The sequence below is a fragment of the Kogia breviceps genome, chromosome 4 (assembly GCF_026419965.1).
Source record: "Kogia breviceps isolate mKogBre1 chromosome 4, mKogBre1 haplotype 1, whole genome shotgun sequence".
NCBI lineage: Eukaryota > Metazoa > Chordata > Mammalia > Artiodactyla > Physeteridae > Kogia > Kogia breviceps.
Window position 1 is genome coordinate 170,511,671 of NC_081313.1, and position 135,473 is coordinate 170,647,143.

At 54.6% G+C, this 135,473-nt stretch overlaps 8 protein-coding genes across 21 annotated transcripts in view; 4 read left to right on the top strand and 4 right to left on the bottom strand.

Annotated features, from left to right (window-relative positions):
* Positions 1–991: 991 nt before the first annotated feature.
* Positions 992–20,597, bottom strand: IL12RB1 (interleukin 12 receptor subunit beta 1). Its single transcript, XM_059062501.2, has 16 exons — positions 20,454–20,597; positions 19,558–19,620; positions 18,504–18,621; positions 17,916–18,085; positions 15,825–15,964; positions 12,667–12,700; positions 12,070–12,192; positions 11,229–11,311; positions 9,927–10,164; positions 7,180–7,347; positions 6,366–6,503; positions 5,839–5,994; positions 4,135–4,269; positions 3,123–3,228; positions 2,737–2,818; positions 992–2,000 (listed from the first exon to the last, which is right to left on the bottom strand). The coding sequence occupies exons 1-16, from the start codon at positions 20,512–20,514 to the stop codon at positions 1,635–1,637; spliced, it is 2,181 nt and encodes a 726-aa protein (XP_058918484.1). The 5' UTR covers positions 20,515–20,597; the 3' UTR covers positions 992–1,634.
* A 6,273-nt stretch (positions 20,598–26,870) lies between these two features.
* MAST3 (microtubule associated serine/threonine kinase 3) lies at positions 26,871–65,373 on the top strand. 9 transcript variants are annotated; one of them, XM_067032474.1, is made up of 29 exons: positions 26,893–26,957; positions 32,778–32,809; positions 34,815–34,977; positions 35,262–35,351; positions 43,370–43,458; positions 43,555–43,627; positions 44,363–44,441; positions 44,903–45,063; positions 45,263–45,338; positions 45,632–45,841; positions 45,940–46,041; positions 46,316–46,448; positions 47,984–48,048; positions 48,476–48,561; positions 49,432–49,640; positions 50,328–50,466; positions 53,198–53,330; positions 53,486–53,651; positions 54,415–54,516; positions 55,227–55,349; positions 56,210–56,319; positions 58,416–58,555; positions 59,094–59,338; positions 59,791–59,997; positions 60,472–60,698; positions 61,137–61,259; positions 61,886–62,022; positions 62,135–62,316; positions 63,279–65,373. In XM_067032474.1, exons 3-29 carry the CDS (start codon positions 34,931–34,933, stop codon positions 63,809–63,811), a joined length of 3,987 nt encoding a protein of 1,328 aa, XP_066888575.1. In that variant the 5' UTR covers positions 26,893–26,957; positions 32,778–32,809; positions 34,815–34,930; the 3' UTR covers positions 63,812–65,373. The 9 variants fall into 9 exon arrangements, with proteins under 9 accessions (XP_066888577.1, XP_066888573.1, XP_066888574.1 ...); XM_067032472.1 differs by lacking the exon at positions 34,815–34,977 and having other exon boundaries at positions 26,876–26,957; XM_067032473.1 differs by lacking the exon at positions 34,815–34,977 and having other exon boundaries at positions 26,876–26,957; positions 43,558–43,627.
* A 1,013-nt stretch (positions 65,374–66,386) lies between these two features.
* Positions 66,387–79,160, top strand: PIK3R2 (phosphoinositide-3-kinase regulatory subunit 2). Of its 3 annotated transcripts, none has more exons than XM_059062502.2 (16): positions 66,387–66,616; positions 68,422–69,169; positions 72,002–72,094; positions 72,440–72,481; positions 72,590–72,721; positions 72,812–73,022; positions 73,499–73,584; positions 73,735–73,843; positions 73,933–74,031; positions 74,181–74,361; positions 74,464–74,589; positions 75,854–75,996; positions 76,226–76,402; positions 77,197–77,268; positions 77,442–77,612; positions 77,940–79,160. In XM_059062502.2, the coding sequence occupies exons 2-16, from the start codon at positions 68,848–68,850 to the stop codon at positions 78,145–78,147; spliced, it is 2,172 nt and encodes a 723-aa protein (XP_058918485.1). In that variant the 5' UTR covers positions 66,387–66,616; positions 68,422–68,847; the 3' UTR covers positions 78,148–79,160. The 3 variants fall into 3 exon arrangements, with proteins under 3 accessions (XP_058918485.1, XP_066888581.1, XP_066888580.1); XM_067032480.1 differs by having other exon boundaries at positions 66,491–66,616; positions 68,422–68,675; XM_067032479.1 differs by having other exon boundaries at positions 66,518–66,616; positions 68,422–68,735.
* A 2,306-nt stretch (positions 79,161–81,466) lies between these two features.
* IFI30 (IFI30 lysosomal thiol reductase) lies at positions 81,467–85,512 on the top strand. Of its 2 annotated transcripts, none has more exons than XM_067033438.1 (7): positions 81,467–81,852; positions 83,249–83,431; positions 83,520–83,594; positions 83,839–83,931; positions 84,748–84,900; positions 85,081–85,134; positions 85,219–85,512. In XM_067033438.1, exons 1-7 carry the CDS (start codon positions 81,544–81,546, stop codon positions 85,279–85,281), a joined length of 930 nt encoding a protein of 309 aa, XP_066889539.1. In that variant the 5' UTR covers positions 81,467–81,543; the 3' UTR covers positions 85,282–85,512. The 2 variants fall into 2 exon arrangements, with proteins under 2 accessions (XP_066889539.1, XP_058918509.1); XM_059062526.2 differs by lacking the exon at positions 81,467–81,852 and adding an exon at positions 82,006–82,200.
* An 11,354-nt stretch (positions 85,513–96,866) lies between these two features.
* MPV17L2 (MPV17 mitochondrial inner membrane protein like 2) lies at positions 96,867–99,803 on the top strand. Its single transcript, XM_059062528.2, has 5 exons — positions 96,867–97,128; positions 97,761–97,931; positions 98,588–98,664; positions 98,834–98,962; positions 99,281–99,803. Exons 1-5 carry the CDS (start codon positions 96,942–96,944, stop codon positions 99,377–99,379), a joined length of 663 nt encoding a protein of 220 aa, XP_058918511.1. The 5' UTR covers positions 96,867–96,941; the 3' UTR covers positions 99,380–99,803.
* A 53-nt stretch (positions 99,804–99,856) lies between these two features.
* Positions 99,857–105,573, bottom strand: RAB3A (RAB3A, member RAS oncogene family). The gene is made up of 5 exons (XM_059062530.2): positions 105,299–105,573; positions 103,936–104,163; positions 102,691–102,809; positions 101,944–102,068; positions 99,857–100,697 (listed from the first exon to the last, which is right to left on the bottom strand). The coding sequence occupies exons 2-5, from the start codon at positions 104,161–104,163 to the stop codon at positions 100,507–100,509; spliced, it is 663 nt and encodes a 220-aa protein (XP_058918513.1). The 5' UTR covers positions 105,299–105,573; the 3' UTR covers positions 99,857–100,506.
* A 1,584-nt stretch (positions 105,574–107,157) lies between these two features.
* Positions 107,158–127,714, bottom strand: PDE4C (phosphodiesterase 4C). 3 transcript variants are annotated; one of them, XM_067032483.1, is made up of 16 exons: positions 126,904–127,714; positions 118,439–118,630; positions 117,714–117,750; positions 117,554–117,627; positions 117,270–117,322; positions 116,863–116,975; positions 116,689–116,782; positions 115,989–116,152; positions 115,691–115,789; positions 115,095–115,259; positions 114,909–115,008; positions 114,120–114,274; positions 112,362–112,484; positions 111,923–112,105; positions 111,169–111,396; positions 107,158–107,484 (listed from the first exon to the last, which is right to left on the bottom strand). In XM_067032483.1, exons 1-16 carry the CDS (start codon positions 127,143–127,145, stop codon positions 107,407–107,409), a joined length of 2,100 nt encoding a protein of 699 aa, XP_066888584.1. In that variant the 5' UTR covers positions 127,146–127,714; the 3' UTR covers positions 107,158–107,406. The 3 variants fall into 3 exon arrangements, with proteins under 3 accessions (XP_066888584.1, XP_058918482.2, XP_066888582.1); XM_059062499.2 differs by lacking the exons at positions 107,158–107,484; positions 126,904–127,714 and adding an exon at positions 121,623–121,800 and having other exon boundaries at positions 109,297–111,396; XM_067032481.1 differs by lacking the exon at positions 107,158–107,484 and having other exon boundaries at positions 109,299–111,396; positions 126,904–127,673.
* Positions 127,715–129,557: 1,843 nt separating this feature from the next.
* Positions 129,558–135,473, bottom strand: part of CIST1 (colon, intestine and stomach enriched 1) — a 12,071-nt gene continuing 6,155 nt past the window's right edge. Inside the window, exon 5 of the mRNA XM_067033319.1 lies at positions 129,558–129,767. Within this exon, the coding sequence (XP_066889420.1) occupies positions 129,558–129,767 (210 nt within the window). The remainder of the gene's footprint in view (positions 129,768–135,473) is intronic.

A 135,473-nucleotide genomic window follows, 5' to 3' on the forward strand; every position in this document is an offset into this window, starting at 1 on the left:
GAGCCATGGCCGCTGAGCCTGCGTGTCCGGAGCCTGTGCTCCGCAACCGGAGAGGCCGCAACAGTGAGGGCCCCGCGTACCGCAAAAAAAAAAAAGAGAAAAAAACTTAACAACAAAGGCAGACTCTCAACCACTGCGCCACCAGGGAAGCCCCCCCATTTTTTTAAGATTTAATTTTATTTATTTTTGGCTGCATTGGGTCTTCATTGATGCGTGCAGGCTTTCTCTAGTTGTGGCGAGCGGAGGCTACTCTTCATTGTGGTGCATGGGCTTCTCACTGCGGTGGCTTCTCTTGTTGCGGACCACGGGCTCTAGGCATGTGGGCTTCAGTAGTTGTGGCACACGGGCTTAGTTGCGCTGGGGCATGTGGGATCTTCCCGCACCAGGGATCGAACCTGTGTCCCCTGCATTGGCAGGAGGATTCTTATCCACTGCGCCACCAGGGAAGTCCCCGTCCTATCTTTTTAAACCACTCAGTGATTTTCAATATTTAATACAATCAAACCTAATGAAAACTCTTTTTATATAAATCTTTAAAATTACTGGGAAACTAAAATTTAAATCCCATTCATAACTGCACTGCACAAATACTTGATATGCAATAATCTACATCTTCCCAAAGATGTTTTGGCTTATAGTAAGGTATTTTCTCCCCCTCCACCATAAGTTTACTGAACTTTCTCTTTTGTTTTCAGTTTTTTATTTTCTTCTACAATAGCTTCATATTTCTCCTCCATTTCTGCCAATTCTAGGCGAAGCAGCTCTATTTCTAGATTTTCTGGGGTAGCAGCTCCTAAGCAATGTTTTAAAAAATCCAAAGCACTATTAGGTTTCTCTGGTTCTTCATATAAGACTACCAATACCTTGGTCAGCGTGTCCAGCACCCCCGACTTCTCCAAGTACCTCCAGAACTGATGGGTGGCTTTGTAATGAGCCATAGTGAAAGAAGCAGCCGCGTTTCCATTTCATTTTTTATTTTATTTTATTTTTTCACCCCCATTTTATAGGGGAGGAGTCTGAGGCCAGGGAGGGGCCAATGCCCCCCTCAGAATGCTTAGAGGCCCCATTCTTTTCCTCACACCTAGATCCCCCAAGCCTGGAGACCCTGCAATGCAGCCAGGAACTCTGCGCCCAGATTCCCCATCCAATGCTTCTGGGACAGGATGCCCAGCCCAGGACCCTGGGATCAGCCTGAGACCCTTTGGGCCCCCCTCCAGTCTATCCCACACACCCCCAACAGGCCAACAGCGCCCTGCTCCATGGATGCCAGGCCCTGGACCTGGGTAGCAGCTCCCACTTCATGGCGGTTTCTAGGGTTCCCACCACAGGACATGTGGCAACCAGTTCTGGACAGAGTGGGTGTTGGTGGGGGGCACTGAGGCCAGAGCCTGGGCAGTGGGGATGGGGTCTGAGTTAACTCCGCCTGGGTTAGACTCCTGCCTGTGTTGTGTGGCCACAGGCCAGCCACTCGCCCTCTCTGAACCTCACTGAGGCTCACTGAAATAGGTTAATAAGACAGCCATGTACCTCAAGGCGGTTATGGGGATTCAGGGCATCACGTGTCTGGAAAGAACGGGCTGGGTATGCAATAAGCACTTAATAACCAACTGTCGTGATTGCGATCATTGGTCTTCCTATCTGTAAGAGGAGGCAGATGTTTCTGTTTCTCCCTGGGAACAGAGTTTGGGAGTCTGCCTTAGGTCTCCCAGGAGCAGCAGGAGTCCAGCTGCCTGAGTAGGGCTGTCCTCCAGACTGTCCTTCCGGCCAGGCCCCAGAGTCCCAGCGTCAGGGCATCCCTGCACCCATTTCCTGTCCTTCAAGGGCAGCTCCGTGTCCAGGGCTGGCTCAGGGGCACCCAGAGGCAGCTCCATCTTCTCCTTGAGAAACCCAGCTGTGTCCACGTCAGCTCGCTCTCCTTTGTCCCAGGATATGTTCACCACCAGGGCCTCTTGCTGGGACACCTCCTCCGGGAAGTCTGCCGGGCTGGTCCACTGCCAAACCTGGAGATGGACGGTGGGGTCAAGGCTGTGGGCAGGGCCCTATTTCCCATTCACACAAGGATGGAGTGGACCAGGTCCCTTCTGGCTTAATTCTCTAAAACCCGAGACCAATTCAAGGATCAGTTGGAAGGGCCCACCATTTCTCTTTGGAAAATTGCCCCTTCTCCTCTCTTAGTTGATGTGGTTGGGCAGGGCAGTAGCCCCACGCCAGCTCTTGCCATTGGCATGTGATCCTGGCCCAGCCAATCAGAACACTCCTACCCCCTGGTTCTAGTGATAGCCTAAGGGATGGGCATATGACCCAAACTGGGCCAATCAGTGATGTCCCAGAATTCTGCTCCAGTTAATGGGAATAATGGATACCCTGCTTCCACAGGGGAAAGGCTGAGCCTGCCTGAGATAGAAGCCTGAAGGGAGGATAGCACCACAAAGAGATGGAGTCCTAGTTCCTGGATCCAGCCATGCCTGAAGCCCACCACCCTGGAATTTTTTTTTCCATCAGGTTCCTTTGTGGAACTCACTTCAGTGCTGTTTCTGCTACTAGTAAATGACCCACATGAGGTTCCCCTTTGGGTTTCTATTTGCCTGACTATAAAATTGGACTGGCTTTTGGAGTCCTTGCACCAGTGGGTTGGGGGAAAGTAAAATGAGTTAATGCATGGCCATTACTCTTCAGAGCCCTGGTCCAGATATGGACCCAATAAACAAGGCCTGGAATTAGAAAGGGGGCCCTTACCTGCTTCCCCTGGCTGCCAGAGAACTCCACCGCAGTGCTGGCACAAGGTGTGGGCAGGGGTGGGCACAGGTGCCTTACAGCCCTGGGGAGGGAGGAGAACTGGTCAGTGCTTCTGTTCGTTCTTACGTTTTCATTGTTCTGACTTACGTTTTTCATCTCCATTAGGTTATAATAAAGGGAGTGAGAATGTGGCTAAGGGGTCAGGGGTATGGGAGACTGACAGACCCGGATTGAAATCCCAGCACTGTCACCACTGCTGGATGCCTGGGCCTGACTATCTGGGCCTCAGTTTCCTCATCTCCAAGGTGGACATAAAAACCTACTTGCAGGGAGCAGTTTTTACTATCACTATTACAGATCATCTCGGGGGAAGGGGTGCAAGTTACCTGTTCAAGCCGAGGTACCCAAAGATTCCCAGGAGAAGGATGCTCACGAAGCTCCCCAAAGATGCAAGGAAGATGGACAAATCGGACAACTCAGAAACCTGGACTTCTGGAAGCAGAAGAGCTTGGGCTGGGGGAGAGCCACCTCCTGCCTCTCATTGAGGAGGGAGTGGGAGGGGCGGGCCCTCCATCAACTCACTGCTGCCCCTGGCATACTGTGAATCCCTCTGTGCCTCAGTTTCCTCCCCTGTGAAGTGGGACCCCGCCTGCCCTGTGACTACAGGATAAAGCCCTGGCACACAATAAGTGTTCAGGAGACTGTAGCTCCAAAAGCCTGCAGGTAGGGTCTGTGTGGTTGCTCCCCCGGACCCAGACCAGCCCACTGCAAGCCCAGTCTGACTCACTGGTTCTCTCGGGACCAGATTTCACAACAAGGACAACAGACAGGGACCGTGGCAGGAACAGGGATCATCTGGCCTCCAAATCTCTCATTGCCACACCCCCCAAGACAATGGAGCCCAGATCCTTATGTTTGTGATGAGATATTCATTCATATTCATTCATTCACTCAATAAATAGCCCCCCTGCTCCCTTCCTTTCCCCAGGAGCCCCAAGGCTGGGGGAGGCAGAGCCCACACAGACACCCACACACACTCCCAAGGCGTCAGGCCAGGTAGGAGGGGCAGTGGGGGGGAGTGCCCAGAAGGAAGCCTGGAAGGCTTCCTGGAGGAGAGAGCTTTTGAGCTGAGTTTTGAAGGATGAATAGGAGTTTGACAAGGAGACCAAACATTCCAGACAGGGAGGCCTGCAAGGGAAAGGCAGTGTGAGAGAAGGTTCATGAGGAGAAGCTGCAGCAGAGGTGAAGGAGTTGGGAGCAGGTCAGCCTGCGACTTTCTCCTCAGAGGGATGCATGGGAAGCAATGGAAGCATGGAGGGTCAGGGCGGGACTGCTTGCCGACATGTGGGATGGGGCAGTGCATGCTGGGTAAGTACCCGGGCCTGCCCCCTCACTCACCGATGGTGAAGCGCAGGGGCTGGCTCCAGGCGCCCCGCCACTTGGCTGTGTCTGCTCGAACCTGCACCTTGTAGGCTGTGGCAGCCCGCAGGCCCTGGAGGGTGATCTGGGTCTCTGTGGCTTTCACTGACAGCTCTGTGGGCGGGAGGCAGCGTAGGTCCCTAAACCCCCTTTACTCTGGCCTCCACCCTGGGGGTGGGAGTGGGGGCTCACAGACATTTTGCTGAATAATCTTCCCTAAATGCACCCATTCATGTCAAACTTATTTGGAAAATATTCTTCATCAAAATATTCAGTGAATGATGTTGTTTTTTTCTCAAATTCTGGCCAATTTGCCCTTCACTCGCTCCTAGCCCACTCCTTTCCAACCACATCTGCCTTCTCCTCAGAGCTCCCTAAAAGGCACCAGGTTCAATCCCAAACCTCAGGGCCTTTGCACTGGCTGTTTCCCTGGCCTGGTTCACCCTTTCGCCAGATAACTACATGGTTTCCTCCCTCACCTCTTTCCCATCTTTAGGGACAAGGTTAGGGTTAACTTTGTCTAAGTTGTTCCCCGAGTGTACCCAGCACCTCAGCACAAAGTAGGATCTCAACAAGTGTCTGTTGAATTGGATGACTTTTTTTTTTTTTTTTGCGGTACGTGGGCCTCTCAGTGTTGTGGCCTCTCCTGTTGTGGAGCGTAGGCTCAGCGGCCATGGCTCACGGGCCCAGCCGCTCTGTGGCATGTGGGATCTCCCCGGACCGGGGCACGAATCCGCGTCCCCTGCATTGGCAGGCGGACTCTCAACCACTGTGCCACCAGGGAAGCCCTTGGATGACTTTTAAAAAATAAAGCACCCCATAAAATTCTTTAAAATGAGAATACAGTTGTTGGCTGTCATACAGAAGAAAAATTCCTAGAACCCTAAATCCATATTCGTTGTAAATATTCAAGAGGAATATTCTTCAAAAGAAGTTTCAGGGAAGTTGGTACATTTGGCCAAATGGGCATTTGGTGCATAAATCTTCAGCAATTTGACTTTTGGCAAACTGGTTTTCAGCAAATGGGCTGCTTCCAGCTGTGCCACTGTGAACAAGTCACCGACTCCCATTTGGCCTCATTTACCCCCTCTAAACAACGGAGGGTGACCAAGCTGATGGAAGAATGTCTATGTCTGATGCCGGAGCAGCGCCCGTTCCACCCGCCTCCCCACTACCCCCGCCTCCCGCCCCTGTGCTGGGCTCGAGGAGGGATGGCAGGACATAAACTCATGGTCTTGGCGGGCTGGCCTGTGGCTGAAGGAGATGGATGGGCGAGGCTGTATTCTTGCAAGGATATGTTACCCAGTGGGGAGGAAGAGGCTCCCAATGTGGGAAATGACAGGAAGTTCCAGCCCTGGTGAGACCTGCCCTGTACATCCTCATTTCTTTCCCTCCTATGGGGCAGGACGGGGCACCTAACTGAGCTCAAATCCAAGCTGGTTTCACCTTTGGGCAGGTGAATCCCTCTCCTGGCCTCAGCTTCCGCATCTGTGGAATGGAGACAGTCATCCCCGCTCCATGGGACTTGTCATCTAAAGGGCCAGTCAAGACCCTTGAGTCCAGCTCTATTGTTCCAGGGGTGTGAAAACCAAGGCCCAGAGAGGGACAGTGAGGTGCCCAGGGTCACACAGCAAGGCAGAACTCAAGCCCGGAGCCAGGCCAGGCCTGTGCTGCCTCACGTACCGGATACTTGGTTGCTGGCCTCATCCTGGCAGCGCACAACGTACTTCTTCAGGACGCCGGGGCAGGTGCTCAGCAGAGATGGTGTCCAGTCCACGGACACTGAATCCTGGCTGAGTTTCTTTACAGACACATGTTGTGGGCTCCCGGCCTCTGAGGCTGCAACCAACATCCTTTACCACGGTCAGCTCCAAGGGTGCTGGTTGAGTACTTCCTGCCTGCCCAGCCTGCTACTGTCCGGAGACCCAGGGAACCTTGGCCACACAGTCAGCTGTGTCTGGGTTTGTATCCCAGTTCCACCACCCTTGGTGTCATCACTTCCCCTCTCTGAGCCTCAGCTTTCTTACTATATAATGGTGCAATGCCTCTCGGAGTATCTTAAGAGTTGACTGAGCTGACTTCTATGTGTCTGGCTTCTGGCCGGGGCCTGATATGCAGTAGGTGCCTCTAAATGGTATTCCCCCTTCCTGATACCCAAGGACACTGCCGAGTCCCCTGGGGAGACCACCCTGCAGGTTTGGTCCACTCACCATTGCCTCCAAAGTGGTAGGTGGACAAGACAGTGGACCACGAGGTGGGCTTCTCCGGGTGTGCAGAGGCAAAGATAGTGATGCGGTAACACTCCTTCTGCCACATTGCCCCAGATGCTTGGCTCAAGCTGTGCGTCGCTAGAAGAATTAGCAAGGGCCAGACCAGTAAATAGATTGTGTCCCAACCTCCGCACCTGTGCCATCTGCCAGGAACTCTTAGAGCACTCCTACACATGCTTCAAAGCCCTTGCACCAATGTCCCCTCCTCCAGGATTCCATCCTCAGGCCCCTTCCCACCCCGTCCCCACCCCCTCCAGCAGAGCTCCTACTCTATGGTGCCGGGGTGTCTGCATCCAGCTCTGTCTCCCCTGGCTGGGAGCTCTTCGAGGGACAGGCTGAGACTGAGGCTTCCTGGGGCCCCGGCCAAGACCACGTCAGAGAGTGAGAGGCTGCTTGGGCCATTTGGCACCCACCCTTTCCCTCCAGAGGCCTCATTAATTTGCCACCTGCATCTTGCTAGCTGCCACCTTTCCTGGTAGGGGTGAATGTTTAACAAACACCCTGGGATGTGAGATTCATTACCCGCTGGGGCGTGACTTTCCCAGGGCTGAGCCCTGACACCCCAGGATCCCAGCAGGAAGCTCCAGACCTGCATGAGTGGGAGGGTCTGTCTTGGCCTGTCCCCACCTCTGTGTGACCTTGAGCAAGTGGCAAGACCTCTCTGGGCCTCAGACACCCCACATGGATGATGCCTGTAGGTTTAAGCTGACCAGGAGCTCTAATGGAGGATGCAGGGCAACCGATATTACGGTACCCATTCCAGCAGGGTTCCGGTCCTGGGGTGCCGTCAGGGTGCAGGTGGCAAGGCTCTCGTCCTGGCCCTGGGGCTGCCACGCAATGCAGTACGTCACGCCCTGGGCTCGGGCTGGCCAATGCATGGTGGTCCTGTTGGCTCCGGTACTAATATTCAGAACCCCTGGTTCTGGAAGAAGACAAGGGAGGCACATCAGAATAGCTGCCTCATGCTCCCCCCCCAACCCAAGGCTCCTATAGCCCCATCCCACCCTCTCGACAAGCTCTAACCCCCCAGGGCCAGGAGTGTCTGTATCTGGCTCTGTCTCCGTACGCTGGGTGCTTCCAGGATGGGGGCTGAGCACCGTGGGGACAGCAGGGGCTGTTTGAATGAATCGAGTCCTCCCCCAGCCTGACTGTGGGTTCCCTGCCAGGATGCCCACAGTCAATGCTCCCCTATGCTGCCACTACTACCCTGTCAGGCTAGTGGGCATCTCCTGGCCCAGCAGATGCCTGGCCACCCACCACCCACCTTGCCCAGCGGTGGGTGGCTGTGGTGGAGGAGGAACCTCCCGGCTGGACCAGAGCTCAGAGCCCCGAGGACAGACCCACTCAGCCCGCTGGGCTCATCTCTCCCAATCCCTACAGCAAGGGCACCTGTACCAACCTGAGAGGTGGGTACTGCTTCCAATTCGAGGGACAATAACTATCATTTATTGAGTTCCGACTGTATGTGCCGGGCCAGTGCCGAGCATTTTACAGGCGCCACTTTCCCACAAAGTGGGACCATGACCATCCCAATGATAAAAAAAACTGAGGCTCGAAGCTGGAGAGCCACCAGCCCAAGGTCACATAGCGAGGCCATGGCCCACACCAGACCAGGAGCTGACAGACTTGCTGCTGTGCCACCCTGGCAAGTGGCTTCATCTGTCTGAGCCTCAGTCATCTCATCTCTGAAATGGGCATCTTCCTAACAGCCCAGTTGGGTGCTCAGCAGATCAGGACTAAGGTGAAGCAAGCAGGGCACTTATCTCGGGCATGAAATTAAGGAGGCGCCAAATAACTCAGTCACCAAGATCAACACTCTTCTAATGCAATATTTTTTAAAAGATCAAAATGAACCTAAAAATATGTACTGAGTACTATTCATGGCTGCCAGACAATGGGAACAGCTCAAATGTCCGTCAGTGGAAAGACAGGTAAACAAAATGTGGCCCATCCACACGGTGGAATATTACTCAGCCATGAAAAGGAGTGAAGCACTGATGCATGCTACAATGTGGATGAATCTTGAAGCCATCAGGCTGAGTGAAAGAAGCCAGACACAAAAGGTCACATAGTATATGATTAATTTCTGTGACATGTCCAGAGCTAGCAAATCCACAGAGACAGAAAGCAGATTGGTGATTGTCAGGGGCTGGGGAAGGGGGATGGGGAGTGACTGCTAAGGGGGATGGGGTCTCCTCTTGGGCGTGATGAAAAGGTTCTGGAACGAAACAGAGGTGATGTGAATGTAATTACTGCACCAAATTGTACTTGTTAAAATGTTTCACTTTGATACGTGCACTTTACCTCAGTAAAATACGTTATGTTTATATACATACATGTAAACCTTAATTTTAAAATTTTAGATTTATTTTTTTGAGGTAATGCTGGATTATAATATTATAACAATAAAAACGTTTCATGTGTACAACATTATATTTCGACTTCTGAATACCCGACTGTGTGCTCACCATGAAAAATTTAGTTTCCATCTGTCACCATACAGTTGATCTCCTTTACCCCTCGCCTCCCCCTGCTTCTTCCCCTCTGGTAACGACTAATCCGTTCTCTATATCTATGTATTAGTTTTGGTTTGTCCATTTATTTAGTCAGTCAGTTGTTTGTTGGTTTGTTTGTTTGGTTGGCTGGTTGGTTGGTTTTTATATTCTACATCTGAGTGAAATCATAGGGTATTTGTCTTTCTCCAGCTGAATTGTTTCACTAAGCATAATATCCTCAAGGTCCACGCATGTTGTCGCAAATGGCAACATTTCATTCTTTTTTATGGCTGAGTAGTATTCTATTGTATACATGCACCACATCTTTTTCATCCATTCATCCACTGATGGGCACTTAGGTTGTTTCCATATCTTGGCTATTGTGAATAACGCTGCAATGAACATAGGGGTGCATATATCTTTTCCAATTATGTTTTCTTTTTCTTTGGATAAATACCCAGAAGTGGAATTGCTGGATCATATGGTAGTTCTAGTCTTAATTTTCTGAGGAATCTCCATACTGTTTTCCATAGTGGCTGCACCAATTTACATTCCTGCCAACAGTGTATGAAGGTTCCCTTTTATCCACATCATCGCCATTGATTTTTTCATCATGTATAAATATATGTATATATTTACTATATGTATACATGTATATAAAATGAACAAAATGTCTAGATTTTGAATAAAGACAGGATCAACCCTGTATTTGCACGACCCTGCCTTGCTTGCCACACCCTGATCTCGGCCCTGGTCCCAATAAAACTTTATTTACAAAAACAAGTGTTTTGCCTGGGCCACAGTTTGCCAGTGAGAATTTTTTTAACTATTACACTATAACGCTATGCATTTCTTAATGCTATGCATTTTGAATACTGACTTTACACACTCCTAAATGAGACACCACATTACATTTTTGTGCCTCACTTGCTTCACCCTAGTCTAGCTGAGGCTCAGAGTACATGCTCAGCTCCAAGGGGTCCCCCCACTGCCCAGCCAAAGGCACCTGAGTGGGTGTAGGCAGGAATGTGCCATGTCTGGTTGGGACCAAGGCCAAAGCGATTCCGGGAAACGACAGTCAGGTCATAGGCGGCACCCGAGAGCATTAGCTTTTTCCACAGGCGCAGAGTCCTCGTGGCCTTGGCCTTACATGGGCAGGACAGCATATGCAGGTGGACATGGTAGGTCACCTCCATGCCTGAGTCGGGACCGAGGCAGCCTTCCGGAAGCTCCAGCCGGGGCAGCTGTTGTGAGTGTGAGAGATGGTTTGTGGGGACCTGAACGTGCACATCGTCCCCGTGGGTTGACATCAGGATGCTGCCCACGAGCACAGGCTCATCCACGGGCCACAGCTGATGACATGTATGAAAATTTTTTTTAAATGGTCACCCTCGGGCTTCCCTGGTGGCGCAGTGGTTGAGAGTCCGCCTGCCGATGCAGGGGACGCGGGTTCGTGCCCCGGTCCGGGAAAGATCCCACACGCCGCGGAGCGGCTGGGCCCGTGAGCCATGGCCGCTGAGCCGGCGCGTCCGGAGCCTGTGCTCCGCAACGGGAGAGGCCACAACAGTGAGAGGCCCGCGTACCGCAAAAAAAAAAAAAAAAAAGTCAACCTCAGTGCTGGCAAGGCTGCTAGGAGACTGACAGATCCACTGCTCATTGGTTTAGGGGGAGGGGGGAATAATTTGGCAAAACCCACTGAAAGCCAGAGGAAAAAAAATGCTTCTGTCTTTGGACCCAGTTACTGCAAGCCTGGAAATTTTTCCTAAGAAAAGGAAGTCAAATTATAGGAAACCTAGGAAAAGAAGGAGCTTCACTACAGCTTTATCGTGCCAGCCCACTGGGGACCTGGCAGAATCAATTATGGTGAAGCCAGGGGTTGAAATGTATGGTGAGTTTGCCCCGACTCAGGCAGGGGATTTCCCCTCTGCACCTCAGTTTCCTCCTCTGGAAAATGGGTTCATTCGACTGTACTTAATGAGTTGTTTGGGGGACTTCAAAAAAATCATCTCCCATCCAGACCAGCAGAGTCAATTCCTTCCTGGCCTTCCAGCTTCCACGTGAGCCCCCCAAAACCTGCTCCCCCAATGGCTGCCAGAGGGAGCCTGTGAACACCTGAGTCCAGCCATATCCTTCCTCTGCTCACACACCCTCCATGGTTCCCCATTACCTTCAGAGTTCAACCCACAGTCCTTCCGGTCCCTACCACCTCCACGGCTCATCTCCCTCCTTTTAAGCACTTCCACTCCAGCCTCTTGTCTCCTTCTCTCTGTCCTCAGGCCACCCCACAGGCCTGCGATGGTCCCATTACCTGCTCATGCAAGGTCACCTGCCTCCTCCCATCTGGGCGGAGCTGCTCCACCGAGAACCTCACCTTGGCCTGTGGGGGTGGTTCTGCAATGAGACAGCAAGACAGTGACACTGGGGGCGGGGCCCTTGCTCACAACATCCTGCAGACCCTGGATGGGGACCTGGGACCTTTTCCTTCCCTCCCATGAAACACAGGATTCCATGGGTCGTTAAGTAGTTTTCAAAATCTGCAAACATGGAGATCCACTCCATGACAATGTGAATATACTTAATGCAACTGGCTAAAAATGGTTAAAATGGCAAATTTTATATTATGTCTTTTTTTACTACAATTAAAAAGAAAAATCTGAAAACAGCCATCAGAGTTGTTTCCCAGCATACGCACTTGGGTAGGCAGGAGGAAGCTCCAGCTCAAAGGGTAGGGGGACAAATCTTGACAGTCAACCCCCCCATCTCTCCCTCCTACCCCCACCTCGGGCCACGTCTCCACTCTGGAACTGCCCTGGCTCCAGCTTCCTGTGTCATTTGGGAAAATCTGCCTTCACGACACAGCCACTTGCACCCATCAGCTGCTTGTTCGGCTTTCAAAGAACAAAACCCACCAAACTAATTGGAAGGAGAGAAAGACTGATAAATGTTTTCTTTTTATTATGGATTTGCCACAGTTTACAAAGTGAAACTTGCCCACTGCCCTGCCGCCTTGCACTAATTTTCCCTAATTTCTTCGGCAGCCTTATTTCTAACATCCATCACCTTATTGCTAACACTCACCACCTTATTTCTAATACCACTACCATCTTTCTAACGCCTGTCTCCCTTCCTGTGGTGCAGGGTGCTCTCACCAGGGGGGATGCACACAGGGCTGCTCCAGCTGCTCCAGGGACCTCCGGGGACCCTCGGCCTCAGCCGTCGCCGCAGCTGGAATTCCTGGGCCGTGTCCATCTCCAAGGCGCAGAGGCATGACTCTGGGAGGAAGCAGATCAAACATCAAGCAAAGGGGCTGTCCCAAAGCCGGGAGCGCCCAGGGCTTGGCACTGGTCATCTAGCGATCATGCACATATTAAGCTCCAACTGTGCACACGCACTTATTGAGTGCCAACTGTGTACAAGCACTTATTGAGAGCTAATCATGTGCCGGACCCTGGGGACACAGCCAGAATAGGCCAGGTCCTGTGCTCTTGGGGTCTCAAGGATCACCCACTTCTTCTACTGTCTGGAGTTCAAGTCTCAGCAAGGCCACCTACTAGGGATGTGAACTTGGCCAAAGGCTTCATAAGCCCAAGCCTTTGTTTCCTCACCTGTGAAATGGGAATAATCCAATACTGAACTACAAGGAGGTGCAAACAAGCCTACAGAGAATTTAGCACTGGGCCTAGCACACAGTGGGTGCCTAATTAATGCTAACTTGCTACTGCTGTCGTTGTCACTATTATTCTCACCGAAGCCAGCATCATCCTGATGTCCACAGTCGCCCTAAAACAAGACCATATTTATACATTGTTTTACATTTGGATGTTGAAAATTCTAGCTGTTTTGAAAATTTCAACAATTAGTTTGCTATATGCAACATGGAACCCTGGATTGGATCTGAGAACAGACAGAGGACATTCTTGGAAAAGCGGGTGATAATCCAAATAAACTCTGGAGTTTAGTTCATAGCTAGGGACCAGTGACAGACAGAATTGGGAACGAAAGCCATTAACCTGTGGGGAAGCTGGGTGAAGGCTCTATGTACTTCTTTGTAAGTTTTCTGAAAATCTAAGATTATTCCAAAATAAAAACAAATTTTTTTTTAAAGACGTATTTGGGTGAATTTCCTTGCGGTCCAGTGGTTAGGACTTGGCACTTTCACTTCCGGGGCCTGGGTTCAATCCCTGGTCAGAGAACTAAGATCCCACAAGCCGTGTGTCGAGGCCGAAAATTTTTTTAAAATAATTATTTTAGGAGGCAAAATTATATTTTTATAATTTCCTTAAAAAATATTTTAAGAGACAAAACCTATCTGTCTGTGGTGTCGTGGATGAGGAGAGGCAAGTTTAGGACCCAGCTAGCCCCACACTCCCCGGCTGATGCTGAGAGGTCCCTGGACATCCTGAGCCTCAGTTTCCTCATCTGCAAAGGGGGGCTGAGAGGGTCCACTGCAGAGTGTGTTAGGGGGCTGGAGATAAAAAGTAAAGAGATGGGGCTTCCCTGGTGGTGCAGTGGTTGAGAGTCTGCCTGCCGATGCAGGGGACACGGGTTCGTGCCCCGGTCCGGGAAGATCCCACATGCCGCGGAGCGGCTGGGCCCGTGAGCCATGGCCGCTGAGACTGCGTGTCCAGAGCCTGTGCTCCGCAACGGGAGAGGCCACGACAGTGAGAGACCCGCGTACCGCAAAAAAAAAAAAAAAAAAAAAAAAAAAAAGTAAAGAGATGCCCCTCCCCAGCAGAAGTCCCATGTCACCTGCCTCTGACTGATCTGAACCCATTCACTTGATGGGAAAACTGAGGCTCAGGGAGGGGCACAACATTTGGAGGGAAGATGGGGCCCAAACTGAGGCAACTCCCTGGACTCAAGATGCTCCCAGACGAAAGAAAAGGAAAAAAAAAAAAAAAAAGATGGCTATAGACGCATAACGAAAGAAAAGGAAAGATGCTCCCAGGCTGAGGGAGGGGGAGACACCACAATTCAGAAGCTGGGGGGGGGTCTCTGTCTCTCCCAAACCAGGGACTCCTTGGGGACTTGGTCAGGGCTGAGGTTTCTTGCAAGCCTAGGCTTGCCCTGCCTGCAGGGGACAGAGGGGAGAATAGAGTAGCTGAAACATGAATGAAGGTCCAAAGAAGACATACAGATGGCCAACAGGTACATGAAAATGTGTTCAACATCACTAATCATCAGGGAAATGCAAATCAAAATCACAATGAGATCTCACCTCACACCCGTCAGAATGGTTACCATCAAAAAGACAAGAGATAACAATTGTTGGCGAGGATGTGGAGAAAAGGGAACCCTGTGGACTGTTGGTGGGGATGTAAATTGCAGCAGCCACTATGGAAAACAGAGGGCAAGTTCCTCAAAATATTAAAAATAGAGCTACCATATCATCCAGCAATACCACTTCTGAGTATCCAAAGAAAAGCAAAACACTGATTGGAAAAGATACATGCACCTTCATGTTCACTGCAGCGTTATTTACAGCAGCCAAGATGTGAAAGCAATCTTAGTGTCCATCGATGGATGAATGGATAAAGAAAATGTGGTACATGTATCAGTGGAATATTATTTAGCCATGAAAAGAAGGAAATCCTGCCATTTGCAACATGGATAGTCCTTGACGGCATTATGCTGAGTGAAATAAGTCTGACAGAGAAGGACAAATACCGTATGACCTCACTTACAAGTGAATTTAAAACAAACAAAAAACCAAACTCATAGGTACAGAGAACAGAGTAGCGGTTGCCTGAGGTGAGGGGTAGCAGGTGGGCGAAATGGGTGAAGGTGGTCAAAAGGTACAAAGTTATCAATATAAAATAAATAAGTCCTGGGGATGTAATGTACAGCATGGTGACTATAGTTAACAATACTGAACTGTATTGTCTGAAAAGTTGCTAAGAGAGTAGATCTTAAAAGTTCTCATTACTGGGCTTCCCTGGTGGCACAGTGGTTGAGAATCCACCTGCCGATGCAGGAGACACGGGTTCGTGCCCTGGTCCGGGAAGATCCCACATGCCGCGGAGCAGCTAAGCCCGTGAGCCATGGCCGCTGGGCCTGCGCGTCCGGAGCCTGTGCTCCGCAACGGGAGAGGCCACAACAGTGAGAGGCCTGCGTACCGCAAAAAAAAAAAAAAAAAAAAAAAAAGTTCTCATTACAAGAAGCAAAATCTGGAACATGCCTGTGTGGTGATGGATGTTAAACAGGCTTATTGTAGTGATAATTTCACAATGCATACAAATATCAAATCATGTTGTACACTTGAAACTAATATAATTTTGTATGTCAGTTACATCTGAATTTTAAAAAGGAGGGACTTCCCTGGCGGTCCAGTTAAGACTCTGTGCTCCCAATGCAGTGGGCAGGGGTTCAGTCCCTGGTCGGGGAACTAAGACCCCACATACATGCCACACAGCATGGCCTAGGAAAAAAAAAAAAAGGAAAGGAGGGCGGGAGGGAGGGATGGTGGAAAGGTAGTTTCCTGGAAGAGGTAGCCCTTGAGCTGGAGACTGAAGGTGGGTTGGATTCACATGTGCTCAGGTGGAGAGGAGGGCATGTAGGTGGAAGGAACTGCATATACCAAGGCAAAGAGGCTGGAAACCCAGGGCATGGGCAAAGAATGATGGCCATTCAAAAAGGGGCCAGAGGAAGCATGAGGCAAGTGAGAGAACCTAGGGCCAGCTGAAGATAAGGATGCCTTACTGAGGGTAGTGGGGAGCCATGGAGGGTGTGTGAGCAAGGGAGATCACAATCAGATCTTCATGTCAGAGAGACCCAGAGGCTAAACATGGGGCAAGAGTGGAGGCCAGGTGGGAAGGGTGATAGATACAGAGATTGCAAAACTGATGGGAGAGGTGTGAGGGTGCCCTGTGCCTGTGCGAACCCCTGATCTGGGGAATAAACTCACCAACTTCCATGGGCTGCCAGGTGTCCGGTGCCGGAACTGTACCTCAGCACCATCTTGGTGGGCTGGGGTCTCCCACTCCATGAGCAGCTGCCCCGCTGACCTGGACACCTTGATGTTTCGTGGGGGAGGGTCGTATTTAACTGGAAGCAGAGTTGGGGGTTGGGAAGGGGAAGCCGGCATGTGTGTGAGCTGTTGGTCCTGAAAATTCTGGAAATTCTTCCCATCAACCTCCTGGCCCATAGTAACCCACCAAGCTCCCAAAATTTGAATCAGGGACACCTCTACAGGTCCCATCTAAGCCTGGGGTTCTATGGGTCAAAGAGTTAAGATTTATACACAGGATCCTATTAGTGAAGGTGTCTTTAAAATATTAATACTCATTGCTGGCAAGGCTGTGGTGAGACAGGCACTTTTGTAAATTGCTGATGAGAGGGTAATGAACTGATTCTATTTTTTTCTGAAGGACTATTAGGGAAATCTTATTAACTTTTTAACCCCACTTCAAGGAGCCTGGCCTGAGGAGAGACATCTATCATGCTTTCTGCATCTCGGTCATGCTGTGCCTGCTTCTAGCTCAGGGTCTTTGCACTTGCTGTATCCTCTGTTTTGCTGTATCCACACGTCCCCATCTTTATTCCTACTGGATCTTTTTCATCCTTGAGCTGGAGCCCTCCCTGACCTCCCAGCAGTATCTCATCATGTGTAATGATCATGCCTTGTCCATTACCCTACGTGAATCTGGGCTCCATGAAGGCAGGGACAGGGTTGAGATTAGAGTGAGGAGAGTGAGGCAAGGTTGTACAAATACAGGGTCAGATCCTGTCTTTATTTGAAGTTCTGGGGAATTCCCTGGTGGTCCAGTGGTTAGGATTCTGCACTTCCACTGTGGGGGTTGTGGGTTCGATCCCTGGTCGGGGAAATAAGATCCCGCGTGCTGTGCAGCAAGGCCAAAAAAAAAAAAAATCTGATATTTGATTTGTCATAGCTTTTTTTTTTTTGCGTTAATATTGATTTTTTTTAATGTTGCATCATGGGACTTCCCTGGTGGTCCAGTGGTCAATACTCCGCACTCCCAATGCAGGGGACCTGGGTTCGATCCCTGGTCAGGGAACTAGATCCCACATGCATGCTGCAACTAAAAGATCCTGCATGCTGCAACAAAGAACCCTCATGTGACAACAAAGATCCTGTGTGCCACAACTAACAGCCAGCACAGCCAAATAAATAAATAAATAAATATTTAAAAAGAAAAGTTGCACCATGATATGGTTTATAATGATTCCTGAGGTTTTTTGGCATCCCCATAACATTTTGTGGCCAAGGAGGGTGCCTCATTGATCTCACCCTTGTCCCAGCCCTGTGCTATGACCTCCATTGGCCTTGCCCATGTCCCCGATGACTGAGCATGGCACACAGTAGCAGTTCAACGAGTATAAACTAAGTATATGTTATTGATTCGTGAAAACAGATTTTAAAGACCGAACACGGGGGACTTCCCTGGTGACGCAGTGGTTAAGAATCCACCTGCCAATACAGGGGACACGGGTCCGATCCCTGGCCCGGGAAGATCCCACGTGCCGCAGAGCAACTAAGCCCGTGCGCCACAACTACTGAGCCTGCGCTCTAGAGCGTGCGAGCCACAACTACTGGGCCCGTGTGCTGCAACTACTCAAGCCTGCGCACCTAATGCCCGTGCTCCACCAACAAGAGAAGCCACCGCAATGAGAAGCCCACGAACCGCAACAAAGAGTAGCCCCCATGCTCTGCAACTAGAGGAAACCCGCACACTGCAATGACGACCCAATGCAGCAAGAAGAAAAAAAAAAAAAACCTATAAGACCCAACAGGGTCTTGGCCACATTACAGTATCAAGGAGAAACCGGAAGCTACCTAAATGTTCATCAGTAGGGGATCCGTAAGGGGACCATGAAAGACTCTGCCAGGTTACATGACAGAGTTGGATGTAAAAACAGCTGGCAGCATCCAGCCCCTTGCCAGGGACCAAAAATTCCCCCAAGGTCTAGGCTTGGGGACCAGAGGCTTCTCTGGGTGAGGAAGTGGTAGTGGGGAGGAGGAGAACAGGGTGCTGACCTGAGCTGTAGAGCTTCAGGGTAATGTTGGGGGACTTCTCTGTCCAGTTGGCAGCCCGGGATTCCACCCAGAGAGTGACAGCGTGGAGCACGGATATGCCATCCTGGTCGGAGAACTGCAGCTTGGTGGCTGAGCCTGCGGCAAAGTAGCAACAGCGCCCAGGCTTGAGGCTGCGGGAAGGAGGGTGTTCGTACTGAGTCTCAGCGGTCACAGCAGATGATGTGCATCACATCCCAGTATCCTTTTCCTCCCCCTTTACTCCCGCTCCCCAGCCTGGGGGTTTCTTAGGGATCAACTTGGGACTAAGGGATTTGGAGGATCCCAGAGTCTCCTAACATGGGCTGCCACAGAGAGAAGGAAGAAATGAATAAATGGATGAGTAAGTCACAGGGTGAGGATGAAGCAAGGACCACAGGGATCCTAATTGCCGCCCAAACTGGACACCCACCCATACTGACCCCACAACACACATCCCCAACCCTCCCTTCTGACATGAGAAACTGAGGCCCAGGAAGAGGCAAAGACACTGCCGAGGTCATACATCTGAGAGTAGAGGCAGGGGGTCAGGAGCAAAGGCAGGATCCTCACCAGCATCTCAGGAAGTGGCTGACCCCAGCTGCGGGGCCCTCATATTCCCAGGAACATTCGTAACCAGCGTTGCTGAGTATCCGGTAGCAGTTTAGGTCTCGGGGGCCCGAAGCTAAGCCTGGAGGTTTGAGAACAGATTAGAGTGGGGGGGGGGCGGGGTCCTCAAACTGACACACCCCAGAGAGGAATCTTTGTGACACTTATGCAATCCGGTGTCACCTCAGCCTAAGCACGCTGTGACTTCCAGCACCTTCCTGTGCTCTTCCCTCCTGTCTCCTGCCATCTCCTTTGCACCTCCTCCTCCAGCCACTTCAGCCTCCTCACTGGTCCTCAAACACACCAGGCTCACTTCTACCTCAGGACCTTTGCATGTGCTATGCCCTCTGCCTGAAATGTCCTTGCCCCAGATCTTGACATTCCAATTTCTCCTTCAGTGTCACCTCCTCAAGCACTAGGATATTTGAAGCAGCCCCCTCCCTCTCCATCCCTCACCCTGCTCTGTTTTTTTCATACCACGTCATTGTATTCAGGATATGCATTTGTGTGCCTCTTGCCCACCTCCTGCACTAGGCTGTGATCCCAGGAGGACAGCTGGGCTCGCAGCTGATTCCTTCATGTCTAGAACTGTGTCTGAACGTAGTATGTGCTTGGTAAATATTTCTTGAACAAAAGAATAGATGAAACGCCTTGCCCAGTGGCAGATTAGTGAGTTTGTTACAAGCATGAATGTCCCAGCAATGCTTGCCTCGCAGCAACTTCAAAATGTTTAACAGCTGCTTAGCCCCACATGCTGACCAATCAGGACGGATACAGACACCAGTCCTGCGACTTGGTTAGGGAGCAGATGAGGCTTACGGAGTAGATGAGGCTTACAGAGGTGACTGCTCCAGGACACCTGAGTTTGGTGAGGACGGGCCATCAGGCTGTCGGGTTGGGGCTCCTGAGACCCCAGTCTTTGGCTGGGCAGGAGGGAGCTGAGGGAGTGGCTGCTCAGGACGGGTCAGTCAGAGCCCAGTACAACCCCTTCCTCCCACGATGGGGAACTGCCCCAGACCTGAGTCTGCATCCGGATACGGCGGATCCTGAAAACAGCACCCCGTGGTGCCACAGGCTTCAGCTGCAAAGGCAATGAAGAGATAATGACAGTCTCAGCCTTTCACTGCAGGGGAGGGGGGCTTGCCCAGTGACCATCCATGCACCTGCCCACTTTCCCATCCTTGCACCCACCCACCCATCCACATTTCCATCCATCCATTCATCCATCCACCCATCCACTCATCTATTCAGCCATCCATCTTTCCACCCACCCACCCGTCCATCCATTCTTCCATCCACCCATCCACCCACCCATCCAGCTCTCGGGCCGCTCCTCTAAAGCAATCCAGGGTCTCCTGTACCTCTCCCTTTTGCTGGCCTCCAGCCCTGCCTGACCTCTAAAAGCCCTGAAACTTTGCCGATCTCCAGTTTACGGAGAGGGAAACTGAGGCACAAAGAAGTTGCTCGAGGTCATGCAACAGCAGAGCTGGGATGAGAGTCCAAATCTAGTCATCTGCTGGGGGCTGGGTCCCTTCCCATTCGATTCCACAAGATGGAGAGAGAGTATGTATATTACATACACTGGGTACATAACACTATATTTTATATATATATATTACATATATACTTGGTCTTTACCCCTTCCTTAGCTATTTCTCATTAAACTCTGGGATGTGGGAACGATTCAGAGCTTCAGCCCACTCCACAGAAGACAAAATCAAGACCAGAAGGGAGATGCCCAAGTCTGACATCAGAATCTATGATTATCCAGCTCACATTTGACAGAGGGAAAGACTGAGGCACAGAGACACAGAAACAACCCTGGGAACAACCGGGTCCACAGCCCTCCACATATACACACACAGCCCCCCCGCCCCGGCAAGAAGAGCTGTGACTCCAGGGTAGGGGACTCACCGCCCTGCCGAGGGAGCAGGAGGAGAAGGAGGGGGACCAGCCTGGTCACCCATTGCCCCATTAGGTCCTCGAAGAGGGCGGCAGCCCCAGACGAGCTTCTGTGCTGCTGGAGGGGCCCCAGCCACCCAGTCCTCAGCCAGGAACACATTAAAGCTTAGCAAGAAAAACTAAAAAGAAAAAAAAGTTAGGTGTCATGGCCCCTCCCAGGGAAAGTCAAAGTGAAAGAGAAACCCAGGAAGTCAGCCTGGGGGTGGTGGCCTCATTCAAACCACAAACCCACCCGAGCCCTGGACCCTTAGCCCCAGGTTCCGGGGGGTCTTTTCTGCTGGCCCCAGACTGAAGCTGGACACTGGGTGAGAGCCCCATGGGTGGCCTGGGGCTCTGTGCTCTTGGCCAGGTCTCCAGCCCTCTCTGGTCCACTTCTGAGACTTAGTAGCTAAATGGGAGGCCAGGGTCTTCAGACGTCAGAGTTCACTCTCCCAATAAATTGTTATGAAGTGCTTGCTTGTAGGCTGGGCCCTCCGAAAATGTCCACCTCCCCATTTCCCGAACTCCAGCCTCAGGGCACCCTGGGTTCCAGGTCTGGAAGAGTCTCCTCGCTTCCTTTAGACTCAACTTTGTCTTTTCTCTGTGTCTTTTTCTCAGCCAGAGGTGGAGAGGTGGGGTGGGGGGAGGGGCGTGGTCTCAGTTTCTGACCCTCTCTCCGCACTGTCAACAAAGGCCCAAAATGTCCATGGAGAAGAGCAGATTCATGCTACAAAGTGGATGAACCCCCCAAACAACGGGCTGAGTGAAAAAAGTCAGACACAGCAGCCCATATGTTGTATGATTCCATGTATATGAAATGTCTGGAACAGGCAAAGCCACAGAGACAGAGAGTGGATTAGTGGTTGCCAGGAGTGTGGGAGGGGGAATGGGAAGTGACTTCTCATGGGGATAGGGCTGCGTTTTGGGGTGCTGAAAACGTTTTGGAACTAGACAGAGGTAATTGTTGTACCGTATAGTGAATATTCTAAATGTCACTGAACTGTATATATTAAAATGGTTAATTTTATGTTATGTGATTTTCACCTAAAAAAAAAAATGTTCTCGGAGCCCAGGTGGGCAAAGAACAGGGTAAGGGTCTCTCCTGGGGGAAAGCTTCCGGGGAAATTGAGGCCCAAGAGGCCAGGAGGAAGCCCTTTCTCTGAGAGCCAGTCCTGAGGGGCAGCTGGGCTGGCCAGGGTCAGGCGCCCAGCAGTCCATGAAGTCAGAGCCATCGGAACAAAGAGGCAGTGTTCCAGGCCTGGCACAGTGGGGACGGGGACCCTGTGACCCTGCACACAGCAGTCTTCACAGGCAGCAGGGCCCAGGCCAGGCCAGGGGGCGGAGTAGGTTTGAGGCCTGGGGGAGGGTCAGAGACACAGAGAGACAGAGACACAAACGGAGAGGAACATAAAGATAGAAGGGACTACTGGGATAGGGGTAAACCCATGGTCCCCCTCTCAATGATCCTGAGACCCCTACCTCAGGTGCCCCATTTCGCAGATGGAGAAACTGAGTCCAGAGACACCCAGACCACTCAGGGCCCCAGCTAGAGGTGAAAACATGGATGCAAACCCTGAGGCAGGGTGCGCCCCACAGTGGGGCTGAGCTTTGCACCTTCCAGAGTAAGGCCCATGCCCCAGGGCTACTCCCTACCTCTCACCAAGCCCCTTCCCGAAAGTTGGGCCTCCCAGGCCTCAGCTTCCCCATCTGCAAATGGGCTAGAGTGTGGATAAAAGAGGGTTGCTGCCCACCAGACAGCCAATATGATTTGTCCTTCTCTGGGGGCTCGCAGTGGCCTCTGCTCTTGTCATACCTCTTTTCCATCCCCTACAAAGTTAGAGCAGTCACTGGAAAAACATCAAGGGGGGTGGGGCAGAGCTGGACACAGATGCCCCCAGCTCCTTGAGGTCAGGGGCTGGGTGCAGGGAGGGGCAGAGGTTAAGGGGACCCTGCGGGGGACCAGGGAGGGCTGCCCAGAGTAGGGAGGTCTTGAACTGGCTTCGCAGAATTAAAGGGCATTCCCGGCAGAGGTCACAGAAGAGGCAAAAGTTCGGGGGACATGATTTGGGGAACACCAAGATGAACGTGGCAGGTGTGGGGCTCCATGGGAGAGACAAAGATGGTGGGGGGGCCAGGGCCTTGAGTGCTGGGCTGAAGGGCTGGGCTTTTTCCCAAGAGCTTTTTCCCAAGGAGCTATGGCAGGAGTGTGAGAAGGATTCCAGCCACTTGTCAAGTGTTGTTTCTACCCTTTTTGAGGTCACAGTTGGAAGCTCACCTTGAGGTTTACCACAGCCCACCTCCCCCGTGCCAAATCTTTGTACACCCACCTCTCTTGGCCTGCCTGCCACCTACTCCAGGAAGCCCTCCCAGCTGCCCCAGAAGCATAGCTGGGTTATGTCCCCAGAGCTGTCCCACTTTCAGATGCCCCACAAACTGGGGGGAGGGGAAGGCAGGAAGGATAGGGTCATAGGCCCCCCGCCCCAGGAAATGGTAATGGAAGGAACCACAGAACTTCCCCACCCCCTCAGCTTCCGCCTTCTGTGGGAAGGGCGGGTAGTGACCTTTAGCCTGAGAAGGGCTGAGCTTCTCTCCATGTGGTCAAGAGACCTGGTGCCCCTGAGGGGCATCTAAGGAGGATCTTGCAGGATGAGTAGGAGTTGGCAAGGAGAAAATCCATGAGTTCATTTAACAAACACATTTATTAATAAGAACATTTCTCACCAATAAGAACATTTTTCATTCACTCAACCAGGACTTTCTGAGGCCTCCAGAGGATCAATTGAGGATGTTTTAAAGAATACATGGTTGTGATCATTTTGTAAGATATAGAAATATCAAATCAATATATTGTGCACCTGGAACTAACATAATGTTGTAGGTCAATTATAATTCAATTTTTTAGAAAAAGAATACATAGGGGGACTTCCCTGGCTGTCCAGTGGTTAAGACTCCGCACCTCCACTGCAGGGGACAGGTGCTCGATCCCTGGTCGGGGAACTAAGATCCTGCATGCCGCACAATGTGGGCCCCCCCCCAAAAAAAAGAATACATAGGTGGGACTTCCCTGGTGGTGGAGTGGTTAAGAATCCACCTGCCAATGCAGGGGACACAGCCACTTCCCTGGTCCGGGAAGATCTCACATGTCCCAGAGCAACTAAGCCCATGTGCCACAGCCACTGAGCATGCACTCTAGAGCCTGCATGTCACAACTACTGAAGCCCGTGCTCCGCAACGAGAAGCCACCGCAATGAGAAGCCCACGCACGGTAACGAAGACCCAACGCAGCCAAAAATAGATAAATAAAATTTAAAAAATAAATAAATACATATATTTATTTTAAAAAAAAGAATACATAGGTTACCAAAAAAAAGAACTCATTCATTCACTCCTTGATTACACTCCCTGATACCCTTCATGGAGATACCTGAGGAGGGTTTTGATGGATGTGTAGAAGTTTGCAAGAAAAAAATCTATTTATTCATTCAATAAATGTTCTCTGATGCTTCTCAAAGAGAATTTGAAGTGGATTTTTTTGTGTGTGTGGTACGCAGGCCTCTCACCACCGTGGCCTCTCCCGTTGTGGAGCACAGGCTCCAGATGCACAGGCCCAGTGGCCATGGCTCATAGACCCAGCCACTCTGCGGCACGTGGGATCCTCCCGGACCGGGGCACGAACCCGTGTCCCCTGCATCGGCAGGCAGACTCTCAACCACTGCACCACGAGGGAAGCCCTGAAGTGGATTTTGAAGGATAGGTGTTCACCGTGGAAAAATTGCATCCAGTCAGTCCTCCAGTGGGTCAGTCAATAAATGTTCTCTATTGCCCTTTGAAGAGGTAATTTGGGAAGGAGTTCTGGGAAGAAGTTCTCCAGATAGATCACGGGCATTTGAGACCTCTCTGGTGGCTTCCCCTCCAGCAGCTCCCCATCTATCCAGCCCAACCACCTCTGGTACAGTGACTGAGATGGATAAGGACTCTAGGTCACATGTCCACCCCAGCCTGGATTACAGAACTTTTGTTGGCCATGGTAGGGTGTGAGCTTACCATCACCTGGGGTATGCAAGCTCCAGAAGAAGTCCATTTAGTGTAGGATTGTCAGATAAAACACACAACATCCAGTTAAATTAGAATTTCAGGTAAATAACACATAGCTTTTTAGCATATCTATGTCCCAATTATTGCACAGGACATATATTGAAAAAGTATTCATTGTCTATGTGAAATTAAATTTAACCAGGTGACTGTATTAGTTTGGTAGGGCTGCCATAACAAAGTATCACAGATTGAGTGATTTCAACAACAGAAATTTACTTTATTATAGTTTTGGAGGCTAGAAGTCCAAGATCAAGGTGTCGTCAGGTTTGATTTCTTCCAGGGTCTCTCTCCACAGCTTAAAGATGGTATCTTGGGCTTTCCTGGTGGCGCAGTGGTTGAGAGTCCAACTGCCGATGCAGGGGACACGGGTTCGTGCCCCGGTCCGGGAAGATCCCACGTGCCGCAGAGCGGCTGGGCCCGTGAGCCATGGCCGCTGAGCCTGCGCGTCCGGAGCCTGCGCTCCGCAATGGGAGAGGCCACAACAGTGAGAGGCCCGCGTACCACAAAAAAAAAAAAAAAAAAAAAGATGGTATCTTTTCCCTGTGTCTTCACATGGTCTTCCCTCGTACACGTTTGTATACTAATCTCCTCTTACAAAGACACCAGTCATATCGGATTTGGATCTACCCACATGACCTCATTTTAGTTAATTACCTCTTTAAAGGCCTTATCTCCAAATACAATCACATTCCGAGGTACTGGGGGTGAGGATTTCAACATATGAATTTTAGGAGAACGCAATTCAACCCATAACAGTGGCTGCTTTGGAAAACGGTCTGGTAGTTTTTGAGAATATTTAAATGTAGAGTTACCATAGGACCCAGGAATTCCACTCCTAGGTATATACCCAAGAGAATCGAAAGCATATGCCCACACAAAAAATTGTACATGAATGTTCACAGAAGCTCTCTTCGCAATAGACAAAAAGTGGAAAAACTCAAATGTCCATTAATGGATGAATGAGTAAACAAAATGTGTCTATCCATGCAATGAAATATTATTCAGCCATAAACAGGAATGAAGTAGTGGCATTTGCTGCAACGAGAATGAATCTTGAAAACGTCTTGCTGAGTGAAAGAAGCCAGACACAAAAGGCCACATGTTGTATGATTTCATTTATGTGAAATGTCCAGGACAGGCGGATCCACAGGGACAGAAAGATTGGTCTTTAACAGGGGCTGGGGGAGGCATAATGGGGAGTGACTGCTCACTGGTATAGCGTTTCTTTTGGGGGTGATGAAAGTGTTCTGGAATTAGATAGTGGTGATGATTGCACATCTCTGTGAATATGTTTAAAAACCACAGAATTGTACATTTTAAAAAGGTGAATTTATGGTATGTAAATTACATGTCAATTTCAAAACGTGTGTGAGAAAAGCAAATTTGGCCTTGGAATCCTGTATTTTTACGTGCTCAATCTGGCCACCATAACTTGGTGGGACACTACTGTACCTCACAGGCGATTAGCCAGAGACCTTAGCTAGGGTTCCCTCCAATCTGAGAACATACTCTAATGTCCAGGTCGAACATTTGGTAACCAAGGGACCCTGCAGCTGCAGAGACAGTGGGAGTCCCAGTGAAAGAGAGAATATGGGTGCCATCTTGGGACTTTGGGCTTTTCCCAGGCTCCCTTTCCCGTCTGCAAAGTCAGGCTGAACAATTATCATCAGATACCTGTGAGAGGAGGTCCTCATGAGGCATTTAGTTGGGTGCCCAACTGGCGCTCAGCAAAGGCAGCCATCCTCAAAAAAGAAACTGGTAACTACCGTGGCCGCCTATTCTTGTGAATAAAGTTTTATTGGGACAAGGGCCAGGATTGGAGTGAAGCCAGCAGGCAGGGTCGTGCAAGGGCAGAGTCTGATCCTGTTTTTATTTAAAATGTTGATGTCTAGCTCATCATGCATGTTTGTATTAGTTTCGATTCGTTAAACTATTGTATTAAAATGTTGCATATCTTCATTACTGACTTCTTTTGTGGGTGCTTCTTAAATTTTGCACAGACGTGAGTGCCCCACTCACCTCACCCTTGTTGTGTGCGCCCCGGGGCGGGGAACATTGGATTAACTTTTCTGAGCCTCAGTTTCCTCATTTGCAAAATGGGGATAACTCTCCCTTCTAGGAAGATTCATTGAAAAATGTTTACTTCTAGGCTCTAGGGATGGGGCGGGGCCTGAAAGGGCGGGGCAGGCTCGCCCGAAGGGGGCGGGCCTTTCGAGACCAGCTCTAGGAGAGGGGCGGGGTCAGGCCTCGTCAGCTGACCGGTTTGGCCAACGGCAGGGTGTGGCGGGGCCTGGCAGGCTGAGGCGGGGCAGGGCGCAAGCGGGCATTGCGGACTAGCCGGCGATGGACGAGCCGAGCCTCCTGCGGCGCCGTGGGCTCCAGGTGAGGCCCCTGCGCGGGCGGGCAGAGGGCGCTGGCGGAGTGAACCTGCTTGGGTGCCGGGCTCGGGGCTTTGGCGAACCTGCTTGGGTGCCGGGCTCGGGGCTTTGGCGGACCTGGGGAAACTGAGGCGGAGGGAGGTGCGCGCTCCGGAGACTCCCACTTGTCCACCGCATCTCAAAGTGCTTTTCGCCTGATGGGAAGAGGGTATGTCCATTTGACATATGGAGAAACTGAGGCTCCGTGGGAGAAAGGGACTGAGGGTTTCGACCTCTCCACCAGCAGCTCTAATCATATGAGCAACGACAGCCTTTGAGCGCTCACCATAAGTACATCTCGTTGTGTCAATACTTTTACTAGTGCTATATTAATATTAATTAATGTGTATTAATACATGCCTTCGCAGCGCCACCGCAGCCCTGCCTCAGCTCACCCCTAAGGCAAGCTGGGGAGGCTGGGGATGTCAGTCCGCCCTTTTGTCAGATAAGGAAACTGAGGCTGGAGTTTGGGAAAGTCACAAACCCGAGGTCGCACAGCAGGGATTCAGTTCAGCGACCTTAACCTGCTCCCAGGTGCACAAGCCACTGCCAGCTGGCTCTGTGGCCTGGGGGGTGGGGGCTGGGGCTTTGGGAGGCACTCTTGCGTCTCCCGACCTCAGTTTCCCCATTCATTAGAAGGGCCCTCCTTTTCTGACCTCTGGCCCCGGGTTTGTGTTCGGGAGGCAGCGCCACCAGGAGATAAGAAAAAAAGGCATCAGAACTAGCTGAGGCTGACATTCTAACGCACGTGACCCCGCGGCGGCAACTTCCTTGACCTCTCTGGACCTCAGTGTCCCCATCAGTCCAGTGGGAATTTAGACAATCTAGCCGTTTCCCTCTGGGGCTTAGACCACACCCGTAAGAAGCCACCAGTTGCAAGTGGGGGAACCCGGGATTCATCATTTACCCAACAAACATTTATTGAGTGCCTGCTGTAGTCCCCTGTCCCACGCCACCCCCGCCCCTCTGGAGAGGCGGGGGATGGGGGGGTTCACCCCTGGAACCTCCCTCCTGGATCTCCCAGCTTGTTGGGAGAGACGAATGCCTGAGCAGCAGTGACCCCGCAGAGGTGTCAGCTGCGATGGGGCACCCTCAGGCACCCCTGGAGAAGGCGGCTGAACCGAGGGTTGCTGGGTGGCCTTGGGACAGAGGAAGCGGCCACTGGTGGCAGGGCAGGGGGTAGGTGTTTGGGGAAATGAATGAGGCTCAGAGAAGCTAGAAAGGAGGGGGTGGGGTGGGGAGGTGGGCACTGAGGTCGAGGAGGGAGGGGAAAGGCAGGCCTTGAACCCCGGGCTGCGGGACTGCGAACTTGTCCGGAGGTGAAGGAAGAGCCACATGTGTTTCGGTTGGGAATCAGGGAGGGTGTGGGTAGACCTGCAAGGCAGAGACCCTGAGGACATGTGGGGAGGGTGGGGAGGGGCCGTTGCCAGAGGCAGGAGTGGGGGGCCTGAGCATAGAGGAGCGGATGCAGCAGGACTGGTTTGCAGTGGGGTGTTGTGGGGAAACAAGCCCCGCCCGGAGCCCCAGATAGATTTGAGCCCTGCCTGCAGCCTCTTAAAATAGAGAAACCGCCTTCGGGTAGGCGAATGGGGGGGTGCAGCTGACGTCAGAAACGGGGGGGGGTTGCTGTTCCATGGGGAAGAGGCACCCATTCCCTGATGACAAGTCCCATGTTACAAACGGAGAAACTGAGGCTCATAGAATCATAGCCTCTGTCCAGGTGTCACAGTGTGTAAGGCGACAGAGGATTTGAACCCAGGCAGGTCTGGTTCTCCCTCCAGCCCAACCCCACACTGGCAGGCCTCCATCCAAGGAGGCGGAGGGGCAAGTACGGTTTGCCCAGCTGAGTGAGGGCATTCTGGGCAGGGGGGACAGCACGTGCAAACGCCCAGAGGTATATGCAGCCATATGTATTTATGGGGAAGCTAGAAGCCATTTCTTAGCGCTAGAACTGGGCATGTGAGATAAGACCATCTGCTTCCAGGGTTTCCAGCGCCGATTTTGAAGAGGTTAGACTTTCTTCCTAGGGTGATTGGGAGCTGTGGAAGGTGGTGGAACGGGGGAGGTCATGTCAGATCTGAGGGCTTTGAAAGACTCCTCTGGAGTAGGTGGGGGCCAAAAAGGGGGCCAGAAACCAGGAAGGCATCTAGAGTAAAGGACCAAGTAGGAGACACAATAAAAATTTTAAAATAACAGTAGAAGTGTAAATAACTGCTCACATTAAGGGGCATCTACAAATGCTAAGCACGGGGGCTTCCCTGGTGGCGCAGTGGTTGGGAGTCCGCCTGCCGATGCAGGAGACGCGGGTTCGTGCCCTGGTCCGGGAGGATCCCACGTGCCGCGGAGCGGCTGGGCCCGTGAGCCATGGCCGCTGGGCCTGTGCGTCCGGAGCCTGTGCTCCGCAACGGGAGAGGCCACAGCAGTGAGAGGCCCGCGTACCGTGAAAAAAAAAAAAAAAAAAAAAAAATGCTAAGCACGGTACATGCATTTAGTTGTCCAACAGCCCAAGAGATTATTAGCCTCATTTTTCAGAGGGGGAAACTGAGGCTCAGAGAAGGAAAATAACATCCAGGAAGTCAGGGAGTTGGAATTCTATGTGGTCTGGCACTTGAGGGTGCAAAGATGTCGAGGACTTTGGTTTGGGGCATCAGTCACACTGCTTTAATTGGAGCCCAGAGCGCCCCCAGCCAATCAGGTCAGAGCCATTCAGATACCCTGGAGGGTGATCCTTGCCAAAGGTCAAAGAGTCAATTCATAAAAGCTTGAGGAAGTCAGGTGCTGATTGGCCAGTCCAGACAATAGCTGGGGGTATCCTGGCCAATCTCACTGTGGCAATGCAGGGCATGCGGTTGACTGAGTACCAGGAGGTTGTAAACATGACCTGGCTTGGCCTATGGACCACCAGTTTGCATTGGCTGTGGGTAAGGGGAAGAGGTGGAGACTGGCCCTTTCTGGTTTGGGTTAAGCTCAGTCTTCTGTGTAGCATTTGTAGGCGCCAGTTAACATAAGCTGTTATTACTAGGACTACTACCACTATTATTTTATCAATTTCTTCATCATCTCCCACTTTGCCCTTTGCTTAACAAACGACAGAATTTTAAAAGCAGATCCCCAAAGAGAGCATCCAGGGACAGACCAAGTGGCCAGTCTGTGTCTGGACTTTGTCTCTCCTGCTGCTGGGGAAGCTCCCTGGAAGGTCCATCTGGCATCCTCACAGCCCAGTTCCAACTATTCTCCTCCTCCAGGAAGCCCTCCGGCTGGTGCCATGTGGTCCCTGCTGACCTCTCTCTCTTCGCTCCAGCTGCCAACTTCCCATGAGACTTGCAAGTGCCCACTGGGCTGAGTCCCACCTCCACCCTACTGTTTCCCACTAGCCTGCTAGCCCAGCCTGAAGCCCTCCTCCTGGAACTCTTTTGGCTCCCCTCTCCCTCCAGCCCCTTCTCTTCCTCTGGGTCCCTACTAATGCCTCCAGTATGGGGGTGTCCATGCCCTACCCTGTCTCCTTCAGAATGTGGGTTCCTCGGGGTGGAGCTGAGGCTTCTGGTGAGGAGGCAGCATCTCCTAGCCCAGTCAAGCCCAGAAGAGGATGCCATAAATATTATCTTTAAAGGGCAGTTCCGGGGGGATAGACCACCCCCACCCCCACCCCCACCCCCTTTCTAGGCCACTCCCTGAGGAACAGCTGGCAAAGAGGGGGCTGAAGGCAGAAGCAGATGGCGCAGGGAGCAGAGGGTCCGGGGGTGGTGCCGGGAGAGTTCCATGTGGGCCCAGCGTTCCACTGAGCCTTTGTAGGGGGGCTGCTGACCATCCCTCACCTCTCTGTGCCACTTCACATCTTTTTGTATTTTAGAAGTAAATTAAAATTTGTGGTTATATTGGTAGTTATTAACCTCACAAAATCATTGTCTGGGCTCTGATTGATCAAAGCTTCCCCCAGCGCCAGGCCCTGAGCCTGCTACTTGATTCCTCCCAGGGCCCTATGTAACTGGACCATTTTCCAAAGGAGGAAACTGAGGCACAGACGGGTGAAGTCGTTTGTCGGGGGTTACACAGCCCAGATTAGGGATCCAGACTGGGAACCCAGGACTGTCAGTGTTTTGGAAGGAAATGGCTGGGATGAGGTGTGGGGGGGGTGGCACGTGTGGGCACAGCAAGAACCCCTGAGTTCAGATCCCAGCTCCTCACTGTTTTGCGGGTTAGTAGGGGAGGAGGAAGCTGGCATGAGATCTCATAACAACCGGAGGGGGCCGAAGGAGACCCTAATGGTGGTGGTGGTGGTGGTGGGTCTATGAACGTTTGCGCAGAATGATAGTGAGCTCTCCATCCCCAGAGGTATTCAAGCAAACAAGGAGACCTCAGGGTGGCAGGTGAGCCTCCTCCCACTTTGAAGGGCTCTGACTTGATTTTCTGAGCTCAAGGTAGCTGGGGTCCAGCCTCAGGGTGACGCCCCACCCCCGCAAATCCTCCTCTTCCCCTGCCTGGAGACCCTGTTAACCCCTCCCAGCCCTGTCATCCCGAGCCCAGCAGCTTCCGGCCCCCTCCAATTGGCTGCGGGGGCTGATGACATCATTGGTTGCCATGACGAACGCCCAACTCTGGATGTGGGCAGCCCTGAGCCCACCGAGGTAAAAATAGTCCTGCATCCTCGACGCGACCGCCCCAGTGTGTGTGTGTGTGTGTGTGTGTGTGTGTGTGTGTGTGTGTGTGTGTATGGTGTCCAGATACCTGGATTCCCGGCCCTACCTCCATCGAGAGACGTGGGCAGCTGCTGCCCTCCGCGCCTGTTTCCCCGCCTGTAAAAAGACCTCTGCTCCTGATGTGTAGTAGCGGCTCAGTAAATGTGAGTAAAATTTAGCAAGTATTGCAGTAGTCTGCGAAGGCCCTTGCTGAGCTCAACAGTAACACAACAACAATAAATTCTGATCATTTTTACCCCAGAACCCTCTTACATTATCTCCAAATTACAGATGCGGAAACCAAAGCACAGGTAGTACCAGTCACTTGGCTCAAGGTTCCATGGCCAGGAAAGAACAGATGATAGATCTGGACCCAGGTCTGAGTGTCCTCAGATTCTAAACTTGTGCTACACAAGTTTTGAGAATTAAAAGCCCTCTTGGGTAAGCCACATTTGCGGTGGACTCTGGGGTCACAGTGGAACCCAAGCACAGGGCTTTCTGCCCTATATACGGTGAGGACACCCAGGGTTGGTGCAGATCGGCTTGCTGAGCTCTAAAAGAGTCTTCAATGGGGAATCACTGGTCAGTGTCCCCAGCCCCCACCAATGACCAGGACCCAAACCTGCATAGATTCTGAAGAAGGTGAGCGGGGAATGGCTTTCAGATCTGGGAGGGGACAGGGTGAGGATGACTCAGGAATCTCCCTTTTCTCAATAGATTATTAGTATTTAGCCACTACTGACATACTTCTTTGTAAATATAACTAATTTATTTTAAATAATGACTTTTTAAAAATATAAGTAGGGGAGCTGAGAAGGGAGGTAGATTAGGAATCTGAAAGGGCTTCCTAGAGGAAGGGACGCTTGAGCTGAAAACTGAAGGATGAGCTTCAACTAACAAGCACCAGAAGGGAGGGAAAGTGGTCCTGGCAGAAGATACAGCTGATGCAAAGGCCCTGAGGCAGGGCTGAGTCTAATGTGTGGGGTGAGCGGAAAAGAGGCATTGGTTGGAACAGGGTGAACAAGGGGCCAACTGGGAAATCAGGTGGGTGGAAAGCTAAGGATGTGAAGGGTTTGTCTCCTTGAGAATGACCCCTGTTTTCTTTTCAGAAGGAACTGAGCCTACCGCGCCGGGGACGTGGGTGAGTTCACCTGGGGTTAGTGGGCTGGGTGGGGCCCTGTGGTCCTGGGCACAGATATTTCAGCAGCAGCCTCCAAATTGTGAATTTATTTAATAATTACTAAAAAGCTTCTAACCTTGATCCTGCCTCGGTGTTTGCAAAGTACTTCACAGGCGCCTCACGTGGCCCTCACCACAAGCTGGGAGGTGAGGTACAAACTATGCCAGTTTGCAAATGAGGAAACTGAGGTGCATAAGGGTTGCATCACTGGCTGTAAGGCACCCAACTTGAAAAGGCGGCATCCAGAGTCCAGACTGTAGAATTCCAGTCAAGTATCCTGGAACCAGCTTGCATGCCTCCCGTGACAGGAAGCTCACTCTATTTTGGGGAACACCGGCAGAAAATCACACACTTCAGGGTAACATTAATGTTCCTGGTGATTGGCATTTTGAGATCCCAAAAGCTCAAAAAACATTTGTTCAGTGCCTTCCCCTGTTTACAGATGGGGAAACCAAAGCCCAGGAGGGGGAGGAGTTTGCCTTGTACTGGTGGTCTGGGGGAGTGTGAGTGCAGACACTCCCTCTTTGGAGGCTGCATTTGCCTAAGTCGGGGGTGGGAATTCCCTTGCGCCTCAGTGAAATCACTCACTTAACAAACATTTTTTTAGGATCTACTGTGTGCTGGGCTCTGTTCCAGGCACAGAGGACACAGTGACAAGTCAATGCTGGACCCTGCCCATGGAGTTTGCACTCTCTTGGGGAGAGTGATGAAGTGACGTTATACAGGGGAGAAATTAAACAGAGGGGGCTGGAGGGTGGCTTTAGCCCTGAAGATGTGGGATCTCTTAGAGGAGGTGACATTTGAGACTAGATCTGGAAGAGGAGGAAGAGCCGGGGGAAAGTGTGGGGGGAACAGCATTCCAGGCAGAGGGAACAGCATGGTCAAAGGTCCTGAGGTGTGAACTAGCTTGGCATGGAGACAGGGGTAGCTGGGGTGAAGTGAGCATAGGGGAGGTGGAGGGAGAGGAGAACGAGTAGGTCCTGGGGGTTGGATGAGAGTTTGAAATCTGATGGTGGGGCTGGTGTCAGAGTAGCCCCCAAGCCCAGACCATCTATTGTTGGACTGAGGATAGTGCACCTGGTGGGGAGGGCCCTGAGGACCCCAGTAGGGGCGGGGCTTGGACACTGCTCGGAAGGCAGGCACTGTCCCCAGCCTTTGCCCAGGCTGGGGGCGGGGTAGTGGACCGTGAATCAGTACAAACCACTGAGGGCAAAGTCCTGGGCCACGGAATAGGACCAGGACAAAGACTCCCTGAGGGCTGTCTAGTTTTTGCCACCTGCGGTGTGCCTGACTGGGTCCAACCAGGATTTCAAGGGGGCCATGGCCAGACACAGACAACCCCAAACCTTCGGAGTCTGGGCTGGGCAGGAGGGAGGGTGGGGCTCGGAGCACCAGGGGTCCACGTGCAGGGAGGAGGCTGGTGGGGCTGAATTCGGATACGAATGAGGGGGATGACTGTCCTGGCAGAGGGAACCCAGGGAAGCAAAGGGCTGGAGGCGTGGTCGGGGCCTCCGGTGTGCGCCGGGATGCTGACACCCGCTGCGGGCGGCCGGGAACGCTTGGGCTGAGCGGCAGCGGGTGCGAGGATTGGGGTGGGGCACACGCACCCCGCGGATTGGTGTCCGAGAGACAACCCCCGGGGGCGGGGCGGGGCTGGGTGAGCGCGGAGGTACGGCCTCGACCGGTAAGGGGCGGGGCCAGTTGACGGAGCAAAAAGTCCGGCGGAGAAGGCAGTGACTGCCCTTCGTTTCCGGCCGTGCAGTTCGGGGGCTCGATACCCGGCACCTTCGGCGTCCCTGCCCGGGAAGGGTGGCACCGCGGCTCCCGCCTCGCACAATCCGACCTTTGCTGCGGGGCTGTGCCTGCGCGTAGGTGCGGGGCTCCGAGCCCCGCCCCGGGACGGAGAGAGTCCGCCCCCATCCACCCGGCGGCCCAGGCCCCACTCCGCGTCTGTCTCGCCTGCCAGGCGTGCTGTCCCGGCGTCCGCGTCTGTCTGTCTGTCCGATCGCGACACAATCAGGGCTTGGCGGCCACGAAGGGGGCGTCGGTACGCGGTCGCGTAGACGCGGCCCCGGCCTCGGCATGAAGTCCCGCAGGGACAAGCTGCACATCCCGGCGCTGACCCTCGAGTGAGTGCTTGGACCTGGAAGGGGAAATTTGGGGGAAGAGGGGCAGGCTGACAACCACCCTTCTTCCGTGTCTCTGTTCAAGTCGCCCCGAGTCGCACCGCCGCCTCCAGGGAGCCCTCCCGGGTCAACGGTCTGGCCCCACCCTCGCGGCCTGCGCGAGCCCTAGTATCCCCAGCCTCAGGCCCCTTCTCCCTAAGGAAACCACAACCCCGGTCTCGTCTCCAGATTCGGCCACACGCAGGGGCCGTTGCCAGGTTCACCGTCCCCGGCCTCTTTCTTTGCAGTCTGTCTCCAAGCAGCCAGAGCCCGTCCTTGCTGAGCCCCAGCAGCCCCTGCAGCCCCTGCAGCCCCTCTCTGGGCCTGCACCCCTGGAGGTAAGTGACAGCGCGCGGGGGCGGGGCTCACACATCGCCCTGGCACCCCAGAGACTTGGAAGCTGCCCAGACCCAGCTCCCCCGCAAGGTACTGTGGGCTGGTGACATGGACTCTCTGGGCCTCAGTTTACCTCTCCATAAAATGGCACTGTGATCCACACTAGGACCACGATGGGAAAATTCCATATTCAGTCATAACCAGCAGGTTTCCCCTTCTGATAGATGGTCAGGGCAAGGCCAGAGCTTGAGCTGTTGCCCAAGGACCTTCCTCAAGACAGGTGCTGGGTTCCCAGCCTGCTCAGAGCCCTGCTGAATTGGCCTGGCCCTCTGTGCTGTGACCCAGCTCAGCTGGCCAGAAAGCTCCTCCCTGTGAATGTACACACACACACACACACACATTCCTAAGGCTGAGAGTCCACCATTAGAGCCCTGTGCACTGAAGTCAACCAGGCCAAGTGGTATAGGGAGAAAAGAACCAGCTTGACTGAGTGCCCCAAGTGCCTTCTGTCCCCTCTGCAACCCTGGGAGAGAAGCACCCTTTGTGATCCCATTGACCAGTGGAGGAAACTGAGGCTCAGAGAGGAGACACCAGTTCTCCTGGTTCAGTATGTCTGGGGGCCAAGTCAGGGCCAGCTTTGCCATCAGAGTCTGTTGAGGGTTTGAGCCACTCTCTGCGACTGCGGGGTCTCAGGGTCTTGCCCCTGTATGGGAGAGAATATCAGGGTTATAGTGGGTGCCTCACACAGCTTGGGCAAAAATTCACGGAGGGGACAGATGTACAGGTCAGTGATGTCTATAATTTGATGGCCCATCAACCATTTACACCTTAGTATGAATGAGCTGCTCAGACTCTTCCCATGGGCCTTTAGTGGGGAGAAGAGAGAACACTTTGGAGCCCACACTGGGAGCTGGGCAACAGGCAGGTACCTTCATTAAGCAGGCATCTACTGTGTGCCAGGTGCTAAGGGCATAGCTGTGAACAAGATGAACATAGTTTCTCCCTCATGAGGCTCTCAGTCAGTTCTCAGGAAGTAGGCAATGAACAAGGGAATGGACAAACAAGACGCATTCAGACGGAGACCTCTTAATGTGGTGTTTGAGCCAAGGCCTGAGCAGAGCTAGGGGAAGGGAAGCACCAAGCAGAGGGAACTGCACATGCAGAGGTCCTGAGGCAGGACCAAGATTTTTAAAGCCCCTGTGGCTACCTTGAGGGAAGAAAGGTTGGCTGGGGACAGGGGACAGGAATGGAGGTGGCAGAGGCAGGGAAGTGGCTAGGGCAACATCTAGGTGGGAGATGGAGGGGCCTGGACCAGTCTGGGGTGTCCAATGGGAGGCAGAGACTGTGTCGCCCCCATTTAGCTGAGTAGAAACTCGGCTTGGGACCTCAGAGTGTGTTGTCCAGAGGCACCCTGAGAGAGAGTGTCAGGCCAGATCTGACTCTGGGTCCTTGGCCTCAACCTCAGGTGAGGACAAGATGAGGGGAGGGACCTGTTGAGAGCAGATAAGCCAGTTTTACCAGGAGGAAATAGAGGCAGAGAGTTTGGGACTCTAGCTGAGTCCACTGGCCCCCTTGCTTGCCACCAGGGGGCAGCAGAGCCCCGTTGACTTGGGCCAGGCAAGGAAATGGGTACCTGCCTCCCTTGCTTCAGGGGGAATAAGCCCACATTTGTCCCCTCAGCCTCCAAGGCACTGTGGGTCCAGCCCCTGTGATGAACCACCCCCCCGCCCCACATCCTCCCATCCGCCTCTCCAGTGCTCACCGTATTCTAGCTGTGTGGCTTCCTGGACTGCCAGAATATAAGCTGGCCAGCCTCAGGGCCTTTGCACTTGTTTTCCCCCCTGCCCAGAGATCTGCTTTCTCTGTTTACTCCTTTATTCATTTGTCAAGTCTCCATCAAGCTCTCAGATAGGAAGCCTTTCCTGACTAAACCTCCCCGCCCCTGCCCCATGCCACCATAAGGGTCCCCAAGCCCCAGTTGCATCCATTATGCACATCCATTTCCCTCATCGTGACCCCATCATGGTTGTGATTTCCATGTTTTCTTGTGTGATTATTGAGTTGTTACTGTCATCCAAAGGTTTGAGAGCCCCTTGAAAGCCTGACCTGCATCTGTCCTTGTCATCCTATAGCCTCAGGCAGGGCCTGCTATACATCAGGTGCTCAATTAATGCTTGTGGAACAGACAAATGGGAAGCAGCTGGGAGGGCTCTACCTGTGGTGTTGGGAGGGAACAGTTTGAAGAGAAGGTCATGAGTTGGGCCCATATGGCCAAGGGGAGAACAAAGAGGTTGTTCCAGGCAGGAACAGCATTGTCAGAGGCGTGTTCCCTCTGGGGCCTTGGACACCAAGGACAGGAAGAATTTGGATTTTCTACTGAGGGCACTGGGAGCCACATAAAGTATGGGTCTTGGAGGGGCGTGGACAGCTCATGGGCAGGTAGGAAGGTCTGGGGTGGCCCTACCAATGTGGGGTCGGATATGGGGGTCTGTATGTCCACCTAGGGCTTTCCTATTTACACAGTTACTGGCACAGGCAGAGAGAGGCCAAGTGTGAGGCACAGAGTTAGGATTCAAGCTCTAGGAAAGGGATTTACCCAGGAGTGTGAATTTGCTGTAAAATGAGGAGCCATGGAGTGTGTGTGAGTAGGGGAAGGGCTTGATCTAGTGGGCAAGGGGCTGGCACCAGAGGTCACTTGATCAGCCAGCCTTTCGTGGGAGATCTTTGTCATGGCCACAGGCCCTCTGGATTGCCAGCTGTAGCCCTGTTCTGCAGAGGAGGAAACTGAGGCCAGATGGGCGTGGGAGAAGCAGCTGCTGGGGATGCCAACACAATGGGCATAGTGGGAGGCATGTAGGCAGCACAGGCTGGGGATGATGAGCAGCTCCTTTACTAACTGTGTGCAGAAGTGTCCCCGGCACACATGGTAGGGGGAGCTTGTGGACACAGCATGTTAGCCTATGGTGCATGAGACCGTGGCTTCATCCCCACTTGGGTCCCCAGACCTATGGGACCTCGAATTCCTCCCATGCAGGAGGCTCTGTTTCCTGTATGTGGCTCAGGCTAAACACCTGAGGATCATGTGTGACCTCTCCTATCCTCATCTACACATATGACCCCACAGCAGAGCCTGTTCTTTAGCCTCAGAGTAAGTCCAGAATCAACCCACTTTACTCCACAGCCCCACCCTGGTCCAGGCCTGTGTCCTCCCCTCCCAGACCCTGTTACAGCCCCTCACTAGCCTCCTGCCGCCTCCACTCCTGCCCCCAGCAGCTCCTGTTCCTCATGGCAGACATGCGGGGGAGGGGTTACAAACATAGTCCAGATCACACCCTCCTGCTGCACACACATCTGCCATGACTTCCTGTTGCCGCTGCAGTAAAACTGCACTCCTCCCTGTAGCCCACAAGGCCTACATGGTGAGTCTTGCTGGCATCTTCCCCTCAGTCCTGCTTCAGGGCCTTTGCATGAGCTGTGCTCCCTGCCTAGGATGCTCTTTCTCCATGGCTGGCTCCTCTTCCTTCTCAGTGTCTCATTGCTGGCTGCAGTGTCACCTCAGAGAGGCCTCCTGGCTAAAGATGTCCTTTGCCAGCCTTACCCCTGTTCTTTTCCTTCCTCAACTTCAGTGTGTGAAATTAACTTGTTCATTTAATTGTTTCCTGTTCACTCTCTGTCTCCCCTACCAGACTGGGGACTCCTGGGGATAGGGATTATTTGTGGCCTGCATCCCCAGGGTTCAGTACAAGGGCAGACACACAGGAGGTGCTCAATGTTTGTTGAGTGAAATGAGTGGCCAGATATGGGTTGTTTGAGCCCCAGTCTGGGGGACGTGGAGAGCAGGCCTGGGGAGACACTCAGCAGATATCTGGGCCACGGCATGTGGGCCACCTGAAGGTGACACTGGGCTTGGAGGGAGCAAGGCAGGGAGTCTGAGAGAGACTTGAGAAGCAAAATGGGTGGCAAGATGGATGGGCAGGGTTAGGGCTACACATCAGGCAGCAGTACCCCCTGTACGCCTCAGTTTTCTCAGATGTGGGGTCTGGGCTCCAGGTCAGTCCTGCCTGGGCCAGTTCCCAAAGTGTTGTGTGGCCTGTGGAGGGTCCACCTTCACGGTGACACTGTCCCTGACTTCCTGGGACTGTCATGAAAGGAGGAAGCATTAATTCACAGTCTACTGTGTGAGACATTCCACAGTGAAGATGAACTGTACCCCCAGCTCTGTACCGGGCACTTTCTGTGCCTCTGATTTTATTCCATTTTCACAAAGGGACATGTGTATATGGGGAACCAGAGGCCTAGAAGTTTGCCTAATGCTAACGTTTATCGAACGTTTACCAGGCACTCTTGGGAGGCACAGTGTAATCTTCATGTCAGTCCCATTTTCCTCCCATCTTACAGTTGAGAATACTGAGGCTTGAGAACTTAAATCAGGCATCTGATCCCTGATAGTAGCCAGGCTGATGGCCTTTCCCATCATACAGACAGGAAGAGCATATCAGATGCCCTGACTCAGTTTGCTAAACACACCCTCCGTGCCAGTCCAGTGCTGGAAGATGCTGGGACCTCAAGGAGCCCAAGCCTGGGGAAGACAAGAGCTGGAGAGACACAAGAGAAGACCTCCTGAAGGAGCGGACGCTGGATTTTGCCAGGCAGGAAAGGCATTCCAAGGAGTAGAGCCAGCGTGGGTGCAGTAGCATGAGCTGGGCCAGGCCGCTGAATGGGTCTTGAGTGCCGCACTCAGAAGGGGTTAGTGCCGAGGTAGGGGAGAAAGGGGCGCGATCGGATTTACATTTTGAGGGAAGGGAGCCAACTTCCAAGGCCCTACATCCAGGTACCGCCAACGCCCCGCCCCCGCCGCCCGCACCCCTGGCAACGTCCCGCCCCTCCGCCCGCGGCCATGGCAACGCCACGCCCACCAACCAGCACGCGGGTTCGCCGGCCTTGCTTCCGCGTCGCTCGCCCCACCCCGCCAGGCCAGGCCCCGCCCCCGCGCTGTCCTGGGCGGGGTTCCAGGCCTCGCTCCCAGGCTCGAGCTTCCTCCTCGCCCCCTACCCCCAGCCCCGCGGCGCGTCCCCCGCCCCTCACCGCGGGGCTCCCGGGGCAGATCCTGCCGTGAAGGTTCGCGTCCCGCCGCCGCTGGTTGCGCCCCCGCGCCTCTCGGGCCTCTGGCGGCGGCGGAGGCACAAAGGGAAGCAGCATGTCCGATCCTAGCTACTGGACGGCGGTGGCGGCGCCCGGCCACCGGAGCCGCCTAGCCAAGGGCGCGCTGCTGCAGCGCTCCAAGAGGTAGGGGCTTCGCGCGGGCAAAGGCACGGCGGCCGACCGAGCAGACACGAGTTGCCAAAAGTGTGTCTCGGCAGCGCGGGGAGGGCCACTGTGTGCGGCGGTAGGGGGAAGTGGGCGGATGCTTTGGGATCCAGGTATCCCCTGGGGTCCCAGGCACCCTCCTTTCACCGCTCCTTACCCAAATTGGGGTGTCTGTCCTCCGGGGTCGCAGCTTAGGTGGTGACAGACGCAGCAGGGATTTGGGACTGAATCAGGATTCGAACCTGTCCTCTGGGCAGACCTGGGGAGGAGCTTCTTGGAAAACTGAGGCTGTTTAGTCCCTGGGGCCCAGTCAGCGGAAATGATGGTTCAGAAGCAAATATTTGCTGCAGGAGGATGGTGTGATTGTCGGTTATGGGGGTGGGGGTGGGAATCACGATGTTCTATCCAGAGCAAAGTGGAGTCTCATTTCTCCTGAAAGGCAGAGAAGCTAAGTGAGCGCTGTGAGCTCTGCTGGACCTGCGTTGAAATTCCAGCTCAACCACTGTCAGGCTGTGTGCCTTCAGGCAGTTCCTTAACCTCTCTGTGCTTGAGTGTCTCACCAGTGCTTGATCGGGGCATTCCCAGAGGGGAGCATAGGCAAAGGCTGGGCGGTGGGACCAGCTGCTGAAGGACCTTGAATGAGTAATCCAGGGTTTAGGCTCTTCTCCCAGAACCTGGGGAGCCACAGAAGGCTCATGGGCACCTCAGGGATCAGGTGCAGGAAACGCCTCAGGCCCCTCTTTTCTGACATAATTCTCACTCTCTGTTGTGCCACAGGGCTGGTTATTGAAAAACTAGGCAGCTTCTCAGGGTCCTGGGCCTTCTCCAGGGAAGGCTGAGCACACAGTTGGTGCTCAGTAGATGCTTGGGAATTGAACAGATGATGCCCAGTTCCCCTCTGAGATCTCAGATTTGGTTGTTTTCAAGAAAGCCCTGCCTGAGAGCAAGAGGGAGGCTCCCAGTGTTTTTCCCAAATGCTGTTGGAAGTGAAAAATGATGCATTGGGGTGCAGTGTGGGGGTGAGGAGCCGGGTGAGGGGCTGGAAGAGGATGTGGGCTGTCGGATGTGTGTGTGTTGGGGGGGTGGTGACAGGAAGTTTTGCAGGAACCTGTGGGTTTCACTTTTGCTTTTGCACCTCAGACTAGAGGGCAATCTCTATGGCTGATGACATTCGTGGCCTCAGTTTTCCAGGCTGGAAAATGGGTGCAGCTGGTCTCTCTCTCCTCCGGGCTTATTGGTATTGGCAGATGTTGGTGATTTAATTCGCTGGAGAGGCATTGCTTGCTCTCTCACCATGCACCAGGCCCTGTGAGTAATGTCAGGAGAAAGATGACAGTATACGTACGTGCCACAATATACCCAGTGCCAGGCCCAAAGCTGAGCACGGTGTATGCACCTTTGCAAAGTATACAGATGGGGAAACAGGCTCAGCGGAGCAGCTGCACATGGAGCCGTGGATAGGCTGAACCCCTCCTCCGTGCATGTCTCGTCTCCTGAGCCGGTTGCCGACCTCACTCTCCTTGGCCTGCACTGTGCCTTCTGCCTGGGACGCCATTCCTGGCCCTGTGAGGCCCCGAGGTGTCATCTCTCCCTCCCTGCGCAGTTCTCCCGCTCTCCCGCCAAGGCTGGGCTGCGTTGGCGCCTCAGGCTGTGTGGGCTGATGCACTTATCGAGAGCAATCGGAGCCGTTGCCGGGCGACTGCCAGAGTGGGTGGGGGGGACCGTGTCGCTCCCAACTTCCCTCTGCCAGGGCGGGGGCTAGGGCCAGAGCACATATGGGAATTACTGGGCAAGGGTCGGGGGGCGCCTGGGCCAGGGGTCTGGCGGCCAGGAGGGAGCTGGGATGAAGGGAGGAAAACATGTGGGCAAAAGTTCGGCAAAACAGGGACTTCCCTGATGGTCCGGTGGGTAAGACTCAGTGCTCCCAGTGCATGGGGGGCCCAGGGTTCGATCCCTGGTCGGGGAGCTAGATCCCGCATGCTGCAACTAAAAGATCCCGTGTGCCGCAACGAAGATCCCACGTGCCGAAGCTAAGACACGGTGTAGCCAAAAATAAAATAAACAAATAAATATTTTTTTTAAAAAAACATTCTTTGAAAAAAAAAAAGTTTGGTAGAACAAGAACAGGACCCAATGTGCAAGATGCTGGCTTTAGGGTTTCCAAGGATCATACTGACGTTTTAGGGGGATCTTGGGGTGGGGGTCTGCTCAGAGAGTGGAGCAGTGGCCCTGGGAAAAGGTGTATAAAATGGAGTGGGCGCCTACCTCAACCCACCTGTGGGTTCCAGGATCCTCTCCAATCTCTGCCTTATTTGCCATTGTTCCTGGCAGTGGCCACGATGTGGGCAAGGCTGTGGGGGTGGGATTGTGGAGCAACCGACCCCCCCCCCCCCCCGCATTGTGCAGCATGCGGAACTTCCCCCACCAGAGATCGAGCCCGTGCCCCCTGCATTGGAAGTGTGGAGTCTTAACCACTGGACCGCCGGGGAAGTCCTGGGCGTGGGATTGTGAACACAGAAGCTGGAGAAGCTGGGCCAGGGCCATGACGTTGGAGCGGGGCGGTCCGCCTGGGGAGCAGAGAGAGAGTGGTCACCCCCAGCTTCCTGTCCTGCCCTGAAGCCATCACCCATGTGCTCCCAGTTGAGCATGTGGTCCTCTGAAGCAGGAGTCCTGGAACTGACCTTGTCCCCCCCCTCCCCCACCCCTGCCACAGCTGCCGCAGCGGGAACCGCAAGAGCCTGGTGGTAGGAACGCCCTCGCCCACCCTTTCCCGGCCCCTGTCGCCACTGTCCATCCCAACAGGTGAGCGCGGGGCGGGGGGGGGGGGGGGCAAGTGGGGCGGGGTGGGAGTATCCTGTCTCCACCCCCACTGATTCAGTTCCCCCACCTCCTCCTCAGCAGGCAGCAGCCCCCTGGATAGTCCTCGGAACTTCTCAGCTGCATCTGCTGTCAACTTCCCTTTTGCCCGGAGGTGAGTGATCTCCAGCTTTGGGGGATGGTGTTGACATGATGGGCGAGGGGATAGGCAGGGGCATGCACGTGGTGGCTGGACCTGCCTCCTCATTAGCCTTTTCCCCACCCCTGGCCTCTGCCCTGCTGTGGTCTCTCCTCTGGCTTCTGCCCCTGGCAAATGCACGCATGCACACACGGTCTCCTGCAGCCACATCCTGAGCACAGACAGGTAATTTCTATGAGCCCTACGGGAGGGGGAGGGGGAGGGGGTGGCATGGCTTGGTCCAGGAATCACTCATTCACTGAAAGTTGTTAATTCACTTAACAAGACCTGATGGAGGACCTGTTACGGGCTAGGCACTTAGATGTCACTTATTCATTCAACAACGTTTATTCAGTGCCTGCTGGATGCCATGCCCTACACTCGGGGCTGAGGAATGGGAGGCTGGACTTTGGCCCTCAGGGAATCCTCAGTCTGGTGGGAGTGGCCAGCGTGTACCCCAGCAGCTACAACTCGGAGCAGCTTTGATGGGGGACGCACTGGCTGCTGGTGTCAGGGAAGACTTCCCGGAGGAGGCAGCTGAAGAATAAGGAGAAAACACACAGTGGACTTGTTCACCCTGTATTCCTGTTCTTGGCCTTTTCAGAAGGTCCTTCCTCCAATGGGGCCAGGAACAGCCAGCCACAGTGCCTGCCCTTGGTCCCCACAAGCTGCAGGGGCCGTGCCTTCCTTCCAACTTCTCATTCTCTCTAGGGCCGACGGCAGAAGATGGTCCCTCGCATCCCTCCCGTCTTCTGGCTATGGAACCAACACGCCCAGCTCCACTGTCTCGGTACCCACAAGTCCTACCTTGGCAGGCAGACAGGGGAGTGCCAGGTTGGGGGTGGGGAAGACACATCTTTGCGGTTTTTTTTAAGGTGTTGGTTAGTTATCCAATCAGCAAACATCCTGGCTGGCCCCTCTGTGCCTCATTTTGGGCAACGTTGGAGCGTCCCTGAAAGGACCCAGCCTCAGCCCCAAGGGGCTCCTGGTCCAGGGTACACAGATATCCTCATCCTTGTGTGGTCAGGGAAGGCCTCATCAGAGGGGGTCTTGGGGCTGCCAAGGGAGCAGGTAGGGAAGGCTTCCTGGAAGAGGGGACATCAAAGCTGGAGTTTTGAGGGATGCACAGGAGCCAGGAAGGAGAGTTACCATCTGATGACCAGCAGACAGCGTGAGCCTTGAGGGGTAATGCTGGGGTCCTGGCTGTGGCACTGACCATGAACCCATGGCCCCGATACCCCCTCCTGCCAGTCGAGCTCATCCTCCAGGGAGCGCCTCCACCAGCTTCCTTTCCAGCCAACACCGGACGAACTATGCTTCCTGTCCAAGCATTTCCGCAGCTCAGAGAGCATGGCTGATGAGGAGGGCGGCCACCACTCACCTCGCCTTCGGCCCCGCTCCCGCAGCCTCAGGTGGGCCTCGACCTCTGACCCCAGCCCCAGCCCCTCCCTGGGCTGGCTTTGGGACCCACATCGTGGCTCCTCCTCTACCTTTGGTCCTGACCGTGCACAAGCCTGGCCTCCGGCCCTTGGCCCTCAGACCTGACTCAGCCGCCCTTCCCTGGGCTGTGTTTTGGGTCCCATGTCATAAGCCAGTTGTCCCCTCCTTCAGCCCTGGACGCACAACAGGGGCCTTCGACAATGAGATCGTCATGATGAATCACGTGTACCGGGAGAGATTTCCCAAGGTGGGCAGCACCTGGCGGCTAGACCAGCCCCAGCTCCCTCCATGTTGCTGTCCCTCCAATGGCACCTGCTGTCTTCCTGGCTGGGTCCCCCCCATCTGTCCATTTCTGTTTTTCCCTATCTCTCTGTCTCAAACTCCCCCCTCCCCCACCCGCACCTATACACGTTGCTTCTTCTCCTCCGACCTTTGGACCCCATCGTCACATCTTCTCTCTCTCCCGCCCCCATCTGCACATGTCGCTCCCCAGCCCCGTCCAATGACCAGGTCACCCCATCTCCTCCGCTCCCCGCCCAGGCCACAGCACAGATGGAGGGCCGTCTGCAGGAGTTTCTGGCCGCCTTCTCACCCGGCGCCCGGCTGGCACTGGCTGACGGCGTCCTGGGTTTCATCCACCACCAAATCATCGAGCTGGCTCGCGACTGCCTGGCCAAGTCTGGAGAGGCTCTTGTCACCTCCCGCTACTTCCTGGAGATGCAGGAGAAGCTGGAGAGGCTGCTGCAGGATGTGCGTGGGGGCAGGGGAGCGCAGGGTTCAGGGGTCCCCAAGGAGGGCAGGGCAGGACCGAGGGCCTGCGGATAACGCTACCACCCATCTGCCCCCAGGCCCATGAGCGCTCAGACAGTGAGGAAGTTGGCTTCATTGTCCAGCTTGTCCGGAAGCTGCTGATCATCATCTCGCGGCCAGCGAGGCTCCTCGAGTGCCTGGTGAGTGTCTTGGCGCGTGGCCAGGTGCCGGGCTGAGTCCAGGCACCCAACAGTCCTGCCGAGATACAAGAGACAGGCTCCATCGTATAGGGCTTTGAGAGGAATGCTGGGGGCTGCCAGGCTGCGGCGGGCTTCCCAGAGGAGGGGCTGGGAGCTAAGATCCTGGGGACGAGTTGGAGCCACTGGTGAGGATGCTTCAGGCAGAGGGAACGGCACGTGCAAAGGTCTGCAGGTGGGACCAGGCCTCGGCTGACCAACCCCTCTGCACCCCCAGGAGTTTGACCCTGAGGAGTTTTACCACCTGCTGGAGGCTGCCGAGGGCCAGGCCCGCGAGGGCCAGGGCATCAAGACGGACCTGCCGCGGTACATCATTGGGCAGCTGGGCCTGGCTAAGGACCCCCTCCAGGGTGAGCTGGGGGTGGGGCAGAAAGAAGAAACTGGGGCGAGATTGCGGTGGAGCCGGGATTCCAACCCATGCCCATCTGACTCCAGAGCCGCCACACTGTCCTTCCTCTCTCTTTGGCCCTGTCCTCAGCCACCTGCAGGGCATATTATGGGGAAAGTGCTCAGGATTCCAGGGTAAGGCGGCCACAGGTTGGAGCCCCTGACCTGTCAAGTCCTCAAATGCTAAGTCAAGTTGGGCCAGGGTGCCAGGGGACCACCTTTAGCAGTGGCATTCACGTTGTCCTGTGAATTCACAAAGCACTTTCCCAGTTTCATCCTACTGTGGCCCAGGAAGTGGGACCCAGGAAGTGGGAGTCAGACGGGGCAGCCCATGGGCACGACCGAGGTGGTCGAGAACCCCCCAGCCAGGACAGGGGAACAACCGAGACATGGTGCTAGGGGAGCATTCAACTTGAACCTGGCCTGGTCCAGGGGTGGTTGGGGGAGCTCTGGGAAGAGAGGATATTCAGGCTGGGGCCTGGAGGATGGAAAGGTGTGCAGATTTAGGGGAGAGAGAAAATGAACCGGGCAGGGGGAATGGTGAAGGCAAAGGTCCTGAGGTAGGTCTGTGTTTGGCGTGTTGGATGAGCAGCGAGGAAAGGGGTGTGGCTGAGGAAGGAGGGGAGCTGGGGGGAGGCGACGGGGTCAGCAGGGACCAGCTGCAGTGGCCAGCGTCCACTGGGATTGGGCTGCCATTGTCCCCATTTAAAGCTGGAGAGACTGAGGCTCCAGGCAGATGAGATTGAGCTGGGGTTCAGGCCCAGGTGTGCCCGAGGCCAGATCTCCTGTGGACTAGCCGTGTGGCCGTAGCCAACCTCTTTTCTGTCTCATGAAGATGACGCAGGTGGCACTGTGGGTGGGCCCGGGTGTCAGAGGAAACACGAAGTGGCCAGGCAGGCAGGTGGCAGCTGAGACTGCGGGGGCAGATCATCTACCCAGCACCGCGCAGCGGGCCCACTGACAGTGGGACGGGTGGGCTGCATTTGAACCCGGGCCTCCCTCACCCTGAGGCTCCACTGCCCCATCTTAGCCTTGCTCTGTGACCGCAAGACACTGTCTTCTGCTGATGTTCACCAACTGCACACTCCTACCCGGGGCCGCCCCTCTGCTTAGCCCCAGGGCTGGAAACTAAGGGGGCTCCCCTGGGCCATGCCCTGAGCTGAGGAGGATGTTAGGAGCCATCACCCAGAGGAGCAGCATCACAGCCAGTGTTCACAGGCCCAAGACTTGGGGCCAGGGTTCAAGGTAGGCTGAGCATTCGGAGCCTGGGCTTCCCACTGGCCCTTCTGGAAGGTTCCTTAGTCGTTGTTCAGTCCAGCCTCCTGGGTTTGACTGACACCTGGACACAGTAGGGGCTGAATGACAGTATCGTGGGAGCTGGCCAGGGGAGACACCATTTCCCCAGCCCAGGATGAGCCCTGGACGCCTCTGGAAGTCTCTGGGTGGTGGAGGGGCAGGGCTCAGAAACCCCATTTGAGGCTCCTCCCTCATTTTACAGAGATGGTGCCTCTGAGTCACCTTGATGACAGTGGAGGACAGCCCCCAGCACCGGAGTCCCCAGAAGTAAGATGCAGAACTTTGGCAGCCCCACCTGTCTTGTTCTTTTGACGGTAGACCAGGTGGCCATGAGAAGGGCTGGGTTTGCTGTTTGCTGAGGTTTTGCATATAGCAGGTGCTTAATGAATGTCTGAGACTTTGTGGGGGGGGGATGGTGGGGGCAGGTGAGACTGCCCTGCCATGGAGGTTGGGCAGGGCAGAGTTGGAGGGGGCACTGGAAAGGGGAGCTTTGCAGAATGTGTAGGAGTTTTCTGAAAGGAGGGCATGCATGGCTTAAGCAAAAGCTCAAAGTCGGAAGCTGAGTTTGAGAAGTTTGTATAGGAGAAGAAGTAGCGTCAGGTGCCAGGACCAGCAGTTGGGACTTGGGGGCAGGAAGAACGCAGCCTGCTCTGCGGTGGGGCAGGACCCTGACCCCTCTTGCCACCGCCCCCAGAGTCGTGCCCTGGTCGGCCCTTCACGGAGGAAGCCCTGTGAGAGCGACTTCGAGACTATCAAACTCATTAGCAATGGGGCCTACGGGTGAGTCCTTGGGTACCCCGTAGAACCATTTCTCAGATGCCCATGGGTATGGCTGAAGCCCACACAGCCCCTGAGTGTGCAGACAGGGAAACTGAGGTCTGAAGAGAGAAGTGGAGGCACAAAACAGCAGGGGCATGGCCTTGGAAGGGCTTGTCCGTGATCTAGGTCCTTACTTGCCCCAGGTGTTTGGGGTTCTAGGAATTTGGGGACTGAGCAAGGAAAAAGATGGCCACACGATGGCAGTAGCGTGCGCCAAGCATTCTTTAAGTGCCGCTTTGACGGATTTGCTTTGGGGGAGGTGGGGTTGGGAGCGGGGAGGAGTCCCTCACAGCATAAGACCCTTGTGGGGTCTGGGACAGAGGGGGGCTTGCAGAGGAGGCTTCTGTGTCCAGGCTTATGTGTCCGCAGCACAGTGGGGAGTCTCTGGTCAGAGAGCTCCACAGGGCAGGAGCAGCTTGGGGTCTTTAATAGCCCCGGGATTTATCTTATCTACATGGTATGCAAAACCAGCAGGCTCTAAATGGCTAAAAATCTGCTTATTTGACTTGTAGTTAAAGCGATTTGAGTGTGTGCCAGCAGGGCTTTTGAGCTAACGGGTCTCAGTCAGCTGTGAAGAAATAAATAACCTAGGGGGTCATCTTTGGCTCTTTATATGACACCAGGGAGAGTGGCTTAAACCCACGGGATGGCTGCTTTGGGAGAAGGGAGGGCCGGGTAAAGGGAACAGGTGTCCTGGGTGGAGGGCACAACACAGGCAAAAGCACAGCGGGTTGGGTTCTGGGCCCAAGTCGGGTCCCAGTGCTTGCCGGGACCTGGATCTCGGGCCTCAGCGAGCCCGGCTCCCCCCGACCCCGCCCCGCCCCGCCCCAGGGCCGTCTACCTGGTGCGGCACCGGGAAACGAGGCAGCGCTTTGCCATCAAGAAGATCAACAAGCAGAACCTGATCCTTCGCAACCAGATCCAGCAGGTCTTCGTGGAGCGCGACATCCTCACCTTCGCTGAGAACCCCTTCGTGGTCAGCATGTTCTGCTCGTTCGAGACCCGGCGCCACCTCTGCATGGTCATGGAGTATGTGGAAGGTGCGGTCGCTGGGGCTTGCATGCCTCCGGAGCAATGGAGAGCTTACTCCTTATCCAGAAGAAATACCTTATCCCTCCTTTGATCAAGCCCACAGTCTGCTCTGTCCTCCATGGGGTCCCAGCCTGCCTTGGGGGACCCTCAGTCTGTGGTGGGGGACCCAGCCTCAGGGAGTTGGAACTGGGGGATCCCAAAGAGAAGTGTGAGGGCAGGACCCTAGGGTATAGGGGTAGGATGGACAGCCTAGGCAGGAGGGACTGGCGGGCAGAGGCCTAGAGGCTAGGGCAAGAGCAGCGAAGGGAGGGAGGCGTGCGTCAGAAGGACTAGGAGGGTTGGGGACCAGGGTGAGGAGTTGTGGAATCAGGTTTGCAGCTCAGGAAAGAGCAGGGCCTTCAGGTAAGTGCAGGATGTGCATCTACCAAGGTGCTGCCAGGTGAGGAGAGGAAGCATGCACTTAGGAGACACCAGCTTGTGTACAGGGGAAGGGACTGTGCACTTCACAGAGCTGCTGCTCTGCCAGGGGAAAATCAGAAGGCAGGGTCTGCCTATCCTCCCGCCCCTCCCAGTTCCCCACCCCAATTCAGGACAGATCGGAGACACTTTGCAGAAGGTGGGGAGGGCACATAGGCACAAGTCTGGGCACGGCTGTAGAGCCGAGGGCCTCTGTGAGCACGTCCACCCCTCTGCAGGCGGCGACTGTGCCACGCTCCTAAAGAACATGGGCCCGCTGCCCGTGGATATGGCCCGCATGTACTTCGCCGAGACGGTGCTCGCGCTGGAGTACCTGCACAACTATGGCATCGTGCACAGGGACCTCAAGCCAGACAAGTGAGTGGCCTGGGCTCTCAGTGGGCGGGGCTCAGAGTAGCCTGGGGGCGGGGCCTCTGAGTGGGTCTGGGGCTGCTCAGAAGCCCCACCATCTAGATTCTGCTGGCATCATGGGCCCCCTGCTGGTAGAAAGCAGGGATCTTGGCAATGTTGAGCACCTGGTGTGTACTGAGGTGCTGGCCAGGCAAAGTGAGGGGGTGCAGACTGGACAGGGGAAGGGACCATGCACTCACAGAGCTGCTGCCACACAAGGGAAGTGAGCATGCACTTATGAGGCACCAGCTATATACAAAGAGCAGGGACATGCACTTTGCAAGACCTTATGTGTAGAGAAAGGGACTGCCTGTCTTGAGCTCCTGCTGTGTATTAGCGCAAGGAAGAAAGAGAGTCCTAGGGTGTTTATTTTATCCTAGCTTCTAGTAAGCACCTACTGAGTGCCCTGTGCTCTCTGGGTGACTGAAAAACACAAGTGTGAGTGTGAATAATCCCTCATGCTTTGTAAACCTTTCATAATTTTCAAAGCACTCTTCCCTACATTAGTTGAGCACCTCCTGTGTACAGAGGAAAGGGCTGCTCTTTCATCAAGTGCCCTTTGGATACCAGGCAAGAAGTTGAGTTTCTCAGGTACTTGCCATGTGGAGGTGTGGACATAAGCGTTAAGAGTCTTCATGTTTTCAGGGCATCTTGTAGTTTGCAAGTGGCTTAGAAAACAAAGCACCTGTATTTGGCACCTGCTGTATACCTGGGCCTGTGCTCACTGTTTTAAGGAACCCAGACAGAGGTATAACTAACTTCTCACACACTGATGACCCTTTTGAGTTTATAAAGCACATTTTTTAGCTGGTGTGTATTTATTGGGCACCAGCTGTATAAAGGTGATCAAAACAACAGTTATTAGGCAATGACTGTGGGTCAGTCCCCGAACACTGCAGCTGTCTATTTATAAAGTTTTTATGTTGAGGTCAGCATGCATCGAGCACCTACTGTGTGCCAGGGACATGGGTCCCTTTCTCCAATGGAGGTACTTGCTATGTGGAGGCATGAACATAAGCCTTAAGAGCCCTGCATGTTTTCAGGGCATCTTGCTGTTTGCGAGTGGCTTAGAAAACAAAGCAAATGTGTGTTGGCATCTGCTGTGCACCTGGGCCTCTGTGCTCGACGCTCTAAGGCTGCTTGCTTTGTGCCCATCAGGCCTCCGTGGGATCATCCTGGAGTGGGATCTTTCAAGTGTCCCCAAGGCAGGACCTGCCCCTCCCAAGCTCAGGACCCTCATCTGAAAAGCGGTGTGGGAAGGTGCAGCCCTGGAGGGTTCAGGGAGGGATAGGCCCACACAGTAGGTGTTCCAGAAAAATATTTTTTCCTCTTTGCTTTGGAAAATTGCAAATACACCCCAAGTCAGGAGAAGGTACGTTTGTTTGCTAGGGCTGCCCTAACAAAGTACCACAGACTCGGGGGCCTAAACAACAGAAATTTATTCTCACAGTTCTGGAGGCCAGAAGTCCAAGATCAAGGTGTCAGCAGGGCCGCCACTCCCTCTGAAGGTGATGGGGAGGGATGTGTTCCAGGCCTTTCTCTTGGCTTCTGGTAGTCCCTAGGCTGTGGTACTTCTCCTGTGTGCGTGTCTGTGTCCAAATTCCTTTTTATTTTATTCATTTATTTTTTACTTTTAAAATATTTATTTATTTGGTCGCACTGGATCTTACTTGCGGCAGGTGGGCTCCTTAGTTTCGGCTCGCCAGCTCCTTAGTTGCAGCATGCATGTGGGATCTAGTTCCCTGACCAGGGATCGAACCTGGGCCACCTGCATTGGGAGCTCTGAGTCTTAACCACTAGACCACCACAGAAGTCCCCAGAAACTTACTATTAAACGGGCAGATGTCCCCAGGAGGTGCGTGAAAATGTGACTTTGTAAAATAAAGCTGGCGCATATCATTTTATCACTTAAAATATTTATGTACTTGAGCTTGCAGGAGGACATGAACAGCAGCATACATGGTAGGTGTGTAAGTTTTAAAAAACTGGTGCGCTTGGGCTTCCCTGGTGGCGCAGTGGTTGAGAGTCCACCTGCTGATGCAGGGGACACGGGTTCGCGCCCCGGTCCGGGAGGATCCCACATGCCGCGGAGCGGCTGGGCCCGTGAGCCATGGCCACTGAGCCTGCGCGTCTGGAGCCTGTGCTCTGCAACGGGAGAGGCCACAACGGTCAGAGGCCCGTGTACCACAAAAAAAAAAAAAAAAGAAAAGAAAAGAAAAGAAAAAAAACCAAAAAACTGGTGCGCTCATGAGAGGCACAAATATTTCTGTACACAGCAGGTGCTAAAGCCATGTTTACTTAACAATAGGTGCTTACAAAAGTGTTCAGTTTGTTAAAATCATGGATGCATGTACAAGAATATGCTGTAGATCCCCCCCCAGGAGGTGTTCACGAAACGTTTTAATGCCCAGTGGGGACATGCTGTGATTCTCAGGAACTTAATTTTTGCGGAGCGGTGTATACAGTAGGTGCTCAAGAGCAACACCCAGTTGGTGCACAGAGATGTTTGCCAAATTTGTAATATTGCCTAAGACCTGTTGGTTCTTTCAATAACGTGATCATGCTCAGGCAGTGCTTTCTGATCCATGGAGGGGTTGGGCTGCCTCCTGTAGGACCAAGTTCTGGGTGGGCGAGGGGGCGGGAGCAGCCAAGCACCTCGGGCCCCCCAGCCCTGAGCGCACCACCCGCCTGCCCACAGCCTGCTCATCACCTCGCTCGGCCACATCAAGCTAACTGACTTCGGCCTGTCTAAGATCGGGCTCATGAGTATGGCCACCAACCTCTACGAGGGCCACATCGAGAAGGACACTCGGGAGTTCGTGGACAAGCAGGTGGGCGGGGCTGCCTCCTTCTGCCTGAAGCCTGAGCCCAGGACATGGGGAGACTTTGCAGCAAAAAGGAGAAAATAAACTAGCCCTGTAATTCTACCCACACTTCCTTCCCTGGCTGGGGGCGGTCTTTCATTTCCCTGTCCCACCTGGCCCAGGTATGCGGGACGCCTGAGTACATCGCCCCCGAGGTGATCTTCCGCCAGGGCTACGGGAAGCCAGTGGACTGGTGGGCCATGGGCGTCGTCCTCTACGAATTCCTGGTGGGCTGTGTGCCATTCTTCGGAGACACCCCTGAGGAACTCTTTGGCCAGGTGGTCAGTGGTGCGTTCCCCCTGCCCTGTCGCCCCAGGTTTAAGTCTCAGCCCCACTTTGGCTCTGGTTGGTGGTTCCCCTGCCTTTGCCGGAGAGGGGAGCAGACCCACTTGTGGATTGGGCACCTATGGTGTGCCGGGCCCCAGCTGAGCCCTGGGGACACAACCAAGGGCGAGACGGACAGGAAGGGAGATAAATAAGCAAATTATGGAGCAATCAGGGCTTCCCCGGTGGTGCAGTGGTTGAGAGTCCGCCTGCCAATGCAGGGGACACAGGTTCATGCCCCGGTCCGGGAAGAACTCACATGCCTTGGAGTGGCTAGGCCCGTGAGCCATGGCCGCTGAGCCTGCGCATCCGGAGCCTGTGCTCCACAACGGGAGAGGCCACAACAGTGGGAGGCCCGAATACCGCAAAAAAAAAAAAAAAAATTATGGAGCAATCAGAGGCAAAAAATGCCGAGGAGGGAAGGAAGCAGGAAGAAGGGAGGGGGCGGGGGGGCAGGTGCAGGGGTGCTGTATTAAATAGAGAGTCACGCAGGGCCACACTGGGTGACGTGTGGGCAAAGACTTAAAGGAGCGAGAGGGAGTCACAGAGATGGATGAAGGGAAGGTGCTCAGAGCAGAGGGCACAGCCAGAACAAAGGCTGTATGAGACCAAGCCTGGTATGCTGAAGGAGCAGAGGAGGCTAATGGCTTGGAGCATAGAAAGGGGAGGTGGTAGGAGGCGCTAGGAAGCGCTGTCCCCAGTCCCTCATTCCCTCCTCTCATTTTAGATGAGATCATGTGGCCAGAGGGGGACGAAGCCCTTCCAGCTGACGCCCAGGACCTCATCACCAGGTTGCTCCGACAGAGCCCCCTAGACCGTCTGGGCACTGGTACGTAGGTGTGGGTGAGGCCCAGGTGGGTGGGATGGGGGCTGGGGTAAACAAGAGCTCTATTTGAGAGGCTGCATAGAGGAGGGGCACCTGAAACTGGGGTTCTGAAGGATGCATAGGAGCTCACCAAGAACTAGCATAAGATTTTGAAGAGTAGCAGGTAGCTGGGTCTGGTTCAGACAAGGGGCACTGAGGCTGTGTATATGAGCCTGCCAGGTCACCATGGACTGTGTCCTACAGTCCCCAAGGCCCAGCCCAGTGGATCCCACTGTCCCAAGTTTCCCCAGCCACCAAAATAGTGATTAAGGGACTATTTAATATTTATGCAGCCACCCATTATGTGGCCACTACAGATCATATTCAGGATGAAGCTTGGCCACTGGAGAGGACTATGGGGGCTGAGGTTGGGGAACAGGATACAGTCAGCTCTGCTTCATGCAGTCAGCTCTGCTCCATGGAGTAGAAACGTGTGGAAAAAGCCCCCTCCTAAGGTTCTGGGGTTTCTCCAGGTGACGGGATCTCAGAATCCAGCAGAGGGAAGAGAAGGGCCTGGGTTCTAGCCCTAGCTTTGTTCCCCTATGGGCTCTTAAAGGATGGCTCGTTTCCCCTCCCATCTTTCTGGTTCTGTGTTGGCCAAGTTTGGGTTCATAATTGCCCCAGGGGGTCATGGGGGGTGGGAACCAGCAGGGCTCAGACAGGCATGTCTGCAGGAGGCACCCACGAAGTAAAGCAGCACCCCTTCTTCTGGACACTGGACTGGGCGGGGCTTCTGCGACACAAGGCCGAGTTCGTGCCGCAGCTTGAAGCTGAGGATGACACCAGCTACTTCGACAGTAAGCAGGGGTCCAGGAGGCGGGCTTTGCTGTCCCACAATCTCCTGGGGTGGTGAGGGGTGTCTAACAGGGTCTCCACCCCAGCTTGGTGCCTTGCCCCGGGCCTGGAGCTTCCAACTTCCTGAGCTTTCCAAGAAGCTGGGGCATGTCTGCTGGCTGCCCCCCTGCCTGGATTTCCTATGCATCTGAGCTCAGGAGGCTGTCGCACCACCTCGGGTTGCGGGAGGGGAAACCAAGGCACTGAGTGTGGCAGCCCTTGCCTGGGGGTCCCCCAGCAGGTACAGCCTCCTGAGTGGCAGCCCTGACCAGGCATGGAGCCCTGCCTGTCATACAGGAGGGTGGGGTGCCTCGCTCAGCTTTGGTGGAGGGGGTCCCCTCGAGCACTTCAGGTGAGCTCAGACAAATCTCCTTCTCCCCACTCGGGGCTCTGGCCAAACACAGAATAAATGCCCTCGGCTTCCAGTGCCTCCTCCAGAACTTGATGTGTGATCTTGGGCATGTCAGAGGTCCTCTCTGAGCATCTGTTTCCTTTTCTGTAAGATGAGGACATCCTTTATGTTTGAGATGCACCATTTTACCTAACTCTGGGTAACCCGTCTTAAGGGTGAGGAAACTGAGACACAAGAATTCCCATCGAGAGTCCCACAGCTTTTAGAAACACAACTGGGATTTATCCCCAGATACTAAATCTGCCACCCAAGCCTCCTCTGGTCCTTAAACATACCAAGCCTGGTCCCACCACAAAGCCTTTGCCCTGACAGTGTCTCCCCACCTGGGAGGCCCTCCCCACATCACCCCACAGCCCCTGTATCCACCTCCCCCAGCATCATGTGGGCTGCACGTGCCTTTCCCTCCCACAGCGCGCTCAGAGCGTTACCGTCACCTGGGCTCTGAAGATGACGAGACGAATGATGAGGAGTCATCCACGGAGATCCCCCAGTTCTCATCCTGTTCCCACCGGTTCAGCAAGGTGAGCCTGGGCCCTGGATGTAGCTAGTGCTCAGGAAACAGGGCAAGATGTTTGGGGGGTTTTTTTCTTTTTTTTTTTATTGTAGTGAAATACACGGAACACAAAATAGACTATTTTAGCTATTTTAAACTGTACATACAATTCAGTGACATTTAGTACATTCACAATATTGTGCAACCATCACCTGTATCTAGTTCCAGAACATTTCTATCACCCCCAAAGGGCAACCTTGTACCCGGCTGTAGTCACTCCTCATCTCCCCCTCCCCCACTCCCCGGCAACCACTAATCTGCTTTCTGTCTCTATGCATTTACCTGTTCTGGACATTTCACATACGTAGGATCATACGCTATGTGGGACCACTGGGGACTTCCCTGTGTCTGGCTTCTTAAGGTGGATCCACATGGTAGCATGTGTCAGTGCTTCATTCCTTGTTATGGATGAATAATATTCCCTTGTATGGTTGGACCATATTTTGTTTTATCCACTCATCAGTTGATGGACATTTGGGTTGTTTCCACTTTGGGGCAATTGTGAACAGACCTGCTATGCTGGGTGTTACATTATAGCCTCATCAGCTTAACGTGAGTTCCTTCCTTTGTTTATAATTTGATTTAAAAACCTGCACTGCTTATGGGTCTGGGCCCCAGGCAGGAAACCCCAGCTGTGGCTCCTTGGTAGCCAGGCCGCTCTGAGCCTCAGATTCTCCACCTGTACAGTGAGCTAAAGACTCTATGTCTTTAGAGATGTGGTAAGTAAGCATCTGAGGAAGTGACTCAGGGAAGTGTCAGGCATGTAGCAAACACTCAACTAAGCCGTCCCACACGAGTGCGGTTGTTGTTACTGTTTTTTGTTTCTGTTTTTTTTTTATGATGTGCACCTTTTTTTTTTTTCAGGTACTATCAGAATTTATTGAAGGGCTTCTTAATCTAGGGTTTGTGAACTTGCATGGGAATAAATTACATCTTTCTTTTCACTAATCTCTAACTGAAATTTGTCATGTTTTCCAATTGTAATATAAGCAACAAATCACAGTAATATTAGCATGACCTTGACTTTGTCACCAGTACAGATCATGGATTTTTCTCGTCATACTGGAGTCATTGTAAAATATCTTTCAAGTTCAAAACTACTTCAAGGGGCTTCCCTGGTGGCGCAGTGGTTGAGAATCCGCCTGCCGATGCAGGGGACGCGGGTTCGTGCCCCGGTCTGGGAAGATCCCACATGCCGCGGAGCGGCTGGGCCCGTGAGCCATGGCCGCCGAGCCTGCGCGTCCGGAGCCTGTGCTCCGCAACGGGAGAGGCCACAACAGTGAGAGGCCCGTGTACCAAAACAAACAAACAAAAAAAAAACTACTTCAAAATTATGGTACTTATAAGACCTGCTAGATCTTGTTATTTAATGCATTACTGAAGAGGCACGTATAGTACCATATTGCTGGTTTAAAAAATATTCTAATATTATTTTAATATAATCAGCCTCGCTTGCAACCTGACCTATTTCATTTGATGAATTTAAAAATACTACTCTGGGGCTTTCCTGGTGGCGCAGTGGTTGAGAGTCCAACTGCCGATGCAGGGGACACGGGTTCGTGCCCCGGTCCGGGAAGATCCCACATGCCGCGGAGCAGCTGGGCCCGTGAGCCATGGCCGCTGAGCCTGCGCTTCCGGAGCCTGTGCTCTGCAATGGGAGAGGCCACAGCAGCGAGAGGCCCACGTACCGAAAAAATAAATAAATAAATAAATAAAAAATAAAAATACTACTCTGAGAAGAGGTCTGTAGGTGTCACCAGTTTGCCAAAGGGGCTCATGTACAGAAATCCATGCTTGTCATGACGGTAGCAGCTCCTCAGAAGCCTCAGGGGCCAGAGCTCTGCCCAGAACTCCCCTTCGGATGTGGACCATTTTTTAAAGTCTTTATTGAATTTGTTTCAATATTGCTTTTGTTTTATGTTTTGGTTTTTTGGCTGCGAGGTATGTGGGATCTCAGCTCCCTGACCAGGGATTGAACCCACACCCCCCCGCATTGGAAGGTGAAGTCTTAACCACTGAACTGCCAGGGAAGTCCCGTTACTGTTATTTTTAATTGCTTCCCAGGTCTACAGCAGCTCTGAGTTCCTGGCCGCCCAGCCCACCCCAACCTTTGCTGAACGGAGCTTCAGTGAGGACCGGGAAGAAGGGTGGGAGCGCAGCAGTGAGGGGGACTATGGGCGCCGGCTGAGCACCACCGAGGTCCGGTAGGTGGGCTGGGGAGTATAAGCAAATCCAGCTTCCAAACCTGCTGGGAGGTGGAGCCACAAAGTCTTAACATTGGAAAGAGCTTCCCAGTGGCCCAGTAGAAAAGGGTAAAACATATTGGCCAGCCTGTCAGTCCCCTGCCAACCTGGCCCCTATCATCACTCCCTTTGGCTTTGCATTCCTAACCACACTAAACCTAAAGCAGCCATGTACCGTCACACTGCTAGGCTTTTGCTTGTGCTGTTTCCTCTGCCCCGAATACCCTTTGCTCATGAAGTCCCTTTCATCTTTCAATGTCCAAACTCACAGAAATAATCAATGTTTGCTAGAGGATGGGCGTTGGAAGCTGGGTTTTAAAAATTGAATAGGAGTTCTCTGGGCAGTCACAGAGGACAGAGCAGGCAGAGGGAACTCACCTTATATTTACAAATTATCTCTGACTCTAGGCTGAGAGTTAATGTATGGTCACTAGGGGAGACTGGGTGTCCTGGGGTGAGGGCACCTGGCAGGTGTGACTCAGGCTCTTCCCTGCTACAGGCTGAGGTCCTGCACATCCTCCGGTTCCTCCTGCCACTTATCCTTTTCCCAGCCTGAGCGGGGCCCTAGCCCATCTTTCCTGAACACCATCAGCCTGGACACGATGCCCAAATTTGCCTTCTCATCAGAGGATGAGGGAGTCGGCCCAGCTCCTGTGGGCCCCAAGAGGCCCGTCTTCATTCTAGGGGAGCCTGACCCACCCCCAGCAGCCACCCCAGTGATGCCCAAGCCCTCAAGCCTTTCTGGTAGGTGGAGTCCAGGGTTGGAGGGATGGTGTCATGGAGAGTTTCCCACAGGAGGGACTATTTGAGATGGGTTTTGAAAGATGAGTAGGAGTTCTCTAGACAACATTCACTTGTGTAACAAAGGCCTCAGTCTGAGGGTGATACCCCCCAGCTTCATTGGATTAGGACGGGAGAAAGGAATTGAACTGGGGAGCTCCAAGAGTGGGAGTTAGGAATCTGACTGGGGTGAGGGGAAGGCTTCTTGAAGTAGGGGACTTGAAGAGTGGAGCTTCCCAGGGAGAGCAGTGAAAGAAAGGTGTGCAGGAAGAGGGAACGCCTGAACAAAGGCCAGGAGGCTGGACTGTGTACACACCGACCAGGGAGGAAGGGGCTTTGCCTTCTGAGGGCAGAGGGGCCAAGTGGTGAGTTGGGGGAGGGGCAGACTGACCCCCCGACCCTGCTGATCCCCGTAGCTGACACAGCTGCCCTCAGCCACGCGCGCCTACGAAGCAACAGCACCGGTGCACGACACTCCACGCCGAGGGCCCTGGATGCCAGCCGGGGCCGCCGCCTTGGGGGCCCGAGAGACCCAGCCCCTGAGAAATCCAGGACCTCCCCCAGCGGGGGTCGCGTGCCCAAGTCAGCCTCAGTGTCTGCCCTGTCACTCATCATCACGTCAGGTGACGCCCACGGCCCGGCCTCATCTTTGCTTATCTGTCCATGTCCATTTTAACCACGGAGCGGGGGCTGCTTTGGCCAGCGGGAGCTGGAGGGGGTCCCTCCAGGTGATGTGTCCCTGAGCACAAAGGTCCCAGGGCTTCTCTTCGGGGCTGAGCCCAAGAGACGGGAAGCAGCTGGCATTCCTGGCAGCGGGCACTACATGTGCAAAGGCCTGGAGGGGAAGGGGGAGGGTGTTTGGGGCATTGGAGTGGCAGCAAAGCAGCCAGAGTGATCAGTGTGGGGACTTCCCTGGCGGTCCAGCGGTTTAGACTCTGAGCTTCCACTGCAGGGGGGGCACAGTTTTGATCCCTGGACCGGGAACTAAGATCTCACATGCTGCGCCGTGCGGACTGATCGGTGTGGAGGGAGGGGAAGGTGCCTTGTGAGGGGACCTACAAGGGAGTGACCCCCCTCCCTGAACCTCGTCCCTGCAGATGACGGCAGCGGCGGCCCCCTCATGAGCCCCCTGTCCCCACGCTCGCTGTCCTCAAACCCGTCGTCCCGCGACTCCTCTCCAAGCCGAGACCCTTCCCCCGTGTGTGGCAGCCTGCGGCCCCCCATCGTCATCCACAGCTCGGGCAAGAAGTACGGCTTCAGCCTGCGGGCAATCCGCGTCTACATGGGTGACAGTGACATCTACACCGTGCACCATGTCGTGTGGGTGAGTTGGCCCTGGGGTGGGCGGGGACAGCCAGACCTGGTTTGAGCTCCAGCTCTGCCCTGGCAAGGCGCTTCCCTTTTGGAGCTGCATTTGTTCGTCTTGGAAAGCAAGCGAGTACTCATTGCCTATGTGGTTTTGGAGCCCAGGGCAGGGAACTGATGCCACCTGTGTCCTAATGGGCCTTGTCAGTTACGGGGAAAGGACTGGGCAAGAGGGATGGAGACCTCAAGTGGGCACAAAGCTCTCGCACAGTGGGTGTTTTGTCCTCCCTCCCCCAGTCCAGGACCTGTCCCCTCCCCACTGGTCTCTGAAAGGTCTGGAAAACCAGGCAGTGTGAAAAGCAGCAGCTTGCTGGGGGCCTGTAGCTGACTCAGCTGGGCTGGGGTCTCTAGCTCTGGGGCCCAGGCCACTGACCCCACCATCTGCTCCCACCCCCAGGGTGTGGAGGAGGGAAGCCCTGCCCAGGAGGCAGGCCTGCGGGCCGGGGACCTCATCACCCACATCAACGGGGAGTCGGTCCTGGGGCTGGTGCACATGGACGTCGTGGAGCTACTGCTGAAGGTGCAGGCCCCCGACCCCACCCCCGCCTCCATCCCAGAGCCTCCACCCCCATCCATCCTCAGGGCCCCTGGATCTCCCAACACTGCTCACCTCTGGGCTGCTCCTGTGACCCCCATCCCCACCCCTTGGCCTCAGCTCCCGATTCGGTGTGGTTCTCCCCGTGCAACCGTACCACTCCGCATTCGGCCCTGCATGCCCCGTCCCCTCTGCCTCAGAGCCACTCCTCCAGGAAGCCCTTCCTGCCCCCTGGGTGCCCCTTCTCCCGACCTTCCCTCTGGCCCACCCTGACTCTGTGGGGCTGGGGGTATCTGTACCATCTTTGCCTCCTGCCCCCCTCAGACCAAGGGTCCTCAGGGGCTGAGGCCTAGAGGCGGGGAGGTGGGCACAGGTGAGGAGGCAGACCCCTAGTTGAATAGCTCCTGGGACCAGTGGGTAGGTAGATGGCTTATTGGATGGACGGACAGATGGCAGACATCCATCTGGCCCAGTGAGCAGTGGGGTCATTAGGTAAGAAGCGGGTGGTTAGGATCCGGGGCTCCCGATGGATGAGTAGATGGGTGCGTGGGTGCATGGACGGCTCGTTGGATGGAAGGCACACAGGCGACCCCTTGCCATTCCTCCTGCAGAGTGGCAACAAGATCGCCCTTCGGACCACACCGCTGGAGAACACCTCCATCAAGGTGGGCCCCGCACGGAAGAATGTGACCAAGGGCCGCATGGCGCGCAGGAACAAGCGGAGCCGAAGGCGGGAGACGCAGGACCGGTGAGTGGTGGGCTGGCCGCCAGGGAGGGTTGATGCAGGACCTGTGGCACGTTTGGGCGGCCCGGGCCGCTGGGGGCAGGGGTTCTGAAGAATCTGGGTTTCTAACCCCCAGGCGGAAGTCGCTCTTCAAGAAGATCTCAAAACAGTCGTCCGTGCTGCACACCAGCCGCAGCTTCTCTTCCGGCCTCCACCACTCCCTGTCATCCAGCGAGAGCCTCCCGGGCTCACCCACCCACAGCCTCTCCCCCAGCCCCACCACGCCCTGCTGCAGCCCGGCTCCCGATGCCCCAGCAGGTGGGTGCACCCCCAGGACCCCCGGGGGAAGAAGAATGGCCCCTTAGGGCTGCGGTGGTCCGCCCAGCGGGGCAGTGAGCAGAGTTGGGAGGCTGGAATGACCTGATGTGTGACAGCCTCAAAGGCAGTCTGGGATGGGCAGGGAAGGGTGTGCCCAGCAGAAGGAACATCATGAACAAAGGGGATCCAGACGGGAGAGATGTGAAAGCTAGGCTAGGGAGAGGGGATTGGGGGATGGATCAAGCCGAAGAGCTGGGCTTAAATTGGGGGGCAGTAGGGAGCCATGGAGGGTTAGCCAGAGAGGGCATGGAAAGATTGTTCTGGAGCAGGAAAGGATGGTGACTTGGCCCAACCCTGAGGGTCCCCAGTCTGTGAGAGACAGCCAGAGATGGACACCCCTAGTCCCACTGGGTTAGCATCAGACTAGAGAGACAGTCTGGGGCAATCCACAGCGGCAGGGAAGGCCTCCTGGAGGAGAGCCACCAGGAAGCCCTCCCTGCCTTCTGGGGACCCCAACTGCTATCTCTCCCTGGCCTACCTGACCTCATGGGGCTGGGGGTATCTGTGCCATCTTTGTCTTTCTCAGATCAGGCATCCTCAGGGGCTGAGGATGGGGTGGGGAGTGGACACAGGCAGAGGCAGGGCCCTTGCTGGATAACTTCCAGAACCAGTGGGTGGATGGCTCATGGGGTGGATAGATGGACGGTGGGCAGGTACCTTTGGCTGAATGATTCAGTGGGTCATTTAGGTGAGAAGTGGGTGAAGAGGAGCTAGGGCTTTGATGGATGAGTAGGAGTCCACCAGATCTAAGCCAAAGGAAGAGCTTGTGCAAACAAGGGAAAAACCAGGCCTGATGGGTGGCCACAGGGAACAGTGTGGGCTTTTGGCAGTCAGTCTTAGGGCCCCACCTCGAGGCTGGCACATTGAGGCTGGTGGCCCTGACCCTCTCCTGTCACCCACAGACACAGTGTCTCCACCCAGCGCATCCCCAAGCTCCAGCAGCCCTGCATCTCCGGCTGCTGCCGGCCACACCCGACCCAGCTCCCTGCACGGCCTGGCCACCAAGCTTGGGCCACCCCGCCCCAAAGCCGGCCGCCGCAAGTCTACCAGCAGTATCCCGCCCTCCCCGCTGGCCTGCCCGCCTGTGCCAGCGCCCCCACCCCGCTCACCCTCGCCCCTGCCAGGGCACCCGCCTGCGCCTGCCCGGTCCCCAAGGCTGCGCCGAGGCCAGTCAGCTGACAAGCTGGGTGCAGGTGAGCGGCTCGACGGGGAGCTGGGGCGTCGCAGCCGCGGGCCAGACTCCGAGCTGGTGGTCATGCGGCGGCTGCATCTGTCCGAGCGCCGAGACTCATTCAAGAAGCAGGAAGCTGTGCAGGAGGTGAGCTTTGACGAACCACCTGAGGAGGCCACTGGGCCACCTACCTTGGTGCCGCAGATAGCCGTGGAGGGCGCTGAGGCTGTGCCAGGAGCCTTTGGACCCTTTGAGAAAGACTAATCCCTCCTACCTAGCCTCTCCCTGGCCTGGAAGTCAATGCATTTTTTTGTGGAATGTGTTTTCCATAAATTGACACCTGGATGGAGACTGAGCCACCAGCCTCTGACACCTGGAAGATGAGAAGTGATCGCATTTCTTGCTGGAAGGTGCCTCCCTCATGTTCTGGAGCCGATCAATCAGGGAGCTATAGGGGCAGGCAAGGGAGACTAGGGTGGCATTGTAAATAGCAGCAAATCCCTGCAGCTAATTTATTACGTTTTATAAGCGATAGCCAGACTGAGCCGCCACTGTTAAGGCGGCTGCCCAGGTCTTGTCCCATGCACTTGGGACCCATCTGCAGACCCTGCCCCCTGGGCTGAGAAGGAAGCACTTTGGACAAGTCAACGTGTGTTCGTGTTTTATGGTTTTTCTGTACTTTTAAAGTTTTTTTGTGTTACTTGATCCCATCCCTGACTCAAGACCCACAGATTTGAAGGGATGCAGCCAAGCTTACCTGTCCAGGCCCAGTTTGGATGACTTGGAGATTCCGTAAACAATTCCCCTCCACCACAGAACAAAGTAATCTTGATGATGGACTGGATTCTGAAGGCTACTTCCCACCATCATAGCCTCCATCCCTAGGCCAGCCTTGCTAGAGTCTGCCTCCTGTCCTACAGGCTTAGGAGGTGTGGGAACTGGGGCTTTGATATATGAGTAGAAGTTCACCAGATCTAGGCAGAGGGGTCACCCACGTCACAAGCAGACACTGATGCCCCAGGAGGCAGAGGCCTCAAAGGACACTTCCAGGGTAGGAGAAGAATATCCACCCTGGACAAGATTTTTTGTATTTGATGCCCACCAGGGTGAGAACTTGACCATGATGTGTCTGAAACAGCCCCTGGGGGATGCCCTCGATATGCCAGATACTTGTAGGGATGAAATTCAAGTGAGAAAAATCCAACTGGGGTGGGCAGTGAGGCCCAAGTTGGAATCTTGGCTTCACTGTTTGGCTCTGGGAAAATGACTTCCCCACTCTGTGCCTCAGTTTCCTTGTGTTTACAGAACAAACCCCAACAACTATTTATTAAGCACCTACTGTATGCCAAGCGCTTTTACTTGTGGCTTTTCCCTCAGCCAACCTTGAGAAGGCTGGAGGTGGTGTCGTCATCCCCATTTTACAGACAAATAACGAAGGCCTGGCAAGGCGTGGAGACTTGCCCCCACCATTGCCTGGCAAGAGTCATGCAGCCAGGCCCTGTCCTGGGCATTGTAGTCAAGGGAGCTGGCATGGAGACTCTGTTGTCAGATACAGCCGACTCCAGCTCCAGCTCTCTCCCCTGTAATGCTGTGTGACCCACTGGGCATCTCGGAGTCTCCATTTCCCATTCAGAGGTGGCCAGCAAGATCACCATACCCCACAATGGTGATGGCACTTTCCAGGCACTGCAGCCCACTCTTGTGTTCTCTCTGGAGACATCCGCGTAGCACTGCCTGGTGTTGGAACTAGATCAAGGCTGTGCATGACTTGCTCCCGCCTTCCATCCCGGAGCTGATGGTGAATAAAAGCCCACATTTACAAAGAAGAGGTCCAATGTCTGGATTTGTGAGGGGCCAAGAAAAGGGTAAGGGAAGAGTGGGGTGGGGCGGGGGCGGGATGAAAACAGACCCTTGGCTCAAAGTCACTTGAAGTGGGTTTTGAAGGCTGCTGGGAATTCACTGTTGAGATTCTTCCTGATGCCTTCTCTGGTCCTGGCCTCCTGCTGCCCTCTCTGAATTTGAGTACCCATCATGGGCTCTGTCCTTAGAAGCTTCATGCAGACACCCATCTGGGGCCCTGAAGCTGTGTTAATAAATAAATCAACCATCTCTGTGTCCTTTTTTAACCGGTCTTTGCTTGGGCTGTGCCCTGAAGTTCCCCTCACCACCACTGGAACCCAGCCCAGCCCGAGTGCGTTCTGTTGCTTCCGAAGCGCTCCGTAGGTCGGAAACCTTTGGCCACGCCCCCTGTTTCCGAGTGTCTTCGGCTATCTCCGGAAACAGTCCGCATCTGGACAGGCGTTGGGCTAGTTCTCCCTACCCGAGAGAGAGTTAGTTCAGCTGTTTCCGGACGCTCTGGGCTACCACGGAAACCCCGGCTTTCAACCCCGGCTCCTCCTCGGCTCTCAGCTTGTTTCCTGAAAAGCGCAGCTTTCTGTCTGAGCCCCTCCCCCCAACTCGGTCGCCTCCAGTTCCTGAGTTCTGGGCCACCTCACTCGCCCTCTGGAGCCGTCCCTGCTTCGGTAGTTTCCGGATGCTGGTGGTCGCCTCTAGATCTAAGCTCCCAGGGCTTCATTTGGGACCGAGCACCCTTGGTTCTTTCCAGAAACTCTCCGAAGTCTCGGGGCCCAACCTCTGTTCTGCCGGTCCAGGGGGAGCGCGCTCGGTCATTTCCGGAATCGCTCGGGCATCTCTGACTCCAGCCGAGCCTAGCCGAGCCCAGACTCGGAATTATTCATCTGACCCGATTATGTTCGGCTGTTTCCGGAAATGATCGGCTATCTCGGGGCGCCCCCACCCCCACCCCCGTTACCCTCCAGTCCCGCGGGAGTACGTTCGGCTCTTTCCGGAAGCTTTCGAGCGTTCCCAGGCGCCTCGGCCTCATTGCACCCTCCCGGTCCGAATACGCTCGGCCGTTTCCGCCGGGGGCGGGCCCGACCATTCGGAACCTCGGCGGCGGCGGAGGTGGGGATCCCGCGGCTGCGGCGACGGCGGCCGCGGTGGAGCCACGGGTCTGGCTCGGCTCTGCGTGACGGCGGCCGCGGCAGCAGCGGTGGCGGCCGCGACCAGGTAAGTCCGGGTTGGTCCGCGTGGCAGGCCGGTCTGGGGGTTCGGTCAGATGCGGAACACCCAGGCAAAGTGTGGGGCCACGGTGGAAGCCAGAATGCGAGCAGGGCTGCATCGGGCCCCGCGGGAACTGGGGGCCGCAGGGAGCGGGAGGCCTCTGGCTCGACCTGGCTGCGTTGCAGCCTTCCCCGGACGATGGGGGCGGAACGGGGGACCCTAGGCAGAGATAAGGGGTTGGAGCTGCGGCCCTGAATTGAGGGAGGCCCTGCCGGGAGTGGGGCATCGAGCAGTAATGAGGGGCGCCCAGGCATTGTGTGGGGCATAGTGGGGGTGCAAGACGGTAGAGGGTCGACTCCACTTCCGGCCCCTGGGCTGGGCTGCGGGGTTCACGCAGGCCCGAGTGCACGTCTCCACACGCGTGAGCGCGCAGGCTCTGAGTCCAGCCGCCAAGACCCCAGCCAGGCCTGGCCTCTCCACCCGCCTCTTGGATTCGGGGAGCGCTGGTTCCCAGGCGCGCACACCGGGGCGTGTGCAAACGTGTGCTCAGCTGGGCGCGGAGGCGGGCGGGCAGGCAAGCGGATTTAGGCGGTTTTCTGGACGTCCCCCTCGCTGGGCCTCAGTTTCCCCACCTGTAGAGTGGGGGTACAGGGGCCAGGGAGCGGGTAAGTTGGGGCGTCCTGGAATGTGGAGCTTGTGCTCCCTGCTCGGACACCTTTTGCTGCTCCCGTGGTCGAGGGATAAAGTCTGACCCTCTGCCTGGTACTCGAGGCCCTGCGTGGTCTGCGGCTTTCTTAAAGCCACCCTGAACTCTTGGCAAGCATTTCTTGCTGTCAAGTCTTTGCCTGTACTATTTCCTCTGGCCAGCGCCCCCTCCTCTCCTCTATGAGGACCCGCCCCTAGGAAAAGCACCGCCTACCACCCCCCAACCTCTCTGGAGGACTGAACCTGCAGGGCTGAGGTTGCGAATGTGTCTGTGCTGGGCTGTGTCTCCCTGAGACTGGGGGCTCCTAAGGGGTGATCATTGCCCCTGCATCCAGCAGCCTCCCTCTTGGCAGTTGCAGTGCCCTCCTTCCCTCCACCCTTTACTGGCTCCATGTCTACCCTGCGGCTAAGGTCCTCTTGGCCTCCCACCAACCCCCTTCTGTTTTGAGTACCTACTGTGGGCACCAAACTGAGCAATGTGTGGACACCCCCCCCCAGTCCCTCCTCCCCCGCAGAGATCAGAGATCCATTTGTTTGGACTCACCTCTAGGCCTTTGCCTGTGCTGGGGCCTCTGCTTGGACCTCCTTTCCTACCACCTTTTGCCCCTGATGCCTCCTTCTGTGCTCAGCTGGCCCAGTCTCTCCTCGGAGCTCCCACAGCACCCTGAGCATCACCCATTACACCCTACCCACTCTGGGTATAACTATCTGTCATTTGGCTGCTGCCTCCTCTCATCTATCCTGGGCCTTGTGAAGTTAGACGGATCTGAGTTTTTTGAGTCCTGGCATCCTGGCCCATTGAGTTGTCCAACAAAGACCTCCCTGCTCTGAGCCTCAGATTCCCCATCTCTAACAGGGATGATGAAGAGCTTGTTAACTGAGCATGCAGTATGCCTGGGGCAGATTCTTTGGAGCTCTACCCCCAACAACCCCAAAGGAGGGCTATTATTGTACCCATTTTACGTCTGGGGAAACTGAGGGGGCAGGGACTGGCCCCCCGTTACCCAATGAGTCAGGGGGTTCTAACCTGGTATTTGGGCCCATCTCTGAGTTGGGGGTGGCAGGAGTCCAAACTGGCTGATGCTGCTCTGCCCCTCTCCCCCTAGGTCGGCGTCCCGAGCCGAGCATGGTGACAGCCTGTGCCCTCGGCCCCCTCGCCTGGCGCAGCTGGAAGAGCCGCCAGCCTCGGGAGCCGATGGCTCCCCACGTGAGGGAGTGAGCGGCCCAGCCCAGCCCTACGGATTGAGGGGGGACGCAGCGGCTGAGTGACCTGAGATCACGCTGCTGCCGACCCCCTCCCACCAGTTGACGAATGGTGGACCGAGCAACGAGAGGCCCTTGGCAGGGTCGTGGAACAATGGTGGGAAGCAAGGCGTGAGCGTCCCCTGTGGTCACCTGTAACTTCTTGGTGGAAATAGAGGTCTGAGTCCCCAAGCCCACCCAGCGGACCCTCCTGGCCCCCACCCCAGGCTGATGGGGCCACTGGGGCCCCGAGCAGCCACCTGACCATCCATACCCCACCCTGCCCAGCCATGGCTGGCGCCGAGGGCTTTCAATACCGTGCATTGTATCCGTTCCGCCGGGAGCGGCCGGAGGACCTGGAGCTGCTGCCGGGCGACGTGCTGGTGGTGAGCAGGGCAGCCCTGCAGGCGCTGGGCGTGGCCGAGGGCAGCGAGCGCTGCCCACAGAGCGTGGGCTGGATGCCTGGCCTCAATGAGCGCACACGGCAGCGCGGCGACTTCCCTGGCACCTATGTTGAGTTCCTAGGGCCTGTGACCCTGGCCCGGCCTGGGCCTCGCCCACGTGGCCCACGCCCACTGCCGGCCAGGCCCCGAGATGGGCCCCCTGAGCCAGGTGAGCAACAGGTAGGGGCCCTGGCAGGGCTGGGGGAAAGGGGGAGTGCCCTCAGACCCTCAGTTTCCTCTTCTCTCCCATGAGGCAATGGTGCTTCTTCCAGGAGAGGAGGAATAAGGACATTTGGTTGGTCGGCAAGTGTTGATTACAGTGCCGTCAGGGGCTGGATGCGGTTCATGGCACTGAGCACCGAGTGGTAGACACAAGGCCTGGCCCTGCCCTCATGGGGCTTCTGGTTCAAGAAGTGACGAGATGTGATTAGGTGATGACAGATGCTGTGAGGAAGGAGCCTCTCAGGAGAGATGGGGGTAAAGGGCTCCGGGCAGCAGGTACGGCGAGGAGAAAAGCTCTGAGGTGGGAATGTCATGACAGGTTCAGGGCACAAGCCGTCAGGTGGAGTGGAGTGAGAAAAGGGGCAGGGTCCTTACCTCATGGACTTCGTGGGATTGATTTTGAAGACAATAGGGAGTGTCCAGTAAGATTCAGGGGCTCAATTTAACTTCATCTTGTGGTTTGCAGACAGAATCCCTTGAGGAACGAACCCCCTTTGTTGTAACCCTAATTTTCTGGTTTCCAAAATGAAGAGAGCCAAAAAGCCCAAAGAAGGTGGGCTACTCAGTCGAGGCCACGCAGCACAGTGACCTGTGAGGACCCTACATCACTCCCCAAAGAGACCCTCGGCCATCCCTACTTCTAAAGAGCGTCCTGGGAGTGGAGAATCAGGGCACTGAACATACGCTGCAATTGCTGCGTGCTGGGCTGTATGCTGGGCAGGGTGTGTGGGTTCCAATCAGGGAAACCGAGGCTCAGCTTGTGGGGAGGAGGCTGATGAGTGCTGAGTGCCCGGCGTGGTCTGCTCCGACCCTCACAGCCGCCCGGTGAGGCCCTGTGTACAGATATGGAGACCAAGGTGCAAGGGGGTTGAACCACTCACTCAGGGGCAGTCACCCAGTGAAGGCCAAAGCCCCTGGGAGGCAGCGTGGCCTCACCCGATGGCCTGCCTGGTTTTGTGCCCGAGGGACGCTGATGTCCAAAGAGGGTCAGGCCAGAGTCCCACAGTGTGGGGTGGAATGGCGGGGTGCTGAGGCAGCATGGTTGCTGGCTTGGGCTTTGCAGCATCTGGCATCTCCAGGGCCAGGGCCTGCGTCCCGCCTCGGCCTAGAGGAGCAGGAGGCGGCCCCATCCGGGCTCCCAGCCAGAATCTGCCTCTCCCCCTGGTAACAGCCGCCTCCCTCCTGTGCCTGGCCTGGGTCCAGACACCACACACATCCCCACTCCGGGCGGCCACCCAGCCCCACCCTCCAAATCTTCCAGGACTATGTGACATCGGCTAGGACCAGCCCTCTCCAGGCCTCAGTTTCCTTATCTGGAAATGGGGGGTACTAGTCCTTTTGTTCAAGCCCTGACCCTCTGGGATCCTGGGACCACCAGGCAGCAGGCAGCAGCTGCCTGCCTTCCCTCTATTCAACTCCACGCAGGGAGCTGCATGCTGAACCCTGATGTCACCTGCGCCCCCATCTGGCTGTGCACCCACGGGGAGGTTGCTCCCTCCCTGAGCCTCAGTTCCTCATCTGTAAAATGGGGATAATGCCTATTCTAATGGGACCTCCATGCTTTGCAAACTGGTCACAGGCAGATTTCAAAGTTGAATTTCAGAGCCCCCTTACCAACTGGGATGTCACCCACCTCCCCTTGTTCGCTCACTTTTTTTTTTTTTTTTTTTTTTGTATTTTCGACACAGCTGGGCCTTTCTTCAGCTCAAGGCACCACCTGGCCCATCACTCAGGGAGGCCCCGCAGGCCCCGGCTTGCTCCTGCGGTGTGCCAGGGCGTCCCCGCCAAGGGCCAAAGCTGCATCAAATGGTGGCCGTGCCGGCAGAGTGCGCCGGAGCACAAAAGGCTGGGTGGGGCAGAAACATGGGGCTGGGGGTGCAGGGTTGGGACATGGAAGGAGGTCAGCATTTTTAAAAGGGGGGAAATTTTTTTTTTTTAAGCAAAATGACTTAGAAAACGGAGAAAGGTCCTTGGAATGAGGTGACCTGATCCAGCTGGGGTATTTTCCTTTTACTCTCTTCAACCACTTTGTTCCCACTGAGAAAGGAGAGACGATGCCATCGACCAGTTTCTCAGTTGAGGAATCTGAGGCACAGAGAGGGTGGGTCCTGTGCCTGAGGTTGCACAGCAAGCAATGGCAGAGCCCTAAACCTGCTGTATGAGTGTCTTGGGGCTGCTGTAATGAACTACCACAAACTGGTGGCTTCAAACAACAGGAGTTTATTCTCTCATGGTTCTGGAGACCAGAAGTCCAAAATCAAGGTGTGGGCAGGGCTGTGCTCTGTCCAGAGGCTTTAGGGGAGGATCTTTCCTTGCTTCTTCCAGCTTCTGGGGGCTCCAGGTGTACCTTGGCTTGTGGCCACATCACTCCAATCTCTGCCTCTCTCTTCATATGGCCTTCTCTTATAAAGACACCAGTCATTGGGTTTAGGGATTTCATCTTGAAATCCTTACCTTAATTATATCTGCAAAGACCCTACTTCCAAGTAAAGTCACAGTCACAGGTACCAAAGATTAGGAAGTGGACATACCATTTGGGAGGACGCTAGTCAGCCAACTATATCTGGCCTCTGTAGTTGGGTGAATTGATATTTTAACCTAGAAAATCGTTTCCCACTAATTCAGCCCTCCCAGCCCCACCAGCTGGGCCTTCTGTCGTTCCCCCCCCCCCACAGAGTGGTGGTCCAGATGCTAGGCACTTGGGCTGAGATGCAGCAGGCAAAGAGAGGGGCTGGGGTCCTTCTAGGGACCCTGCCAACATTCTGTCCCCTCCTGCCAGGCCTCACACTCCCTGACCTACCCGAGCAGTTCTCCCCGCCTGATGTGGCTCCCCCTATCCTGGTGAAACTTGTGGAGGCCATTGAGCGGACAGGTGAGCCTCGGCCTGGCTGCAACCCCTGGATTCTGCTTGCTTACCTCTGGTGATGGGCAACTCATCTCCTTCACAGGGCTGCTGGGCTCACCCTGTATGGGAAGTGGCTGAGTCTGGATGTTCTGGGCCTCCATGTTGAGTTGGGGAAGGAGTAACTCCCAGGGGAACGTAGACCCCATCATTGCATGTGCCGTGCCCTCTGCCACTATTTCCCTCCCCTCCCCCTGTTCTTACTTCTGGGAGGTTAGTAGCCACCCCTGACCCCACACGGGGGTCGAGGCAGCATTTGAGAGCTGGCCTTGCCACGTGGGGTGGCACTGACCTACCCCATCCCCTTCCCCACAGGTCTAGACAGCTACAGGCCTGAGGCACCTGCCGCGCGCACAGGTGAGGGAAAGCTTCAGTGGGAAAGAGTGGGAGAGGAACCTGCCCTGGACGGATGATGTCCCCTCCCTGCACCCGCCTTGGCTCGATGTATCCCCCTTGCACCCGCAGACTGGTCGCTGAGCGATATGGAGCAGTGGGACGCTGCAGCACTGACAGATGGCGTGAAGGGCTTCCTGCTGGCGCTGCCCGCACCCCTTGTGACACCCGAGGCCGCGGCTGAGGCACACCGAGCCCTGCGGGGTGAGTCTGGCAGGAATCCCGGACTGCGGAGGGCGCTCGGGCGGGCGGGTGCCGGCCCTGGCTCACCCTCCCCTGGCCGTCTGTCCGCAGAGGCCGCGGGGCCCGTGGGGCCGGCGCTGGAGCCCCCGACGCTGCCGCTGCACAGCGCACTCACTCTGCGCTTCCTGCTCCAGCACCTGGGCCGGGTGGCCCGGCGCGCCCCAGCCCTGGGCCCAGCTGTGCGTGCCCTGAGCGCCGCCTTCGGGCCGCTGCTGCTGCGGGCGCCGTCGCCTTCGCCGCCGCCAGGGGGCGCACCCGACGGGTGAGAGGCGGGCCTGAGCCGCAGCAAAAAGGGGTGGGGCTTTAGATGGAGGACGGGCTGGAGACGTAGCCAGGGCGGGGGTCTAGACAGGAGAACGGAGTGTGCCCAGCGGGGAAGAGGCCAGAGCTGTCATGATGGGCGAGCTAGGAAAGATAACAAGGGGTGGGACTTGAGGTCCAGAAAGACTCTAGCAGGGCTTGGGACAAGGCGATGGGGCCTAGACCGGAGGGCCGGCACTTGGGTGGTGTCTGTACTTTCCTTCACATGCTGACTCCTGTTGTTTGTTGTATGAATACTTATTGGGCGCTAACTGCATATACATAAACAGTAGTGGGTCTCCCACAGCAGCCTGCGTCACCTTCTCTTCTTCCCCTCGCAAGCTTTCACATAGACCCCCTGCCGGACACGCAAGCACATGCAGGGCCCTGTGCACACCAGGCTCTACCCAGCGCTCACCACACGTCCCTTCCCCCTAGGACTGAGGCCACCCCTGACTTCCCTGCGCTACTGGTGGAGAAGTTGCTTCAGGAACATCTGGAGGAACAGGAGATTGCGCCCCCAGGTGATCTCCACCCCCTTGTATTAGCTCCTATCGTTGGGGACCAAGAATGCTGACTCGGAGCCCTGCCAGTATCGGCAGGTTTGGTTGCAGTGGGAGCTGGCCACAGTATACAGTTGGTGCTCAGTGTGCATTTGTTTTCCTGTCCCCCAGCACTGCCGCCAAAACCCCCCAAGGCAAAGCCAGCCCCCACAGGCCTGGCCAATGGGGGCAACCCGCCCTCCCTGCAAGATGCTGAGTGGTACTGGGGTGACATCTCCAGGTAGGGTTGTGGGGTGGAGCCACATGGTGGGCAAAGCCTGAGGGGTCGGGTCTCCCAATGGGCAGCCCCAGTCCTGGCTATCTCCACAGGGAGGAGGTAAACGAGAAACTGCGGGACACACCTGATGGCACCTTTCTGGTCCGAGATGCATCTAGCAAGATCCAGGGGGAGTACACGCTGACCCTCAGGTGGGCGCCTGTCTCTTCAGGGAGACCAGGGGTGAGCGGTGGGAGGGAGAACACCCAGGTCAGAGGACTGGGGGTTGCACAGCCAGTCGGACGTTGCTGGGTCTGCAGGTGCTGCTGGTTGCTGACACCCCCCTCTCACCCGCCCCTAGGAAAGGTGGGAACAACAAGCTGATCAAGGTCTTCCACCGAGACGGGCACTACGGCTTTTCGGAGCCACTCACTTTCTGCTCTGTTGTGGACCTCATCACCCACTACCGCCACGAGTCGCTGGCTCAGTACAACGCCAAGCTGGACACGCGGCTCCTCTACCCGGTGTCCAAGTACCAGCAGGTGCAGGGCTGGGGTGGGAGCTGGGGGCGGGGGTGGGTGGTGCCTGGCCGGCCCTGGGCCTGTTTCCCAGGTAGCTTCCCTGATGGCACCGGGTATCCCCAGGACCAGATCGTCAAGGAGGACAGTGTGGAAGCAGTGGGCGCCCAGCTCAAGGTCTACCACCAGCAGTACCAGGACAAGAGCCGCGAGTATGACCAGCTCTACGAGGAGTACACACGCACCTCCCAGGTACTGCGGGCCAGCGCACCCCGGGAGACCCAGGCACGGAGGGGCAATGCCAAGGCCACAGGGACAGATGTCCACTTCTAGGTCACAGCAGGCTCTTAAAACCAGGGACCACCCTAAAAACATAGAAGTCAGTGTTTGTGGTTCTAAAAAAAACAAAAAAACAAAACAGATGAAGAGGCACCAACCAGCCTCCCAGGAGCAGCTGAGCTGTGGGAGATGTCTTGGTTGAGCCTCTGGGCCTCAGTCTCCCCATCTGGAAACTGGAACCATGAGTCTCAATTACATCTCCATCCCCTTCAATCTGGATGTTATTCAAAATGATGATGATAACCGCCTGACGAAGAGTTGCCTAAGACAAAGGGTCCGGAGATCATGGAAAAGAGCAGTGTCTTTTTTTTTTTTTTTTTTGCGGGCCTCTCACTGTTGTGGCCTCTCCCATTGCGGAGCACAGGCTCCGGACGCGCAGGCTCAGCGGCCATGGCTCACGGGCCCAACCGCTCCACGGCACGTGGGATCCTCCCGGACCGGGGCACGAACCCGCGTCCCCTGCATCGGCAGGCGGACCCTCAACCACTGCGCCACCAGGGAAGCCCAAGAGCAGTGTCTTTTAAAAACAGGGAAGTGGGAGGAGGTTTTATTACTCAAGGACTGTGTTACTAAATTTCTTTTGAAAGTTGAGATGCAACTTATTCAGATTGAGCATCCGGTCTCGAACAGGGAATTTCCCTGTCTCCCCTGTAGTCCCTGAGCAATTTCTGTCTTGTCCCCTTTCTAGTGATGGGTCAACCTGAGGTTCTAAGTGGACAAGATACCTGTCTGGGATCAGTTAGGAACATCACGACCGTGGAAATGGCTTAGGCCCCCTGAGCCTCAGTTTCCCCATTAATAGTTCTGACTTTGTAGGAGGCTCTTGGGAGGTTTTATGAGATGATGCATGGAAGGTGCTTGGTGCAGCATCTACTCTGAGAAGGAGCCCCATGAATTGTAGCAACTAGATTTATCATTAATTCTCAGCCGTGCTCACAGACCCAGGTATTTTTTAAGGTGCCTAAAGGAGGATCTAAAGGAAGAGGGGGTTTGGGGAGTGTGGGGTTTGAAGGCTGAATAGGAGTTCATTTGGTGAAGGAGGGGCTAGAGGAACAATACACGTGGTGGAGGGAACAGCTTGAGCAAAGTCTCCATATCAGATTGGGATCTGCCTTTATCCCTCACAAGGGACTTGCAGGGAGTCCCAGGAGGTGCTCAGATTTACCTCCTCCTCCAGGAACTGCAGATGAAGCGCACAGCCATCGAGGCCTTCAATGAGACTATCAAGATCTTTGAAGAGCAGGGCCAGACACAGGAGAAGTGCAGCAAGGAATATCTGGAGCGCTTCCGGCGTGAGGGCAATGAGAAAGAGATGCAGAGGTGAGTCTGGTTCCTCTGCCCTGCCCTACCACACCTTGATCTGACACAGCGCAAGTGGGGAAAGAAAGGAAACAGAGGGCAGTCTGGGTTTCAGGGGAAGAGAGGGTCGGTTGAAATGGGCTTTGAAGGATGAATAGGAGTTTGCCAGAAATAGCAATCAGGGAAACAGCATGTCTAAAGACTTAGATACTGGGAGCCATCTGAGGCCTCTGAGCCACTCCTCCCACAGGATCCTGCTGAACTCAGAGCGACTTAAGTCTCGCATTGCTGAGATCCACGAGAGCCGCACAAAGCTGGAACAGGAGCTGCGGGCACAGGCCTCCGACAACCGAGAGATTGACAAGCGCATGAACAGCCTCAAGCCAGACCTCATGCAGCTGCGCAAGATCAGAGACCAGTACCTCGTGTGAGTGCCTGGCTCTGCACTCACCCGTGGATCCCCCCGTTAGTGCAGGGGCACCTGGCGAGGTGACCTCTGCATGCGTCTCACTCTTGCTTTCTCCACCAACTAGCCCTACCTAGTCCCCTAGCCCCCTCGTCTGTCCACCAGCCCCTTCCCTCTCGATCAGGCCCCTCCCAGTCCCCTCAGAAGGGCTCCCTGTGCGGCGGCCTCAGCCTCAGTTGTGCAATGGGAACACTGCTCTCACGAGGCCAGGTCATTGGGAGCCTCCGACAGGGTCCACTCCATGAATGCCAACTGTGCAACCCAGCACACGGCGCCCAGCCTGAGCCCAAGATCCCTCCTTTGCCCACTGACCCACTGAGGACTTCATCAGGGGCTTCCTTCTTCCGCCTGGGTCTTTGAAGCTCATGTACAACCTGTTGTGTACCAAGCACTGTGCACACATTAGCTCACTGGGTCCTTTGTAAAGCTGCCCTGTGCAAAGGCGCACCACCGTGCAGTCCCCGGGACTGTGCCGTGATGGCACAATCCAGAGTCTCAAAAAGTGTTAACAGAAACATAATAGGCGGGTTCCCTGGCAGAGCTTGGGGAGTCCACCTGCGTTCAAGTGGTCCTTGGCCAGGCCAAGGCTGACCCCTCATGGCAACCAGGGGTATCACACCCAGAACCTGCACTTGTCAGCCCTTGCCTCCGGCCAGGCTGGCCTGGCCCATGGTGGCTCACCCTGCCTGTGTTGCGGCCTCTGTTCCCCCCCTACCAGCAGAGCAGCAGGAGCCCACCTTTCCTCTTCCCCCCAGGTGGCTCACTCAGAAAGGTGCCCGGCAGAAGAAAATCAATGAATGGTTGGGGATCAAGAACGAGACTGAGGAGTGAGTGACCACTTGGTGGCGGGGAGGGAGGGGTTGTCCCGGGGAGGGGCCATTTTTGGTGGGCTTTGCAGAATGAGTAGCAGTTCACCAGGGAGGGAGAGTTGTCCAGGGGGCAGGGGTACCTTAGGGGCTAACGAGTAAGTGACCAGGGCTCCTCCCTGCCTCCCCCACAGCCAGTACTCACTGATGGAGGATGAAGATGATCTCCCCCACCACGAGGAACGCACGTGGTATGTAGGCAAGATCAACCGCACCCAAGCTGAGGAAATGCTGAGTGGCAAGCGGGATGGCACCTTCCTCATCCGTGAAAGCAGCCAGCGGGGCTGCTATGCCTGTTCTGTGGTGTGAGTGCCTGGCAAGGGAACGGAGAGTGGACTGAAGGTGGGGAGCAGGGATCCGCCCGTTCCTTCCGAGAGCTCTCATTGAGTGCCAACTGTACCTTAGGCCTTGGGAAGGCAGTCAGGAAGAAGCCCTGGATTCTTGGGAACAGGGGAGGAAGCTGGGACGGTATCAAAGCAGGAGATGGCGGGGTGTGGACCAGGTTGGCAGCCAGCATCCAGGAAATGGGGAAATATAGGTCCCAGGCAGGGTCACCTGACAGGAATAGCGGGGCGGAGCTGGGAGAGCCTGGTGGGGGCCCATCTGACCCACCCCTTCGCCTGCACCCACAGGGTGGACGGCGACACCAAGCACTGCGTCATCTACCGCACAGCCACGGGCTTTGGCTTCGCAGAACCCTACAACTTGTATGGGTCGCTGAAGGAGCTGGTGCTGCACTACCAGCACGCCTCGCTGGTGCAGCACAACGACGCGCTCACCGTCACACTTGCCCATCCTGTGCGCGCCCCGGGCCCCGGGCCCCCACCTGCCACCCGCTGAGCTCTGAGCGAGAGAACTGGCCCAGCTGGGGTGGCAGCTACATCCGCGGTCTCCATCTTTTTGAACCTGTCTCTTCTTTCTTGGGTTTTTTCCATCTCTCTCGTCTTTGTGAATTTCTCCAGGTCTATCTGTTTTTCTCTTCCTCTCTCTGCAATTCTGTCTCTCTCAGGTTCTCCTCCGTGTCTGCCTGTCTCTCCATCTTTCTGAGTCCCCGTCCATCTCCCGCTGTCACACTTCGTCTCTTTCTAGCTCCATCTGTCTGTCCTCTCTTTCCCTCTTGGTCTCTGTCCCTCTATGTATCTGTGGTGGGGGTCCTGCCTCCCCCACTCCATCCTCCTTCCCCCACCGGCACTGCCCCCCCCCTGCAGCTCTGGCCACCGCACCCCTGTGCCCTGCCCCTGACAGGCCCCCGGGGTTCCCAAAGCCCCACCTTGGCTGCACCTGCCATGTTTACAGAGGCCTCCGGGCTGTGCGGCCCCGACCTGGGTACCCCGATTTTTAAGCCATAGACCTGGGATCAGGGCAGGAAGGAACTTCGCTTGGCCACTTCAAAGAACCTCATCCATGACGTTTGGGGCCAGGCGGGACCTGCCCCACAGACCCCAACTTCCCCTTCAAATCCTGAAGTGAAACCCGGTTAACACCATGATGGGGCTGCTGCCAAGAAGTAACCCCCCAAAAGAAAATAAGTAAAAATAAACTCATGAGCTGACCCCAGGCCTCCCAGGAACTGAGGCCACCAGCACCTCTGGGGCAGCCGACACGCAGCACCCCCGACAGCACCTCTACGCGACGCAGACTCAAGGCTTCTCAATCATGTTGGGCTCTGATTTTATTTTTCCTCGACTGTACGTAAAGCCCTCTTTTCTCTCCTCTTTGGGACGAGAGCCCTGGTTTTCTATGCCGCCCACAGACCCCCCACCCCATCCCACCTCCTGCCTGCCTGGCCAGGCTGGCAGGCGGGTTTTGTATGGTACGTTGATACTGATGTGGATATAAAACATTGAACTTGATGGATGCTTCTGTCTTTCGTGACAGGCTTCTTTAGCTCCAGGCTGCCAAATGAGGGCTGACAACCCCTGCCTCCTCCCCACCTCCACCCCCAACCCCAGTTTATTTTTTTAATTATTTTTTATTTTATTTTATTTATTTTTTGCCTGCGTTGGGTCTTCGTTGCTGCGTGCGGGCTTTCTCTAGTTGTGGCGAGTGGGGGCTGCTCTTCATTGTGGCGCGTGGGCTTCAGTAGTTGTGACTCGCAGGCTCCAGAGCACAGGCTCAGTCATGGCGCCCGGGCTTAGATGCCCCGCGGCATGTGGGATCTTACCGGACCAGGGCTCAAAGCCGTGTCCCTTGCATCGACAGGCGGATTCTTAATCACTGCACCACCAGGGAAGTCCCCCAACCCCAGTTTAGATGCTCACGTCCAGAGAAGTTGAGAGACCCGCCAAGGTCACACAGCAGAGAGGCTCAGACCCCAAGCTCTGCCTCACACCCTGGCCTGCAGGGGGAACCCCAGGCAGACCCCGGCCCAGCTCCTCCGTGGCCCCCAAGTTTGAGTTGGAGTTCTGGCAATCAGCCACCAGCCCTACCCTCCAGAAAGTCACCTCCCCTCTGATGTGCAGCCTCATTGCCAGGCAGGCTCAATAGTCACAACCCCTCCCGTGACACCCAGAGGAGTCTTCAGTGCCAGCCTCTCCCTGCTGACCTTCCACTGACCCCCTCTCCACACCTGTCCCTGACACCGGCTGCCATGTCCCAGGGGACACTGAGCTGGGTCCTCATGCTGTCTTTGACACAGATTCATGTTCACCATCTTCCCCCTCCCAAAGGTCCCAGTCACTCCACCCTCCCCTCTCACACCCCAGGCTGGGAACCTTCTGACCTTTCTTCTCCCCATACAGCACCTGTCAGGATCCAACACGCCTGAGGCAGCCCCAGGTGGATGAAGGAACCAGGCTGCCTCTGACCCGTCTCTCCACTGGGTTCTCAGAGGGACAGGACGTGCTTCCCTTGGCCTCAGAGCTCTGTTCCTTCTCAAGCACTGTCCCCGCTGAGTGGCCAGGAGGTGCCCCATAAATAACTCCAGCCCGGACTCTGCCCCCACTGTGGTCTTCACCCACTGCACGGGTGGACGCAGGGTAAAGCTCACCTCAGTCCCGTGAGTCCAGCCTGGGGGCAAGAGAACAGCCCACTGAGCCTCTAGCTGGTCCCCACGCTCAATCAACTGTGTTTTCTCAGAGACGTCACCTCCCCTCTCAGATCCTATTTCCTCTTACCAAGTAGGGTCAATAGTTCCTATCCCTGCCCCCAGTGGGCACCTCTGAGGGTTCCATGGTCAAATGGGTGAGGTTACATTTATGAATTCCTCCAATAGGGCTGGTGTTTAATAACCACTGGAAAAACAGTAGCAGTTATATTTATTGCTATTTGTTCTGTCCTGCCTAGTACAGGACCGAGCACACACTAGTTCCCCAAAGCTGTTTTGCTCAGTCTTGCAGAGGTTTCACAAAGGAAATGGGTTTTGTTAAGGGTTCAGAAGAATGGGGTGGGGGATTTATCCAGCAGCGGAGACTTCAGGGGAACCCCAGCTCCCAAACCTGCTGCTATCGATGTGACCACGCGGGCCAGGGTTTCCCCAGAACTGAAGCGGGACATGGGCTGTGGAGCGGAGAACTGGGCTGTTTTCTGGCCCAGGGGTGAGCATTTGCTCTGGTGGGATCCGAATCTGTGTCGTGTCAAGGCTTTGAAGTCTGAAGCCTGAACGTCTCGGTTACTTCCCCCAACACTACCAGCCGCCTACCAGCCTCCAAGCCCTTATCTGGGCTATTCTCCCTGCCCGCACCACTGTCCGGTCAACACCTCCCAAGGCTCACCTGTGTCACCACCACGCCCGGCCTGGGGCAACTCTCCCTCTGCTCTGAGCCCTCTATGGGAGCTTTATTCCCCAAACCTCACTTCTCCCGTGTTACAGAATGAGTTGAGGCTTCATCACTTGAGATGCCCACACCATCCCAGAGCAAACGTGGGTTTGGCTGACTCCTGTGGGTTTGGGTCCCACGGGGCCAATCCCCCGCCCCCACTCCACGTACAGAGTACAGGCTTCAGGTAGTGACCGCTCCAACCCAGGCCACTCTTCTGACAAGGGTGCTGGCTGAGGACAGGGATGCCCCCCTCCTCAAGCCTTCGGATGGTAGAAAGAAGGAACACCAGCTTTTTTCTCTCCCTACCCACCCAGCCAGGGGTGAGGGAGTCAAGAGAAGTGAGCCCCTCCCTGCTCTGGCTTCTGCTTTCTGGCCCAGCTGTGGCCAAGCCTGAGTCAGCCCCACGGGACCATGCTGGTGGATCTGGAGCGTCTGGGCTCTGGAGCCTGAGAGGGGGAGGGGGTGGAGGTTGAGAATGGGGAGGGTCCGGGCCAGGCTAGGGGAAGGGGCCCGGGCTGCTCAGCTGCTGCCCGCTCCCAGGCCAGGGATCACCTCTCATCGGAGCATGGGGTGGGGTGGCGGGGTCCCCTGGCTAGGACCAGGGGCCTGGAGCACCCTGGCGGCCCCCAGAGGGAGCCGTGGACCCATAGAGACCCTCCTGTCTCTTGGTCTCTCCGTGTCTCTGTCTCCAAGCCCCCGCCTATCAAGCCGCAGCCTCACGGGACTGAACGGGGCTGATTACGGGGAAGTGTCGGGGAAGATCGAAGGGCAGCCCTCTGTCCAGGTGATTGGGGGCCCAGCACCTGGCGGACGGTGGGATGCGGGTGGGGTCGGGGTGGAAAGAGAGAGAGAGAGAGAGAGAGAAAGTAGAGATCCGTGGAGACGTCAGCCCCGGACCCCGAGAGGCGTGTGCACCGGGAGGCGGGTCCGGCCTGGGGGCTGGGCCACCGCCTGGTTAAAGGCGGCTTCTTTCCCGGGACGCTGCTCCCGCCGTCGCACTTTCGCCGCCACTGTGATGGCCTCGTCGCCTCTCCTGCCGTTCCTGCCTCTCCTGCTGCTGCTGCTGGAGGTCGCCGCTGCGGCGCGGGCGTCCCCGCTGGAAATACTCCCCGAGGGGGCGACCCCATGCGAGGTAGAGAAGGCGACGCGGCGGGCGGGCCGGCGGGGACCAGCGCCCAGGCGAGGTGCCCGCGGGTCCTCCCGCTCCCCAGACTTCGACGGGGACGACCGGGGTCCGGAGGGGATGCTGCCCGGGTCGGTGCCGGCCGCCCCCCACCCCCACCCCCGCTTCAATCCTGACACTTTGGCCATATTTTCCTTTACCTTTCGCTTCCCTAACTGGAGTCTTGAGTCGCTCAGCTGTCCCCCCGACCCCATCCCCCCGCAACTCCCCCCGCGCCCCCCCCCCGCAGGGTGCATTGATCACGTACTGTGTACACCTGTAGCAGGAATCAGAGTCTCCTCTTTTAGGCCAGGGGAAGCCCAGACTAGCTAAGCGGCCTGCGCGTGGCCACCGCATTCATTAGGGGCTCCTTATTGGGTGCATTTCGGTCGGGGAAGAGCTCGCGTGCTCCTGGTGCGGAGTAAGCAGTTGCCTTGGAGGCTGAACGACTCGCTCACAGACGCGACCGCTCGCCGCCCCTCAACTGTAGTCGGAAGTCAACACCTATTAGGCGCCGCCTCTGCAGTAGCCTTGGGAGGGGTTCAGTGGGCCCGTTGAGAGGAAGAATAAAGGAGTCAGCGGGTATGTAGGACCTTGCTCAGCTCAGGGCCAAGGCTCTAGGGATGAAGGGAAACGAATGAGCCTGCCTTAGTGGTATGCCTCACGAGAAGGCAGGACTGAGAAGGCAGGATTGACGGCGGAGACCAGAAATGTGCATGCCTTGAATTCTTACTGCATGGCGTCCCCCTGGGTGAGGAGTTTCACCTCGCCTGGAGGAAGAAAGCACGACTTGTGCATTCATTAACTGCCTACTGTTTGCAAATCTTTGTCACATCCATTCTGCAGACAGACTGATATTTAGGACTATTTAGGAATGCCGTAAAGCCTCAGAGTCAGGATGCCACCTGGCAAGGTCAGGAAGGCGTGTGAGATGGAGAACCTACTGTTTGCAGCCCCCTCTTCCTGCAATAGAACCAAGCAGAGCTGCATTTGAATCCCATCCCTTCCTTCCATGCAGGCCGGTGAGCTGTGCCTGCAGGAGCCCCTCCGGAAGTCTGACGCTCCGCCCGTCAACGTGAGCCTCTACTATGAGTCCCTGTGCCCCGGCTGCCGGGGCTTCCTGATCCAAGAGCTCTACCCGACGTGGCTGATGGTCTTGGAGATCCTCAATGTCACGCTGGTGCCCTACGGAAACGCTCAGGTGCGTGGGTACAGGTGAAACTGAGGCCCGTGGCCAGGGGAAGGGGGTCCGGAAGCGGGCAGCCAGGACTCACCCCACTGCTTTTCAGGAACGGAACATCAGCGGCAGGTGGGAGTTCACGTGCCAGCACGGCGAACAGGAGTGCAAGCTTAACAAGGTGCAGGTGAGCAGCACCCAGAGTTCCCGGGTGGGGGACACGAGGCTGGGGGGGCTGCCCACGAGAAGGAAAATGAAATCAAGACTCAGAAGGGATGGACTGCAACCAGCTCCGTCCCTTGCCCGCGTGCCTCCATTTAATCCCGTCTTCATTCTCCGCTTTATTAGTGGGCACTCGTGGTTATTCCCAGAGTGGTCTTGGGGTGCTCTGGGCCACCCTCACATCCTTGCCTGCCCACCCCCACCCCCAGGCCTGCCTGCTGGACCAGCTGAAGAGGAGCGCGGCCTTCCGGACCATTGTCTGCCTAGAGGAAATGGATGACATGGAGAAAAATCTGAAGCCGGTGAGCAATGCCTCTCACTCAGCCTGGGTTGGAGGGCTCTGGCCTTCCTGCATCCAGACAGACCCAGGTTCAAGTGCTGGCCACGACTACCACTCTCCGTGCAGCCCCAGGAAAACAGCCTCCCCTCTCAAAGCCTCGATCTCTGAATCGAGAGAATAAAGATCTCCTGAGGACGTGGGTAGATCAGGGAGGGCTTCCTGGACAAGATGCCTCCGAGCTGGGCTCGGACGAACAGGAATGTGCAGGGACACAGATGGTGATCCTTCTCTGGGGTAAGGAGATGACAGGACAGGCCCACTTAACTCCCTGGGGGGTTATGAAAAAGAACCCCCAAAGGAGTGACCCATCTGCCCTGATTGTTTATTCATTCATCAAACATTTGGGCCACCCAAGAGACCTGAGCCACCCTGAGACACCTCCAGGCCCTGCAGAGTCACAGTATGGAGTGCAAAAGCTGAGGGAACACTCAGGAGACTCGGGGGAAGGGGAAGGGAAAGTGCTCCTGGCAAAGGAAAGAGCAAGTACAGATGCTCTCAGGAAAATAAAACACTGTAGGGGTCGGGGTGCAGGTCTGGTCTTATGGGATACAGGAGCAGCCTGAGCCCTCCTTGGGGGCCTCCACTCAGGCATATATTAAGCACCCGTTGTTTATGGGCATTGCTGCGTCCCTGTGAACCCAACTGTCTCCTGTTGCTAGTGAGGAAACAAAAGCTTGGCTTGGGTTGGGGAGTGGTGCTAGTGGGAGGACCGTTGGGGAAATAACAGGGAGGAAGCTGAGACAACACCCCAGCCGACCAGCTCCCCCTCTGCCCTCAGTGCCTGCAGATCTATGCTCCAAAGGTGTCCCCTGACTCCATCATGGAGTGTGCCATGGGGGACCGTGGCATGCAGCTCTTGCACATCAATGCCCAGCTCACGGACGCTCTGCAGCCACCCCACGAGTATGTGCCCTGGGTCGTCGTCAATGGGGTAAGAACTCTTGCAGCCCTCAGGTCATCCCCCAGGCAGGGTCCGGGTTGATGGATGTGACCACTGGGCTGGGAGGCAGGAGGCAGGGGCCAGACTCAGGGCCATTTGCAGCCCCTTCTGGGCCAAGCACGGGTTGGTTGGGGCAGGTGGGACTTATGACCTCCTGTCTTGCTTGTGCAGAAACCCATGAAAGAGGAGGACCAGCTCTTACGCCTCGTCTGCCAGTTGTACCAGGTAAGCTAGACAGGGAACAGAGGGATTCAGCTGGTGGGGGCAGTGTCTCCTTTCAGGACCCCAACTCGTGGCCATCTCCTCCAGGGCAAGAAGCCGGATGTCTGCCAACTCACAGCCAGTTCCCACAAGGAAGTCTGCTTCAAGTGATGGCCGGTGCCCTGGGAGGGAACTGATGCAGGAAGAACAAGATCCCACCTGCCCTCATTTTTTGATCCCTGAGTCAGCAGCCACTACTTATCATCCAGATAACTTCTACACATTCCACGAAGCCAAGACTCAAAATTCTGCCCTGAAGTCAAGAATCTTGCCCCACTGAGAACGGTGCTACACTGAAACTAGTTCAATAAACCTTTCTGGATGTTGTGATTCATTTGATAAGTCAGCAAATCCCCTTTTCCTGGATCTGCACAATGCTGGAACCCCTGAGAAGCCCCCTGTCCAGGGGATGCAGAGCCAGACAGACATCCCTAGGCCCATGGGGGCAGGAATGGACTAGAGAGGGAGGCACCAGCACTAGAGAACCCAGAGGAGGAGTGAACGTTCTGCATAGGGAGGAGGGACATTGGGACTGGGGTTTTGAAGGGTGACTAGGAGTTCATTAGGCAGAAAATGTATTTAGTAATTCAGTAAACATCCCTAGCTACCCCTTTTTGTTGCCTCACATTGGGTGTTATGGGTTAAGCCAGAGAATGGTAACTGGAGCCAGGCAAGGCCAGAGGATGGGGCAGGGACCTTGTCTGGGGAGTTTGAAAAAATATGTTCACTGGGGGGAAATCATGGTGTTTCACAGAAGGGGAACCAGTGTAAAGAGGCCCAGACAGCAGCAAAATCAGGAGTTAGAATGGCAGGCTGAGGGACTTCCCTGGTGGCACAGTGGGAATCTGCCTGCCAATGCAGGGGACAAAGGTTCGATCCCTAGTCTGGGAAGATCCCACATGCCACGGAGCAGCTAAGCCCGTGCGCCACAACTACTGAACCTGAGCCCTAGAGCCCGTTAGCCACAACTACTGAAGACCACGTGCCTAGAGCCCATACTTCGTAACAACAGAAGCCACCGCAATAAGAAACCCATGCACCGCAACGAAGAGTAGCCCCTACTCACCACAACTAGAGAAAGCCCACGCGCAGCAATGAAGATCCAATGCAGCCAAAGGAAAAAAAAAAAAGAATGCCAGGCTGAGGCACCTAAGAATGACAGGGCATGTTATAGGATAATTTTCAAAGAAAGGAAAAATCGTGATTCTCATACTGATGCAAAATGAATACATGTTAAAGATTTTGTTTAATTCATGATTAATTAGGGAAACGGGTCAGATGTTCAAAGAACAGACAGATTTATAGGTCAGGAATATTGAAATGATTGTGCAAAACCGACTTTTTCACAGGGGCAGGGGATGGGAGAGCTCTTCCTTTTTTTTCCCACCCAGCTTTATGTTTTTCTAATTTTAATACAGTTGACCCTTGAACAACATGGATTTGAACTGCATGGGTCCACTTCTACACGGATTTTTTTCACTAAATATGTACTATAGTCCTACATGATCCATGGTTGGTGTGTGTGGTGAGAATGCTCAAGATCTACTTGCTTAGTAACTTTCAAGTGTACAATACAGTGCTGTTAACTATAGTAACCATGCTGTACCTTAGATCCTCAGGACTTACTATCTCACGGTGCAAGTCGTACCCTTTGACCAACATCTCCCCATTCCTTCCCTCCCCACCAGCCCCTGAAAACCAACGCTCTTCTGTTTCTGTGAGCTTGGCTATTTTATTTATTTATTTTTTAAAATGGATTTTTTGGGGTGGGGGTAGGAGTTTATTAATTAATTTATTTATTTTGTGTTGGGTCTTCGTTTCTGTGCAAGGGCTTTCTGTAGTTGTGGCAAGTGGGGGCCACCCTTCATCGCGGTGCGCGGGCCTCTCACTACCGTGGCCTCTCTTGTTGCAGAGCACAGGCTCCACACGCGCAGGTTCAGTAGTTGTGGCGCAGGGGACTAGTTGCTCCGCGGCATGTGGGATCCTCCCACACCAGGGCTCGAACCTGTGTCCCCTGCATTAGCAGGCAGATTCTCAACTATTGCGCCACCAGGGAAGCCCTATTTTTAAAATAAATTTATTGTATTTATTTATTTTTGGCTGCATTGGGTCTTAATTGCTGCACATGGTCTTTCTCTAGTTGCGGCGAGCAGGGGCTACTCTTCGCCGCGGTGCTCGGGCTTCTCATTGCGGTGGCTTCTCTTGTTGCGCAGCACGGGCTCTAGGTGCGCGAGCTTCAGTACTTGTGGCACACGGCCTTAGCTGCTGCGTGGCATGTGGGATGTTCCCGGACCAGGCCTCGAACCGGTGTCCCCTGCATTGGCCGGCGGATTCTTAACCACTACGCCACCAGGGAAGCCCGAGCTTGGCTCTTTTACATTCCACATATAAGCTAAATCATAATTTGTCTTTCTCTGTCTGTCTAATTTCACTTAGCATAACGCCTCCCAGGTTCATCTATGGTGCCACAAGTAGCAGGATTTCCTTCTTTTTTTTTTTTTTAAACGACTGAATAATATTTGAGCTGTGCCTTTCGTTAAAAATAATCTCAGGACTTCCCTGGTGGCACAGTGGTTAAGAATCCACATGCCAATGCAGGGGACACGGGTTTGAGCCCTGGTCCAGGAAGATCCCACATGCAGTGGAGCAACTAAGCCCGTGCGCCACAACTACTGAGCCTGCGCTCTAAGAGTTTGCGAGCCACAACTACTGAGCCCTCAGGCCACAACTACTGAAGCCCACATGCCCTAGAGCCTGTGATCCTCAACAAGAGAAGCCACCACAATGAGAAGATGGCGTACCACAGCGAAGAGTAGCCCCCGCTCTCCACAACTAGAGAAACCCCATGTGCAGCAACGAAGACCCAACTGAGCCAAAAAAATAAAAATAAGTTAAAAAATAAAATCTCAAAGAAAGTCCTTCTTGACAGGTCTCATGGGATTTGACCTAATTATTTTACACAGGTGCAGCAGGAGTTCAGCTTGCTTTACTGGAAGTTTCTGTAAGGAATCTCAGGGTGGACTTCTAAAAGCCTCTATCATTTGTTAACTGGAGATGACAACTCGACTTTCACCTGCAGTTTCATCTGTGCCTTTTGGTGAATTTCTCTCTTCTTTGATGTCCCCAAAGTATGGCAAGGATCTTGGTTGGCCAGGATGGACCTGTAGGGCTGACCCTCAAGCCAGGGGCAAGCCAGTTTTCCTGTAAGGGTTTTGTAAGCACTGGCTCCCAAAAGTCCAACTTAATTTCTTGAAACTGGCTGGTGAAATTGTATCTGGAAACAGTCTGTCTTCCAGGAGGTGGAGCTTAATTCCACCCCCTCACTCTAGCCCCGAGAGTGGACTGGATTTTTGAACTCAATTTCAAAGAGTAGGGAAAGGGAGAAATGGTAACCCGACAGTGGAGTTAGAAACACCGGGCAGGCGTCCCTTTATCACGTGAGCCAGGTGAGACTCACGTGATCCTGGTTAACATCATGTGACCCGAGTTCGCGTCACCGGGGCAAATCATGTGATATTACGCGCACCGTTTGACGCAAGGAGGACACTACCTCTGTGGGATTCTCCCCAAAGACCCAGAACCCCAGTCTAACCACAAGAAAACAGCACCCGAACCAAGATGGAGGGACATTCTACAAAATGTCCCACCGGTCCTCTTCAAAAGTGTCAAGGTCATGAAAAACAAGAAAAAACCCAGAAAGAATAACAGACCAGAGGAGCCTAAGGAGAGGGGATGATTAAACGCAATGTGGTGGGATCGTGGCCAAGTTCACATTTGAACGAATAACTGGAATTAGGATTGATAATGCTGTCCTGTGGTTCCTAACATCAGCCAATGCACCTTCAGGAATCTGCCAAATAGCACTGTATCACAGGGACTTCCCTGGTGGTCCAGTGCTTAAGAATCTGCCTTCCACTTCAGGGGATGGGAGTTCGATCCCTGGTCGGGGAACTAAGATCCCACATGCTGCAGGGCAACTAAGCCCGCGCACCACAACTATTGAGCCCACGCTCTCTGGAGCCCACACACCACAACAAAAGATCCCACGAGCTGCAACTAAGACCCAAACGCAGCCAAAAATTAAATAAATAAATAAATACTAAAAATATTTTTTAAAGAAATGCATCACAGAGCTAAAAAATACAACCAACTAGTGAATGTAACAAAAAAGAAGCAGAGTGGCATGGACATATATACACTACCAAATGTAAAATAGATAGCTAAGGGCTTCCCTGGTGGCGCAGTGGTTGAGGGTCCGCCTGCCGATGCAGGGGACACGGGTTTGTGCCCCGGTCCGGGAAGATCCCACATGCCGCGGAGAAGCTGGGCCCATGAGCCATGACCGCTGAGCCTGCGCGTCCGGAGCCTGTGCTCGCAACCTGAGAGGCCGCGACAGTGAGAGGCCCGCGTACCACGAAAAAAAAAAAAAAAAGAGAGAGCTAGTGGGAAGCAGCCTAGCCGAATGGCACAGGGAGATCAGCTCGGTGCTTTGTGACCACCTAGAGGGGTGGGATAGGCAGGGTGGGAGGGAGACGCAAGAGGGAAGAGATATGGGAATATATGTATAAGTGATTCACTTTGTTATAAAGCAGAAACTAACACACCATTCTAAAGCAATTATACTCCAATAAAGATGTTAGAAAAAAAAAAGCAGACCTCACAGATATAGAGAAGAAGCTAGTGGTTGCTAGTGGGGACGGGGAGGGGAGAGGGGCAATATAGGGGTAGGGGATTAACAGGTACAGATTATTAGGTATAAAACAAGCTACAGGGATATAATATACAACACGGGGACTATAGCCAATTTTTTTTAAATTTAATTTTATTTATTTTATTTTTCGCTGCGTTGGGTCTTTGTTGCTGCACCTGGGCTTTTCTCTGGTTGTGGTGAGTGGGGGCTACTCTTCGTTGCGGTGCGCGGGCTTCTCATTGCAGTGGCTTCTCTTGTTGCGGAGCACGGGCTCTAGGCGCGCAGGCTTCAGTAGTTGTGACATGCAGGCTCAGTAGTTGTGGCTCGCAGGCTCTAGAGCACAGGCTCAGTAGTTGTGGTGCATTGGCTTAGTTGTTTCGTGGCATGTGGGATCTTCCCGGACCAGGGCTCGAACCTGTGTCACCTGCATTGGCAGTCGGATTCTCAACCGCTGTGCCACCAGGGAAGCCCAATCTTTTTAAAAATATATATATTTATTTATTTGGTTGCACCAGGTCTTAGTTGTGGCAGGCGGGCTCCTTAGTTGTGGCACGCAAACTCGTAGTTGTGCATGCATGTGGGATCTAGTTCCCTTACCAAGGATCGAACCCAGGCCCCCTGCATTGGGAGTGGGGAGTCTTATCCACTGAGCTGCCAGGGAAGTCCCACCAATATTTTATAATAACTACAAATGGAGTATAACCTTTAAAAGTTGTGAATCACTATATTGTATACCTATAACTTATATAATATTATACAACTATACTTCAATTTAAAAAAAGAAAGGTATCACAGTGAGGGCACTAACCAAGCTCCTTTTTAATTAACTGACCAGGGTACTTATGCCTACACAGTCCCTTCTAAAAATTAACACAACACTGTAAATCAACTATACTTCAGTAAAATAAGTTTTTTAAAAATCCCTTCTAGGGCTTCCCTGGTGGCGCAGTGGTTGAGAGTCCGCCTGCCGATGCAGGGGACGCGGGTTCGTGCCCCGGTCTGGGAGGATCCCACATGCCGCGGAGCGGCTGGGCCCGTGAGCCATGGCCGCTGAGCCTGCGCGTCCGGAGCCTGTGCTCCGCAATGGGAGAGGCCACAGCAGTGAGAGGCCCGCGTATCACACACACACAAAAAAATCCCTTCTAAAATACAACATAACGTCATATTTGCATTTTATCATATTCACAAGTTCTACCTACACTTGAGGAGGATGTACTGATGTACATGGGAGGCAGAAATCTTGGAGCCATACCTTAGAATCCTGCCTCTCACACCTCCTGGTGTAGAAAAATACAACATACATAGTGAGAAGTGAAGTAAAGGCCTCTCTGAATTACAAACCAATAGGTATGCAGACAGAGTTTAGTGACTCCAATTCTAAAATTTCAACCATGGTTCAAGAGGAAACACAGTGTAGGGGAAATAAAATTTAGAATTTGATTTTGGGAAGTTTGTCCAGAATGTCAAAGATTTGAACACTAGGTTAAATAAGCTCACAAATTATTATGAAACAATACTTAGTTACCTATTTAACCAAAGTGACAATAAAAGATTTTATAGGCAAATACAATAGCATAACAAAAGAAAAATCTCCAGCTCTTTTAATTTTGAGATGACTCCGTTTTCCTAATTAGAGACTTGATAAAGACAACATTTTGATAAAACAGAATCTTTGTTTTCTATATGAGTTACTTAACAGGTAAAGAAAACTCTTTTACAATAATCCAAGAAAATGTTATTCTTTTATTTATTTATTTATTTATTTATTGAAAATGTTATTCTTTTAACAGAGAAAGAAAGTCAAATTCTAGTTTTGCATAGTCACATTATTGATTTTAAAGCTCACTGTTGATAACAAACAAGGACCTACTGTGTGGCACAGGGAACTATACTCAGTACCTTGTAATAACCTATAATGAAAAAGAATCTAAAAAAGAATAGATAGGTATATATGTATGTATAACTGAATCACTTTGCTGAACACCTGCAACTAATGCAACATTGTAAATCAACTATATTTCAATAAAAGTGTTTTTAAAAATAAAGCTTATTTTTAAAATTCTTATAGTAATCCATTCAATTTTTGCCAATTTGACCACACAAGATAAGATTTCCCCTTTCTCCCTCTCCAACTTTCTAAATCCATTTAGGTTTTTCTCCTTTACTTTCCTCTTTTGTATTTTGAAACAATCACTAAATACCCTTAAACAAGGACAAAATTACTCTTCTTTTTCTTTCCTAAGGACGCATCCTTGGACTTCCCTGGTGGCTCAGTGGTTAAGAATCCGCCTGCCAATGCAGGGCACAAGGGTTCAATCACTGGTCCGGGAAGATATCACATGCCGCGGACCAACTAAGTCCGAGTGCCACAACTACTGAGCCTGTGTGCCACAACTACTGAAGCCTGCGTGCCTAGGGCCTGTGCTCCACAACGAGAAGCCACCGCAATGAGAAGCCCGCCCACCACAACAAAGAGTAGCCCCCGCTCGCCGCAACTGGAGAAAGCCCATGCACAGCAACGAAGACCCAACGCAGCCAAAAATAAATAAATTAAATTAAATACTTGCTAACTTAAGAAAAAAGAGCGCATCCTTCATACCTCATAATTTTTCCTGCAGAAACACATCTTATTTTCCTTGCACACTTCACAGCTTTTTTTCTGTACCTTTATTATTCCTAGCAGTTTCATTTACTTACATTGACTATAATTCATAACCCTAAGTTCCAGTGAAAACTAGGAAGCGAGCAATTGTAAACTGCCTGTGGCCATACCAACATTTATACCAACATTCTATAGTAGATTTGAAAATTTATGAATACATCATTTCATAATTTTTAGAGGCATATGCTTCCTTATAATACAATTTTTTTTTGATATGGCAAAGGACGTGTTTACTAACAGAAACATCATTAGTCCCTTTGTAAAAATTAAGAAGCCAACGAGATAAACTTATGTTTAGTGATTAATATTTTAGTATTTTCTCATATTTGAAAATTATCTACATATTCAATGAATATCCACCATTTGACTTAACTTAGTATAAGATTTTAAGTTTCCAAAATGATTCTGGAAACTATTTTTAAGGAGACATTTTAAAACAAAATTATTGTTGAGAAGTTCACTTATCAACTTCTATCCCATTTATGTTTATTACTTGTTTTAACAATTATGCTTAAATTACTCATGAATTTCATGAGTCATTGAATAGCGAGCCATAATCTTGTTATTTTTCTTGTTGATAAATCAAGCAAGTATCAAAAATCACAGAAGCAAAGAATGTGAAAAGTTAAATATATGACCTACTTTATTTTAAAATTTACTGTCGTGCTTGATATACATGAAGCAATTCACTTTTATTGTGTTTTGTTCTTAGTTTGAATTTACAGTTTTATAATCTAAACATCTAGTAGAGACAACCAATTCGTTTGACTAATCAACTTATGTAAGCACTTTTTAAAGCCAATTAAATAGAGCTCTTTTACAAGTTAATTTTTAGCAATACTTCCCAGAGGTAGAAGAATATCACATGTATATAGACAAACATAAACACAGAGACAGAAGCAAACAGAGATCTTATAACTTTTATTTTTAAATTTTAGCCAGGAGACAGGTACAAGAATTTTAAACTCATTATTGAAGAAAACAAAAGTTGGATCCAAAGTGTGTTTCTGGCAGGTGAAACAAGTTACTAATATTTGTGAAGAAGCCTTTTTAAACTTTTTTTCTTGCTGGTGTATTTCCAAATAGCCCTCTGAGCACATAGTTCCATTTTAGCTTAGGAAAGAAGAAGGCCTTGTAGATAGTTCCAATCAGGCTCTGAATATGTCTCCAATAAAGCCAATTTCTGACATAGAGTTCCTTTTAAAAAAAAATCCTTTCAATATCTTATCATCAGGTTTCAGCACAAACAGTAAATTTTCCCAGCAGTATTGAACTCCCTTTTTTTTAACTTCTTTTTTTTAACCAAAAGCATACCTATTCCAAGTGATTCAAAACCAAAACCAATCAGCCTTCCATGACTAAACCATGGGTGCATGAGGGGCCCCCAAAGAGGGTGCAAAAAATGAAGCTCTCTCAAGATCCAGAGCCACTCCCAAAGATGGCCAAAAGAGAGAAAGACTCAAGACAATTCCCCTCAGAGGCTTGCAACAGTGGTCCAGTGGTCGGTAGGACCCTAGCCACAAATGGGGTGCAACCCACATTTCTTTCTGGCCATCTACGTATTCTCAGGGCTCTAACCTGATAGTTGGACATGTAGGACCAAAACCGGCATGCCCTAGCAGACAAAAAGCCAAGCCAAGTCCTCGGCACACAAGTCTCTGGCTGAGACTGACACACAAGACAGATTAACAGGGGAAAAGCATAAAAAATTTATTTACATGTACGTGGGAGTCTTCGCAAGAAAAATGAAGACCCAAAGACTTGTTATTTACTAGGTTGAACAGAGTGTCAACTGCAGAAAAGCAACTAAAATACATGGGGAGACTAAAGGAAGATAAGAGTTATTTCAACAAGACGTGTTTGTACAGATTTCTCTCAGCTTCGACTCCCTGTCTCTGGGGATAAGAAGGTTTCTTCCTCCCAGTAGAGGGAGGGCACCTTTGCCATGGGAATTTTATTTCCTGCTTTCAGTAAGAAAAAGGAAAGACCAAGAGCCCTTCTTGCAGTCTTACTAATGCCTTTAACTCAAAATAATCAGTCTGCCAGAGCAGCATATTTTGGGGTGCCATGTTCTGAAAACTCCTTCAACAGAAACACCCAAAATCACAGGTCTAGACATCAAAAGCTGTTCCTTCTGGTGGGCACTAAATTCTTAATGGATCCTCCACTGCTTTTCAGCCAGTAAACCAGTAATCCATTGATAGAGATTGCCAAATGGTCAGACCATAAAGCCAAATTCCCAGTCCCTGATGCCACTAATGCTGGTGACAAGGCACCTACCTAGAGACAGGAAAACACAGATGAGAAAAATAGAGAATCAGCAAGATTCTCTTACCTCTTGGAGTTGCCAGGGCTTCAGCCACCATGAAATGCACTTCTCTGCTGAAAAAGTTTACCTGACTCTGTTTCGTGAATCATAATTTGACTTTTCCCCCTCTTTTAACCATATTGGAGGTTTTCCACCAAAATGCAGTAAAATCTGGGACCTGGAATACCAGGCTGAGTTACTTGACAGTAATAGGAAGTGTTGAAGGATAATTTTCCCAAAAAAGGTAAAAATTACGACTCTCATACAGAAATAAAAATGAGCATGTGATATATACACTTAATGGAATACTATTCAGCCTTAAAAAGGAATGGAGTTCTGAGACATGCTATAGCATGGAGGAGCCTTGAAAACATTGTTAAGTGAAATAAACCAGACACAAAAGGACAAAAAAAAAAAAATGAGCATGTGTTAAAAATTGTTAACTCGTTGATAACAAAGGGAACTGGTCAGGCATTAAATCCATTTCAAAGAAGAACCAAACAACAGACAAAACAAGCACAGTAAAATGAATGTGCAAATGAAGGCAAAAAAATTGGGGGTGGGCATCTCTCCATTCAGCAGAATTCATTTGCATGTCTATAGGGAAGAATTATATTTCCCTGTTATCAGTTATAAACACAGGGTTTATAAAATATCTCCCATAGAATCAAAATCAGAAAACCCTGAAGGGTGTCCTCTAACAAAGAGGAAAAAAAATTTTTTTTGTAAAGAGTCAAAATAGTAAAAAGTGGGCTTCCCTGATGGCGCAGTGGTTGAGAACCCGCCTGCCGATGCAGGGGACACGGGTTCGTGCCCCGGTCCGGGAAGATCCTACATGCCGCGGAGCGGCTGGGCCTGTGAGCCACTGCGGCTGCGCCTGCGCGTCTGGAGCCTGCGCTCCGCAACGGGAGAGACCACAACAGTGAGAGGCCCGCGTAACGCAAAAAAAAAAAAAAAAAAAAAAATAGTAAAAAGTTTAGTTTTTGCAGACCATCCAATCTTTGTTGCAACTGCTCATTGTAATGAGAGTAGACAATAAAGAAACAAGTGGGCATGACTGTGCTCCAACACAGCTTTATTTATGGATTCGGAAATTTGAATTTCATATAATTTTCACATGTCCCAGATTTGGATTTTTTCACCGACCAATTAAAAAAGGTAAGAGAATTCTTAGCTCGCGAGCCTCACCAAACCGGCGCCGACAGGATTTGGCCCGTTTGCGACACCCTGCTCCTGTAGGTAACGCATAGATTTCCATTGAAACTCACATTTTCCCCTCCAAGGAACACAGGAAATAACATGGTGATAAAACTGTCCCTGAAGCAACACAAAGTTGCTGTGAAATGTCTTAATGCACATCATGTGCCCAGAACAGTGCCTAACGTTTTAATTATACTATTCTTGAACTAAGGTCAGATACCCAACAGTAATCAGGACCAAGGTCAACGTCTACACAAGAATCCCAGCGGCCTGAGCGCGCCGCAGAACTGTAGCCCCCACTTTCTCGAGTCTCCGCGGGATTGGACTTCCGCCCCGGTAGTCATGGCCACTGTCCGATCCCCTTTTCAGGAATTCCGGGAGAATCTGGAAATCTGGAGGGCAACTACAACAGAGAACTCGGTAGAATTGTTCAAGATTGTCCATCTCAATCAAGGAGGCAGGACGACAGTGATTTGCCAGCGAGGGTCTCCGATTGGCCAGTGCAGTACTGGGCCGGCAAATAAGGGTGTTGCGACGGTTACCCATAGGCCAGAGCAGATAGGGGCGGGAAAACGAGGTTAGAACGACAGCAATTGGCATGCGCGGTGTGACGCGAAGCCTATTTGCGATTGGCCCGTAAGGCGCGGAAGGCGGTGTGCGGCTTCGTTCGGCAATTATCCTCTAGAAGGGATGCCGACTTTTGATTGGCTAATACCTCTCGGGGCGGGCAAAGTGAAGAAGCAAGCGGTCTGCGATTGGCTGCAGGGACTTGGGGAAGGCATGCAAATCACGAAGGCAGCGTGCGATTGGGTAGCACGGAGCGAGGCGGTCATCCAGGACGCGGGGTGACTGGAGATTGGCCGGCATGGGCAGGGCGGACGGGTGTGCCAGTTCCTAGGTCCCGGCAGGCGATGGCGTCCGGCGGCTGGTACTGGCTGCGCGGCGTTTGGGCCGCAGGGCAGCCCCTGTTCCAAGGCCGTGCGTTGCTCGTCACCAACACGCTGGGATGCGGTGCTCTCATGGCGGCCGGGGATGGAGCGCGCCAGTCCTGGGAGATCCGCGCCCGGCCCGGCCAGAAGTTTGACCCGCGGCGCTCAGGTGAGGGGGCGAATGCTGCTGGCCTTTGACCCCAGAGGATCTTTGGCCCCAACCTCAATTCGGAGACCTGTGACCCGGACCCGCGTGCCGTGACCCATGACCCGTGACCTCAGTCCCTGGCAAGACCCTTGACCTCAGCGTGCACCCTAGACCGCCCCTCCCCGATCTCTGTCCCCTCCCCCCTCGGGGGTCTTCATCCTCTACCATACGTGGGGTTTCTGTTCGCTCCCATCCTGAGAGTCAGGTCCCCGCCCAAACCCTGGTCTGCTTCCCTCTCTCTTACACTGAGAGACCTAGCGTTGAGCACAGGATGCTACACCCGGGGTAGTCAAGGGCGCAGCGTCTGGCCCCAGCCAGCCTAGGATCGCGCCCTGGTACCACATTGCCCTACCCGCTGTGCCTCTGTTTCCTCCTCTGGAAAGCGGGGCGATGGTAGAACCCTCTGCCGCGGTGGTGAGGGAATGAGGGAAGAAAATGCAAACCCAGCTCTTGGAATGGTACGTGGCAGTGGGGCTAGTAATGGGTTGGGCTCTGGGAGGGTGTCAGGCTTACCCAGGTCTTAGACAGGGAGGGAGTGAATTGGGGGCTTTGCTGGCCTAACATGCACCCCCTGATTCTTGGACCGCCCACAGCAAGCATGTTTGCGGTGGGCTGCAGCATGGGCCCTTTCCTGCACTACTGGTACCTCTGGCTGGACCGCCTGCTCCCTGCATCTGGCTTCCGTGGCCTCCCAAACGTCCTCAGGAAGGTCCTCGTCGACCAACTGGTGGCCTCTCCCATGCTGGGCGTCTGGTACTTCTTGGGTAAGGAGCCCCGTGAGCTTGGGCTTTGCTTCTCATAGGTCGGGAGGGACAGAGCCAGCTTTGTGTTAAGGATGTGGAGACCCATTACTGAGGCACCTCCTGAAGGCTGGGGTACAGTGGTGATAGGACAGACCCAGTGGAGGCAAGTGTGAATGGCAGAATCACAGACAATGATGCTAAATGTAGGAAGGATGAAGACAGTGTCTGATGGGGCTGCCCTGGACAGTGGTTGGGAGAACGTCCCAAAGGAGAAGACACTCAGCTGAGACTTGAAGAAGGAGCCAGCAGGCAAGGGGAACAGCCCATGCAAAGGCTCTGAGGCTGGAGGAAGGGGAGCTGAGACTGATGTTGACAGGGCACAATCATCCTAGGACCGGTAATAAAATAGCCTCAGCCTCAACAAGGGTGTGTGGCGTTTGCATCCCTCAGGGTACTCGATTATTCACGACAGACCTCTCTCCTCTCACCTCTCTCCACTTGTTCTGTTGTTTACCCACCCTAGCCACCCTGCTGTTCTGCCCTTCCCACTGCAAGGCTTTTAAGTGTCCTGTTTCCTCTGCCTGAGACACTGTTCCTCAGGCGTCCTACCCCACCTGCTCTACTGGCGTACGTACTCCCCAGGCTCTGACACTCTCATTTCTTGGTTTCCTTCCTAGGCCTTGGCTGCCTGGAGGGCCAGACCCTGGGTGAGAGCTGCCAGGAGCTGCAGGACAAGTTCTGGGAATTCTACAAGGTGGGCGTGCCCGCCCAGGCCCCGCCTATCCTTCATCTCTACCCCCTTGCATGTGTCCCTCCTCTCCCTTTCACAGGCACCCCCTTTCAAAGACCCACCTCTCAGAGCCACCTGGCCCCACCCAGGTCCCTCCAGGCCCCACCTCTCACTGCATTCCCCCTCCCCATAGACTGACTGGTGCGTGTGGCCAGCTGCGCAGCTGGTGAATTTCCTCTTCGTGCCCCCCCAGTTCCGAGTCACCTACATCAACGGCCTGACGCTGGGCTGGGACACATACCTCTCCTATCTGAAATACCGGGTAAGTGCAGTGGGCACACCAAGTATCCAGGGCACTCCTGGGGGGCCACATGTGTGAGCCCCAAATGGCAGTACAACTACGCTCCAGGGTGCGGGCCTCCTGTGCCTGCGACACCCTGCACCCCATGGTGGGTGGGTGGGTTGCTGATCACCAGCGGGGTGAAGACCAAGTCCATGTCTTCTGTCTGATGTGACCTCGGCCAGGTCCCTGCCGCATCTGTCCGGCAAGGCTGACCCCAGCTCTGACGGGTGGAGGAGGTTCAGTGAGGAGCCCAGAGGGATGAACAGCGCCTATAACCAGATCCTCTTGTGTGGACAGGTCCCAGACCCCCCAGCGCCCCCAGGCTGTGTGGCCCTGGGCACTGTGCAGACCGAGCTGCCCCACACTGCCACCACATGCCAGCCAGGGCAAGACTGAGCCTCAGCTGACCAGCCACCTGGGCAGGAAGGGGAATGGACTGCTGGACCCAGTCCTAGGCCCACCCTGATTCCTAGGCATCCAGTTGGGCTGCCCCTTCCAAGCCCACTGCCGGGCCTCTGTTTCTCCATCTGGAACACAACCATGAAGAAGGACCGTCATCCCCCAACCCTTCTGGGAGAACCTCAAGTGACTGGTGACAGATATTCCATCCTCAGCACTGGGCCTCAGCCAGCCAGCTAGTACCAAGCCCTCAACACTCCTGCGGGCTGGGCTCTGGGACCAAGGTGGGTACATCGCCCATACCCTTGGAGCAGGGCCCCCAGAATTTGGACCCTTAGGTGGGGCTGGGTAGCCTCCAGTCTCATCCTCTGTTCGTGGACCATGGAAGTACAGAGAATTAAATTCTCTTTGTAATTGAAAATCTTGTGGATTAGCAAAGCCAGCACTGGCAGGCCGGCGCTCATAGGGACACTGTGTTGTCCATTCACTTTATTGAGTGTGTGTAGTGTTGTCATGACATCTCCTGGGGGGACTGGGGGGCATGTTTGACACTCATGACATCAGAACAGGTCTGGTGGGAGGCGGTGTCCCAGGGTGGTGAATATCCACAGCAGCCCCCGCCCCCCTCCGAAAAAAGGTACAACCTTGGGGGCGAGGAGCCAGGCGGGCCATTTCCTGGCTCTGACCCACCCCGTGGTCCGTGTCGAGATGCCTGCAGCCACCTGGACCTACCGTGTCACAGCCAGGGGGCTGGCAGGTCTGGCTACCTTGCATCATGCAACCAGACTGCCCTGGGGTGTCATCCAACCCCCTCTTCAAAACTGATAACTGTTGATGGGGGTGAATTTATAAAAAGGTGGGGTCTAGAGAGAAGGATGAGTGGTGAGTTCACGGGGCCACGACACGCCACTGCAGAGCGGGAACAGGGCTGTATGTACAGGGTGGGGCACGGAGCAGGTGGGATGCCCGAGCCCCTGGGGGACATCTCCAATAAATAAATAAATAAATAGCTACGATAATAAATAGGGTGATGGGCTAAATCAGGGCAGGGGACTCACGCCCATGGCCAGTAGGGGCCCTGGCTCAGGCCCAGGGGGCGGGGCCAGGATGGGGCGGGGCAGCTCTCAGCAGGCGCAGTCCTGGTGGGGGGGCGCCTGCTGGTCCGTGAGCTGTGGGCCCTGCTTGGTGCCCGTGACTGCAGGATCGGCAGTGTCCAATGATTCGGACATCTTCTCGCAGATGACATCCACCAGCCGCTCAAAGGTCTGCTTGACATTAATGTTGTCCTTGGCGCTTGCCTCAAAGAACTCGAACCCTGTGGTCGGGGAAGGGAGGGGTGAGGACCCTGGTCCCCCCACGCGGAGAGACACTTTTCCGAGGGCAGGTAACACCTGGACATTCCCAGTGCCAACTGCATGTTAAAGGCCCTGACAGGTCCCTTGGGGAAGCAACACTGGACTGAGTCGGCCTTTATTTCCTGCACTCCTTTCTTCACCCTAAAACTGTCCCCCCTCACTGTCCCCACAGCCCTGGTAAGACCCACTTCCCTGCTTCCACCATCCAGCCTAGCCCTGGCCCTGGCGGCATCCGACATTCAGACCCAGGCCTTCCCCTGCTCACATACTCTCCATGGCTCCCTATTGCCCTCTGAAAAGTCTGGCTCCTCAGCTCGTGCTTCAGGCCCTGCAAGATCAGCCATATTTCCTCCAAGTGACCCTCATGTTCCAGTCACATAAAACTGTTTGTCAAAAGGATCTTTCCCACGTCTGGCCTTTGCCTACACTGTTTCTTCTGTCTGAAAGACCACCCTTTTTCTTTAAGTACCAGATCCAAGGCCTACTTCCAGGAAGACTTACCTATGCCAGGCAGAGCCTGGCTCCCCCAGCTGAGGTCCCTCCCTCTCTCACAAAGCTGGAGGCCTCTCAAGGGCCCAGCAACACCCAGCACAAGCCTGGGCAGTGAGAGTATCAGAATGAATCAGAAACTTCCTGCAGAGCGAACTCCTAAGCATCCATCAACACTCACCTCAAGGGGTTTCCCTGGTGGCACAGTGGTTAAGAATCCACCTGCTAATGCAGGGGACACGGGTTCGAGCCCTGGTCTGGGAAGATCCCACATGCCGCGGAGCAACTAAGCCCCTGCGCCGCCACTACTGAGCCTGTGCTCTAGAACCCGCGAGCCACCACTACTGAGCCCGCATGCCACAGCTACTGAACCCTGTGTGCCTAGAGCCCGTGCTCTGCAGCAAGAGAAGCCACCGCAATGAGAAGCCTGCACCGCAACAAAGAGTAGCCCCCACTCGCCGCAACTAGAGGAAGCCCGCGCACAGCAGTGAAGACCCAATGCAGCCAAAAATAAATAAATAAAATAATTTTTTTTAAAAAGTCTCACCTCAAATGGCCCCTGGATCAAGGCCAGCTTGCAGAAAGTATGAATCATCTGGATTCGAATCCAGGCCCCATCCTGGCTTTGCTGTGAGACTTTCGGTGTGTCTCCTCCCCTTTCAGGGCCTCAGTGTCCCTTTCCTAGCCTGTGGGTGTCCAGCCTCGCTGGGTACTCACCCAGGTGGTCAGCCAGCTGCCGACCACGTTCCGATGACACCACCCGCTCATCCTCCATGTCACACTTGTTCCCCACCAGCAGCACCTGGGCATTGTCCCATGAGTAGGTCTTGATCTGGGTTGACCTGGAGGAGGTGGTGACAGAGGAGGGTTAGGGCTTGGAGAATCTGAGCTCCGCCCCCCTTCCCCCTTCTCCCCGTCCTCACCCCACCCCAGCCCTCACCTCCCATTAATTCTTGAGGGAGGCAGGCTGATCCTCCTCCCTGTCTTTGTCCTGCCAGGAACACTCTCTGCAGGTGTCTGCTCCCACAGTTCACTGCTCTTGAGAGTCCCTCTTTCAAGCAGCCTTTCCCATCCTTCCCAGATCCCCCCCACCCCCAGAGAAGAATTCTCACTCTTAAACAAATTCAAACATTTTCTCAAAACTTATCATTACTCTAGTCAGAAAATGTAAATCTTTATATCCTCTAACCTATGCAAACTGTCTTCATATTTTCTGTCCCTCCCAGATTTTTTTTTCCTATATGTTTACAGTTTCATTTTTCCACCTGAAACCCTGTTTCCCATTATTTTGAGCTGATGCCACACTGTTTTAATGATTATAGATTGATACCAGGGCTGGGACCCCAATATTGTTATTTACATTTCTGCCAAGCGGCTGGGGCTCCCTGATCTCTGCCTGTACCCCAGGCTTTACACCAAGCCTAGCTCAGAAGACCATCTGCGAGCAGGTAGGGGCACGCTCACCAGTCCTGCACCGCATTGAAGGACTCCTCGTTGGTGATGTCGTACATGAGGATGAAGCCCATGGCACCCCGGTAGTAGGCTGTCGTGATGGTCCGGTACCGCTCTTGCCCCGCCGTGTCCTGGGGAAGAAGAGACAGGGTGTCAGAGAGGACACACACGGAAACTCCTCAGAGTGGGTATGAACTCTGAGATGGTCAAGTCCAGCACCCTCGAGGCCCAGAGGCACAGTGGGTCAGGGAGAGTGAGCTGGCTGCCTGCACTGGGAATGTGGTACCCAGTCATCCTAAGGTACCTACAGGATTGTTCCCTCATTGATTCAACACACGTGTACCTATGCCACACCCTGCGCTGGGCACTGGGGACACAGCTGTAAACAAAATGGACCAAAGTCACTGCCCTTGTGAAACTGACAATCCAGTGCAGGAAACAGACAGTAAACCTGTGAAAAGGTAGAAAATGTATCGTCAGAGGGTGGCGAGGACTGAGGAGAAAAAAGCCCAACAAGGATGGGCAGCGTGGGCTGCCTTCAATTTTAAAACTTGAAGGATGAGGGAGGGAGCCATGTGGGGATCAGAGGAAGGACAGTCCAGGCAGGAGGCACAGCCCAGGCAAATGCCCTGAAGTGGGACTGCATTTGGTACATTTGAGGAATAATGAAGAGGCTGAGACAGAGATGGAAGGAGACAGATGAGATGGGGTAACAACGGGGGCAGACCAGGCAGGGTCTGGCTGCGGGGAGGCGTGCGGGTTTTACCCGGAGTGAGGTGGGAGCCGTGGAAGGACTGTGGGCAGGGAACGAGCAGTTCTGACTTGGGACTTAGCAGGCTTCCTCAGGCCTCGGAGGCGTTGAGGGAAGTGGCCAGAAGACCCTGACAGAGGAGGCTGCTCCTGTCCCAGGGAATGAGGTTGGGGGTCAAGATCCCTCTCAAACCTGATACAGACACACATGGAGGAACTTGAACATGGGGAAACTGAGGCACCAAGCAAATGATGCCTCTGATGATGTCAGGGTCAGGAGAGGACCCAGCATTTGCTCCTTCCCCACCCCTGAAGAGCACTGATTAGGCACTGATGGAAGAACAGGGGCACTCTCTTCAGTGCCTCTAGCCCCTTGTACACAGTAAGTGCTTGATAAATGCCCAGTGTGTAATGAATGAATCTAGACAGGAAAGCAATAGGCAAAGTTGGGGCTGCTATTCTCGGCAGGGAGAGTGATGAAGCCAGAAGCCCCCCAGCTGGACCCACCCAGATCTGCAGCTTGATCCTCTTATCGTTTCGGTAGATGGTCTTGACCTTGAAGTCGATGCCTACAGTGCTGACAAAGGCAGGCGTGAAGGAGTCGTCTGCGTAGCGGAAGAGGAAAGACGTCTTGCCCACGCTGCTATTTCCGATGATGAGGATCTTGAACATGTAGTCGAAGTTCTGGTCTGAGGACTCCTTCTGCCCATAGCGAGAGTCTGTGGCGGATGCCATCTGGGGATGCGGAGCGTAGGCGAGCGTGAGGGGGTCTCCCTCCATACCCAAACACCCAAGCCCAGGTGCAGGATGGAGAGCTCCCAGAGAGGGACGAAGACTACCCTTATCCCATCAGGAGCCCCAGTACTAACAGTGCGGCCCACGGCAGAGGGCGGGCCATGACCTTGAAAGGCCCGAGGTTTCAGGGGAGAACCTCAGAGCGAAGGGGATGGAGACACCCCTGCAGCCCCCCTCCAGCAGGCCTGCTCCCCAGGTCCGGCTGTAACCTAAGCACTACAGCTGCGCCTGGAGGGGTGACTACGGCCTGCCCCACCCCCCATCAATCATTCATGTTCCTCAGAACTGAGCCACGCGGGCGCACGTGCACACGCGTGTACGGTACCACGGGGACGCATGTCCGCAGTCCTCCTCCCAGACTCCCAGGCTGGGAGAGCTCGGGCTGAGACAGCTACATCACGTGATAGGAGCGGGGCGTGCACACGCTCACGTGCACACAGCAGGGGACACACTCGTGCATATATGAGCGTCGAACACACGGTGCACGGGACAGAGCCTGTCTGCACGCCGACATGCATATGCAAATGTGCAAACCCACCCGTGCGCACTGCGTCCTCCACCCATGCAGCCAAGTACACGTCACCCACACTGACACGCATCTCCGTGCACATATGCACACTACTGTGCACGCACACGCACAGCCCACGCGTCTCCCTCCACATGCCTGAAACACGCACAAACTTGGATCGGGACCTCAAAGGGGTCACACGAGAATACCCTGGTACACAAGCAAGGGTACACACAGATCCGCCCGCACAGGCGGGCGCGCACACTCGTGTGCACAACACGCGCACGCGCACGCACGGAGCCTCCCGCGCGCACAGCTTCCCGCAAGGCACTCGTCTCGTCTCCCCTCCCCCTCCGCCGCAGAGCCGGGGGTGGAGAGATGGGGGTGGGGGTGAGGATAGGGCAGGTAGAGGGAGCCGGGGCCCAACCCTTCCCCAGGCTCGCGACCGCCGCATCCTTCCCCTCATTTTACGCCGGCCAACTTCGTCCCCCTACCCCAGCCCATCAGTCAAATGAAGGTTATGTAGGTGCTCCGAGAGGGAGCGCACCGGACCGTCCGGGAGCTCACCTTGCCCTACACTGATGCGGCGGCGACCCTAGCGGCAGCGACTTTTTTGGCAGCGGCGGTGACAGGGCCCCCAGTGCGCTGATGTGGGGCTGCGTGGCAGCGGAGGCGACGGCAGCGGCTCAGGCCCCTGCAGTCCGCGGTGACGTCCTGCAAAGAGAGGGGCGGGGCTTCACATGCAGATGCGGTCGTGACGCCATTCTGGGGAGGAGCCACAGATGGGGATGTGGTCCACGGTCGCACGCAGAGCGGGGAGGGGCGGGGCTCTCACGCAGATTGACGCAAGAATGGGGCAGGGCCCAGCGAGCGCATCCAGTAGCTAGCAGAAGCGGTGCGGGAGGGGAGGAAGCGCCTGCCGGCTCCGCCTCTCTTCAGCGTTAGGGAGGCGGGGCTGAGAGGAGCCTTCTCATTGGTTTAAGTTCTCGAGCGACGGGCTAAGTAGCCAATCAAAGATTGTCACTCCCTCCTCCTGGCCAATGGCGGTTCCCGAGCGGTTGAAGGGACGAGAGGTTGAGGCCTGGGCTGAGCATGGGTCTTCTGGGGGTGTTCCCCTTCCCCGCCCCCATGTACCCAGGTCGGAGACTCAGGAGGTCCCCTTTCAGTCCAGGGTGCTGTGACCTCTCCTTAAACGCTCCCTATCCCCAATTTCAGAAAAGAGGAACAGAGGTTCGAGAAGATGCTCCACGTCTCCTATTTATTGGGTTCAATATAAGTAGAAAAGAAGAAAAAGCGGAAATAGGGGTCAAGATAGACTCCGTCTAATTTCAGTTGTAAGACCGCCAAAAGGGGCCGGGCTAGTAGATGCTCCACCCTGTTTCTGAGATGAAGAAAGAAGAAATTGGGATCAAGAGAGTCACCCTTCCCCACCAATTTCCAGAAAAAAGGAAGGGGCTAGCGAACGCTCCAGGAACCCCTTTCCTTCCTGCTCCCCATTTTCCGGAGAAAAATTCAACGAAATGGCGGAAGTAGGGCAGAAAAATGGCCTGTCCCTTAAACTCGCAAAGTCTGCGGTAAAAAACCTGGGAAACGGAGGATACGAACGAGGTTCAAAGACCCAACAATAAAGACAAGGGGTGGGAGATGTTTTACTCCTCCCTGGTTCCTGAGTTTAAAAAGACAGGGACAGAGAGTCCTCCCTCCTCCATCCTGGCAAAATGAAACTCAGAGATGGAGACTTTGGGGTCCAAGGTGACCCGTCACATCCGTCTTCATGTGAAAAAGTCAGAGTTGGGGGAGGAGACCTTGGCCTCCATTCCAGGTCTCCTGCCCTCCGCCCCAACTCCGGTCCCCACATCCGGCAGGGGGCGTGTGGCCCCAGGAAAATTCTGATCTCCCTGATTCCTCCTCAGGAGACGAGGGGCGGGGCTTGTCTTTTTTATAAAAAGCTCGCCAGCTGCAGAGGCGCCTAGAAACCAGAATAACTTAGCGCCTGGAGGCCGCCCACTCCCCGCACCCCCGCCCCCAGCGCCCCGGAAGTGCGGAGACGTCCCTCCAGCTCTCCTTGCAGTTGGGAAATCTATTTTTCTCTAAGGATAACATTTTTGTCCCTCCTCTTCACTCAGACTATAAAAGTATCACAAACCCACTGCGGAGAACTGGGAAGATTCAGAAAAAGATAATAAATATAAATCCACCTCCAATCTCTCCCCACGGGAAGACCGGCAGTCGAGTTCCCGCTTTGGGGTGGGGGATTGGAGGGGCGCTCCAGGGGCCGCCCAGGTGGAGGGGAGGGCGTGCGAGGCAGCTAGGCCCCCTGACCTCCCAAATGCATGCTTCCGGCTTTGTACGTGGGTGTCGATCGGAAATACCCATTTATTTTTTTCCCAAAAGGTAAAAGCCCACACCAATGTATACCAGCTTCTGCACAAAGGATTTTGTATTTTATTTTATTTATTATTTATTCATTTATTTATTTGGCTGCGTTGGGTCTTCGTTGCTGCACACGGGCTTGTTCTAGTTCCAGCGAGCGGGGGCTACTCTTCGTTGCGGTGCGCGGGCTTCTAATTGCGGTGGCTTCTCTTGTTGCGGAGCACGGGCTCTAGGCGCGCAGGCTTCAGTAGTTGTGGCACACGGGCTCAGTAGTTGTGGCTCGTGGGCTCTGGAGCACAGGCTCAGTAGTTGTGGCACACGGGCTTAGTTGCTCCGTGGCATGTGGGATCTTCCCAGACCAGGGCTCGAACCCGTGTCCCCTGCATTAGCAGAAGGATTCTTAACCGCTGCTCCACCAGGGAAGTCCCAGGATTTTGTATTTTAAAATAAAAATAATGGAAGGATTTATTGTTAAGATTCAGCATAAGGCTCTGGAATTAGGGATGGTTGAATTGGAGGTGGGGACTACAGACTTGAGGGGAGGTGTTCTATGTGGTCTGAGCAACAGAGCTGGGTAGGAGAAGGGCCCCAAACCCTCTCAGATCCCATCCCACTACCTCATCTTTCTCCTCCGGTGAGTCATTCCCTCTTTGAGGTTCCAGGTGCAACCTTGCCTCAGGGCCTTTGCACCTGCTGTGTCCTCTTCCCCAGGTATTTCCCCAGCTCTTTCTGTGCCTGGCTCTCATCCCCTTCAGATCTCCAATCAACACCCACCTCCTTCCAGAATTTCTGATTTCACCATGTCACCTCCTATCATGTCACCATAGTTCTCCTTCCTGACACATCCCCATTAGAAATGATCATGTTGACTTATTTATCCAATAGCCAGCTGTGAACTTTGAAAGGCGGGGATCTGTGTCCCCAGCACCTACACCTTTGGACACAGTAGGTGCCCTATGATGGTATGACATGAATGAATGAACAAATGAATGATTGGAAGGAGCATGACTTTGGCCACTGAGGTTAGGGAAGACCTCTCTGAGGAAGTGACATTTGAGCAGGAATCCGAAGGAGGAGAAAGAGCTGGCCACTGGGAGAAGTGGGGGAACAGTGCTCCAGACAGCAGGAACAGCAAGTTCAAAGGCCCTGAGGCTGGAACTCACTAAACAAGCTCGAGGGACAACCCCTCTCCAGCTCTGTGAGGAAGGGGGGCCAGGCAACATTTTCTCCCTCAACAGAGGGCAAACTGAGGCCCTACAAGTCACCCTAGGAGTTCACAAGGGCTGAAAGCTCCCAGAGGCCCTAAAGATCTTCTCCCACCCTCCTCTTTGGGTCTAGAGTGGGCCACAAAGGCAAGGACTATGTCCCTCAGGAAGGACCCTAAACAGGAAGAAATGGGAGACCTGGAGCATGTGAGTGACTTCTCATCCCCTCTGTGAGCCTCAGTTTCTATACCTGTGAAGAAAGAGCTCAGGACATGCTTTCCTCAAACAATACCTTTTGTTACAATTCTGTGATCCTCACAAAGAGCACATTTTCCCTGCGAAATGACAAAGGCTCGGGGAGGTTAAGAGATTTGTTGATGTTGTCAAAGTCCATCTCTGGGGAACTCTGAAGATCAGTCTGGAGAGGGTGGTAGACACGAAGCAAAGACTCCCAGAGAGCTTCCACCAGTGCCAGCCTGGGGTGGGAGGGGGAGGGTCAGGAAGGACTTCCTGGAGAAGGGGATGCTGACCTGAGACCCAAAGGGTGAGGATGAGGGAGAGTATCCCAGGAAAGGGACACAGCATGTGCCAAGGGCCTGAGGTGGGACTGTGCTTAGGGTGTTAAAACAAAACAGTGGGGGGGGGGCTTCCCTGGTGGCACAGTTGTTGAGGGTCCACCTGCCGATGCAGGGGACATGGGTTTGTGCCCTGGTCCGGGAAGATCCCACATGCCGTGGAGCGGCTGGGCCCGTGAGCCATGGCCACTGAGCCTGTGCATCTGGAGCCTGTGCTCCGCAACGGGAGAGGCCAGAACAGTGAGAGGCCCGCGTACAGAAAAAAAAAAAAATACAGTGTGGGTAGTGTGCAGTCAGTAAGGGGAAGAGGGAGGAATACCTGTGGCCCAAAAGGAAGGGGGACATATGAGTGTTCTTATGAATGGGTAGAGAAAAAAACAGAGGGAAATAAGGTGAAATGCTGAAGGCAGATGATCTGTGGGTGAGGTTACAGCAGAATTTTATTTTCGTCTTTACATGTTTCCATTATTTTCGGATTCTCTACAGTGACATGTATTACTTGCAAGGGGGAAAGGATAAAATATATATATAAATAAAAATCCCATAAATCTCTGTCTTTTAAAAGTGTGTAAGGAAATGCACCAAGTTCATGATCCAGATGCCCTTTAATTCTCCCTCTGTGGAATTTGATCATTAATTGTGATGACGATGAATCATCAATGGAATGAAATTATTAATGAAATTATTTAGGAATGAAGCCTGCTATTCTTGAAGCCAGGGGCTGCTGTGATGACTTGTGCCATGTATAAATCATCAGACACGCGGGGAGGGACGCTAGGGGGTCGGGGGTGGGGTGGGATGGGGGGATACTGAGGCCTCCGGAAGCGGAAATTGAATCTGAGACTTGAGCACAGAGCCGCCTCACCTGCTCTGCGCCAGGCCCGCACCCTTAGGGTGAACTCAGCCAAGCTGGGTGCGGGAGAGACTTCTGGCAAAGCCAAGAAGGACCCCGAATTCGCCCCGCCCCCTCGCTGCGCCTCCAGCCACCAGGGGGCGCCGCTGGCTAACGTCTGCCCCCCAGCTACAGGGCCTTGAGCCCGCAGGCCACAGGACCTCTCCGCTCCTGTTTCCCCATCCGTGAAATGGGCACGGTACTAATTACGGGTGATAGAGTTTATTTAACCCCAGAGAATGCCCCATATTTCTAAGATATTTCAGGGAGGTCACAAACACCACCCTCCAACCAAAGTTTACCCAAGTACTAAGGATCAGGCCATGGAGGGGAAACTGAGGCCCAGAAGGGGCTGTGACTTGCAAGAAAGCATCAGAGGCCTCCTTTTCCCTACAGGGAATCTGAGACAGCCTCAGAATCAGAAGATGGAGAGACCTTCCGTGGGGAGAAGTCTGTGCTTTTGTTGCTGATCTAGAGAGGGAGGAAGTATAATAAGGGAGCCAGCAGGGGGTCCTGGGACCAGGGAGAACTAGGATCCTTAGACCTGAAGACAGAAACCACAGCAACTTAAAGCAACAGCCAGTGCACAAGCAATGAAGGCTAAATCGGTCTTCAGAGACAGTTCCTGACACACAGCCCTCTCTTTCATGGCCCCTATCACCCGCCACCAGAGCTCCAGAGCCAGAATTGGGTCTGGATGAAGCTTTGGTGCTGAGAATTCTCCCATTCAAGTTCTTGTTCTCTTGTAATGAGCTGCCTTGCAGATGAAGGGGAGGTGTCTAGGGGAGGGGGCATCTCCTTGAGGCTGACTCCCACCTCCTTGTGCAGGGCTACCCCAGAGGCACATAACAGGCACAGGCCTGACACACAGTAGGTGCCCGGTAAATATCAGATAAAGAATGAAAGAATAAAGTGATGGACATGGCTGAAGAGTGACCACTGGAGAAGATGGACAAGGGGCCTGGCAGATACTCCCTTTCTACACCAAGGGTTGAAGTCCAGGAGGGAGAACTCAAGGGCCCTGGAAGAGGCTGGCCCCCAGCCCAGCTCCTTGGAGAGCTCTCTCAGCTGAGCTCAGGGTCAGAATGGATCCCGCCAGGTGCCTCCAAATTCAACCCTGAGACCTGTCTGTAGCTAAAAGCCTGATTGTCTCCCTCAGTGGGTGGGGAAGGCAAAGCAGGGGCCACCTGGGACCTCTTCCTGGAAAGTCTACCCACCCATCAGGGGCCACTAGGTGCCCAAAGGCTCAGCCATCACATTGCCCTCATGGTCCACACAGGGCTTGACCATGGTCCTCTGGTTGTCCACGTATAGGGGCCCAGGGTCTGGGCTGGCCTCAGGGTACAGGAGCTCAGTGTCAGGTGACTCTGAGGCCTCCCCACCCAATGCTACCTCCTCCTCTCCCTCCTCCTCTTCTGCCTCCTGCAGAGTCAGCTGAAACTGGAATCTGTCGGGACCACCCTGCTTGGAGCTGGTGGGGTCCACAGGGCTGCGGGGGATCTTGCTCTGGTACCACTCGCGGTTGTCCTCCAGAGTGTCCAGCAGGTCCTGTGCATCTGGGTGTACCAGGTCAGCCCACGTCTCCCACAGTGGGTGGGCGATGTAGTCAATGAAACCCACCTGTGGGGTGATACAGAGTTGGGGGATAGAGGTTGCTGGGTGGTGAGTTACCATGGAACCTAGACCCAGTCCAGCCCCCAGACATTTGCCCAGGTTGTTCCCTCTGCCTGGAATGCCATTTCCCAACTCCTACACATCCTTCAAAACCCTCTTCACATAACCCCTCCTCTTGGAAGACTCCTCTGCCCCTTTTGGGCTCCCCCAACCCCTAAGTTTTTCCCTCTACCTCAGCCCTGACTCCTCAGAGCTGGATGAATGTGTCCCCCAGACTGGGAGCACCTCAAGAACCTCCTATGTCACTCAGAACAGATACTTCCAAACTCCACAAGTGAGTGAAGATCTCTCTTCCGGCAGCCCAGAGGGAATACACCCCAAGCCTGACTCTGCACAGCCCAGTGCAGACCCTTAGGCCATATCCCCTCATTTGCCAGCCAGGGGTCAAGCCAGGACTCCTGGGGTCAGCTCAACCACTCCTTTCCCTCCCACCTCCCCAGTGCCCACCAGCTTGGCTCAGTCACCCTCAGACCTGGGACTTCTCCACTGAGGCCGTGTGCTTATCACACATAGGGCTGATGTCCAGGCCTGATTCGCGCTCACGGTCACCCTGCTGGAAGAACTCAGCCATGATGCGGTCTGTCCACTGGCGGTAGAGCGGCAGCGGCTTGGTGGGGTTGCTGAGGTCGGCACAGTGCACCAGGCTCTGCAAGACCTGGTGAGACCGAGGCTCGGGAGGGCTCAGGCCAGGCCACCCCAGGCCTGGTACCCACCCCAGAGGCTGGCGCCATGGACATACCCATCTTACAGGTGGGGAAACTGAGGCTGGGCAGGGATAAGGGTGGCTAAGGCACAGCCACGCGACCGTATGTGCCTCCATTTCTTCAAGTTGGGCACGCAGTTGGCACTTCATAAATGCAGGTGAATGAGAGTGTGGGAACCAAGACCTTAGGGCTGGCCCAGCCACACACCTGGATGTGGTCAGAGTAGTTGTCTAGCAGCAAGACTCCAAGGCTTGTCACCTTCTTGGTCTCCACCATGGTCTTGAGGTCAGCCAGGATGTTCATGTGTTTGGACATGTCTGTGGCCAGCACCTGGGGGAAGGTGAAGGAGGATGGCAGGTATGAGGATAGCGCCTGCCCCACCCCCACTCCCCACCTCCCAGACACCACACCCACTTGGATCCTCAGCCCTCTGAGCCTCAGTGTCCTTATCTGTCAAATGTGGGCATGTATCAAGATTTGCTGTAAACCCAGCTCACAAGAGCTGGGTCAATAGTCCCTTCTCCAAGGTTGCTGGGCTTGTGGGGTGCATCCCACATGTGGGACAGGGCATGAGGGAGGGAGATTAGACCTGGGGGTTGACATGAAACATGCCTGAAGCCCAGCAGATGACTTGGCCGGTGCAAAGGCCCTGAGGCTGAATAAGCTGGGGAACATAGAGAGAGTTGTGGCTAGAACAAACGAGTGCAGGAGCAACGTTGGGAGCAAGTGAGGGTGACAAGAGTGGGGAGGGCCTCAGGGAGGAGTGGGGGATTTATCCAGAGGGCCGTGGGAGCCACAGGTGGACTCAGTGCTCCCCAAACCTTCCTATGGCTGCTGCGTGGCTGGGAGGGCTGTTTCCAGCCACCGGAAGGGAAGTTCAGCTCTGAGCACAGCTGCTTAAAAATCATTTAGCTGGACCCATGCGGACCCAGCCCAGGAATGACCCACGGGCTTCTTTGAGAATCAGACAGAAGTCTCAAAACTTCTTCCCAGGGGACTTCCCTGGTGGTCCAGCAGTTAAGACTCCATGTTCCCAATGCAGGGGGCCCGGGTTCGATCCCTGGTCAGGGAACTACATCCCTCATGCCGCTACTAAGAGCCCACATGCCACAACTAAAGATCCCGTATGCCACAACTAAAGATCCTGCATGCCGCAACGAAGATTCAGCACGCTGCAATGAAGAACCCTCGGGCGGCAACTAAGACCCGGCACAGCCAAATAAATAAAAATAAATAAATAAATATTTTTAAAAAAACTTCTCCCCAAACCTCCCATCTGCCCCAAATGATACTTCCACTGGGAGTGCCCACTGCCCAGAGCCCCCACTCTGCCTCAGCAAACTTTTAGTTCCTCTTCACTTGGAGCCTGGTTTCCTCTGAGCCCTCCCCACATGCTGTTCCCTCTGCTGGGAACACTCCTCCCCACCCTATGGTCCTCTACACTCTTGGGGAAGCCCTCCTCAACCTTGAGCATCTCTCCATCACAGCTCTGTCTACAGGTCCCCCATCATGGCTCTGCTTGTGGGTCCCCCATCATGGCTCCCACCTATGTGTCCATCTCCCCCACAGACTGTGAGTTTCATAAAGGCCAGAATTCTAATGGTCACTGTCACAGGACAAGCACAATAGATGCTCAATAAATGCTTCTTAAATAAATGAATTGATGCAGAAGACCCCAAAACGTACTTGTGTCTCCCAACTTGAAAAATATCAAGCGCACAGACTTAAGGGTCAGAAAAGTTGCACCTGAAACCCCAGAAAGTTTCCACATCATTTGCACGTGAATCACATCCAAGACCTGATTAGCCTGACCAAGGGCCTAGTCACCCCTACCCAAGGCTTGAACAGTCATTGCCCCATTTTACAGACCAGGAAACTTGGACTCAGAATGGGGACATGCCCTGGTCCAACTGAACCCCCAGCCATACCAAGATCGCCCCACCCCATCCATCGTTGTTGTCTCACCATATCGATGACCATCCTGCGCAGACTCAGCCGCTGCTTGGTGGTGAGGTTCTGGAAGATGTCACAGTTCTCTGCCTGAAGCAGCTTGAAGCCCACAGCCAGGTGGTGGTTCTCCAGCATGGAGGTATCATTGTACAAAAGTGCAAGCTCTGAGTCTGTAGGGGAGGTGGAGCACCTCAAGACCTGCCCACCCAACCCACTCCACCCAAAGGCCGGTTCTGTAAATTCTCGGTAAACTCCTCCTCATGCATTGAAGCCCCAACTCCAATGCCCCCTCCTCCAGGAAGCCTTCTAGGACCCTGTCTCTCCCCATGGCCCTGCCCTGACTCTGGGGGGCTGGGGGCATCTGTGTTCAGCTCTGCCTCCTCGAGACTGGTGACTCCTTGGGGACTTGGCATGGCAGGAGACAGTGCTATGTGCTGGTTGAATGAACTACCAAGTCTTTGTCTTATTAGACCCTGGGATCCTCAAGTGAGAGGGCTCCACTCTTTATCTCCAGCTCTCCAGGGATGTATATAAGAGGTACCAAATAACTGCTTGTTGACTGAGTTTTTCTGACACCACAAAGGATCCTAAACTTTAAAATCTCAGTGGGCCCAAATCAGCTCTGCCACATTTGTTATTCTCTCATTTATTGAGTGTCTACTGTATATCTGGGTCTGCTCTCAGCACCTAAGGGAGGGAAGATTGTGGCAGTCATTTCACAAACAGGGAGACTCGGAGCAGAAATGGGACCACCTAACATCACTTGATTGACAGGTGGTGGCAGGGCCCAGCCCCCTAACTCACTGGTGTTAATGAGAAACTGATTGGAGACCCCAGGATGATCCACATCATGGATGGCGCTTGCAAAGATGGCAGCCAGGACTTCCAGGTCAGTGAACACGGCCTGAGTGGGCACGGAGCATAAGAGGTGAGGGGCAGGCTCTCTGTGCCCTGCATGCACCAGGGCTGCCTGCAGCTGTAGGGCCCTACCTCAAGCGCAGGTGTGGCCAGCAGCACATGTGTAGACTGGGTCACGTCAGCGGCGTGTAGGCTATTGTGGTAGGCCACATCGTTGTGGTAGTGACCTTCCAGTGTCAGTAGGTAGGTGGCAAGTGTGTCTGCTGGGATCCGAAATGTCTTGAGCAGGTCCCGTTCCTGGTGCATCACAGGGCCCCAGTCAGGGCCTCGGTCTCTGGATGGCAGCACACACTATTCCTATGCCTTCTCTCCTTCTGAATCCCTATCCATCTCTCAAGTGCCCCCTCTTCCAGGATGCCCTCCCTGCTCTCCCTCTGAACTCCCCTGGTCTCTGTCCTTCCCCTCTGGCTCACCTCTGACCCCCACAGTTGTTCCCTACAGACTGGGTCTCTTCAGGCCTGGCCCAAGGCTGAGGCTTGAGTCTTGTTGCCAATCAGCAGTGAAGTTTTAAACCTAACAAATGCCTATACATCCTTCAATGCCCCTGCTCAAATGACCCCATTCAGGGATGTTAGGGAGGATTTGAAGAATATGTGTCCCCTGAGGCCCTGAGGTAGGAAGGAGTGAAGGAAACACAGAATATTAGAAGCCAAGGGCAGGGGAGGTACCTGAAAGATGCTGAACATGATAGCTGTGAGAGGCCGGTTCCCACTTAGCTCTGCCACCTTGAACACATCAAGTCCCCACTTCTTGGTGTCTTCCAGCTCCTAAAATGTGAAGGACAGGAGCTTAACTGCAGCCCAACTTCCCCAGACTCTGCAGCCTCAACCCCCATCCCCAGGCCTCAGGTCCTCCATTGAGCCTCACCTGGTCAGTATATAGGTGGGCAAACTGAGGCCCCAAATAGGGTAGCCACACAGAGCCAGGATTCAAACCTGGGTCTCAGCATTCCTATTGTAAACCCACCTTGGCCAGTTGCCCCTCCTGATCAGTCTGGACCCCAAAGCGTGGGACAGTGGCTGCAGAAAGGCTGGTACTGTGGGGGAGTCCACGCAGGCCGCTGATCTGGGACATGGGCCTTGGGGGCTCCGTGGGGGTCACCCTGGGCAACTCCACCTCAGTCTGCTTGTCTGTAGATGGGGCAGGGTAGGGCTCAGAGAAGTCAATTCACCTGCTAGGGTTGGCCTGCTTGGCCTCAAGTACTGGACCTTGCCAAGCCTCAAGATCAACCTATTTCCTTTTAACCTGGACCAAAGTAATCTCAGAGTAAAGTCCTTTCTGGCCTGTAGATACCCTTCTCCTCTGTTCAAGGCTGATCTCAGTGACCTCTTCTGCTGGACATGGTCCCTGGGCACCTGGAGCTTAGTATTTTTTCCCAAAACAGTCAAATGTCCTTTCCGCCTCCCAAGCTGGAGACCCAGCTCTGTGGTTCCCTCTATCTCCTCCTTGGCAAACTTCTACTCATGCTTCAAAACCCTAACTTTAATGTCCCTCCTCCTGGAAGATCCTCCTGTCCCTCCCTCTGGTCCAGCCCTGCCTCATGGGGCTAGGGGTGTGCATGTCTGGTTCTAGTTTCCTCAGTTGAGGTCTGTAGCAGAAGTCTTTCTTTCCCTTCCCTCTTCCTATCTCTGTAATGTGGCCTAGTCAGTGACCCACCATAGCTCACCCAGGAAGGTTCGGGATATGTACTCAGACACTTGGTTCCCAGAGCGGCTGGCTTCAGACAGGTGAGTCAACTCCCGGTTCAGCATCCACTTGAACTGCAGGGGAAGATGATGTCAGTGATGATGGGGGCACTGTGGACATAGGCAAGTGATCTCAGTTATCTGGCCCTACTAACCTTGTTGGAGGCCATCTCCCCCACCGAGTGCCGCGCCTGCAGTGTCTCCAGCTGATCCAAACACCAATCCAGCTCATCCAATGTCTCCAAAGCCAGCTTCTGCCCAGTGTCCTCTGGGGGCCAAGCTGGTCAGGGGCCTGTCCCACCCCCACTTGGGAACCCTGTGCCCCTCCTGCTCCCATCTCTGCATCTGGACCCTGGATCCCTTCCCAATGAGAAAGAGGCCACTCAGGACCCCAGGATCTCCGCATCCCCAAGGGTGTTTGGGCGGGGGGGTGGCGGGGTGGGGTGGGGGGGAGGTTTACAATTAGCACAGCCTAAGGATTCATGGGCTGGGGAGGTCCCCATAGAGAGGAAGTTCACAGCTGTCCCACAGTGGAAAGAGGGGATAGGAGCAGGAGCATTACCTGTTGGTGGAGGGGGCTGACTGCCAGATGGGGTGTTCCCGACGCATGCCTGCCTGCAGTACAATCGGCTCAGGAGCGGTCTGCCCCACCCATAGGGCCCCGCCCCCAAGACCTCCTAGCCCCGGCCCCTCCTCCTCTTCCCCCCATCCCCGAATTGCCAGCCGCGCCCTTTCCTCCAGGGCCCCGCCTCTGCTTCGCCCACCTTGTCTTCTGATCCCGCCCCTCTCCGCCAGGCCCTGCCCTTCTCTCCGCAAGGCCCCGCCCCCGCCCCGCCCCCTGCGTACTTGGCTGCCCCGCGGCCTTGCAGGTGGGCAAGGGCCGCAACGTTGCTCCGAACCGTCCTCAGACTGGCCAGGACCTGCGAGGGGGGGGTGGTCAGCGTTGGGAAGGAGGGGTCGGCTCTACCTGCCCGGCACACGGGAGAAGGAAGAGGTGGGCACCCACCTGGGCAAAGGGTGTCACAATCACGTCTTCTCCGTATCTGCGGGGAGACCAGACGTGGAAGGGCGGTCAGAAGGAGCCCTCCCACACGTTCCCATCTTCCAGTTTTTTGTAGGGTTTTTTTTGTTGTGTTTTTTTCCTTTTTGCGCCACGCGGCATGCGGGATCTTAGTTACTGAACCCGTGCCCCCTGCAGTGGAAGCGCGGAGTCTTAAGCACTGGACCGCCAGGGAAGTCCCCCTCAGCTTTTACCCACACTGTGCCCTCAGCTGAGTGCATTCTCCTGTCCCGACTCCCTCCTTTGGGTGTCTTCCTAGTAGTTCCTGGACTCCCCTCACCTGACTCTTCTCTGAAAGCAGCCACAGCCCCTCTGACCAATCACTCACTTTATCCCCATCTCACGAATGGAGAATCTGAGTCCCAGGGGCAACAGGGGTCTTAGTAGAGGCAGGAAATTATGGCTACCAGAAAGCTCAAATCAAAGTGTTCGTTCGGTTGCTGTTAATTGGCTTTAATGTCACTGGATTGCCACCCAACCCCAGCCTAAAGTGAAGCACAGAGGATCACTGGATATCATTCTCGGCATGTCCGACTGAACAAGCAAATAGGCAAACTCCTACATAAACTTTAAAGCCCACCTCAAACGGTCATTTGAAGAGGTGTGCCGAATGGAGGAATAAAGGAAGGAAGGAAATAGAAAGCGGTATTATCCCCCAGCCTCAGACTCACAGGTCGCTAGCCACAGAGGAGTTCCGGGACATGGTCTTGGACGAGAGTTCGTAGTCACTGTCTGAGCGGTACAGGAAGGACTCCCGCCTCTGGCTGTGCTGGGCAGGGGCTTGGATGACCCGGCCAAGGCCAGACCCGGCCTGAGGGTCCAGGGCACTTCTTCCGCATGAGAGCCCATTTTCCAGGTCCAAGCTGAAGGAAAAGGAGTCATAGTCAGAGCCGAGGGTCCTGGCATATGGATGCTGGGTCATGGCCTATATCAGTTTTGTCACATCCTCCCTGGGGCCACGCGGTGGGCTGGGCAGGAGTGGCCTGCAGCTTGTCCATCTGTCCCACGGTCACACCCCCACTCAGGGACACCGCACCCCTCACACCTCCATCTCCACCTCTGTACCCCAGAGTCTTTTCCACTGCGACTAATCTGGACTCCAGGACATGAGTTTTGGATCTGTCTCCAAGTGGCTGTTGGGACCATGGGTAGGTCTCGGCTTTTCTACGGACATCAACAACTTTGTTTCTAATATGGATGTGGTAGATTTCATCCCCAGGGTGCTTTTGGGGAGTTACAACCGAGCACCTGAGGAGAGCGACAGGGCTCCCGTATTACTAAGGAGTAAACTGAGGTCCAGGTCGCAGGGTAAGTTCATGGGGATTGGAAACGACTTCCTGGGCTTTCCTCTCTGGAGGGGACCTGGGTCCTGCCTAGACGGGGCACACTCGAAGGCTCCTCACAGCCATGAGAGGCGCCCATCCCCAACCAGCTTTGGCTATGCACTGGACCTTTCCCCAGCTCCAGGTCCCCACCCTCAGCCCATATGGCCCCGCCCCAATCTCACCAAACACACCTCCAGCTCTGGCCCTGTCCTCAGCTCCCCAGTTCTTCTGCTTTATTTTTGGCCTGAACGCTCTGCCTGTTCTCTTCCACCTCTGGGCCTTTGCACAGGATGTGTCCTCTCCCCAGAGCACCGTCCTCCTCCTGTTCCAGGCAATGCCCAATCGCCCCTCCCATCTCTCAATCCCGTCTCTCCCTCCAGCCACACCCTGACGGAATAAGGGGGAATCTACGACTCTCCCCGTTGGAGTCAGAGGTCAGAGAAAGAGTGGCAGGGAGCATGGGGCTAGAACAGAAGTGTGGGAGGGGGAGTTAGCAACCAGGGAGAGGGGCTGCAAGTGGGTCACAGGTTTCTGAGAAGGGAGCGGGCAGGAAAGACGGAAACAGGAAGACCCCAGGGGCCGCCCCTAGACACGCCCCTCCTGGCCGAGGGCCAGTGTCCACCTGGTCCCCCTCCAGGTCACCCCATCCCAGTCCACGGATGGGATCGACGCCTGCCGGAGGACTCCGTGCAGGTAATTCGGCTTAGACCGGGCTGGGGGTGGGGAATTCGGCAGGATTCTGTCCGGTTCAGCTGGATTCGGTCCGGCTCGGTCAAGTACGGCCAGGTTTGACTAAGCTGGGTCTGATCATACAGGATTGGCCCTCTTCCCCTGAGTTCTGTCGGGTGAGTTCGGTAGAATTCGGCTACAACCCACCGCATTCGGGTAGGTTCGGATGCGTTCGGGCGTGTTCGGCTACGTTCGGTCGCGCCAAGTCCGGGTGGCTCTCGGGCCAGGTCGGGCATATTCGGCTTAGTCCGGCCTCACTCGGGTGTTCGGCTATGTCCGACCGCTCTCGGTCTGTTCGGGTTCCGGGGCTCCTGGAGAAGCCCCTCAAGTCCAGCGTTTCTGAGTTCCCGCTTCGTGACGTCACCCGGAGGGGCGGGACTTCTTAGCTCTTACCCGGCCTCCGAGTGTGCCGGGTGACTGGAGGAGAGACACTCTTGGGGGCGGGCTAGTGGCGGTGGATACCTTAAACCTGTGCTCAGAGGGGGAGGCCTGGGAGTGGCTACTACCTACCCCTCCCTCTCATCTCCCCAAAAGTTCTGGGAAAAGCACACCTTTGGATGAATAGGGAAACTGAGGCCGGGAGAGGCCACAGCGTGCTGGGTTCGAATCCAAGTAGCCAGCACGGAGAGTTAAGGGCTGAGCCGGGGTTTTGTCGTTACGGGGGAAGCTGTTTTTCTTTCTGCTCTAAACTTAGCCGAGAGCTGCTGGGTCAGGCCGTGGTTCCATGACGCGGGCAGCGGGGAGGAGCTCACACCGACTGTGGGAACGGCGCATCTGTCCATCGGTTAGAGAGGTAAACTGAAGCACAGGGACCTCGGAGAGACCTGCCCTCGCCCAGCCTCACGCCCTTGACGTCCTCGACGCCCCTGTGCTCACTCCGGAGCCCTCGGCGGGGACCCCTCTTCGCAAGCTTCTGGTGCACTGGGGGCGCTCTCCCGGACCCGGGACCCCAGTCTCGGCCTGAAATAGCGCCATCAGGGACCACGGTCACAACTGCCCCCCTCTCCACCAGCTACCACTGACCGTGTGACCCTGGAGAAGGGACCTTTAGTCTCTGAGCCTCAAGATGCCAAATTACCAAGTGAAAAAAACGCACGAGCCAAGCGCAAGGTACGAGACTCAGTCGGCGCCCGCCAGCCCCACCTCCAACCCCAGCCTCTGCCCTGCGACCCACGATGTGACAGTCGCTTCCTGAAGGGCCGGAATTCAAACGTAAAGCGGTGAAACGAGTCCTTGGAGTACGCAACCGAGTGGGGCTGCGCAGAGGCGGCGCTCTGCGCGGGTGCGCGACAAGTTCTCTTACACCGCGAACACCCTGCCTCAAAGGCCTCCATCAAAATCACTACTTCCTCCGCGGTGATCGAGGGCTTAGTGTGAGGCCACCAGGCCATCCCACTGCTGGCGCCAGAACGGATGGCGGGGGCAGACCAAGGGGAGGAGTGACCCTATTCCCTCCACCTCCTGGACTCTCAGCCCGCCTGCCCCGGGTTGGCGAGGGTCAGAAGGAGACGTGAGCCTCAGCCCGTCCTGCTCCAGGCCGCACAGCTGGAGAGGGACAGACGGCTGGTCCCCTGGGCGTGTGTCCAGGCGGTGGGTGGAGGGAAACAGAGATGGAGAGAGACAGTCATCAGCTAAAAGAGACAGAGATAGGACACAGGGAGAGAGATACCGAGAAAGGGCAAAGGGGCATAGCCTTTATGCCCTGACCCCCAACCTGGACCCAGGTGTCCTTGACTCTTCCCTTCCCACCTCCAGCCCGGCGGTTCCCATGACCCCTGCGAGGCCCACTGTCTCGCCTCACCACAGCGGATGGGCCACGGTGAAGCGCCGCTGCAGGCGGATGCTCTGGTTCACCAGGAGCTTCCTGAAGAGCCCGGGGGAGCCGCGCGGGGAGCCCCGGGGGGAGCTGGGCACAGGGGCCGGGGCGGTCGCAGGGGGGCCCTGCATCGCCAAGACCGCGTGGAGGCTGGACGGAGTACAGGCTGCGCGGGACCTTTTCTGGACAACCACGGGGGCGGGGCCCGGCGGGGAGAAGGCAGGAGGCGCACCCGCCCCGCCTTCGCCGCAGGACCGCTCAGGGACGCCCTCACCGGGACAAATCGGGAAACCGAGGCACTGAGCTAGACGGGACACTCTGTGCTTCCCCTTTGGGGGAGCCCAGAAGCCGCATTTTATACCACTTCCCTCTGCCACCATATCCCCCAGTAGTGCAGCTTGCTCAGCTGATAACTCGTCTGAAAAGAGAGATACAGAAGTCAAAAAAGGAAGTGCTCTCCATTATCAGGGAGTCACCGAGACACAAAGTTTGCCGAGGGGCTGCCCAGATCCCACACCGTGCTTGCAAGACCCCTCTACCCATTTTCCAGATGGAGCTGAGGACTGAGCCACCAAGGGGCTGCTCAGAAACTACAAACCCTTAATCCTTTGTCAGGTGGGGAACTGAGGCTTGGAGAAAAGTGGTAACAGACGCAAGTCTTCACTGCAAGACAGCTCCCCCTCTTCCTGTCCCCCTCCACAAGTCCCCACATGACCTCCACCTGCTCTGACATTCCCCAGGCCCTGTCTCTGGATCGTTTCCCCTCTCCTGCTGTCTCTACTGGACAAACATCCGCACTCCACTCCTGCCAGGCCTTCCGGTCCTGTGAAGCTTCAGCTGCCACCGCCCACCCCAGGAAGGACCCTTGGAAAGGGAAGCCTTGCCCCTGGTATCAGGGGGGCTGTTCAGGGGCCTACCATCTGGCCTACCCTCAGAATGCTGGGGTTGGGTGGTCTTAACCCCGTTTTTCAGAAAAGGAAACCAAGTCTTGGAGAATGTCACACTTGGAGACAAGACCCAGAGCACCCTCCTCTCAGGCAGAAGCAACCAAGGCCCAGCTGAGGCCACGCAGAAGCTATGGGCCTGGCTGTGTCCTGCTGTGGGATAAGAAGCCCCCTGCCTGGGCCTTGCCCCAGGGGACTGCACTAGTTTTGGGAGCCCCAGACAAATGCCACCCAGGTTTCTGGCAATCCTGGGGGAATGTGAGATACTATTTCAGGAGATCAGGGCTTCAGTGGTGAGACCCTGACCCTCCCCTGACATCTCAATCATACTATGGTCCCCGTTGTACAGATGAGAAAATGGAGGCTCACAGAGGAGTCACACTGGGGCTCAGGAGGACAGAGAGTCTCAAGGGTCTGGCTGGGAACCCCCTTCTGTCCCCGTGGCCCTGCAACCGGACACCTGGTGGGAATCAGACTCTCTGTCCCCAAGACAAAAATACCATCTGTAGCTGCTGTGCCTAGACCTAATTATAGCTGGTCCCCAGGGGATAGAGGTCACCAGGATCAGTCTAGTGGAGAGACTGGGGCTGGGTCCAAGGAGCCTTGACACCACCTCAGCCCCATGGGGGAGACTCACAGTGTTCTCATATCCCCAAGGAGAGACTGAGACACAGAGAGATGCAGTCCTTCTCCTGAATTCACAAACATAAAATGGAAGGTTAAGGTTAAACACATGGGTATGAACTGAGCACCCCTTGCTCTCCCAGTGCTGAGCCAAGGGCTGTGCATGTAAGAATCATTTTATTTTCGGAGAAACTCTATAAAGTGGGAAACTCCCATTTTGTGGATGGGGAAACCGAGGCACAGAGAGGTGTGCTCATTGCCTGAAGTCATTCAAGCCTATGTGGGCAGCCTCCCCAGCCTCTCCCACTTAATGCTTAAATGGCTCCATCTCCTCTGCAGTCCCAGGTGCTACTCTGACATTAATGCTTTATCAGTAGTTTTAATATTAATGTTTCATTAATAGATTCAGCTTTAAATACTTTATAACCAGTTTTAACGGTAATGCATTATCAATAGCTTTTTGGATGGAGAAACTGAGCCACAGAGCCAAGATTCAGCATTCAAAACCTGGCCTGCCTGACCCTGGGAGATGACCCCAAGCTTCACCCAGGAAGGGGCAGAGGCCAAAGGAGGGGTTGACATGACTTTGTCTCACCCTAACTTTCTCCCTACGTGCTGTGTGACCTGAGGAGGTGCCCAGCAGTCTCTAGTGCCCTTAACACTTCAGTGTCTCAATTTCCCCTGTTTGAGCCTCTTCCCTGGGCAAACACTTGTCTCCTCTGCCACCAGGTGGCCCCCGTGAGACAGGAGATGGGTGCTGTTACACCCAGTTTATGGACAAGTATACCGGGGTCTGGAGAGGAGAGATGACTTACCCAAGTCCGCCTGAAGAATCTAGTTATCTTTTTTTTTTTTTCTAATTAAAAGAAAAAGTTTTGGCCACACTCCAGGGCATGTGAGATCTTAGTTTCCTGACCACGTATCAAATCCGCACCCCCTGCATCGGAAGCGTGGAGTCTTAACCACTGGACAACCAGGAAAGTCTCCCTTTGAAGAATCTAGATAGAGGAGGGTGGAGGCTGAGTCACATGTGCAGATGATCACATGGGTCAGATCTCACCCTCCTCTGCTCCAGATCCTCCTGTGGCTCCCCATTGCCCTCACTTCTGAATCCACACCTCCCTGGACGCCTGTGTGGCCTCACTCCTGCCTGCCTCCCCAGCACACTCCTCTTGGCTCACTCTGCTTCAGCTTCCTCATCCCCTCCCCGCTTGCTGTTTTTCAAAGCATCTGGGCTCATTCCTATCCCATGCCCTTGCCTGAAGGCTCTTCCCCTGCTAACTTTTTTTTTTTTTTTTTGGTTGCACTGGGTCCTTAGTTGCGGCTCACGGGCTCCTTAGTTGTGGCATGCGAACTCTGAGTTGTGGCATGCACGTGGGATCTAGTTCCCTGACCAGGGATCCAACCCAGGCCCCCTGCACTGTGAGTGCAGAGTCTTAACCACTGTGCCACCAGGGAAGTCCCCCCTGCTAACTTTTTTGTCTTTCAGGTCACAGTTGAAGCATCACCCCCTGCAGGAATCCCTTCGTGACCAGCCAAGTAAATAAATATTCTCAGAGCACCTTCCTCTCATTGGTACAATTTCACATTTACTGTCCTGATTATTTTATCTGTGTCTGCCTCACCTGCCAGCCCCTTGAGGGCAGGACCAGGTCTGCCTTGCTCCCAGTTGTGCCCTGAGTGCCCAGCACTCAGTAGGTGCTCAGTAAATGTGAGATGAATAAGAGCCTCCCCTCCCCACCTCCAGCCACACTGATCTGTGTTCATGTCCTCATATATCTGATCCTCTTGAGTCTGACGCTTTGCACATTCTGTTCCTTCTGCTTGGCATACCCTTCCCTGCACTCCTCCTGGCTGACTTCTCTTTACCCTTCAGGCTAAGCTTAGGTGTCCCTTCTTCCGAGCAGTCCTTCCTCACCCCCTACTTCCGAAAGCTGGGTCAGAATCCTCCTCTGGGCCCCCCGGCACCCTGATCTCTCTCCATCACAGCACAGATCACTCTGTGTTGTCTCCAGCTGGTATGAGTCTGTCTCTACCTTTAGCCTGTGAGCACCTGCTTGCCCTTGGGCTGTGGCCCCAGTGCAGGGCCTGGCACATGGTAGCTGCTAAATACATGCTTGCTGAACGAGATGCTCAGACCCTCCCAGACCCATGTGATCCACCTGGGGTAGTGGGGAGGAGGGCCACAGCTGAGGACTATGATCTGGCACAGAACGTTCATGACAAACTGTAGAAATTATGAGTTTGTGTTTGCATCTCACTGATGACACAGGCTCAGGGAAGCACCACCGCTTGCTTGGCAGTACACAGAACATTGACCTTGAACCTAGCTTCCCTGAAGGCTGAGCCTCTCCCACCACATCAGCACGTATATGCATGGGCAGGACACACACACACACACACACACACTCACAGGAACACAACCCACGACCCCTGCCTTCCAGAGCCACGTGGTTCTCCCCCGAGATGGGCCCAAACCTAGTGTCTGTTCGTTCTTTCTTGAAGATGGAAAAGCATGAGTCACTGGGAGAGAGGGGAGGAGGAGCTGAGGGCTGGAGGGTAGAGACAAGGGGCCGGCTGGGTCACCTGGGAAAGCTCCAACCCTTCTGGGCTGTGGGGCCCTTCTGCCCCAGACACCAGCCAGGGCTGCTGGAGGGCCAGGCTGGGGTGTTAGGCCAGGCTTGTTGATCAAGAAGCCTGTGGCCCCGGGAGGTCCAGGGACCAAGGCAAGAGAAAAGTCCAGAGGGGAAAGCGACTCACCCAAGGTCACTCAGCCTGGCCTCAAACCCAGGGCTCTAGGTCTGGCCTGATTTAGCTCCCCCTCCCATCCAAGGAGGGCCTGGGACTCCTGGACCCTGCTCTTTGGTGGCACTGAGGCCACTCTGACCCCACTAAGGCCCCTGTTTTTCTGTGTTTTTATTCTGTCTTTGTCTTATTCTGCCCCCCTCCCTCAGTTTATATGAACATATAAACTGGAGGAGTCCCTCCTGGAGCAGCCCCTCCCCCACCTCTCCTCCCCTCTTCTCCACCTCATTCTTTTGTGGAAGAAACATCCTGTGCTCAGGCTCCCCTAGAAGCTTCCCTCTGACAGCAGGGGACACGTGAGTGTGTGTGTGCGTGCGTGTGTGTGTGTGGACACGCCACAGAGGAGGCTCCTCCCCCAGCACAGCAGATAGCCTGCCCTGGCCCTCTCATATACCCAACCCAAGCTCCCCTGAAATGCTCGCCGTGGCCACAAAGCCACAAACACCCGAGGACACTCCAGGGTCTGGAGGGCCTTTGGACACCGAACTGGATCAGAGCGAGGACAGTCGTGCCCAGCCACGCACACGGGCGCCACAAGGGGAAACACCCAAGCACGTAGGTAACTGGTATACACACACCTGAACACATCCCGTCACCCACGGAGACGCTGCCAGCTGTGGACACTCACACAGCAGATAGGAGCACACACGGGGTCGCAGCTGCTCAGACTCACACGCATTGGGATGCAACGGCACTTGGGCACACCAGGTCACACAGACCCGTAAGCAATCATGGCACTACCACCCCCCAGCTCCACCCTCCTCTAAAGCGCCAGCCTCAGCCAAGAGGCAGAGCCCCCCGCCCCTGGAAAAGCAAAGACCCTCCCCTACTCCCGCCAGGCCCTGCGTGGCCCCCCCCTACTCCGCGGGAGGGCCCTGCCCCCGCCCACCTACCGCCTGTGGAAGGAGGAGGGCCAGGAGCGCTGCGACTTCTCGAGCGCCGGCCGCGGGCTCAGGTCCCGCTCCCCGCGGCCCACAGATCTGTCCGGGTCTGAGTGGAAGCGCCGCTGGATGCGGATGGGGTGCCGGGGCTGCCGCCACAGGTGATTCGGAGCCCTGGGTGTGCCTTGGCGGCTGCGAGCGCAGTTCAGCTCGCGGGACGCCTCTACCCCTTCTTGGACCCCCGGGGTCTCCATGCGACCGAGCGGGGGAGCAGGCAGAGAGCAGGGCGCGGGAGCGGTCCCCGGAGCGAAGTGTCCGAGCCCGGGTCCGGCCGGAGCCGGGGGTGGAGAAGACAGTGCGGAGCTGTCCGCGCCGGAGGTGCTGAGGCGGGAGAAGGTAGAAACAGGGGCTCACGGTGGGGCTGACACCGAGGAGCTGTCCTTGTTGAGATGGTGCTGAAGGATAGATAGCAGGGGAAGAAGAACTTGGGGGTGAGGGTTGAAGACAGGATCTGGGGAGATCCCCAGCGCCAAGAATGGCCGGACGTCCCCTCTAGTGCTGAACGAAATAGGGTCAAGACATGGGGTGAAGACAGAAATTGTCCTCCCGGTTGCTGCTGAATGAAGAGCAGGAAAACAGGGGCTCTGGAGACCCCCAACACCGAGGCACTGCCCGACTGCTGATGCCGAAAGGAAAGAAGGTAGTAGATTCAGGAGCTCCGGGTGGCTGAGACAGAGAGGAGCTGTCCGCGACCTGTAGGTTCTGAAAGGCAGGGCAGGAAGACAGACAGGGGTTCAGGAGAACCTTCAGACCAGGGTGCCGACTGCCCGGGAGGTGCTGAAAGCAGTGGTGGGTCCTCAACCCTCCCCCATGACGTAGCAAAGACGAGTCTGGAAGCAGAGCCGGGGGCTCTGGTCTTCTGTGGTAGGCACAGATGGCAGTCTCTGCTCAGGAAGGTAGGCTTAGCGGTTCAGCCCCAGATGGGGTCTCTTTGGGGCCTCAAAACCCCCATACAAGCAGGGCAGGAATCCGGGAAGTAAAGAGAGATGGGGGAGGGCTGTGGCAGGGCTCTCCAATGCCTGGGATGGGCACACAGAAGCTGCCTCTGGTTGGGATTGCCAACAGTGGGGGTGGGTAGAGAGGGGCACTCTTTTATAGCCACACCAACACCCAGATCCTCAGCAGAAGTGGCAAGATCTCATTCTCCCTGTGACGCCCTGGGCCCCACCTCACAGTCACAATTGCTGCCCTCGAATCCCAGGCCTGCCCCTCCCTTCCACAGTTCTAGAAACTCAAGGCCCTGCCCACAAGGCATGCTAATCTCAGGGGTAATTTCCTGGGAAGTGGCAAAGGGAGGGCGAGAATATTTTCTATGACGGTTGACAGAAGTAGACGTGGAGAAGAGCGGGGCTGAGAAGGTGGGTGTGGCTGGGGAAGGGAAGCATTTGCAGCCATTTGGTGCAGCAGATTTAGGAGCAGGAAGAACCCCGATCTTTTCAGAGAGCTCACAAGGACATCCCAAAGATATTTCCCATGAAGACTGTCTACCCTCTACCCCACTTATGTCCCCAAGGTGGAGGAATGGAAAATGCTTGGGCCAGGGATTCAAGCAGTCTGAGGTCCAGCCCCAGCACTACCACATCTTGCTGGGTGATGCAAAACAAAGTGCTTCTCTCTGTCCACTGCCTATGGCTCAGTCCCCTACCCTCCCAAGCTGACAATGGGAGACAACTTGGTCCAGTGGTGGGAGATGTGGGCTCTGTCACTGGCTGGCTGTCACTTTCCCTCCACAAACCTGTTTTCTATTCCAGGAAGTGGGGAAAATGATGGTGTTCCCACCTCTTGGCATTGTTGCAAGGATGAAAAGAAATGTCACATGTGAAGGGTCACAGACCAGGAGCTGCCTCTACCAGTCCCCCCCTCTCTCTTACCCCCTGCTGGTGTCCACCAATGCCTGATGTGTCTCCTTCAAAAATAACCTACTTCTCTCTAGCCCGTGGCTCCTGTCCTGGTCCAGGCACCACTTTCTCCTCCCCAGAACTGCCCAGGCCTCTTCGTTGGGCTCCAGCTATTTCCATGCCTGTTCCTGACAGTTCTTCCTACAGAAGTCACAGGGAATTTTTTAAAATGCCAATCTCACTCCCCTGAAAACCCACCCATGTCTCCCCATTACACCCCATGAAGTCTTGTGTGGTCAAGCCCCTGCCCACACCCACCCCAGGCTCCCCTCCTACCCTCCAGCCACAGTGACCCATGTTCAACTCCTCGTGCACCTGATCCTCCCGAGTCCAAGACTTTGCACATTCTGTCTCTTCTAATTGGCACACACTTCCCTGTGCTCCTCCTGCCTGACGTCTCTCCATCCTTTAGGCGAAGCCTAGATATCACTTCTTCCAACCAGTCCTTCCTCCCCCCGCTTCACCCCCCAGCGCTGGGTCAGAAGCCTTCTCTGGGTTTCCGTATTGCCCTGATCTCTCCAGCTAGTATGAGTCTATCTCCACCATCTCCCTGTGAACTCCTACTTGCCCATGGCTGTGTCCCCAGCACAGGGCCTGGCTCACAGTAGGTGCTTAATAAATGCTTGCTGAACAAGTTAAAGAAAGGTTCAGCTAGACAAAGTACTCTCCCTCTCCTGGGACAGGCCCTCTTGATCTCCACATGCCTCCTCACCTGCCTGAGGCCAGGCTGTGGCTTTGCTCATTCCCTCCAGCCTCGATGTTGAACACCACACAGGCACTGGGCTCCACGTCTCCAGTGGTCCCGAGACGGCTCGACAGTGGCGGCAGCAATGGGGTCCCTGAGAAGCATCTCCGGACGACACCACCGCCAAGGGCGTTCATGGGGGCCAAGCCAGAATCTGCCGACTCCCAGACTGACTGGGGAGAGAGTGACAAAAGATGAGCAAGTTCCCAGGCGTGGGGCCCCTCTGGGACCATGGGGACCATGAGACTCTGAGACGCCCTCACCCAGATTCCTAGACTGACCCGGAGAGTTGTACCTCGGTCCTACTTATTCCCGGAGTGAATTTCCTTCTCTGAGCCGCAGTTTCCTCATCTATGAAATGGGGATGTGGATCTCAACTTTGCAGGATATGAATAGCGCCTGGCCCACAGTAGGCTTTGCAAAAATACTTATTTATCAATTAATACACAGTCTATTCATTGTTTATAGCATGATATAATATATTGCTATTTATTATAATAATATGCACTGTAATTGTATTCTAGCATAGTCTATTATTATGTATTAAAATACAAAAATAAGATATGCAATAAGTAAACAAGTGAATAATGACAGTACCAATAGCTAATCTTTCTTGTACACTCACTCCACATAGGTGGTGTTCTAAGGATGCCTCATGGCTTAGCTCACAAGAACACGAGGCCATTTTATACAATTATCCTCATTGTACAAACAAGAAAACCGAGGCTCAGAAGTTAAGTAACTTGTTGAAGGTTGCAGTTGGTAAGTCAGTGGTGGAGATGGGATTCTGGATTCTGAGCTTTGCTGACTCGTTACTTGAAGGAAGGATTTAACAGGAAAAATTAAATGAGGTAGTGTTGGCAAGCATGCGCTGGGTAAACGCTTGGGCCATTTAAAACTCAAACAGAATCGGGATGAGTTGATGAGTCGGGAGTGTGCTCTCTCCAGCCCAACAGATCTGGATTCAATCCATGCCGTGTGGTCTAGGCCAAGAATGCCTCAGTTTCCCCATGTGTGAACCAGTGATGAAATCCAAACAGATTCCTTGGGGTTGTTGATAATAAAAGGATTCGGCCGGCATGTGCCCGTCGTAGGCTGGGAGCTGTCCGCGGTGCTGACCCCAGGAAGTGGCACCGAAACTGGAACCCACAGCCATGGGGGTAGGATTGGGAGCCAAAGGAAGAAACATGGGAGAGGCAGAGCTCAGAGCCGGCCTTCTCCTGCTCTGCCCCTGCACCTCACAAGTGAGTCTGTCTCTACCACCAGACTCAACATTCAGATGGGGAAACTGAGGTCCAGGACCACAGGGCTAATCAGGGGAGAGCCAGGGTGAGGGGGGTGGGGAAGAAGATGAGAGAAGGGGACATCAGTTGACCCTCTACTATGTTTATTTCCTTCCTTATGAGGTGGAGCTTCTTATTCCCATATCACAGGGGAGGATGTTAAAGCTCAGAGAGGAAATGACCTGCTGAGGGTCACACGGCTAGGGGCAGCTCCTTTCCCCCCCCTCTCCCTTCAAACCTTTGCACGCATCTGCTCCTCCTAGGACCTAGGATACCTGACTCTTCCCTGACACACACCCCATTTCAGCACTACCGTTACCACCCTCTCCCAAGGGCGTCTCACAGTTCTAATGCAGAGATCGAAGTGTTCCATCCTAGGCCTCCCGAGGGAGGATTCCTGGCAGCTGGGAGGATGTGCAAGAAAAGCTGAGGGTGGGGTGTATGGAGACAGTGGGCCCCTCCCAGAACAGGAGGCTCACTGAGATGTCAGCTGTCTGCTTTCTTCCTGAGGAAACTGAGTTCCAGATGGGAAAACCACTTGCCCACATTTTTATATTCATTCATTGATTCGTTCAGTATAAAAAGATAGTTCATGTGGTGCTAGAAAGAAAATGAAACCCTGTTAGGGCCTGGAGACTGATTGGGGGAGGGGCCAGTAATATCGCTCAGGTGTAGTTAGGGGCCCCTCTGAGGAGATGACTTTGAGCTGAGACTGGAAAGAGGAGAAGGAGCTGGCCAGGAGAGAACTAGGAAAATAGCATACCTGGCAGAGGGAACAGAATGTGCAAAGGCCCCGAAGTGGGAACAAGCTGGTGTGGTTTGATGAACAGCGAGGGGAGGCCGGAGTGGAGTGCGGGGAGGTGGGTTGGTGGGGAATTGATGTGGAGCCTCAGGGATGGTTCTGGGAGTGCATTGAGAGCTTTTTAAGAGATGCCACTTGCGGGACTTCCCTGGTGGCGTAGTGGTTAAGAATCCGCCTGCCAATGCAGGGGACACGGGTTCGAGCCCTGGTCGGGGAAGATCCCACATGCCGCAGAGCAACTAAGCCCGTGTGCCACATGAGCTTCCACCCTAGAGCCCGCGAGCCACTACTACTGAGCCCGTGTGCCACAATTACTGAAACCCATGCGCCTAGAGCCCGAGCTCAACAAGAGAACAAGAGAAGCCACCGCAGTAAGAAGCCCGCGCACCATAACGAAGAGTAGCCCCCAGTCTCCGCAACTAGAGAAAGCCCGCACGCAGCAACGAAGACCCAACGCAACCAAAAATAAGTAAGTAAGTAAATAAATAAACACCGATGAGTTTTGTTTTGTTTTGTTTATATAAATTTATGTATTTTATTTATTTATTTTTTTGGCTGTGTTGGGTCTTCATTGCTGTGAGCGGGCTTTCTCTAGCTGCAGCAACCTGGGGCTACCCTTCTTTGCGGTGAGCGGGCTTCTCATCGCGGTGGCTTCTCTTGCTGCAGAGCAGGGGCTCTAGGCGCGCGGGCTTCAGTAGTTGTGGCACGTGGGCTCAGCAGTTGTGGCTCGTGGGCTCTAGAGCGCAGGCTCAGTAGTTGTGGCGCACGGGCTTAGTTGCTCAGCAGCATGTGGGATCTTCCCGGACCAGGGCTCGAACCCTTGTGCCCTGCACTGGCAGGCGGATTCTGAACCACTGCGCCACCAGGAAAGCCCCCGATGAGTTTTAAAAAAAATTTTTTTTAAGAGATGCCACTTGCTTTATGATTTTAAGACGCCTCCTGTGTCTGCATCAGGGACCATTGGGGGAGGATAGAGGCTGGGGCAGCATCCGGGTGGGACATGGGCCAAGGTGGGGCCCATGAGTGGATGCGGGACATGTTTTGGTGGCTGAGAGATGGGCCATGGCCATAGGGTGTTCAAGGAGATTCAAGGGTAACTCGTGATTATGATGGGTGACTTGTCACACAGTTCTCTGGATGGGTGGGGTCACCATGACCTAGCTGGGGAAGATTTGGGAGGAAGCACCACGGTCTGGTGAATTCAGGTTCCACACGGCCCCCAGGGGGAGCCAGAGGAGGCAGCTTGATGTTTGGGTCTGGGCTTGTGGGGGGCCTGGCTTGTTTTGGGCTGAAACAGACAAGACAGGCCCTGTGGGGAGCAGTCGACCGCATCTGCAGGGGCTTGGGGTGGTGGATTCTTCAGCAAGCCCCGACTCCCAGGATCTAGCCTGGCTCCTCCTCCCCCGAGGTAGTGTAAGGTAAGGATGGGAGCTCTCAGAGCTGCAGGTGGGGGAGGGGAGGGTCCTCCAGACCTCTCAACTGCAGCGTTAATCAACCTGCTACTCCAGACTAATTGCTTTCCTCCTTGAGAGTCTGGAGTGGGGACAGAGGCCTGGCGGGAGGCCCTGGGTGGGGAAGGGATTGCGGGGAGGCTGAGAAGCTGTCTTTTGATTTGTTCAGCTCTGGCTGCGACCCCAAGTCCTGCCTCTATGACAAGCCCTAAATCTGTCCCTTGACTGATCCTAACCTCCTGTGGCCTCCAGCACCCCTAGATCACAATCCATACCCCTCACCGCAGCCCCCAAGACCCCACGTGCCCTCCACCTCCTCTCACCTTCCTCTTCCCCCCTCACTCAACCTGCCTCAGCCTCACCAACCTTGTCGTAGCTGCTCCTTAAACCTGCCTCAGGGCCTTTGCACAGGCTGTGCCTTCTGTAGGAAATTCCCTTCCCCCAGCTCTCCCCATGGCTGGCTGCTTGTTTTCATCCATTCTTCAGCTCAAAAGTCACCTCCTCAGAGAAGCCCTCCCTGCCCAGCCTGGGAAGCCTCACTCACATTCACCCACCTCCAGAGGTTATCCTTTTTCTTGGTTTAATTTCTGTCTGCCCAGCCTGTGAGCCTCCATGTTCCCAGGCCCAGCACAGTAGGTACTCCACGTGCAAGTGGAATGACTGATGCTGTAAACTGAGTGTCTGGAGGAGCATAATGTGGTCCCCACTTTGCAGAGGAGGAAGGTGTGACTTGGAGAGGGAGCCAGCTGCCGGGGTTCACTGGGGCTGCCTGATCACACACCACATTAAAGAGGAGGGCCAGGGATTGTCCTGGGCGGTTGGAGCAGTTGGGGGCTCAGCTCAATGGCAGGGGTTCAGAGCATAGACAAGGGTCCCAAAGACTCAGGTTCAAATCTTGCTCAACCATTCACCTTAAGGGAGAGGTAGCCTCTCTGGGCCTCAGTTTCCTCATCTGTAAACTGGGTCTACCCTTATCTTTCTCCTCCTCCCACAGACAGCTGGGGCATGGCTAAATGAGTTAAAGCATGTGGGACCACCTCATCCTGACTTCTCTCCAGCCACAAAATTTTAGCCCCCCGCTTTTTTACACAAGCATATAGAGTCCCAGAGAAGTTACCAGCCACTCAGGCATCAGCCTGGGATTCAAATCCAGCTCCTGCCCAGTTCCCCACTCACTACTGTCTTTTTCTCCTGCCTCAGTTTCCCTGCCCCGAATGTCCAGCCTCACACCCTCCCCACCCTGGACTGAGGGCATCCAGGCCCCCTTTCCTTGGGCAATCAAAAACCTTGCACCCTTGGGGCTTCCCAGGTGGCGCAGTGGTTGGGAGTCCGCCTGCCGATGCAGGGGACGTGAGTTCGTGCCCCGGTACGGGAAGATCCCACGTGCCGTGGAGCGGCTGGGCCCGTCAGCCATGGCCTCTGGGCCTGCGCGTCCGGAGCCTGTGCTCCACAACGGGAGAGGCCACAACAGTGAGAGGCCCGCATAATGCAAAAAAACCCAAAAAACAAAACAAAACAAAAAACCTTGCATCCTTGGGGCTTCCCTGGTGGCGCAGTGGTTGGGAGTCCGCCTGCCGATGCAGGGGACACGGGTTCATACCGCGGTCTGGGAAGATCCCACATGCCGCGGAGCGGCTGGGCCCTTGAGCCATGGCCGCTGAGCCTGCGTGTCCGGAGCCTGTGCTCCGCAACGGGAGAGGCCACAGCAGTGAGAGGTCCACTTACCCCAAAATAACAAACCTTGCATCCCCACCCAAGGGGTCCCTAGTGCCCTCCCTCCCCCATGTCCCCCACCCCGGTCCCCTGCTCCCAAAAGCAATGGCTGCAGCCGTGGGCTGGACACTTGGATCGAGTCTTAGTGGCCTTTATGGGGCCTCAGTTCCCCCATCTGTCCGTGGGTTTCCAGGCAGCTCTGGGTATTTCCAAGTACTGGGACCCCCCCTCCCCCATGGCCTGGACAGGGGCACCCCCTTCAGTCACAGCCCGCTCCCCGCTGCTCACCTCGTTTAGCGGGAAGGATAGCGCTGTTCTGCTGCGCCTCATGGCAGCATGAGGTGTCTCTGAACCTGGGGAGATGGACGTGATACCTCTGGGCTCTGAGAGCCCTGCTATACTCCTGCGAGAGCCCCCCCTAGGCAGGGAGCCCACTCCCATACCCTGCAACCTCTCTTGGAGCCCGCAGATAATCAATCAAGGTAACCTGGGCCAGACCACAGGCACCAGTGTGGGGCAACCACCCGGCCCTCTGCAGGGGCCTCCGTCCAAGGGCAGCGGGCTCGGCGCCCAGACATACTCCCCAAGCCCCCTCCCAACTCCCTGCCCAAGCCAGCAGCTTTGAGAGCA

What these genes read in the sequence shown, in the direction of transcription:
- RAB3A (XM_059062530.2), bottom strand. Translation starts at nt 104,163, where the DNA reads ATGGCATCCGCCACAGACTCTCGCTATGGGCAGAAGGAGTCCTCAGAC. An exon ending in GGATCAAGCTGCAGATCTGG is followed by an intron (nt 102,810 to 103,935) that starts GTGGGTCCAGCT and finishes CTTCTTCCCCAG; the next exon opens with GACACGGCGGGGCAAGAGCG. An exon ending in TTCAATGCGGTGCAGGACTG is followed by an intron (nt 102,069 to 102,690) that starts GTGAGCGTGCCC and finishes CACCTCCTCCAG; the next exon opens with GTCAACCCAGATCAAGACCT.
- IFI30 (XM_067033438.1), top strand. Translation starts at nt 81,544, where the DNA reads ATGGGGAGGGTCCGGGCCAGGCTAGGGGAAGGGGCCCGGGCTGCTCAG. An exon ending in AAGGGCAGCCCTCTGTCCAG is followed by an intron (nt 81,853 to 83,248) that starts GTGATTGGGGGC and finishes CCTTCCATGCAG; the next exon opens with GCCGGTGAGCTGTGCCTGCA. An exon ending in CCTGGGTCGTCGTCAATGGG is followed by an intron (nt 84,901 to 85,080) that starts GTAAGAACTCTT and finishes TTGCTTGTGCAG; the next exon opens with AAACCCATGAAAGAGGAGGA.
- MPV17L2 (XM_059062528.2), top strand. Translation starts at nt 96,942, where the DNA reads ATGGCGTCCGGCGGCTGGTACTGGCTGCGCGGCGTTTGGGCCGCAGGG. An exon ending in AGTTCTGGGAATTCTACAAG is followed by an intron (nt 98,665 to 98,833) that starts GTGGGCGTGCCC and finishes CCCTCCCCATAG; the next exon opens with ACTGACTGGTGCGTGTGGCC. An exon ending in TCTCCTATCTGAAATACCGG is followed by an intron (nt 98,963 to 99,280) that starts GTAAGTGCAGTG and finishes TTGTGTGGACAG; the next exon opens with GTCCCAGACCCCCCAGCGCC.
- PDE4C (XM_067032481.1), bottom strand. Translation starts at nt 127,145, where the DNA reads ATGGAGACCCCGGGGGTCCAAGAAGGGGTAGAGGCGTCCCGCGAGCTG. An exon ending in TCCTCTGTGGCTAGCGACCT is followed by an intron (nt 117,751 to 118,438) that starts GTGAGTCTGAGG and finishes GTCTCCCCGCAG; the next exon opens with ATACGGAGAAGACGTGATTG. An exon ending in CCTCAGTGGAGAAGTCCCAG is followed by an intron (nt 111,397 to 111,922) that starts GTCTGAGGGTGA and finishes ATCACCCCACAG; the next exon opens with GTGGGTTTCATTGACTACAT.
- IL12RB1 (XM_059062501.2), bottom strand. Translation starts at nt 20,514, where the DNA reads ATGGGGCAATGGGTGACCAGGCTGGTCCCCCTCCTTCTCCTCCTGCTC. An exon ending in CCGGAACCCTGCTGGAATGG is followed by an intron (nt 6,504 to 7,179) that starts GTACCGTAATAT and finishes TAATTCTTCTAG; the next exon opens with CGACGCACAGCTTGAGCCAA. An exon ending in GGCCAGCAACCAAGTATCCG is followed by an intron (nt 4,270 to 5,838) that starts GTACGTGAGGCA and finishes TCCCGCCCACAG; the next exon opens with AGCTGTCAGTGAAAGCCACA.
- MAST3 (XM_067032472.1), top strand. Translation starts at nt 26,919, where the DNA reads ATGGACGAGCCGAGCCTCCTGCGGCGCCGTGGGCTCCAG. An exon ending in CGCCCAGCTCCACTGTCTCG is followed by an intron (nt 44,442 to 44,902) that starts GTACCCACAAGT and finishes CCCTCCTGCCAG; the next exon opens with TCGAGCTCATCCTCCAGGGA. An exon ending in CAAGCCCTCAAGCCTTTCTG is followed by an intron (nt 59,339 to 59,790) that starts GTAGGTGGAGTC and finishes TGATCCCCGTAG; the next exon opens with CTGACACAGCTGCCCTCAGC.
- PIK3R2 (XM_059062502.2), top strand. Translation starts at nt 68,848, where the DNA reads ATGGCTGGCGCCGAGGGCTTTCAATACCGTGCATTGTATCCGTTCCGC. An exon ending in ACAGGAGATTGCGCCCCCAG is followed by an intron (nt 73,585 to 73,734) that starts GTGATCTCCACC and finishes CCTGTCCCCCAG; the next exon opens with CACTGCCGCCAAAACCCCCC. An exon ending in AGTACACACGCACCTCCCAG is followed by an intron (nt 74,590 to 75,853) that starts GTACTGCGGGCC and finishes CTCCTCCTCCAG; the next exon opens with GAACTGCAGATGAAGCGCAC.